The sequence below is a fragment of the Cheilinus undulatus genome, linkage group 8 (assembly GCF_018320785.1).
Source record: "Cheilinus undulatus linkage group 8, ASM1832078v1, whole genome shotgun sequence".
NCBI classification, from domain to species: domain Eukaryota; kingdom Metazoa; phylum Chordata; class Actinopteri; order Labriformes; family Labridae; genus Cheilinus; species Cheilinus undulatus.
Window position 1 is genome coordinate 12,540,543 of NC_054872.1, and position 122,023 is coordinate 12,662,565.

Here is a 122,023-nt window from a genome sequence, read left to right on the forward strand (position 1 = left end):
AAAAAGAAAAGAAGCTCAAACTGTAGGGCTGTCGAACTATTCAAATATTTATCCGCAGTTAATCTCAAAATGTCTGTAGTTAAATTTGATTTATTTCCAGGGCAGGGCCAAATGTGCCAGAAATCCAAGGTTCAGCCCAGACTTAGACAAATGCTGCCCTGGATATTTTTGCTTAGCAGACATTTACACACACTTTTTTCCACACTATCCTGATAACAAATATAAATTTCAACAAATCAAACCATTAATCTGGACTAAAAATCATCCAGGTCCACTTTTAAAAGCATCCTTTAGAGCCAGCATCATTTCTAAAATCTAACTCCTCTTCATCACTGTAAAACCAACATGTTGAAAACTAATATTTTTCATTTCTGGCTCTTTAAATGTTACAGTGTTAAGTTAAAAAAAATGGTTTAAAATTGGAAGTTTCGTTTATTATCATCTATTTATTCTGCATTAAAGTATGACTGTCAGCAGATACTTTTTTTTTTTTTTTTTTTTAACTCAGCTGGAAAATCTAGGGCTTTTGAGAAAATACTCAGGGCCTAAGCCCTCTAAGCCACCCCTGGCTCCGCCTATGTTGATGACATCCTCTTAATCAACCTTTAAAAGTCCATTATTTTGCATTTAGATTGTTTAAAATGGTCATTTTGGATTCTTCTGCTAGTTTAAACTAAGGGTAACTGACTTCCTGTTTGGAAAGAGACCTGCTTTTTGGCAGATCAAGGATTTTAAAATGGATTTAGCCAGAGAATAGGGAACTTGTAATGGACTGAAAAGGAAATAAGGGGACAGCACATATTCTAATGGTTGATATGACTTAAGTTAATTGCGATTGATCTTGATAACCCAAGTAATGTGGCATGAATACTTGTTACACTTGTTTCACACTAAAATGAACTTGTATTGTCATACCCTATATCTCCCTTGAATAAACACTGATAACTCTTCAAAACTCGGTATACTGCCCAGCTCTAATGTTCTACACAGCCCAGATACTTCAGTATACTGCTATATAACTGTGTAATCTGTTGGTTGATCAAACTAAAGTTCTCAAAGTTGGAAAGAATAAAGTCAGTGTTGCACACAAGCTGCAATCCCATATCCTCTACAAAAACAATAAGTCCTTTCCTGTTTCCAGCTTTCACGCTCACTAGGACCCAGAGGCAACCTCGTACCGGCCAGTGTGGGTTTAGTGCGCGGGGGGTGTGTGGAGGTGGGGGGAGACTACGCTAAATGTCATCCTCAACATCTTAAATAAGAAGAAACACAAAACTAGAAACGTCCTCACGTGACAGCGGCGCGGTGCTATATGAGGAAATAGGCAGCAAGCATCAGGACCAGTCGAGAGTCAGGAAACCTCAGCAGCGCGTAAAACGCACACTCAGTCACTCAGCCACTCACTCGCCGGCTCTTGTTTTCCGCTGTATATCAAGCAACACATGTGAGTTTCTGCCGCTCTACAGGACACGGACAGCTCGAGCCGGAGAGAGGAAACGCAGGTAAACGGAATCTAAGGTTTGACCAAGAAGAGGAAAGGAACCCCCACCCTCCTTTTCACCGCGACCACCTTTTTCCTCACTTCTCGAACCTCTGCTCTCTTCTGGAGACACAAGTTCCTCAACCAAAGAGGGATGCTGCATGTTCTCGAGCCGCACTTGCACTCAGAAGGAACCTAAAAAGTGCACCAGAGCGGATTTACTCCATCCGAAGCAAGGTATACACCGATTCGTTATTTCAAGGAGCGTTTTGGCGACTATTACGCACGGTTACGCTTGATTTTTGGAAGGGGCGTTTGAGCAGTACGCATAGCCTTTGCATCCTGATTGTTCCACTACATTTAAACACAGAAGAGCTGAACATATTCAGTTTTGATCCCCCCTTTATCACCATCAAGCATCATTGTTGTTGATTTGATTGCAGTTATCACAGTAACCTCCTTTGTCATTCTTCCCGCAGCGCACCAAAACGGACACTTTTAGTGACTGGAGGATCCGCGCGCTTCATAAAATGATCCCAATCGGCGACGTGATAACATGTCGCATCTCTTCTGGTGTTTGACACGTTTGAGGAGCGACTAAAGAAACTGGAGGAGGGCATAACAAAGTCTGATCATTCATCCCGAGCCCTGCTGGCACCTTTTTACTGGAGTCCGAACAACAGATCGCCGTCCAGATGCAGTTTCGACTCTTCTCCTTTGCTCTGATCGTATTGAACTGTATGGAGTACAGCAACTGTCAGGCGCCTTCGCACCGCTGGAGGAGAAACAAAAGAGGTAACGCTGCGTTTGAGTGTGCAGGTCTTAGGGGAGCATCTGTGGTCAGAGAGTTTCTGTGGGTCACGAGAGGCAACTGCCCCAAACAAGCTTTCTCGCACATTCTCTCCAAGTTTGTCCTTTTTAAATCTTCTTTCACCAGTGCGCATACATCATCTGTAGGTTCCCATAGCTCTCAGTGCGCACAAGCAGGCGGGAAGTCAAAGAATAAAAGTAAATAGTGCTGATTTTTGAGTTCTGATTTTTGAAATGCTCCCTTTATGGCGCAACGCGGATTCTAGAAATTTGGGCTAAATATTTTTTATTCGACTAGCACTCAGTCTTTCAGCATCTGAAGTAACTTTTAGACCCTTTGAAAGAAGATTGGTCAATATTATGTAACGATTTAAGAGCCGGTAGCTAATGCGTAAAATGTGCGCAAAATTGGCCACGCGTGTGGCTTTCCATAATGAACATTAAAACATGTTGCGCCAGTGGATTGGCTAATAGTGTTTAAACCACGCTGTCAGACGGGCTATTAACGCTACCTCTCTATGCTGTGGCCCCAACAAAAGGCTCCCTATATTATTTACATGTGAAACTGCTAAAAAGCTGCTGGCGCGGATCCGTCTATAGAGAGCTGGTGGCTTATAGCACGGGGAGGGGAGGGGGGGGGGGGGTCGTATTGTGTGAGTTGTTTAATGAATAGATACGGAATCCCCTTCCTCTGACTTATGAATTGCACATCTCCACTCCAGCTCCCTAAGCTGGTTTTAATTGATCTCATAACCACTTTGAACAGTTGGTAGGAAACCCGCATAACAATCGCTCAGCGGAGGCGCAGGGGTTGAGGAGGGGATCAGCCCCTTTGTAAATACTACTCCATACTCTGAATGAATGAGGAGACAGTGGGATTAGGAAAGTAGCCCCCTGTGAGCTGTCCTTAGACCTGTGACATAACATCCCCACGATCTGATCGTTCAGGGTGACCATGAGAGGGGACTGGGTCTGGGTTGCGCACGGAGAGCTTGCTGACAGTGGTGTAGTGCAGAGCATACGGAGTATGCTCTCTTACTTTTCTAAACCTACTCTCTTAGGGTGGCACAGGCTCCCAAAAAAAAGTGATTGGAGTAGATGGGTGCATTGCTTTATAATGCACTACCACTGAAGAATATGGAATTGTTAACTCATCAATGTGCACTAATGTTTTCCCAGCTTAAAGTCCTGTGGTGATGGTAACGTCTGCTCTTCTTTCTTCAGTTTATTGACATTGTGCAAATGCAAAATGCACATTTGTAAGTGAACTTACTCTGCATGATGCTCATGCATGTCTAAAACAGGGTGGTTTTCTTTTGCAGGATGGGCTGCTTTAAAATTATGGGGGTTAATAAAGAGTGCACCCACTTCTGCAGGCACCACAACACCACTGCTTATGGATGACTTTTTAAACGTCCGCAGAGTGTGGCAGCACAGTAGAAAAAGTCATTTAAGTCAAGGGAGAGGGGGTCTTGTAAATTGTACAGCAATCACAGATTTAATCATATGCACTGCGTGCCAGGGGGAACCTCCACACTCTGCAAGCCCTCCACTGCCCATCTGCAAATAATCAGGCAATCACTGCGGGGTACTGGCACACACACGTTTTTCAGCTCCTCTCTGTGTTTCTTTCTCTCAGGACTGTGTGATCTTAGATAGTAGGAGATGGAATGCAATTTTCTTGGTATGATCAATCTTTTTCCCTGTTGGAACTGCTTGAAACCGCGGGGTGTTTTGGACGGTCAAGCGGCAGACCCAGTGTTAGAATTTGTCCAAAGGTGCTTGCTGTGTGGAGAGAAAGAGAGAGAGAGGGAGAGGGCGAGGAAGGGGGGGGGGGGCAACCGGAGTGGATGAGATCAGGAGGTTAACTTACACATTTGACCTAAAGAACAGCTTTAGGCTGAGCACTATAAGCTACACATTGTTACAGCTAAAACGGATGTTACACTTGTCAAACTAATCCCATGCAAATATGTACAAGTTTCCCCCTTACAGTGATGCTGAGAGTGAAAATGAGTGAGGGGGGGGCAGCAGCCCTTTGGGCCAAAAGTGCCATTCTTGCAAGCGATGGCAGCCGGCCAAGTTTTCGGTATTTGCTTCCTTCCTTTATTTATCACGGTTATATTGAAAGAAGCATGTGTAAGAGATCATCGTCCAATAGGCCCAGAAATGCTTGAATATTTTCTTAGCCCTCAAGGTTCCTGTGACAGCTTTATACACGGCCGGTCTGGCATGCACAGGGAGCAGTCCAAAACTGGAGAGAAGTGTTGAGACTCAGACATGTTTGTACCTCACTTTTTGCTCCCCATGTGTAACATAATTCAGCTAATGCCTTTTCATTTTACATGCATGAAAAAAGTTAAAATACTGCTCGTGTGCAGCCACATAACCGAGTGAGGTGCAAGGGATTGAGATGCCATTATAATTAGGGGATGTCAAGGAGAAAAACAGCCATTGCTTATGACTCGAGTCTCCTAAAATGTACGAGTAGAGGCAAGATTGGGATCTTTGTGTGGTTTTTGGGCTGATCTTGTCTTGCTCCCTCACTGTATGGCATGACCCAACCCTCCTTTTGGCCTCAGTAGCTGCACATATACATCATTTTCATGTAAAACAGATGACAAAACATATTAAATTTACACCTCCTTACTCCCTATCCTGCCCACTGGAAGAAGGAAAATGATGCCAATGAGCCTTTCTATGATATCATAGCTAGACACAAGGGCAATACTTTTCATTTTTATTCTCTGGCTAATGATGCCACCTGCTGACTACATAAAATCAGGCTGGACTACCAATGCAGCCTGGAGGAACAGAGACGCACAGTGGGCCCCTAAGGAGTTTAAACAGGTAATGAATGGGTAATAGCAGGAGAAAGTGGTGAAAAGTTGCCATGTGATACTGTTAACCCTTCTGTGTGCGCTCACAAATCCTGAATCTGAATTCCCAGCGGGGTGGAGTGTGTTTCAGATCATATTCAACGGTGTAATCTGTTACTTTAACAGCGTTCCCAGATGTTCTGAAGGACAAAAGTGATTGGATGAAGCCTGTGCAGTGTGGGAATTTGGAGGGATTGAGGTCAGAGATGCATGACTTTCTGTGCAGTTGATGACAGTCCACAAAAAGAGGTGTTTTTGAAGCCAGAATACACAAAAATATTGATTTGTGGCTGAATATTACTTTCTTTTATCAAGCAAACTTAACCCTCAGGTATTTGACTTTCATGAGTTAGCTGTGTGGTTTATTTTCGCATAATAAAGCAGCATGGTTTGAAAATATTTGACACTGGAACCACCAGGGATCTCCATATACCTTAAACAGCCAGCGGATCAAATTTATCCATAATAAGAGTGCTTTGGTTTTCATTAATAGCACTGATCATGAGCAATTAACTAGATTACTGTGGGATGATGATCCATAACATCCAAAATCATCTTAGGACTGATCACTCAGTCCTGAATCTTCTCCAGCATCAGCTTCTTCTTCGCTCAAAGCACCGAGAAAAATCTACTGACATTTCACAATCATAAATCATCTTTTTGTCTGTCCATGCTGACGGTTGATCTAGTAGTATGTTCCAAATCAATATGTCTATGAGTACACTTTATTGCAGTGGCTATACTTCAACACGCTACACAGCACTTAAACACAGCAGGGGTTGTTACCTTAAATAGTGTACTGCAGTTTTGCAAAACAGGACGTGTTAACTTCCTTTCTTCTCCTTGTACTTCTTTTTTAAGAGCAAAATGCAAAAAAGATATGAGGCAATTATCATCTAAGTTCAAAGGCTACTTTCACCCACCATTAAAGGGATAATACTATATTTTTGAGGTGCTTATGTAAGGTACTTGTCAATAGGAGTGGCATCAGCCTGCAGTGATTTCAGTGTGTGTTACCCCTTTAAGAAGGACTCGCTGGTTGTACCAGAAGGGAAGCTGGGCTATTCAGTGTAATAGATGGGTACAGTTTCTCTATGTAATTTAGTGAGTTTTAGGTAAAAACGGGTGAAGACACAATGTTTGCTCAAATGCACCCTGATTATTTTTCACCAAGAAAGCTTCTGTGTTTGGCACTATTTTGCAATGCAAGATTCAGCAGTGTGTTCTTCCACCATAGCATATTATCATCACCTGATCAGGCATTCATGTTTCAACAGAGACAACAACAAACTAAACTAAAACTAGTTATTCCAGCTTCCTTATCAACAGCTGACACGCTGTTTTCAAGTAATCATACTAGCTGACTGTAGCTTTATCAGACATCAGAAGAATAAAGCCACAGCCATGAACTTACTTGAATGGCAAGTTTCCATTAAGCTTTTTCCATCTGGGTTAGTTTTTTACCATTTATCCCCGGAAAGTTTAAGAAGGTCCATAAAACCCCAGTGTTCAGTAAGACAGGGAACTCTGGATGGCAAGTGATGCAGGCTGCTTGTGTCTTTGAGGCGCTTTCCTTGATCAGAAATGTCCTGGAGGGGGCAGGTGGTCTAGTGGTTAAGTTGCACCCAATGCACGCAGGCGGCCCGGGCCAATATCCGGCCGGCAGCTCCTTTCCTGCATGTCTCTCCCAAATGCTCTCATTCTTGTTACGGACACTACCCTCCCCTGACTAAAGGCATAAAAAGCCCCTCTTAAAACAACAACAAAAAAGAAAGAGTTGTGAAGTCCCACTCTTGACAGCTTGTGTTCATGGGTATGAGCTCACAGTTCCACACCTACACCACCGGGTAACTTCTCTTTTTCTTCCCACTGAGTCTCCATCTGTAAGTTTTTCCTGTTTATTTTGCCTCTTAATAGCATCTCCTCTTATCCACAGTAAATGGCATGTTATCGTCACTAGAGTCTAAACTGCTAATTATAGTTTTGCTTTAGTTTAGTTTGTTGTTCTTGTCTCTATTGAAGTCGAGACCCCAACAGCTGATCAAGAGATGCCTATAACACTGTAACACTGTAGCATGTAGCTGAATGTTGTATTGCAAAATAGTGCCAAGAGGCTTTCTAGAGGAAAATGAAAATGCCTCAAAAATTTTTTCAAAGAGGGTACATTTGAGCCAACGTTGATTTTTGGCCTATATTCACACACAAGTCACTAAATTACACTGAGAAACTATACCCATCTGTTAAGCTGTACAGCCTAGCTTTGCTGCCGGTACAACCAGTGCCTCCTTCTTAAAGGGGCAACACATGCTGAAATCTCTGGAGGCTATTACCACCACTATTGCCAAGTCTCCCCAAATATGAAATTCAAAAATACCAAAATATCCCTTTAAACTTATGTAACTTTTATTTTAATTTAACTTTATTCTTTAAGTGAAAAGTAACCTATTTTGTATTAAGTGCCTTTCCTGGATTGAAATGTGCTGCCATTGCAAGTAACTGGTTAGTGAGCTAGTGGATGCTAACGTAGTTAGCACACTACCATGCTCACCAATATGGTGCAGCGGGTGCAAAGTCTATCGTTCCACGTTCAGTTGTTGAATAGTGTTGAGTGCCAGTAGTACACTGCATTTGAGTATACCTGTCAGTGTGAACAAGCTTTGCACTCTTATGCATTTAAGATGTTAGGTTTTTAGTACAAAAGTGCATGATTTGGGACCCATTGTGTAACTTCTGATTGGGCAGTGCAGTGGCACTGGCAGGAGGACAATCCAACGTACATACAATAACCATTCGAGCGTATGAATGTTATGTATATGTTGACACGTGTACTTACACTTCACAGAGACAGACTAACGGTGCATGTACTGCACCAAAACTCAGATAAACCACACATGCAGAAATTTTAGGCATGTTTGGGCCAAAAATTGAGGCTGAGGTAAGGTGTGGAGATTAAGCCACCTAAGGGCACCATCAGGTGGGAAGGAGGATTGACACAACCCTGGTTGTGCTCTGGATGGCCTTGCATATTTCTAGGAGATTGGAAAAAATATCCATTGATAAAACAACAAAGTCCACACCTTTAGGGCGGAGTAAGGGGTAGATGTGGTGAATAAGAAGCCTAGGGTACTGTGTGGGAGGGAAGTAGGGCTGCCACAAGCTCCTGGTTGTGCTTTGGATGTCCAAGGAGCACAAAAACCACTGGCAATCTCAGGGCGTATTACCAGGGGTGAAAAGGCCCGGATCAAAAGAGATGCTGTTGAGCTTGCAATCATTTTTTTTATAACACCAGGTGCTCCAAAATTGACTATTAGGAAAAGTCAAAGACTGACACGCAAAGTTAGACACAATCAAAAAACAACCATGGCAAAATGTTGCCAATTGCAATTCTAGTGTTAAAAATGAAATGCTGTTTTTGCGGTTATACAGTTAAGATTTGTTGTATTTTAGGTTCAGATAAGGATTAAAACAGTTCCCTCTTTTTCTTAGCCCAAGGAAATCAAGCCTCAGTGTGCTGAAAGCTCACACAGAATCCCAGGTTTGTGGGTGTAAGTGTTAATGTTGGAACTGGGTACTTCAGTGCAATATAATATGTTGATTAAGTGCCTAGTGAGGAGAGGGAACGCTCCAAGAGGCTGCTTTTAAACCAGCCTTGCCACTCTTGCCTTTGGAAAAAGTGAAAAAGCTCTGCAGATGGCATGTCTGTTAACAAGGCCTTCTCACATGATGCCACTCTAATCCAGGTGATGTGAGCCCTGCATCCTGACTTTTTTATTCCGTGAAACAGGAGGAGTTTGTTTTATAAACATGAAACACCAAATTGGTCCCTTACAGGAAATGTTAAAAAGCAATCTGACATTTGACAGCTTGGAAAAACAGCATTAGCAGCCGCCCCCCCTCGTTCTTGTTGTCCTCAGAGTTGGTGCTGGTTGAGGAGAGGTGGGGGCTTTTTAGGGGATGAGGAAGGCGCATTTAAGCAGATCAGCTGGAAACGGCTGAATGTGAACAGCATCACCTGAGAGGGATTACAGCGAGCTGAGTCTTGACCTGAGCCGGAGCTCCGGCGTCAAGGAACAGAGCTCTGTCTTTTCTCTCCCAGGCCCCATCAGCCGAGCCTCGATACGGTGAAATCTGTGAGAAAGAGAGAAGAAGGGAGATTTACAGATACATAACAGGTGCATGCTGCTGATGCTCTAATCAAGACATCAAGTCCAGAGTGACACATGCTCCCCCTCCAGCCTCACCCGCCCCCGGCTTCTCCACCAATCACGTCCACGCTCTGTCTCAGGGATTATCATGGCCATTAAGGACAATGATTCACTTATGCGCTGTATTGATAAATCACATTAGTCTGACCCAGCCTCCGAACTCTGTCGAAAGACTAGCTCCTTGTTTGACCTACTAACCCATGCATGTCGATCCTGGTCTGTAGCGCAGCTCCTGCTCCGAGTCACAGCGGTATCAGATGAAGCCGGTGAAAGGCTCCTCAGTGCGCTCATGCCATGCTACACTGCCGAAAAGCTCAGCAGAGGAAAAAACATGCAGTGGCATGAACTTTCTAGAGAGAGAGGCACACAGAGAGATTCTTTTTGGGACCACGTGACGAAGAGGGGATGATCCGTTTCACTCGTTCTTGGTTTTCCCCCTTGGCAAAAATTCAAAACTAATCTCCCATCTTTCCTGTATCTGAAAATGTAATAAATTCTAATCAGTTTAATTGGCTAAATGATTCTTTCTGTGGTAGATTTGTGAATGGAGTCAGAGATGAAGTTGCATTGTTCACCCATCAGCTCTTTGCTCCATTCTGTGTTCATTTTGGCCGCTATTAGCTACAATTTTTAGTCCTAAGATTAAAATGCATTCTAATTTTAACAGCCATGTTGTAAATTTAGTATAACATGTATATACTTTGATTACTTTGCTTGCGATTTTTCTAGGGCTGTCAAGAACAATCACATTAATCAGGATTAACTAAGATCCACAATAACTGCATTCATTTTGATCTTTTTCAAGTGTGATTAATTTTAACACTCTTTGTTTAAGCCATATCTGCATCTCCCTGCAGCTACCGTGATTTAATATTAGTCTACCACTGCTCCTTAAAGTATCATTTCACCTAAAAAACTCACAGATAGCTCATTGGACAAGTCAAAAGTCATCTGCACCTTGTGTTATCAAACATTTACCTTTTCACTGCTCCCTTATTTCCTTTTCAATCCATAACCAGTTCCTTTTTCCGTGCTTGAGTTTATCTCACAATCTCCAATATACCTATTAAAGCATGTCGGAATCCATCAAGAGGTCAATTACCCTTAGTTTTAGACAGTAGAAGAATACAACAAAACAAAAATAACTGACCAATCAGCGCCATTTGAGGAGAACAAGGTAGTAACTATGGCAGGGTTTAGTTGTACTGGAAGATGATATCAATGGCTGTCGCCAGTGTAACTATTGGCTCAAATGCAGTTATAGTATAGTGATAGTTTTATCAGAAATGGACCACATTTCTTTATTTCAATCAGGAGAGACTAAATAGGAGTTTAACAATGATTTATTTGACAGGTTTGGAAATGTTTGAAATAGTGAAATGGTGAGAACAGATGCCATCATGATGTCTTTATGAACTTGAAGGGGTAGTGAGGGCAGCAGGATAGCATATCCCCATGGGTGGTCTAGATACTGGTGGTGGTGATGGAAGACTTCTGAGAAGCTTGACCCAGTCACGATGAGATGGCTTGGAGATGGTGCTTAAGGGATGCATGTCGGAGCTGGACTTGAACATTGATGAGATGTACAGGAGGTGGCTGGGATGGAGGAGGGTTCCAGAGGTTTCACTGAAACAACTGATCTTGGAGGGGAGGAGAACATACTTTAAAATATGATAGCAGCCGGATGATTAGACCAAGAGAGGTTGTGGCAGAATGGGATTGGCTCAGAATGTAAGTGAGCAGACGCCCATACCAGTAGGAACATACAAGAAACAGTCTTCCTGTTTGGCTAAGCTTCATTAACTTAAAAGCAAAGAACAGCGCTGAAAGCTTTCATGACAGAAAAGATGTTTTAGCTGTTCTCTTGACCTACTTCTGTATGAGTCTGCAATATTTACTGGCCAGATCTAGTACTGTGAGCCGGTACATAGGCTACAATGGCTACCTGTGTAGTGATTAGCTTGGATGTAGCTATAGTTTAGCAGTGGTTTTATCAGAACTGAACCACATTTCTTTTTTAAACAAGGACAAAGAGCCCCACTCAAAGCTTGTTTTTGCATTTCTCCTGACTGGCCTTGTCATAAGTTTTATCTACCAACAAACGCCACTGTTCATGAACTATGATAGTATGTACTTGCCAAGCTCATTTTACTCACATGAGCTCTCCATGCCTACTACTTCATTTTGTCTTGCCACTTTGATTGGCCCATAATGAATGTGACAGACAGGATGTTTGTCCAATCACCTTTCAAGATTTTTTGCAAAGTCCTGCCATTCCCAAACGCTTTGTATGGAATGTGAAATATATCCTTGCAATGGACATAAGAAATAGTCTGTCATTTCAGGTTGACATGAAAAGTGTTTTGAATTCATAAAAGTGGAATTTTAAGATGCTATAAATGGGATGAGATTAATTCGGATTAATTACAGAAGTTCTGAGATGAAGTGCAATCAAAAATTTGAATCTTTTGACAGCCTTAGTTTTAGCAGTTTTATGCAAAGCAGAGAAATATCATTTGAAAGTCCAACAGTCCAGCTCTAACATTTTAGTCTTGTTATGGTCTCCTTGACAAAAACTGAACTTACTTTTCCATCATCAAAGATCTATTTTCAGCTAAGCCTCCTTATAAAAAAGGTAGACCAAGATCATTTTTTGTTACAGTTTTGGTAGACGAAATTAACGCTTGCTCCATTACACAACAGTGTTTTTTAATGTCTCTGCTTTCTTTACATCCCAGCAAAGCCTTACAGCCTTCATTGTAAGCATTTATTTCCTGTTTTATTCTCAAATACACAAGGGATCTTCTCCTGCCCTCCATGATTGTCATCAGAGGCTCACATTCGCTGGTAAAGCTAAATGCCAAACAGATGGTTTCATTTCAGGCTACATTTTTACCACACTGTAAAACTTCATTTTTTCCGGAAATGTGAAATAAAACTTACTTATTGTATAAAATCGTCTAATACACTCCATATTTCCTCATGCTGATTGGAAACTCCTGAGTGGTATACAAAAACTGCAGTGTCCTTCCTGAGCGCAAGGGCGATTTTCTACCTCTTACCTATGCCCGCTCGCTCAGTTGCACACTCCCCCAGAGCAATTACACCTTAATACGTTTCCTTATAAAGCTCCTAAATGTGACCAGCCAATTTGGTCCGATTCTCTCAAGTTTATTGGGCTGTAAAAAAAATCTAATGTGGGAATCATTTGTAAGTGCCACACATAAAACAACAACACAAAAGGAGTATTTTTTGAAAAAATGACTCATACAAGGGCTTCACAGGTAGGAGAGCTGCCCAGAGCGGAGATGGAGCCCCTCAGGCTTTCACTGAAACACACTTCCAGACTACTTACCTCTCACATTACTAATACACACCTCAATGAAGAGCTGTTTAGAGGGAATGACGTAGATACAACAGGCATTCATTGTGTTTTCTGCACAATGAGGTGAGTCCAGGCATTGTTTAAAAAATTGAAAATTTCCCCCTTTCTGCTGAAAATATTGGTAGATTGAACTTGGACATTTAGAGAAATACACTTAAAGCTTTGTGCTGAGCGCTAATTAATTTCGCTCAAGCTGGATAATCGTGCTGATTTTTAGGCTGATTCCAATTTTCTGACCAAAATCAGCAAAGGCCCCATTACCTGATGGATAAATTAAATATCTAGACAAATTTTCTTAGGGTGTTGAGTGTGTTAAGAGATCTTTCCCCCTCCGATCTGTTCGTAAGATGATCAGAGCTGCTCTGAGTAGAGATCATGAATATCAGACATATTCAGGATCAGAAATCATGTTCTGTGGGGAACACTGAGGATCGCTGAGCTGGATTATGTTCTAATGAAATCCATTTAACCTTTGTGTTGTTTAAGGGTAAAATAAGTTACCCATTCCAGTCTTAATGCTGTTCATGGACATTTCTGGCATCTAATTGTGCTATTTTCTTCTTCTCTAAATGTTGTTTATGCACAATATAATGGGAGTGGTAGTTTATAAATGGGAGAAGATGAGTGTGAGTGGTTAAACTTCTCATTTTACGGGAAATATATCACTATGTTCCCAACATCTTAATGGTTTTCTTTAAAATACATTAAAAGCTGTTTTCTGCACATTTTTGCTGCTTTTTAGGCTGTGCAGACATCTATACTAAAGATTAATCATGTTTACAATGATGCAGCAACTTTAGCGATAATTATGATGGTCAGTAACCTCATATTTAGAAAAGCAACCAATAATAATTGGTGCATTTTAATAAAAATGAGTGCTTCCCAGGGATTAAATGCTGTCTTTCTGCACTGTGAAAAGAGAAAACCTTGATATTAACTAAGTATGGGATGAGCAACAGGTTGTTTTTTCATGCAAAACATATTTTGAGTGTACAATTTTGTAAAGCTGTTTTATTTTAGAAGTTCAGTGACTTTGGGTCATGTTTGACCCACTGGACAAGTGTAGACTACAGGATGATAAGACAACACAGGTAAAAGAAAAAGGGTACTGATTACCCAGGGCCATAGTAGGGAGGGGCCCTTGAGAAACCTGCAATGAAAAGTGTCATAAGTGTAGTAATAAGTGTCAATATTGAATCAAAAGCAACTAAATGAGTTGCTCAACAGACTGAAATTTGTATCAAATAGAATAAAACACAATACTGGGGCCCCATCCTCTTTTAAAAATGTCTAAATAGTGTAGTCCAACGCTGCAAAATAATGCAAGTAAATTTGATTGAACTAAAGTAAAAATATTGCCCATAAATTGGGAATTTATTGTTCAAAAATACATTAAAAGCATAGATATTTGTAAAAAGATGCTAAATTTGATGCTTGGCTAGCTGGTTATGAGGGGCCCTGTGTAGTATTCTTTCTGGGGCCCCAAAATCCCTAGCTACACCCTTGGTTAAAGCACCTTTTAAAATGCCACACAGAGAAGCCCACAATTATTATGTAACTATTTTTCTCCTAGAAGCAGATACCAGAGAAACACTTGAGCCCAACAAAGTAATCTCACTGGCTAAGAAAAAGGTCAGCTGTAGCAGATATTTAGAGGGCCCCATGTATAGAGAAAGCAGCAACGTTCAGTATAGAGAAATAAAGCCACTAAGAGAGTGAGTGCAAAAAGCTGTAGTTCTTCTAGTGTCCACTTGAGGCTGGCTACAGAAATGCCATAATGCACATTCACTATATGTTAAAATGCTGATTTTTACAGTAGAAATAAACATGTTAACAGTCTGGTTCAAAAATAACATTGATTTAAATGGTTCATGGGCCATGCCATCCTGTCATCTGCTTGGTTTTTAAGAAACCTATGAGTTATTTTACTTAATCAGAGGCATAGCTCATATGACTACAAGTCAACACATTTTTTTAGGCCTGCCTCAGCTCCTCCTCTTCGGCTGGTTCTTGATTGGCTGAGATAGTGGGTTCACTTTGGCAACAGCTACAGATAGGCTTCAACAAACGACTTCTGTAACCAATGGGTGAGATCACTCTGACTTCATCCACTACTTTTAACAGTCCACATCAGGGATGGGCATCTTTGGTTACCAAGAGGACTACATTTATTTTACTGTCAATGCCAAATGGCCAAATTCTTAGAAATAGTCATATATACTCAGTGTAACCAGTTTTATCACTAAAAATTCAATGAAAGGAGGAATATATTGTTTTTAGGATCCTTTATAATAACATGATTTATGTTTTTGTGCAAGTGCAAAGACAAATATTGAATTTACTGAGATAAAGACAGAATTCAATCAATTTCAAGCTGCTATTTCATTGCAATGAACATGATAGTTACTTGTTAAAGCAATATTTTTGACTTACATGTTTATTTTTTACAAATGTGTTTAGGGGTGCATATAAAATGTTTTATAGAAAAAAAACAATACAGCCAATTATATATATTTCTTTCTTTCAAGAAATAAATATATTATTATTATTATTTTGATTTCATGATAGATTTTGAATTTTGAAATGTCAATTAACCTTAAATTTGAAACTGACTTGGGGGCCACATTAAATCAGATGGGGCTCCTGGACCACCAGGGGTGGGCACCTGGTCTGCATAGAGGTGACTAAAGTGTTGGTTGTTCTAATGACAGGTAAAGTGCACCATAGATTTTGAGAGCCACCACAAGTGCCCTGTCACTTTGGGTTGTCACACTATCTTAGAACATCTAAAAGCAGCTGGAGTGTTGATCACAGTTTTCAGACTGTTGGCGCAACAACTTAGATGACTTAGAAGATAGCAACCCATGTCAAAACAAGAAATGAATCAGTGTTGAAATGGGCAATCTGGATTCAACACTGACTGCACTTTATCCAAAGTTCAAAGTTATTCCCCTCCAATTCTGAAAACTGTGCTCCTCAATAGTAAAGGCATAAAACCAAAAAAGTAACGTCAACAATTTTGTGTCTTAGAGGAAGCCATGCTTTTTCTTCCTGTTTACACTCATCATGCTAAGCTAACCACCTGCTAGTTGTAGCTTTAAATTTACCATACAGACATAAGATTGACTGATCTTTTAATCTCCAAAATAAGCAAACCATTTTTTCCATTTTAGCTTCCAAGCTTACTAACCAGTCCATAAAACTGATTCCCTGTTGTATCATGAAAGTTGTGGGAGAGCCCTGTAGATGATGGGCTCCATGAGTCGTTGAAAGAGTTCTAATGTTTCTAACATAACACTGTATCCACGCATGTTTGCCATGTCTGTGCGTTCTTCTGTATGCGTGCCGTCCACTACCTACTTTGCATCGATCTGTAAAGCCTGGAAACCTGAAACTCCAGCAGGCCCCCTGAGAAAATACACTAACCTGTGCAGAAACAAACACACTGACTAGTTTGACGCTGGAGTCTGTTTGCATCGATGCCTGTCTGAATACCTGCAACAGCTAGGCATGGGGATCTGATCATGCCCACCCCTTAACACCCGACAGATGGACAAGACTCCTTTATTCCCCCCTCTCCTTGCTTTTATGGGACCTCTAATTATGCTTACACGCCACATCAAAATAAGCTCAGCATGCGATGCCTTTGGTATGGAGAGGAAGTGAGCTGGTCAGATGCAATAAAGGGTCTCTCTGCAGAGCTCGCCTGTAATTTGGCAGCCTGAGTATTGAAGTGGGAGAGGTACAGGTAAAGGTGCAGCTGCCCTCCCTATCGCCTACTGATTGTTTTTCATACTAGCTCTCATTTGGAGTTAAAACAAATCTGTAAAGATGATACATGGATGATACATTGGTGAGCCTTTCTGCCAATTTTCAATATGATTCAATGAGGATGCAAATAAGTTAGGATATCTATCCCTATTGTTGATGCCTGTGAACCCAGGACCTTTGTTTGGTTTTGATTTGACTTTGGCACAGATTTGGATAAATGTTGGTACCTTGGCACCTTTAAGGAAAACTTGCTCTTGGAATTATGCTTGGACTAGTTGGGACAAGAGCTCGGGTAAGCCTTACACTGGTTGTTTTCTCTGAGCTTTGTCAAAGCTGGCTGTTGCTCATATCTCATAATTCTTAGGCCTTGTGGTGTGAGGATAGGAAGGCCTCATGGCTGCCTGCGGAGTGCAGAAGCACCCGGTGTGTTTTTAATCAAGAACAAGGCTGGGAGTCATTACCGGGCCTCAATGTTGGGCTCATTGTCTCTCTGACTCCCTCTGTGGAGAGAGAGGAGGACAGAGAGTGAGGAGGAGGGAAGAGAGGGCAACATAGCGTGCATGTCAGCTGTAAAGAGGTCTTAAAGGGTCATACCCTGAAGATTTATGTGGTCAGAACAGAGGAGGCACAGAGAAAGAAGGGACTGGGAAGTGAGGACACACAGAGCAGTGGAGGTGTGATAGAAAGGGATATGCAACAATATGTACACAGAGCAAAGCAGTTTGATTCTGTGTTGGTCAGCTCCTAATTTTTGGCCTGCTCAGTGTATCGCTTCTGCTACCAGAGTTTCTCAAGATTACATCTCAATATTTATCACCTTTTTGTTCAGTCTTGTGTCAATCAGGGTAATTCTTGCAGTCTGCCACCATCCTAGTTGTCAAGAAACAAGCACATGAGTCATTTTACAGCTTTTTTTTCTCACTAAATGTGGGCAAACAACACAACTGTTGACTGTTTATGAACATGTACACATAATTTTCTACTTTGTCCTAATTGTCTTCCCCATTTTTACTGCTGTGACTCCTGTAATAGCTTCCTTTTCTAGCCACAGCCAGCAAACACCTGGTGGGAGGTTGGCCTGTTGAATTCTAAGCTTATTCTTCAAAGTATCTGTGCTTTACTCTAACTAAACTTATGGCCACTTGGGGGCACTGAAAACAATTTAAAATCCCCAAGAACTTGAGGATAAAGCGATTCTTCTTTGCAAATCCAGAAAAAGGTGCAAAATTTCGAATTGTGTCCCTTTCTAAATTGTTTGTGCAAAGCACATATTATAACGCACATGGTGTGACTAAAAAGTCAAGTTTAGCCAAATCGAACAGTTTAGAAATCACTGTAGACTGTAATAAATATGGACATAGTCTCAGTGACGTCACCCACTGGTTTCTGAAGTGTGTAGTTTTGAAAGCCAACATTCCCAAACACCATATTGAAAGCATCTTCTCACACACACTTTTAGTCAACCTAGAGAAAGCCTAAAAGTTGGAGCTGATGCTGGCATTTAGTACCCTAACAAGCAGCTAGGCCCCACCTGATCAACCATGATCCTAACCATGCCAGTGGTTCTCAAATGGTGTGGCCTTGAAGCAAGTCTTAGTGTGCCTTGGGAATTAGTTTAACCTTACATTATTACCACAAATATACAAGAAATAAACCTGTAGCGTTAGTTCAGGCAGGTCACGGAGTCAAGCCCCTCCATGTAACTGAGATCAGCTGATCTCACACAAGTCCTCATCAGCTGACAGCCAGCTGTTTTTTTCAAAGCATGCTATTGGCTCACTGCCTTATATTAAACCCCTTTTAGCCTGGCTACGCTTCTCTGCCCCCTTTGCAAGCTGCTTTTTGCAACCCTCCTCCACCTCAGCTCCTCCTCTATGCTTTATCTGAATTAATCACTGTCATTCTGTTGTCATGATGCCAGCTCTGCTCTGGGTTTATTGCTGCTTCTCTCCCTGCCTCATGCTTTCCTTGTAGGCACAAGAAGAGCAGGAATGTGTGCTGTATCTGCTTGATGCTTTCCACGTAGGGAAAGGGCAGGGGGATCCCAGAGCAGCTACACTGCCTAACATAAATAACAGCAATGACAGCAAATGAATAACTGCTAATAAAGAGAGAATTTATAAACAGCAGATCATGTGTGTTTCTTGACAACGTGGTCCTGACTGAACTAAGGATACTGCTACAGTGGCTATTTTGCATAGATATGAATATGGTGTGTCTTGAGAATTTGGCTTCATCTTAAGTGATCCTTGGGAGAAAAGTTTGAAAACCACTGGTATAGTCACAGCCGATCATCGGTCGTCAGGCATATCCCCACACTGACAAATAGGACAGCATTTGGTGACATTATAAAATTCCCACTTCCAATCTTTTTTTCCCCTCTGTGAATCTTCTCTTTACAGACAGAGAAGCTAACGTTACCGTGATTATTTTCTTGACATGTACCACATTAGTACCTCAAGTTCTATGAAGGATGGCTGGTGTGGAAAGTCCTCTGTATTGATACAGCCCAACTTCCAAAGCAGTTGGGGTTGATTAGATTATTCCTTCTGTTCACCTTGGTGAACTGGGATCATTGTTCCATAGTGGTGACCCATCAATCAGGACGTTAAAATGAAGAGTGTACTGATGACGGCTCTATTGAGTGTCAGGTTTGTTTAAGGTCGCTCACTACTATATAAGCCTAAAGCTAGCTTCTCCTCCACTGCACCAAACATCCACCAGCATGGGCCCAGCCCTGTTCTTAGTGATACAGTGCATGTCTGAACCAGTGGTTGTGTGGTTGTGGTCTTTGTTGTTGTTTGCCTTGGTGTTGTTTAAACCGGTGTATGTTTCTGCGCTTTGCCTTGGATGCACGCCATGAAAGCTGAGGACACAGTCCCACACAAGCACACAAACAAAAAAGCGTAAAAGAGAGAGCGTGGAAGTCTATTTCTGGTGAAAATGTGTATGCCGTATTGTAATTTTAGCACAGAACACATTCATGTAGCGCTTTGTCAAAGAGAACATCAATTGTGGTGACTCGGTTTTGACTTTCTTTCTCCATCAGGGTTTCTCACTAATCTTGTTTTAGGGTTCAGACAATGGAACGAGGCTGCGGTAGAGACAGATGCTAGACAGAAAAGTATAAAGATTTAAAAGAAAAAGAAATCCATTAACATTTCTCAGATTCCTTCCCTATTTTACTCCCTCTAGTTATACACTTGTATTACATCTTGGCTGACTTCTCCTTAACTGGATATTATTTTATTTGGACTGGAGCCAGGTCTCAGGAGCGGCCGCCTTAGCTGTGTAAACAGCTGTCACCAGCAGGAGTCATAACTAATAGGCACCCGTAGACAGGGGTCACATGTAGTTTACATGTTTACCAGCTAATGGCTTTTGAGATGGTACTGCTTTGGTGCAGTCATGGGCAGAAGTGAAGTGTAAGAGACAGTGTGGGTCTGGTTATCATCATGGAGCATTAGGGCACACTTGAATATGAATATGAATATGAGCAGCTATAACAATAAATTCTTCTTGTTCAATGCATTAAAATACATTACACTACAATGCACTGCAACACCAGGATCCAGGGATGGAGAATGGACCCAGTTCTTGCAAGAGGGAAAAGCTCGAAGAACATCAGCATCATGAATCAGATAAAAGAAAGATGTACCTCTGACGGTGAGCTTGGAAATAAAATCAGACTGCTGCTTGGAGTAGCATTTACCCATTACACTGACTCTAGCTGCTGCGTGGCAGTCATCCTCCTCATGTGCTAAGACTGACCTCGAAAAACACTCCCAGGGTCAAGGTTGTCACATGTTGATGCTGTTCAGCAGCCAAAGTCAAGCTCGACAGCATCTCTTTTGTCCCGGCCTTTACATCCCTGGTGATACGCCCAGAGACTGCTGGTGGTTTTCGGGCTTTTGGGACATCCACAGCACGACAAGGGGCTTGTGGCAACCCTACCACCTGCCCCGATGGTACCCTAAGCCAAGCTTACTCACCATGTCCACCTCCTACTCTGCCCTAGAGGTGTGGACTTTGTTATTTTTTAACAGATTATGTTATGTGCAAGGACATTGACCAGGGTGGTGCCCTCAGGCGGTCTTACTCGCCATATCTGCACCTTACTTTAGCCTTAATCTTTTGCCCAAATGACCCTTAAAGTTCTGCACAGTACTGTTAAAAGGGGATGTCTGACAATTAACAATGGGTAGATAGCAAGTAAAGGTCTTTTCACACTGAGTCTGATATTTTTGGATGCATTTTTTTTTTCGGATCCAAAAAAAGGTCCTGCTCTCAAACCTTGCACACTGAGTCTGCTGTGTTTTATTTGTTTTCAGTACGAAAATTCATAGAATGTGGCAAATTCTTTTGTACTGGGATGAAAGTAAGCATCGAGGATGAGCCTGTAACTCCATCCTGACAGAGACTGTCATACTGTACCATCTCGTACGCCATAGCTGTGCAACGTTGGAGCGATAGAGAGCAACTTTTTAATCCAGTGTTGTAGGTGGCTGTGAGAAGAAATGATTAGTTACATTTCCATGGTTGATGTCCACATAATGCATGGGTAATTCACAGTTTAAACTGAGGTTTCGGTGCAAGAGAGGGAGAGAGAAGGAAGCAGTAGGTGCTGATTTGAATCATTAATCCCCCATCTAAATGACTTGGGCTGATGGGAAAAATCGCATAAAATTGAACCTGTTTGGAAAAAAACAATGACGAACGAAATTTTCACTGTTAGTGTGCAAATATGATTAGAACAAGACACTAATTTTCCTCTTATGACCTGCAAAAAATTTGTACGTGAAAATTACTGCGTGGATTTTAGGTTGTGCTGGTATGTGGGCCGCAGTCTGTTTTTGGGGCTTCTCTCCAAAGGTGGAAAACTCTAACCTGACATGCCAGATGAATTTGTTTCACACATCCATCTGATAGACCTCTCATAGACAGCATTTGGGAAGGGGCAGAGCCTTTGAAAAAAACTCGGAGGGTGATTGGATGAGCGTTCTGTCATTTTTACGGGCCAATCAGAGCAACAAAACACGTGACGTAGCTGCTGCTGAGGTGCATAATGCAAACCATGGTGACTGTAGACATGTCAGTACACGACTTTTGTCGTTTTTGAAAAGAAAACAACTCAATACTGTTCTTTGTTCTTCTTGAGTGAAGAAATGTTGTCAGGTTCTGATAAAACCGTTGCTTTAGCAGCATCCATGCTAATGTCTTACACCATAATTGCACCAGCCTGCTTGCTTACGTCACTACTCCGCCACGTCTGAAAATACTGCCCCTCAACGCTGACTGGTCCTGTGACTTTCTATACGGGCCCGAAAGGTTCAGACAGAAGCTTTGCAAGATAGATTTGCCAGCGAGAAACATGAAAACAGGCGAATCAATCTGCTTTGCAAGGTTAGAACTGTCTTTCTGTGTGGTGATTTCTGCCATGTCCACATTATATAGTGTCTGTGAAGCTATGTCATCTCTTATCACCATCTATAATACGGTAGTTTAGCTGTCAGCCTGCAGTGACTGTTGTGAAGTTAACATTCCACAAGTTGGAGTTTTTTTCCATGCTTTTTCCGTGCTTGTCAGTATATCTAGAATTGTGATGACGAGGGAGAAAAGATGGTAAAAAGTGGTGCCAATTCCTGCTGGATTGGTCTGTGTAACTATGCATCTCAACTCGAAGTGAATACTGAAATAGTGAATAGTATCTCGTGCTCTGTGTGATGACGGCGCCTGCACTTGCAGTCATGACAGTGCATGTGTCAACATTTAATATAGGTATATTGGTGGACATGTTGCCGCCAAGTTTTTAAATGAAAAAATAGGCCTTGAAAGGGTGCCTGATGCACCAGAATTTACAACATCTATTCGTTAGTTACTTATTTTGTGCCACTTAAAGTGTAGTACCATGGTGAGGAATTACCCATTCATTTCCATTGCGTACCTTAATGTAAAGTGTTACTATGGAAGAATACTTTTGGAAAACCAGATACTCCATCAAGGCATTTTTCCGACTACTTTGAGATGAAGGGACTAATTCTGAGGTTGAATTACTGCGCAGCTCTTTGGCACATCTAGCATTTGTTGTAACAGCAGCCACAACATGACAACTCAATTTGCTGCTCATTTGTTGCAGTAAACACTGCAGCAAGCAGGCACAAGAAAGGTACAGCTCCGTGTAACTCTCACTTCCATGTAATGATACACTTGGATTTCATGCCCCCCAGATATTTTGGATCCAAGTCTGCGTTCTTTATTTGATTTTATCGCAACATCTTACACCATTTTTAGATTCTAGCTCACCTGCATACCAAGGCTCACATTATGTTTGCACTCCCAGGAGCACTTTTACAGAGGAAATTATATTTTCACCACTGTTGTTGCTTTATGTTCTCCGTTTTTGCAGGTGGGGCCCTCTCTTCTTTCATTTTATGAAAGCTTTTCTTCCAAGTTTCTCTCAAAGGGCAGTGTAGAAAATAAATGTTCTCCTGAGGGCTGAGTTTGGCCTTTTAGAGCCAACACAAGCCGGTTCCTGTTAAGAAGTGCGGGCATTGCCAGCCATTCAGGTGCAGTTTTGTGGTGGTGTGAGAACATGAGGCCAGATGTGACTCAGACACCTGCTGGAGCAGAACGTGGCTGCTCTCATCTGGATACAGTGTGCACGTTTAAACAAACAGTATATTACAGGTCTGTGAGACACCTTGGATTAACTTTCCTCTGTCTTTGTGTGGAGTAACAAGTGAACTGGTGGCAGCTTCTGTAGAAAAATATCATTATTCTCATAGTCAAAACCGCTCCAATGATTAAATAATGATGTGACCCTGTCTCTAGCAGGAACCAGACTCCAGATAGGTGAGAAAACAAGCATGGCTGTCTTCTTTTCCCGTGAAATCCTAATGTAGATACTGGATCCGACCCAGGGCTAAAAAGGTCTTTGATGTTTAGGTTTTGAGTTTTTTCGTGGCAGACACCATGTGTGAAAGTGAGACCAGGTCTTTGCCAGCTGTCCCCTGCGGTGCACTCCACTTTTGACCCTGGCGATCACCTCACATCTCCCCGTCAGCCTCGGCAGGCGATGGAGGCTGTGAGGTTGTATCTTGTTAAAGGGTTAATGAGGGAGAACTTTGTAACAGACCTTCCTCCTTACAACTGGTATGAAGCCAGATTGATGTGGGTAGTCAGCCAGGGTTGGCTGTTTTAATGTTTTGACTCCATCTTTAATGCCAAGAGAATTTCAGTTTTTATAGCTGCATGACGGTCAAAATGTTTTCTTTTTATTTCTGGTCAAAGGTTTAAGGTAGTACTTGCCTACTTCTTTTGACTTCCTTATTTGTGGATTGTATTTTTCATAACTTGATGCTTCTATTCTGCTTCTGTCTTGTTCTTTTCATGAAGTTAATGGCATTAACCTTGCAAAGACTAAGGACTGGCCAGATTGAACACCCTTCATCAGGCAGAATAATCTTGCAAATCTTTGTTCTGAAACAGTTGTTTCCAGTCATCGCAAGAATGGACCAATCAGTACCATTTGGGGAGTTATACTAAAAACCAGTAAACAATGGCAACCTGTGCAGCGATTGGCTTCGATGTAGCTGTGGCGGCAGTTTTATCAGAACTGGACAGCAATTCGTCATTACAATAACGTATTTTCTTCCATGAATTGCACCGTAAGCTTTTCTCGCAGCATGAGTTTGTTCCACCAACTGGATCCAATGATGGTTCACAGTGATAATGGCTACTGTGTCACTCATTTGAGCTGTGCATGCCCATCATATTTTTTGTCTCTCTGATTGGCCCTAAATAAGACAAACGTTCATCCAGTCACTTTCCAAGAAGTTTTTCAAATGTTTTGCCTTTCCTGAATACATCCAGACGGATGTGTGAAACGGTACGTGGCATGCCAGATTATGAAGTTGTACCCACAGTTAGTTTTTATATGTAAACATAATTCCTGGGCCATCCCTTGACATTGGAGGTCGGGTTTATATCCAACCTTTGGCTCTTTTCCCATACATCATTCCCCACTCTTTCTCTCCCATCTTCTGACCCTATTCATTGTCTTATCTACTGTATTGGCATTAAAGCACATAAGGTAATCATTTGATTGCTTTCATAGGGAGAATACAGGAGAACAGTTTGTTCTGGACTGTCCAAAAGTATAGAAGAACTGGGACATCAGTCCTCCAAGATCAGCTTTATTATGTTGTAGTGATAATATTGTAATAGTGTCCTCTTGCTTTATTACATTTCACTTTTGGTACTTCTAAGGATTTTTAATGATTTTTTTTTGGCTTTAGACATTATTGTATAAGACAGCTAGAGAGCCAGGAAGTACGTGAAAAGAGAGTGGGGGAAGACACTCACCAAAAATGCTCCAAGTCCAGGATTCACACCTGTGACCAATGTGTTGAGGCCCGTAGCATCTGTATATGAGTGCCTTCTCTACCAGCTGAGGTAAAGTGGCCCCCGACTAGTGGTACTTAAACTTTTAAGGGCAGTCATGTTTGGTATTATCAAACAGGACTACCCTATAAGTTTACGTACCACTATTGGGGTACTAGTGGTACTTATAGGGGCAGTGCTCCACTAGTGGTACTGCCCCTTTAAGTTTAGGTACCACTAGTACCCCAATAGTGGTACTTAAATTTATAGGTGCAGTTATGGGCAGTCTTCACTGTGGGGCGTGTCTCACACAAGTTATGACACAAGTTATTTCTCCAAACAATCCTTGGGTAAATATCCAAACGTTTATTTTCCTCCTCACCACTGCATCAGAGCCTCCCCAGCCTAGGATTTTTTTTTTGTTTTTTTTTTGCAATTTTTTTTTTATTGATGTAATAAGAACAAATTGAATTACATCAACATTTTCCACAGTATTTTTAACAGTTTTAGACCAACCTCTGCCCCCCACCCCAACCTACCCCAGCCTAGGATTTTGAATATAAAAAATGTTTGATATTAATTATTCTTGGTCAGACATCCTCTAACAGATTGGCCACAACAACCAAGGAAAGCAAGAAGACCAGATAGCATCACCAACCAAATGCTACAACACTATGATACCTTCATCTCAGCATGGGTCATTTTGGCTGCAGGGAGACACTACAGTGGCTTCACCAAAGTGTGTAGGAAGGGACAGTAAGGCATGCAACTAATTGTAATTATCACGCAACCATTCTTGATAACATTCCCACACTACTGGAGACACCACGTAGGAATAAATGGGGTTCAGTGCCTTGCATGAGGACTCCTCTGGAGCTGGGATCTAACTTCCAAACCTCCAGGTAAGAGACAAACAGATCCACCACTGAGCCACTGCCGACTCATGGCTTCCTCTTAATAAATGTTCCAACATATGAGCGTCTTCCAAAATGTTGAACTCTTAGTTTTGAAGTATAACACCAAAGAAAAATCCATTACTTTTATTTATGACATTTTTAAATGCCACTCAAAATGCCAACTTCAGTGACTTTAACCTGAGTGAATCAAGCTTTCTTTTTACAGCACTCTGAAGAAGAAGTTTTGCCAGCAGAATCAGGAAGTAATGAAACACATTTCTTATTTTTCAGACCTTTACATCATTTTAGTCTCCAGTCTGTTTTTGTGTAACATTTTTGAACATGATGAGTGTCTCCCTGCTGAATTTACAGCTTCAGTTTGTTTTCTTCTTTCTGGCATGTATGAAAGTATCCACATGCAGCTCTGGTGTTGTTCAGATGTGTGAGCTGGAGGTCAGGATGACTTTAGTCAAGGTGATGACAAATGGGAGAGAGACAAAGAGAGAGAGCGAAGGACGAGGGAGACAGAGCAATGCTGCATGGGGTGCAAATATGCAGAGCATGCCCACTGACACTCGCCTGTCCTCATTCTCCTCCCTCTCCGAGGGAAACCCACTCAGTCCCTCTCAGTGGCATGTGTGGATGTGGGTGTGGGTATGTGAGTGAGTGAATTACTAGACTTCCAGCAAGTTGAGCTACAGGTGTGAAAATTAGGTGTGAGGTTTATGTGTGATAAATTGCCAACATGTGGGCTAATCGGAGCCACTCCACCTTTTTCTCCACCCACCTTTTTCTCTTTCCCCTTTTCTTCTTTCCATCAAGGGGAAAACACATTTTTCCCACAGCTTGAGTGGATTTGAGGGAGTGTAAATATTGAAATAATACAATATGTTCCAAACCTGACTCTGTCTTTGGGGACTCATTTGTGACTTTGTACTTTCTTGGGTTTTATCTGTACTTGAAACTACAGAGACTTAGGGAAAAGGGTTCCTTTGAGGCACCTGAGCATAAAACAAACACTTAGAATGAGCGTTCTATCTCTCCATGCTATCCTCCTCTGTGGTGAGGCCCAGTCTCCCAAAGGATGAAAAGATTTCCAGGCATGAAAAGCCATGATATCTTCTCAAATATCTCTTTCTAATCTCTTTGCGTATCACTAACATTGCTGCCTTTATAATTTGTTTGCAAGTCTTTAGCTTTTTGTTATTATGCTGCCGAGGAGTAAACAGCATAATGCAAGCTCTACTGGCAGTAATCATGTCAGTACATGATCCTTTACTATCAGTGGAGCCAGTTAGTAAATTAAACTTGTGCCAAAGCCGGCTGGGGGAAGCAAAAACACCAAGAAAAGCTTCTTTGCGCTTCTTTTTATAAATAAATATTGTCCAGCATGGGTTAACTGCTGTAATTGCTACATTCATGCTAATCTCCTAACCAGCTGCCATTGTTTACAGGATTGCAGCCACTTAAACTAAACCTTGCCTATAGAACTGCCTCTATACTCTCAAAAGATGTTGATTGGTCTGGTTATTTGCTGACCATGAACAAGCATATCAGCTTGAGGTTTTGCAAGATTAAACTAAACCTTGCCTATAGAACTGCCTCTATACTCTCAAAAGATGTTGATTGGTCTGGTTATTTGCTGACCATGAACAAGCATATCAGCTTGAGGTTTTGCAAGATGAATCTGCCTCATGACATGGAATTTATGCAATCCATCTGCATGGCCAAGCTAAGAAGAACAGTCTTAATGCAAAATAGAAATACAGCTCTGCAGTTTTTCCAGCAGCTATACCAGTGCCAGACAGAGAGAGCACAGTGGATGGTTATGTACAGTAGGTCTTAAGAAACTACAGAATGGAACAAGGTCAGTGCACAATTAGAAAGATCAGAGTGGCCTTTGACCTTAAGTCTAATCAGTTTACAACAAATTTAAGTGCTTTTGTGCTATATTTGACAAATTCTCAAAAAATTGAGCTCACAAGATTTGAGGTCACAGTTGATATGACCTTGTGTCTCCAAAATGTATTTAACTTAGCACAGACATGTCAATAACTCCCATCTTGTGTTTACCTTTTTTCAGTCAGTATGCAACAATTTATGATGAGACATCTGGATGATGACACAAATTTATAGCTGTATTTTAAACTTTTAAAGAAAACTCTGTCAGTTAGTCCATTTGTATAAACAGTAAGCACAGTGGCAGTTCCCATGTCTTCCAGTGTGACAGACACAGTTGTACCTCTAGGGCTAAAGACCAAGCCAATCCTGACTTTTTCCATCTTCTAGAGATCCTTCAGGGTCAGCTTTCCTATATTACAATTTTGTTTAGCAGCAACCAAGGCATACATCTGACAGCTGTTCCAGGAGTTAAGGTCCTTGCCCAAGGCCAAAGGCCCAAACTGGATAGTGATTCTGTACTGACTGGGATTTGAACCATTGATCTCCCATACCAAGGTCAGTGGTGTAACCCACTGAGCTATCCAGCCCCCAGTTAATCCATTTGCCCTACTTGGACTGTGCCTCTTCTTAAGTTTTGCAGCAATCAGACACTGCTTTCACATAAAGTCAGGCCTCAATCCATCATGACTAATCTTCAGAGATTACATGAAAGTAATGGTTTCTTCACTGTCACCTTCTGAATATGGAATTTTTCATTCAAAGCTAATTGTTTTTACATTTTAAAACTGGAATTAGTGTGCTGCAATTAGGAAGAACAGTGTGGTGCTGAGAAGCAGTGGAGGTTGGTTAAAAACTTCTGGGTCGTTTGTCTACTTTGAGAGAATCATGAAGATGGAGAAGAGAGAAAAAGCTGTAGAAGCAGAAGCCACATGCTTCTGCCAACCCAGAGAGTGATAAAGCCGATGCTCCTGACTCACCCATGAACTCCCGTAGTGCTTCCATTCCTTTGTGTCATAAAGTCCTTTTGCACCTGTGCTGACCATCCAGGCTGTATAAAGTAAGTACCACTGTCTGCAAAATCAAAGGCAGATGGCTTCTGCTGCACAGCAGGTTCATTTGTGTTTTAGTCTTTTAATATGAGTAAAGTTGAAGGAAAACAGAAACCACTTAGCCTGGGGTGTGTCATGCAATGTGTTATGATGAAGCGTTGCATTTTACTTATTTTTGTGTTACCACTTTAAAGCTGTGCCATTAATAATTAAACCACTAACAAAGAGAATTAAACCAAAATAAAGCAGAGCTATAAATGCAGCTTTTATTTTAACTGTTGGCTGTTTTAGGATGGATTTTCCCTCCACTGGAAGGAAACTTTAATCTGATTAAAGCTTTGCATTGTTTTGTGCATTGTTTAAGTTCTGTTGGAATCGGCTGTGAACAAATATTCCGTTGTTTTCAAGACACGACTGAGCTGTAAAACATTTTATTAGACCGCAAGCCACAGTGAAGAGGCTTTGCTGTTACTTGACCACCACATGAAGGTCATTCTCTGTTTTCCTCCTGTGTCAGGACCCAGATTTCTGAGGCAGACACATGTCTGCTGTGGTCAAGGGTTTAAGTGTCCATCAATGTGGCTGAAAGTGTTAAAAGTCTGCAGCACATTCCAGGAGATCGGGTCAGCTGGGTCACCTTTTAGTTCTAATTTTCCAAACAGGAATTATGAGGTCTCTCTGACATCAGGGGATCCAGATGTTGGATTTGACCCAGGACATGGGATTTAAGTCATAATCCATCATAAAGATGTTAATAAGGAAGTGAACTAACCTGAGGTCGTCATATAGAGTTCGAAGGAGTGCAGGGGTGAGAGCCATGATGAGTTCAGCCGGACAGATGGATGAAAGGTGCACAGAGTGTTTCCAGATTGAGGCAGAAAAACACTCCTAATGTCCATAACTGACTGTCTGCAGGTTTAGAAAACAGTCAATATTATTGGTACAGACCACAACATCTGGACCACTCACACTTGTGTTCCAGAATTTTATTGATCTGAACTGCTTACATTTATTTAAAAGGAAGATAACACGATGATCTAGTAGGACCAGATATAGAAATCAAAAACCATCAATCCATCGTCTCTACTGCTAGTCCTATTCAGGTCTCGGGAGAACTGCCATTGGGTTGATATGTAGAGACAGACAATTCTTAACACTTACATCTACGGGCAATTTAGAGTCACCAACTATTGTAACAAGCTAGTATTTGGACTGTGGTAGGAAGGTAACCTTGCAGAGCCAATGAATTTGCCAGATTCCATGTTTGTCATCAGATCCAAACCTCCAATTAATATGATTGTGCTTGGCCTGAGAACAGACAGACCAGTCAGCATTTGAGGAGAACAAGGCAGGGTTTAGTTGTACTGCAATCCAGTATGGGGACAGGTGAAACAAATAGCTTGGATGTAACTATAGTGGCAGTTCTATCAGAATTTGACCACATTTCTTTATTAAAAAAAGAGCAAAGAATCACTCTGAAAGCTTTTCTTGGTGGAAAAAAATGTATTTTGCACTTCTCACAACTGGCTTCCACATGAGTTTGTTTCACCAGCTGGTTACACTAAGAACAATAGCAGCTACTGTGTCCAGACAGAATGTTCATCCAACCACCCTCCAAGATTTTTAAGGGTTCTGCCTCTCCAAAACTCAAATTATGGGCCACCATGACTATGTGAAACAGTGTATCTGGGAGGTTAATTTAGAAGGAAGTCAGAATATGCTCCACGTGGAAAGGTCCTGTCTAACAGGGATTAGAACCAGAAACCTTCTTGCCCTGAGGTGACAGTGGAAACCACTAAACCTAGGTCCATGAGTTGCTGGTAGAATTATCCATCCAGAAATCTTCTTATTTCTTCTCAGTCAAATTTATGGTTCTGTTCTGAATTGCATAAGCCCTACAAGGACAGTATAATGAATTGCAGGGATGCAGGATCAATGCAAGTTAATTTACTCTGTTTTAAAATTTTGTAACTTGTTGATAATTTCTCTTTATCCCAGTGGTTTTGGTCTTAAATGGAGGCAAAAACAATGGTTCTCCCAAAATAACAGCATTTTCTGGAAATAATGACTAAAATGAGATATGGTCTCTTGAAAAAAAAAAAAGAAAAATATTACTATCATGGGTATCATAAGTGTTTGTGTACTCAAGCAAAGAAATGAAACCACCATTGAATTGAAACTGATTTTGAATTCATTAAAATTGAAGGGAACAATGCACTTTTAGCACAGTTCCAATACAGAGCATAAATCAAATGTTTTATGTTCATAGTTTATAGCTTTGTCAAGACAAAAATGTCCACAGTTTCATAAAACCACAGAACACAACAGATATGAAGAAACATCACAACACATTGATAAACAGTAATTTAAATGGTATTGAAAAAAGATACTGAAAAACATGGGCACAATTTTGGGCGCCTCTGGCCCAGTAGGTAAGGTCTGAGTTTGAGCCAAAGCTCAGGTCACATATCCATGTGTTCATGGGCAAAATATTCAATCCCAATTTGCTCCCAGTGCCTCATCAGTGGCGTGTAAATGTGCATGAATTGGTTAGTCAAAACTAATGGACAATCTGCACAGCAGCCTTCGGCATCAGTGTGTGAATGTGGTGGGTAAGTGTTACCTGAAGTGTAAGAAGTGCTATGTTTAGTGTGATTGCCAGAAAAACATCACAAGTTGTTTACCATTTAAAATAGAACAAGTTGCAAATGAGTAAAGCTTTAAGCCTACACACAACTTTTACTGTAAAATGTCAGATTTGCGTACTCACATCATTTCTCTGTCTGTAATGAACAGCTTACTATGAAAGCTAAGCTAAGCTAAGCTTCTCATGCTACTTTTTAGCTAGCAACAGTGATAGCTACAAGCACTAACTGTATTGCAGAATGTGGTATTTATTTTTACTGTAGTCATTTGTAGCTGCATTAGGGGCTGTTCAGCACACGCCTAATGCCATAACAGAAGAATGTCACTATAAATATATATATGTAAGCATTTTTAGTTTAATTTTGAGTTTAAAGCTTGATTTGTACATCTGCATTGACTCGACGGTGTAGCATAGTTTTTTGCAGCCCTTAACTTAAGCAGAAGCCCAAATACACAGACTGTAAGCTTTGTGATTGGTCCATGGGACTGTATGTCTGCAGGCATATTGTGTGTACTACAGTGGGAGAAAGACAGCTACAGATGACAAAACATTTCATAAATGGGTGTGAACTTGTGCAGTGCAGGCCACACTTATCCATTCAAACCACATTTACACACTGATGGTAAGGGTTGCTATGTAGAGCAGCCATCATTAGTAACTAATCCCATTTATATGCATCCATACACATTCACTCAACACTGACACAGGAGCAATTTGGAGTTACGGTCTTGCCAAAAGAAACATTGACATGTGACCATAGGAGCTGTGGATCAATCCCCCAGTCTTACAGTCAAGAGATGACTGACTCTACCTACTGAGCTACAGTCGACCCTTAAAAATGAGTCAAATCTTCCTGCAGACATTCTAAAATTGGAAGTGGATTTCCTCATCCTTATCTGTCAATGGCCAAATAAGGCCAAAAATCTCCCCGTGCGTTTTTTCAGCTGATTCAGCAGCCGTACGGCTTCTTCTCTGATGTCTCCTCTCTTTTCCTCTTTCCAGTAATTTCAGTAAATCAGCTGCTTTTCGGGATTTATCAGCTTTAACATAATACGCTCATTTTCAGTTGCTATAGTTTTCTGCACAAAAACAAGCAGAGAATCTGATGATATAAGGAGCATCAAAACTGCGGACTACTGCAGAGCGATACTCTGGAAGTGGTTGCAGATGAAGTTACTGCACATGTATGATATGCAGATCTAAACTGGTCATCTCATACACATTTAACTAAAGCTAGAAAATATGAAAAAACTTCCAAAAATACCAAACTCATTTAATAACCAGCAACATTTTGATGATTATGTGGTCATCCAGTGAGTCAAACGTGGTTTTCTGACCTGCGTGTGATTGTGGCTCTGTGTGCTGAATCATACCAGAGAAAATTACCTTGAGCTTCTGTTTTATTGTGTACTAAAAAGCAGCTCTAAATTGGCCCCCCATTATCCAGTTGCTTGTTTGAACCATGGCTCCCTGGTATACCCATTGACTTTATAAACCGCCACCCTTTTAAGTGAACGCACAATTCTGTTTGCAGGCCGCCTCGCCGGGTGGATCTGTGTCACAGGAGCAAGCTAATATGTCTGACAGCAAATGTGTTTGCTCAACTCGTGCTGCAAAATCATTATAAGCAGCAGGATGGTCCTAAATTATAAACATGTGCTTACAGTATGATCTGTTAAAGTAAACTGGGGGAAAAAAGTAGATCCTAAAACCTGACCATTTCCAGCTGGAAAGGAGTCGGAGGCCAGTCCAGCATATTTTCTGCTAAATTGGAGCAGAAATGTGCCTTCAGCACGCAGGCCCAAAGTACCCCCCTCTTACCCCTTCTGTTTTTCCTCAGAATTTTTGGGCTAAGTGCAACTTCCACTTCCATGACAAATAAAGTCACAGGCCTGGAAAGTGGGCGTTTTGGTGTAATTTTCCATGTACCAGCTTTTAACGAAGTTTAAGCATGCTGAGACGTTGCTACGGCTGGTGAACTCTGAGTGTGAGCCCTCACACTGCTGGCTCTGCTGCCTTTTACAGCTTCACAGTCTAAGCCTGGATAGTAACGTGGTTTGACCAGAGATTCAGTGCGGTTGTTTTGCTTCTTACGGTTCGGTCCGCCACCCGTTGGCTGGTGGTTGCATCGCTGCTCTGTCCCGTATCTGCCCTCTTTCTCTCTCCCAAGCTTTCTCTTTCTCGTCTAAAGTGGAGCAGCAGAAAGCTTATACCATCATTTAGAGGGAACAAGGGAGGTGGACAATAAACAATAATTGTCTCTGTGCCACGAGGAAAGCGTATAATTCTGTTGGTGAGTGTGATGCTTTCCACATGAGAGCACAAATCTTCCTGACCTGCTGCGGCAATGAAACTTTAAAACCTGAGGTTTGCCTTAGCTGCCTCTTCACTGAGACGTTTGTAGACGGAGAAAATAGAGTGTGGAACTTTTTGTCGTGTTACTTGATAATGTAACGCTTTTTTATAGTGGCTGTACTGTAAGTGCCTTCTCCAAACAATGGGCAGTGTGGCTGCTGGTTAGTGGCATTCACAGCCTGGATTATTAGATTGACATACCAGGGCCCCTCAGAGAAATGGACCAGCACTGTGAGAATAGAAACTGTTGTCTTTTAATATGAGCTCTTGTCCTCTTTTTGCTGGGTGTGGAGTTCAGTTTGCTGAGTTGGCTTTGCCTCAGTTGTCAATCAGGACTTTTATTCCATCCAGCTAGTGTGCCTTGCTATCATTGTCCATTTGGAGTGGTGTTAAAATTATATCAGATAAACCAGGGTACTATAAAAACTATCTCACAGGCCTAGTATGCCACTGTGTCCAATGTGAGACAGTTACGAAAAAAAAGAGGACAATCAAATCATTTAACCCTGTTAACTGCTAGTACATTCACAGTGTTATCTATGAACTTCATGCAAACTTCAATAACAGTAAACCCATTAATTCTATTCAAAGTGAACCAATGTTAACATTATCATAGTCATCAATACTGCATAAAAATCTGGTCATCATTAAACCTTTTAAATAAACTTGAAACCCAAGCAATGAAGTTATTTAAGCATTTTTCTATCTTTAAAATAGCTGGTGAATGTTGGTGCTGAACGTCCTCAGAACAATGTCCTTCCACTTCATCGTGCATTTTTGGGTTAGGTCTCTTTCAAACGTGAGTTGAACCACCTGGGGTGTTTTTTTGTGAAGTACAATGTATCTGTGGTCAGAGAATATGCTTCTCAGAATGGAGAATAAATTTTCACATTTTGCAGTGGAGGCTCTAAATGTCAGGATAAATTTGAAAGCAGTCAGTACACCAGGTAGTGTGACCGATATGTGGTACTCTGACGTGGTGTGCCATCTCCCTCATTTTGTTGGGATTGTTTTGTTTTGTTGTGTGCTGAGAAGCGCTTTAGTGACGTCATACTTCTGTGAAGTCTCAGGCCCCGTCTACATGGAGACAAATTCAGGAGTATATGCAAAAGTCTTTTGTTGTATCGGCGTTTGATCCACACGGAAACGGCATTTTGGGTGACTGTAAACGATACTTTTTGAAACCGGGTCTCAGAGAACACAAATCCGTGAAAGACTACTGTTTCGTCTCCGTGTAGACAGCCAACTGCATCTTTCTTGAAACGATTACGCCACACATAGCGTAGCTCTCTTAAGATGCCTGTGCGGGTCCGGCCAAAACAACAATGGTGGATAACAGGGTTGTGTTCGTGTTGCAGAAGCTACTAAGCTTGTTATGGCTTTTACAGCAAAATCTGATGCTCTTTTTCTGTGATCTTCTTCTCTCTTTTGGTGCATTTCTGTGGCAGCAATACAGCGCCACGTACAGGCTTGGCATATATACTACAGCGTTTTCAGTGGTTCCGTGCTTACTCGGATATTTCCTGAAATAATCCCGTCTTTTAGGAAAACTTTTTCAAAACAAAACAGCAATATATTGTTTTTGTCTCATGTGGACGGGGCCTCAATTGCAGGCTAAAATTGATGTGCTTTATAATCTTCACTTCAAGAATGGTGTCCCTTTTGGGGTTGAGTGCAAAAAGCACACTGGGCAGCAGGGAGTTGCGTTCATTTAATCTGAAATACACCTCCTCTACTGCATCCATAGAGTTGAAGTACCTCCTCAAGCAAACGCTACAGAGTAAGCAGATTGGGATGCGAGGGGCCCAGAGGCTCAAAACTGGGGCCTTCATACAACCCCTGCTTGGGCATCACAGTGCTGTGCCAAGTTGGAGAGATGGAGATCTTTTTAATTTGGTCTTAGTCATGTGGCTGCGAGTACAAATTTTGGTAAGCAGGAAGGGAGCATCAGGCGCTGTTCTGATTTAAAATCAACCATTTAAATTACTTGGACAGATGTGGAAAAAATGTGAAATGCTAACCTGCTCCAAAAAGAAATACTGACAAACAAAAGTTTCAGTGTCAGTGTGTAAACATGATTAGAACAACATGAGCCTGTGTAAAGGCCTTTACACTATCACTCCACATTTTTATACCTCTTTCCCACTGGCCGAAAAACCCGTTTAAACACGCTAACAATCAGCGTAAAGTGCCTACGTCATAATATTGTGCCCGTAACTTGGGGCAACAAAAGGACGCCGGCAGCTGAGGGATGAGCATTGTTGTTTTTTGGACTCAGCGTGTGAGATTTATATTTGCAAGATGGCACAGCACTGGCAAGGCAGAGAGCTTCTATTGATACATGGAGATGAGGAGATGAGGCGCCAGGTCCCAGGGACTGTGCGAGACACACTTATATACAATGCGCGCAACATTGGCGCGCTGATGACGCACCAGAGGAAAAAAAAAAAAAACAGCCACGCAACTCGTCTGCTGGCAATCAGACCCGGGTCTGCTGGCAATGGCAAAGGAGTCACTTGCCGATTGTTAGCGAGTTTACTCGTATTTAAAAAACCCGCTTTTACACACTAATTTTAGTGGGAAAGCGGTATAAGAGGTTGAAATGGAGAAATGTCCATCAGTTTTAGCTAAACCCATTCACACAGATCTGTAAAAGAATCAAGTCAGTGGTGGGGTAAGACTTCTATGAACGATAATGAAAAAGAAGTTGACCACATGGAGTTAAGGTAAGCAGTTTTGACCTGAGAAAAAGGCGTGAAACCTTTTTAGAGAGCTTCATTAGATTTATTAAACCCCTAAAAGATCAAACTATGTAATTATATGTGCAAACCCAGATTGCAAAAAAGTTAGGACAATGTAGAAAAAGTAATCAAATCGAATTCAGGGTTTGTAAATACGTCTCAACGTATATTCATTTGAATACAACTCAAAGACTAGTGGATGTTGGTTTCTGCCCCTCACGTGCAAATGTTTTTCTGTCTGAATTATTTGATGTTATAATAGACTGTACATGGTGAAATCTACTAACTATGTACAATTCTATGATGAGAAATGGTGTTCAGAAACTGTTTGACTATTTGAAGTCGATCACATAGCGGAGACCCTCACACCATCGTTGATCATGACTGACTGAGTCTTTCAGGAGTTCTCCATGTATACCCAATCATGGTGCTATCACCTGTTAATACTTAACCTACTTACCTGTGGAATGTTCCATGTTTTTTTGAGCAATGCACGTTTTGTCCAGTCTTTTCTTGCCTCTGTCCCAACTTTTTGGGAATAATTTGCAAGCATTCAATACAAAATGTGTGTATTTAAAAAAAAAAAAAAAAAAAAAAGTCTACCAGTTTGATAATTAAATAGCTTGTCTTAATGCTGTATTCAATTGAATGTAGATTGAAGAGGGTTTACAAATCCCTGTATTCTGATTTCCATTCACATATTACACAATGTACCAACTTTTTTGGAACTGGCTTTGGAAAATATGGGAGATATGTATCCATAGTAACAACATGCATTCAAATGTAGTAGAAAAACTATAGTCTGCTGTTTGTACCTTTCACCTCTTAAATGATGTCATACTTTTCTTCTTGGTAGAAGCATAATGATAAACCTTAAAAGATTTCAGGACCTAAAATGCTTAAAGTACCTGCTGCAGAGCCAAAACTTTAATACTTTTTTTAGAAGCCCACATCACTGAAAGTCTACATAAAAGGCCTTCTTGTTCTCAATTTTAAGTTCAGGGCTCTAAAAGAAACACAAAAATTATGTGCAATTTGCCTTGTTAGGGTTTCGGGTTGCAGAGCGTTGGACTGGGTTGATGTGAATGATTTCATGGGTAACCGTAGGTGAGTGGAAGGCAGGAAGTAAGGCGGGCTTGGGTGGAACCCCCTGTATATGTATATATGTGGTGGTTTTTGGCAGCCTCAGGAACAGTCTGTCACGCTCGCTTTGGACTCATAAAAACGTACCTGAGATGGAGTTAGGATTTCTGCTGGATCGCACCGCAGCTCTAATTGTTTTTGAGCTGTTTCAGAGAAAACCTCCATGCGAGCCTGCGGCTGTGAAAACACTCCGCTCTAAACATGCCGTCATCCGTCATGTTGTGATTCTGAATGTTTCACATGGATGGAAGACCAGAGCTTCACCTGAGCATGCCAGATGCCATCAGGACATTCTTCTTGGCTTTACGAGCATGAAACTTAGATTTCATGGTTCAAATTATGAGTTTTTGATAAGTCAAAAGAAATATTTTCAAAGAAAATGATCAGAAACAGATTTGACTCTGCTGAGCAATAGTTTGATATTTTAAACAGTATGCTTATCTGTTGTGAGGCAGCTGAAACACTCATGTATATGGTCAATGCTTCTGGTGTTCCCACATATGTAGAATACTCTTGAAATATCTGGCCAGATCTTTACCACATTAACAAACCCTAATCGTTTGAATTTCTGCATGAAGTTGGAGCGAGCAGATAAATGAACACAACATGAAATACTCAGAACAAATAATAAAAAAGAGCAGGAATCTGATGTGATGTCCATGCATGTAATGAGGCAGCTTTCTATACTTTTATAATCCCCAGAAAGAAGAACATACTGATGACAGAATCTAATGGAAATGGCCACCAAAACAGTGCAAAGCAATGACAGTTTTTGCCTTTACATTAGTGCTAAATGTAGTTTCACATTGTCACTGTGTCATTAGAGAGGGGAGAGTAATAAACTGGTGGACAGAAAACACAATGAAGACTTTATATTATATGCATGAGCATCGTCAGTCGCAGAATATACAAACCCAAATTTCGAAAAAGTTGGGACACTTTAAAATGTGAATGAAAACAGAAAACAGTGATTTAAAATGCATTTCAATATCTATTTAGTTTAATATGGCACAAATACAAGATATTTATTGTACAAATTTCTAAAGTGTATTTTTTCTTAGGAAATACACGCAAATTCTAAATTTGAAGCTTGGAACATGTTCCAAAAAAGTTTGGACTGAGCAAAAACTATGAAAAGTTGAGAAATGTTCAAAAAAATTTATGTCTTGATGAGGACTCATGGTGTGTAAAAACACATAGACATCCCTGTTTAATAAAGGATTTTCACTAGGGGTGGGTGGTATATGCAGTAGATGGTATAAATGATATAAATTTGGCCTACAGTAGAGATTTGGAGTCTACCGACCAGTCGCGATAACGCTTGTTAATGGCGTCATTGTATCTGCCTCAGTGTGAGTTAGCAGGTAAAAACATGTGTTTTTTCCTCTTAAAGTCTGTCGGCTGTACCGCAACTAAGTCAGTGTGCCGTCTCTGTCAGCCTGCCTGGGGCTGTAACACAAGCTAAGTGCTACTTTGGCTGGTCTCAGAGCCCAGTGCTGCAGCTCTTCCTCTTACAACGGCATAAACAACTGTTTAAAAGTCTATTTTAACTTATGACTTTCTTTTCTTAGTCCACAGTGGGTGAAAGCTCCAGGCTGCGATGTTAAATGAGGTCAGAAAAGCTGCTGTAAACTAGCCGTATTCCCCGGTACGGCAGCCAAAGCCAAGTTAACTCAATGCTAAACACAATACTTCCGTCAAGCTCTTCAAAATAAAAGTCCGTGGCTGTTATTTTTCTGAAAACCTTTTATTGTGAACGCCTTCACTAGGAAACGTGCTCAAGTCATTAGCAGCTTAACACACCTCATCAGGTTAGAGATTAAATGCAAAACTTGGAGTGCAGTTAGAAGTAAACCTAGAGAGACTTAAAAGAAAATAAAACATGTTTTCTGTGTTCCTAAACTTAGAGGTAAATTGAGTATGCCATCAAAGGGTAGAAAGGGGTTAATAACACTTGAATTTGGATTAAAAAGCATTATCTCTTTTTAATTTTTTAATATTGTGATATAATACCATTACTGTCAAAGACAAGAAAAATACTGATATGATTTTTAGGCCTTATCACCCAGGCCTAATTTTCATTATATCAGATTGCCTTGAATTTTCAGTTTTGACTGCTATTTCTACCATGGACAATTTTTGCAGATAACATGGCAAGTCACATTTCATTTTTTTGCCATTCTCCAGATAAGATGGTAAATGGTTACAGGTGAAGTTGTACTTTGAAATCTCTTTACTGGCATTGCGTCACACTGTGTAGCAATACATCACAGTGTGTTGGAATGCGATGCATCGCATCATATAAAGTGCCTCAATTGCTGTCCTTAGCACACACTGGCAGTGTTGTCCCTGGATAAATTCTTCACTAGCCACCTCTGGGTCAGGTACTCAATACCAGAAGCAGGACCCCACTTTGGGCTCGCTTCCTCAGTAATTGAAAAAATGGTAGGAGTGGTATTTCACCTGCTTCCACTTAGATGTCTTTTTCAGGGATGTCCCTTCTTATTTTTGCAAGACAATGCCCACCCAATTTCTGCATAAGATACAACAGCATGGCTTGAATTTTCTTGAATCTTTCCTCCTCTGTGCACAAATTAGTTGACATCATCTTTGAGGATTTACAAATGTAAAAGTTCTGGGTAAATCAGAGGAGAAAATGGTGACCATTTTGGTTCACACCTGTATTCCCCCCATCATTTTGGAAAAATGTCCCTTGTTTTGCACATGTGTGATATCACCTAACAAGTAACAAGTCAACTATTCTTTGAAAGCACTGTGTGATTTCCCTGTGTAACTGACAATTAACTCGGGATTTCTTCAAAATTTAAATATTTGTGTCTGACGCAGTAAACATCCCCGGTGTAACAGTCCCAGTCTGTAGCAGATGAGTGAGGAAGAGGATATGAGAAACATTCTTCATGTGGTGTGCTCCTGCTTTCCAGCAGCAGCAGCTTCAAACCCACCCTCTCCCCTGTAGACATGACACATGAGGCAATTATTAAGCCTTAGTATTAAAAGTCCTTTCAGAGGCTTCTTCAGTGACGTCCTTACACACTGCAGCTTTTGTAAAGACTATACTGAAGGCTCAGAGGGATCTTCACTTAGCTGTCAGAAGTGGGAACGGTGGATTTGTTATGTTTCACGTAATATGAAGTCTGTGGTTGAAACTGTAAACTGCTCTGGGTTATCATGTAAAAGGAGTGGCACTTTGAATAACACGTATGCTCCTCTCCTGTCTTTCTAAACATCCTTGGTAAACCTGGTATTCATATTTTTTACAATGAGCGCTTCTTTATATGTCTGGGTCACTTTGTTTGGATGTGATTGACAGGAGAAGCACTGAAAGAGTGGAGAATTACATGATTTGTGGGAAGAAGAAGACATAAAGGACAGTCGAGAATGTGTGAAAACATCACAGTGCTCTTCTTTAATACTCAGATGGACTTGTTTAGGATGTATGTGCTGTTCGAGAACAAGCAAAAGACACAAAATGTAAAATTTAAACCACATCCATAACTCAGAACACATCCCCAGCACATTAAACATGCAGTTTTATGATCCTGCCAAAACAGTTTAAGCTGCAGTGATGTATGGAGACTTCAGAGTAACACTTGGTCCATTTCTCTTTCTCTTTGATTATTCCCTTTTTTAGTTCCACTCAAAAATACCGCTGCTGCATGCTATGGCAAACTGTTTTTAATTTCACACCAATGAAGCCCACTGAAGTTTTTTTTAGCCACTTCTAAACCCTTTTTTTCTCCGCTGAAGAAGCCGCTCTTATTTTGTCTAGTCCTGAAAATAAAACTCACGGATGGGTGTTTTCTTTACAAATGTCTGAGACCTGCCGGCAGTAGAGAGATTGATGTAAAGTGTGCAAAACATCATGCCGGCAGTATAGAACGTGAGTTGGACAGCGCTGCTCTAGACACTGTGAATTGTGGCCTCCTTCCTGAAATACCTGTGGCCTGAACCCTCCAAACCTTTCCACTTTCTAATCTCCAAAGATCAGCACCAATACAGTTTCTCTCCACTGGATTCAAACTTTCCCTCTTCGACTTTTTCCCCTATTGTACTCTAATTCCAGGATGTGGGATCAGCTGTTTTCAAACTGTGTGATTATGTTATCCTCAGTCAGTGAAACGAGCAAATGTCAACACAAATGATTGACAGCAGTTAGGGAGCAAGCCAAAGTCATGAGAATTCCTCTGAGTGATGATAATTCCCCTGCTGATTGATTGATGAGTGATGAACCAGTGACCGCAATATATTTTTCTTTTATTTGAGGATAGTATTGTTAGCGCACTGTTATTAGTTATAGAGTCAAGCCCACTCCAAATAGGGTGGGAGAGATACACTTTCCAGCCTCACTGCTCTTTCTTTTTGCCAAGTTGGCCTTCCCTTCCTGTCGGTGTTGTTTTCAGGTTTGGCCAGGGCAGAGGCAGTAAATGTGACCAAGTTAATGTGAACGTCAGTTCGCTGTAAACACATCCAGACTGTATATACTACAGAAATGTATGGTTGAGTTTGAGGTTTAGGTTAATGTTGCAGTTTAGTTTCACTGAATGGAAGGACTGACAGAATGAAAGTGGAGATCTATATGAGGAGATATGTCTGTGGTGTTACCTGACAGGAAAGAGAAGCACTTTAAGTATAGCTGCAAAAACTTTTAATAAAAGTGACACTGAACATTTAGATTTTAATACCAACATACAGTGAGTATATTAACATATTCCTGCACGCTGTCTTGTGATTTTTGTAAGGCAAATAATGTAAGAGCTATACCAGATTAAAAAAACAGCTGGGATTTTGGGATGATGTAATAACCCAACCAATAACATCTGTGTCCAGCATGTAAAGCTCATAGATTCATACTGACTGCACATAAACATGGAGAAAGTCTGACTACAATGACATGCACGGTTAAAGCTGGGGTCACACTACACAACTTTCACAGTCTTAGATTTTGAAAAGAGTAAGAGGACACACTAACAGACTCGTTTCAGAAGATTTCTGTATGATGACTGAAAGACTGGGGATCACACACTTCGCTGTACCTGATGAGGGATCACAGACTACATGATTTGTCAACCCAGCTGAATGCAATCCCTACCCAGTATGTCTAGCAGTAGCAGAGAGAAGACGGTTCTTTCGTGGTGTCCGAGCGACACCTCTGTCCCTGCACTTACCATTGCTCACTCAACCCAAGCGCCATGGAGTAGTTGAGTAGTTCACGTTTTCTGCTGCAGCCTTCTCTTTTTAAGCTTTCTTCCTGTCTGATCATTCCAATCCATGACCCATTTTACTGAGCTCTCGATGACTTTCTAACAAGCTCTGAAATCATGAAGTACATCATCGGCGTAGTCAGTGTAACCAATGGAGGGAAACCATCTTCACCAACAGACTGATCAAAAACGGTTGTGTGGTCCGTCAGGATGACTTCCTCAAGCCCCACGATCAGATTAAAGTTGGTGAAGATGGCTTTAAGCAGTATGATGGCATCACTGCTCTGGACATGGACGCCATGATGAGTAGAATCTACGCATTTTTGAAGAACCCGGTGAAGTTTGAGAAAACTCATGGTGTTAATAACACCCTGGACACCGAGATCATCCCAAAGTCTGTCACTAAGGAGGAGACTTACATCCTTATTGTGGAGGGCTTTCTGCTTTACACCTACAAACTTTTGATCGACCTGCTGAATCGACGTTAGTTTATTTCCATCCCTTATGAAGAATGCAAAAAGAGGAGGTGCACTTGGAACTACACGGTGCCAGATCCATCCGGACTGTTCAATGGCCATGTCCATGTATTGAATGCAGCAATGGCTGTTTGCCATTGTTGTTTTAATATTCCTGCTACTTCCTGCCATCTTCTGGCTCTATTTTCTGCGTCCTACTCTCTCTTTTTCATTGGCTATTGGCAACACATACAGCACTTTGCTATCCCACTGGTTCAGCTGACTCTGTTTTTGCCTCTTTAACACTCCTCCAAAGACCTTACAGTTAGAGAATCACTTTGACTTATGCCTCCACAGTGTTTATATTAAAGGCAGTTTTGGCAACACTTTGAATAACATTAGAAGTATGATATGCCTCTGCTGACAAGCTTGCACACAGTAAACCACTTTATATTAAACAGAAAAAAACATGAACAGTCTGTACATTTATAGCGCTGTACATTTCATAAACCTCATGCTTTACTTTTGGCACATATGTGATCATCTTACACCCCCTAGCTAATGATGATATTTGAAGGCAAATGTCAACAAGGCCAATTCTATGTTTGGCATTTATACTGTTTGAAGTACATTGTGGAGGATGTGGAGCATGCACAGAATGCCTGGTCCATTCCTGGTCGTCTCAGTCTACCCTTCAGCCAGTCTAACTGAGCTGAGGCTGGTCTTAGGCCTCCTTCTGTTCTTCTGTCAGTATATATATTCCTATTGTAAGAATGAACATTTTTAAATGGATGAGTTTGTTGCTTCCTGCACTTTTACAGCCAACCTGACGTGTACTGCACACTTGAAGAACTGCAGCTTTTAGCACTTTTCTGCCACTTAATACCAGAGATAGAAACTCGAGATTGACCACAATTTCCTCCCATAGTCCTCCTTCACGGATGTTTACATGTCAGGGGTGAAAAGGTCAAAGGCGGGTCAAACGCAACTAGCAGTTATGAGTGAGGAGGCAGACCCAGGTCTGCTTCACGGAAAATTTCGATGTAAAACGTTGCCTAATGGCAGTCTGGATAAAACAAAAGTTGGTGTGCATACTGCGCGGCTGAACTGTCTTTACACCAACGAGGCTTAAGTACCACCTCCTGGAAAAGCGCATCTTTGATAATGTTAGCAAAGATGCCAACAACAACACAGGAACAAGACATGATAGCTAATGTTGCTAATGTTAGTAAAGATGCTAACAACGACACGGGATCAAGCCATTACGTCAAGCTACACCAGCGCAGTCCAGCAGACCTGGATTTGTCCCCAAAACGACAGCATCTAAGCTAACTAATGTGATCGCTAATGGGTCACCAGAGACGGTAGACCTCGACATCGTTGATGACAAAGGGCTTCAAGACATCATCCGGGTCACTCAGATAACCCATACCACAGAACACCTAGCTGGCCCGAGCTACCTTTATTACACTGATGAGAGACCACTGAACATCAGTTACCTCGGGGTAACAGCACACCTGATCATTCACTTTACAGCAGAGGTTATTTTGTACCTGATGTGTTTGTCTTCTGGACTCGTTTGCAGTCCGTAAATATTATTGCTCAGTAAATTTTTACTCTCTGATTTACAAACCACAAAGAAGTTTAAAAACTCTAGCTTGTTTAATATTACTTCATTTAAACACCATACTTGTACTAATTTATCTTTAAAATATGCAAGCAAATGGTAGTATTTTAAATGTTCATTTATAGATGATAACAAGGCTGGCTACACGCTAGACAGTTTTCAAACTTAACTGAAATCAAAGATGATGGAGACACCAGCCATGAGGACAGTATCAATTTAGGGTTTACATTAAAATCCTCCTAACTCACACTAGATGATCCAGCCAGACTGTGAGACCACACATCTGTCATTTTTAGTGACAATTTCATGGGGAAGATTTTACACGGAAGAGGTCTCAGTAAAACTTTCATGATCAAATGTGATTTGAAGAAGATGTGAAGAAGAACGAACATGGAGTACGACTGATGCCCTCAGCTGACTGTCCTGGCATAAATTGTTGTTGATGCCAAAATCCAAAACTGAGGAGAAGTTTGATATTTATGATCTTAGATCAGGGAGCAGTAGAATAATCACACTGACACCACACACCTGAGGATTATTTGGACAAATATTGATTGAAGCAATGTAGTGTTCTAACAAAATTCTGCAAATCTGGCCTGAAATTGTGCATAGAGCTGCCTAGTGTGTCATCAGCTTCTGATACAATTTTTCCTCCAACAAAAGCCAAAACCTGCCGTAATCTCAGGTTGTCTTTCTCCTTGATGTCTCTCTGATTAAGGGCCAACTCGACGTGAACAATCAGCCATCAGCGTGATGAAAAGTCTTGAAGAGCACCCTGGTGCTCTTGCGATCGATGGGGTGCCGCTGTAAGCCTCATCCCTGAGGAGAAACACAGACACATTCTGATTAGCACTCGATCTTACCTCCATCATCCCCGTCTTCAGGAGTGTAGTTTGACAGAGCCTGCCTACCACTCTGAAGACTCTCGAAGCACTCCAACAAAAGAAAGGAAAAAAAGATGTCTGACATCCGCTGACTGATTTTCTCATGATTACAAACTGATGCTTTCACTGGGCCCACTTAGCGCCTACTTTCGTCTGGGTGAATATGTTCGGAGAAATCTAATATGCTGATCGACGGCCAGTAACGCAGACATGCTCTGCTCTGTCTCTCAGGGTTTGTCCACTTTGTTGAGCAGTGTTTAATTTAAGCGTTGTGGTAGGTCTCTCAGTTTGAACAGTGTTGCTACCCTGTCCCTGCTTTTTATATTTTAAACTTGGCTTCCATCAGTCAAAGTGTCTTTCTTTCTAAGTTTTTTTTTCCTTGAGGACATTTTCCTGTAAATGGGACGCTATGAAGTTTACACTGAGAGTCACTTATTAAGAAGCGGACTGTCTCTTTACTGACTCCTTTGTCTTCCGCAGGCAACTGGAGCTGCGGCCAGAGGCAGTGCGGTTTTGGGGTCTTTCATCGGCTGTCTCAACACAATTGTTGAGGAGGCCAGATCTGACCAGAATTAATGCAATATTCACATTCATAACCAATCAGCATTCAACATGTAGAGGCGAGCCAGAGTTTACAGGAATGACAAATTGTTGAATTGAACATATTTACTATGAATTATAGAATATCCTGCTGATATATCTATTATGGTTGTTTTGGTTTTATTCTTGTGCTCGAGTTGTCTTTCACTGGTTAGCCCTCCCACAGTGGACTGTGTTGCCTCATGTTCACCCTTGTCCTTGTGACTGGGTGAATTTAGGGTCATACACAGTTGAGTGATGATACAACTATCTCAAAGAATGCTGGTTTTCTTTTACAAGTTGAGAATAAATAGTCGCCTGGACCACTGTGCCGGAGGCATCTTCCACTGCGGCTCTAGTAAAAACTAACAATAGTGCTGACCTCATATTTAACATTGCTACATCCTCTCAGGCTATCACTGGCTGCTTTCATCTTAAGTCATGGATGACAACCATCTCATTGGATGAATACTGAAGGCCTGTGCTGAGAAAAACTAACCATTTTAAACAGAGCAGTGCTGAGGTGTCAGACTAAAGGATTGTGCAGCACTTGGGAAACACCTGAAGTTTGGTCTATTCTCTACCTAGGAAAAAAATAAAAATATAAAAATGAAAACTATGGCTACTTCAAGAATTTATGAACACAAACATTCAAAGTAATGTCAATTTTGGAATTTTAGAAAAGCATAAAACGATGCTATTACTTTAATGGACACTACTTTGCAGACCTGAAATTATAGTAAATTTCTGGTTACATTTAGGGTAAGGGCGTAGATACCAAAAGTTAAAAGTTATAAACCTGATTACAAAACGTTCAATAAATCTGAGTAACCAGTCTGATTATAGGTATAAGTTTGTGCTACATCAAAACACTCTAACACAGCTAATATAGCTAAGGCTAAAGCAAACAAAGCTTAATCTCAAGCTAACAGAACTACATTAGCTGCGTAGATTAAGTAGGTTACCTAGCTACAAAACTAAACCTGAAAAATAAAGTTACCTTACCCTAACTTACCTTAAGTTAACAAAGCTATATTAGCTATGTAGCTTACATGGTTGTATAACCAACGTAGCTAAAGTTAAAGCAACCATTAGTTATGCTAGATAAAGCTAGACTTAGTTTAGAAATAGTTATGCAACAGTTGCTTACTTTAGCTTTAGTTTAAGCTAACACAGCTACATTGGCTTACTTAGCAAGGTTAACCATGTAGCTTTCACGAGGGATGCACCGATCCAACTTTTCTGGTCCCGATACCGATTCCGATACCTGGGTTTTGGGTATCGACCAATACCGATACCCATACTGATACCAGTATTAAAATAATAACCTGCATGCCCTACTGTGGGATAAGACGGGCAACTGTTTTGGGTAAAGGGCAAAAAATGAGTACATATGGAATTACTGAAGTTGATATTTATTTAAACTATGAAGTGTTTAAATGTTTACCAGCAGTTTGGTAAAAATAATGCTTCAGAACTTACAGAAATTACTGTTCAATTGTAAACTTTTATAGACTGGTAGTGCAGCAAAAACAAAGAAAGTGCATCAGAGGTAACATTCCAGTACAAAACTGTATTACACAAGTGTTTGTAACCACAGATTGTAAACAAAGTGACAGTTCTGAGAGAAGATAGTGCAAATAACCTTGTTTGATTAAATCATAACTTAGCCTTAGTGTCAGGTTCTTTAAGTGACAAAAAAATTCTAGTACAAAATAAAATCCAATCTTAGTAAAATAAAAATTCACCTCTAGTAACAACTACCTAAAAAAATGTCCAAATCAAGTAGCCTTTGAATTTCTGTAACAAATGTTACAGCAGCTGATGTGTCCATTTCACATATGAGTAGGGCTCACCTTTTTCATTCAGAATGCTCATTGAAGAGCAATGACAGATTCTTTCTCAAAAACACAAGCATTTCAGCCCTTTCTGCAGTTAGTGTGTTTCTTTTTCATCCACAATGTCAGCGACTGTGCTGAAAAGTCTCTCACTTTCTACACTGGTGCAGGGAGCACTGAGGTATTTTGTAGCCAGGTAACCGAAGTCTGTTGATGGCCTAGTACTGGAATGGGTTGTCTGTGGCAGGAATTGTTGGCTCTGTCAGATAAGACTGCAGCTGAGCAACAGTTGTGGAGCTGCTGCTTGCTGCCCCTGAGTCTTCCTGCTCCTCCAGAACATCATGAAGCTCTTTCATAAAGCTGCTCTAGCTCGTAGTGCACTTTCTCTGTTATTTTTGATGCTTTCATACCGTCAGCAGAAAGCTTCTCTTGTCTTTGCAGAGTAGCATAAAAAGTTAACTGCTTCGTTTTGTCGGCCTTTCTCATTTGTTCGTAGTCCTCATATTGTTTGGCGTGGTGCTTCTTTAGATGCATAATTAAGTTAGTTGTGTTGAATCTTGCAGAGTGACCAGCCCCTCTCGAAACATTCGCTTTGCATATATTGTATGTCGCTGTTGTTGTCGGTGTAACAAGAGTGAAATGCCTCCACACCGCAGAACCTCTGCTGTTAGCCGCTGCCATGCTATCATCACTCTTTCCTTGACACGTGTGATGTCATACAAGAGCGCCGGTAAAAAAAAAAAAAAAAAAAAAAAAAAAAAAAGGCTTAGAGCTGGGTTGCCTAGATCGGCACCACGGATCGGCCATTTCCCACCGAAACCCGATCCAGCTTTGAGGGGCTGGATCAGGCCGATACCCGATACCAGGATCGGGATCGGTGCATCCCTAGCTTGCACAGCTTTGTTAGCTGTAGCTAAAGCTAACAAAGCTAAATCAAGACATTATTCACATAGCTACTTTTATAATGTGTCTATAAACAATTTAATCTTGGATTAGGCTGTTGACCTCGTTTCTATTTTATTTATGAAATGTTGTTTATGCTGTAGGCTAATGTTTGCAATGTGATTATGTGATGAATAGGGAGTCAGGATATTTCAGAATATAATAACGTAAGATTTTCATAAATCAGAAAAAGCAGATTTGGAGTAAAATTGATATGTCAAAATATTGCTAAATTTAGCTGATATGATAAAATAAAAATAGAAACCAAATGATATTCAATATTCAAACAGTTCAACTTTGTATTTATTAATTTATTTGTTTTATTTCATTTTTTTTTCATTTTACTTTTAATTTTTGATTTTTAAGATACAGGTTTGTAATTTGATGATATCATAAACATTACAACACATTAAAAACAGTTGGGACAGGAGTATGTTCACCACTGTTACATCACCTTTTCTTCTAACACTCAGTAAGCATCTGCAGACTAAAGACAGTAAAGACAGACTAAAGTGCTGAGAGTGGAATTGTTTCCCACTCTTGCTCAGTGTTATGTTGGTCATCAGTGCGAGGTTTCTATTAGTGTATTTTGTGCTCCTTATTGTACCATGCATTTTCAGTCAGAGACAGTTCTGGACTGCCTGCAAGTCAGTGTAGGTCTTGTACTCTTTCATCCTGTGACAATATTGGGACTTGGTATTGTCTTGCTGGAATGAGCAGGGACAGGAGAAAGACTTCATGATGCAAGCTTTAAGTTGCTCCAAAACCTGCAGGAATCTATCAGTATTATTGCTGCCTTCCCGGATGTGCAAGTGACCCATTCCATGGGCACTTATACACCCCCAAACCATCACAGGTGCTGTAGTTTGACCTTTGCATCGATAACAAACTGGATGGTCCTTTTTTCAATAATTATCTCATCAGCTTTATTGTAAATGAAAGGAAAGACCCCTCTGTACCAGCTCATTTATAGCCTACCAGTTATTTGTTTTACCAGTAATGCTATACATAGTTGCATATACTCACCATGTTATTAATAATTTTCCTGTTACTCTCTCTCTCTCCGTTTGTCCTGCAGCTAGCTATGGAGCGTACCCCATCTGTAAAGGCTGCTCGGTGTGCTCCAGAGACAACGGCTGTGTAAACTGCCAGCCCAAACTCTTCCTGTTTCTGCGGAGGGAAAGGATGAGGCAGTACGGGGAGTGTCTTCATGACTGTCCAGCCGGTTACTACGGCATGCGCAGCCCTGAACTCAACATGTGCTCCAGTAAGTCCTGAATGAGTTTTAGACTTACCCAGCTTTCCCTGCACTCCGTCTCCCACTCCACGAACTCCCCCCTCCTGTTTCCAACACCCCCCCACCCCCCCACCACCCCATCTTCCCAAGGCACACATACACCTCCTTCAGCGTTTGCCTTTTTTTCCCACAAAACATGATATACTGTCAATTATCCATAGGAGACACACATACCGCACGATTTGAACGGTTCATCTGTTCACACAGGTGGATGTAAGTCTTGAAGCCTTGTCTTTACTGCGTCTCCCTCGAGATTTAACAGAGAACTCCAGCTAGGAAGAACACTGTTTCTCATTTCTTTTCCCTTTACACATGCATTACCAAACTTCCTTTAGTCTCATAGATGTTGGAAGGCATGAAATCCAGATGCAAATAAAACTATGAAACACTGAAGATTTGGCCAAACCTACTCCAGACACATGTAACATCACAACATGATCAACATGAAAATCCTTTTGGCTGTTCTCATTCTAAACACACAGATCACTTTATTAGGTATACCTGTTTAAATGCTCATCATGAAAAATACCTAATTGGTCTATCACATAGCAGCAACCAGTACATGGAGGCATGCAGACATGGTCAAGACACTCTGCTAGAGTTCAATCCAAGCATCAGAATGTGGAAGAAAGGTGACCTAAGTGACCTTGAACTTGCCATGGTTGTTGGTGCCGGATGGGTTGGTGCAAATATTCAGAAACTGTCAATCTAGAGCAGTGGTACTCAACCTTATTTGAGCAAAGAGACACATTTTCTTAAAAATACTTCAGCGAGAGCCACAATCCACACCGAGGATGTGAGGTAGATCATAGATCAGTTAATCCATTGTTGAAGTTAAATGAAACAGTGAATTGGTGGATATTTGCGTGGTTAAATGCTACATAAAAATCTCTGTATTGTGTCAGAAGAAACAATGTGTCACTAATAATGAACATATGTTTGTTTTATTTATTGCTGACATCAGGCCAAAACCTTTTATCTCAATTTTTCATGGTTTAATTTGTTTTTATAAATCAGTGCTATTTGTCACCCTTTACATCTGTCAGTGGGTTTAAGCCAATTTTAAGGCAATAAAAAATGTCAAAAGATGTTTTTTATTCCCTTAAAAGTGATGATTTTAAAGTCTTTGGCCCAACACCAGCACCTGGCCTAAAGATTTTTTTAAGATATTAGAATGTGCTGATGCTCTGAGATGCTTTTCAAAGAAAATGATGAATGATGATTGGCTATTTGGGTATTTATATCTCACATTGGGACATTTACTGTAATTCTGTGGCTTTGTTACCTTAAAAGAGATGCTTACTCATTTTTTTTCATGCATTATTAATTCTTTTGCTAAGGGGGGAGGGGCCTCATATTGGTCTTTGCCCTGGGTCCCCAAATGACTAAAACCAGCCCTGCCTCACACCTGCTGCTCTCCCAAACACATCGTCTCGCCCTACCTCATTTTTTAGCTTTGGTTTTATGTTTCTGCTCTTTTGACAGTATTTATTATCGGTAGCACATGAAATATCAAATAAAACACCCACATTTGGACAAGTTTCACCAGATATTGCGTTATCTCAACATGTGATCTGTGTGTGTTGGGCTCGTTGATGATGACGCATATGGGCAAAATTGTCATCAAATATGTGTGAGAGAGCATCGGCAGAAGTGACTTGAGAAAATTGTTTTTTAACGAGGGCATAGGAAGCTTCAATTTGAACACAAGACAGCACGCCTCAATGAATGAGCTTACTGAAGAGACGCAACACTGGCGAACTTCCTCTGCTCTCTTCTCTTACACACGCTCCTCTGTCAAGCGTACCCGACGGTAATACAGACTTTAAAAAAATTAAAGTTTTCATTTAAATTTGATAGTTAAAGCCTGTCTTCTTTGTGTGGGTAACAGATTTATTGATGTGACTAACAATGAATTTTTTACTTGTGAAAGTGTTTACCTTCATAAAGGTTTTTAGGAATTTTTTTCTCCCAAGTAACCCTTTAAAGAGCCGTAACTCATCACTAAAGAGCCACATGCGGCTCGAGAGCCACAGGTTGAGTATTACTGATCTAGAGTTTACAAAGCATGGTCTAGAAAAGACAAAATATCCAGTAAGCAGCATTCTCTGTGTTGATGGGAGATTAGAATTACCAGACTGATTCAGGGTATTAGAAAGGTAACAACTCTAAAGCTACTTGTTGCAGTCGAGCAATGTTAGGTGTAACGTGGTACAAGAAACGCATTTCTGTTTTCACATTACATTTGTCTGCCATGCAGTAGTGTAAAGCATTACTGCTGCTAATTTAGTAATCACATTGCTGTTGACTGTACATCCAGATTTACCTGGGACTGTCCTGTTTTAAAGCTCTGTGACCCATGTCTTGACAAAAATCAATAAACACTGACATGTCCTGTTTTTCAAGAACTCCTGTCCCAATTTTAGCCAATTGAAATACCAAAACCATGCACCATGCCCTCAACTCTTTCTGTATATGTCTGAATATATGATGGCCAATGTGGGAACATGTAAGGTTTAATACTGTATTTTTAATTGGTAAGTAATCCTTGAATGATAAAATGCATTACTTTCTTGGAAAGTAATTTGTAATGTGTAATGCATTACCTGTTTTGTGTGCCTACCCCAACACTGCTGGTTGCTGCCATGTGATTGGCTTATTAGTTATCAGTGTTAATGAGCAGAAGAAAGAATAACGGGTTATAACTGGGTAATTAAACATGTATTATTGAGCAGGTATACCTAATAAAGTGATCCATCAGTGTAAATCACTTTAACTATGTTTGTACTGTAGGGCCTGAATCAAACTGCTTTCGCTGATGCCTGCAAAAGTTTGTGAGTTGAGAGTTGCACCAGTCAGTGAACATTTTGGCAGCAAAAATAGTTTTAATCATGAACAGAAAATAAGTCCAAACCATATCCAGACTCTTCCAACAACTTTTCATTTGTAGTTTAATCCAGACAAACAAAGCATAAACACCTCACACCAGTGCTGTGTTTCTGATTTGGCTCATTTTAACGACTGCTTCAGTGTTAAAATCATGATAGATATTTGACTTGTAGTGTTTTCTTGTCACTATTTTGTGGAAAACACATTTGGTTTAATAACTAGAAAATTGTAAGAGTTCTCATGATTCTTGTAAAAGAATAATTTTAAATCCAATTACTGAAAAGCCTCCCACTTCTCCTCATGCAGCACCCGATCTCATAACCTTATTCGAACATGGAGCATGCTCAAAGAGAGAGGGAGGGTAAAAGAGCGAGAGAGAGCCTTTATAGGTTTACCAAGAGCCCAAAGTGTTGGCTGAGTGTTTCATATGAAAACAGAGAGGAACTTGAATTCATCTGGTTCCCCGGGCCAAACTCCTGACTGACGCACTAAAATGAAGCCCCAGAGGAGGGTGTCCGGACCTTTAGGCCCAATATTGTAACGACCTCAAGGAAAAGCAGGGAAAAAAAAAGCAGAATTATTCCTCTCAGCCAATCACTTTCAACCTAGATGCAAGTACATTGGCTGGCTTTGGTTTGTTCATGAACATCAGAGCTTGAAGCTCTACAATTTAGGAAATCAAATGCAAATGAAGTGGGTTAGGAATGAGTTGATGCATTCAAAGTATTCGGAGTATCTCGGGATCTCGTTCATGACTTAGGGTAAAATGGAGCGTGAGATGGACGTGTGAGTATGTGCAGCTAAAGCAGTATAAGGGCATTGTGTTAGACTGTTAAGGTGAAGAGTTGAGGCAGTGGGTGTATTGCTTAAATTACCGGTCAAGCCTCTTCCTTTTGAAAGGGAACGTTTTACAGGCACATCAAGGAAGGTGCCCCAGTAATAGACCCAGAATGCACTGGGAGACTTAGATATCGGATCTTCCATGGAAACTCTTCAGGATCCCTCAAGAGAAACTGAGAACTCCAGCTTGGGAGCGGGCCATCAGATACACCTCATTTACCATGTTTAACCAAGCCCTGACCTGGATGAGAGGAATGAATTCATAGTTTCTGTCCTGTGGCTGATGCAGAGGCTTAAAGGGCAAAAGGGTTTTAAAAACTGATAGCTGCCTTTCGAAGGTCTATAAAGCCGGCCTGCTCTCACATTCCCCCAGGCCTAACTGTTGGGGGTTAAACATGCTTTGGCACAGCACAGGAGTGCACCCATGGAAACACATTTCTGCTGCCTGGGTTTTGGTCTTCTTGCTGACATTGCCAATTTATGTTCCTTTTTGTACTTTTTTTTACAATTGCTTTTACATTGATTTGAGCTTTACACCGTATCCCAACACCATGCTAGCATCATGCAGCACTGCATGCTTGCTGTCCACACTGCATCTGTTAGAATGTTTAATTCTCAGTCCTGTAAATTTTTGTTTTTCCTCTTGTCATCTAATGTAAGTGTGGTCCATCGTTTGTTGAGCCTCTGATGGTGATGACCCAACTATTTTTTTCCAGATGAGAGTCAGAGCAAAATGAATTTCCATCTTAGATATGGATATTATTAATGCACCAATATCACTGCCTTGTTAAATGAGATTAAAAGCTGTTCAGAAAAATAAGCAAAACACTCCTGATACCTTGTCATCTCTCTCTTTCCTTGCTCATCACCCATCTCAATGCGAGTGACAGAGATGAAATTAGGACAGATGATGGGCTAAAAGTGATGCTTGCAACATGTGCAGTTTATCGATGATGAAACAAATGAGCTTTTCTTAGACTTAACTTGCATGGGACACTTGCATGTTCTTGTTCCTTTTATGGGTTGGTCTGCTCTGCATGGATGGATGTGTTTTGCTGTTTAGACAGCCAATGAAAATAAATAGGCTTGATGAAAGTCTTTAACAGAGCAAAGCAGAGTGGCACTTCTGACACACTTGGTTTATAGGCAACTTTCACAGCAAGAAGTTCTTTGTTCACAACCTTTCACAATGAGGTGGGCCTTTAAGTATTTGTTACTTAAAATAAGATTAAAAAAGTACCAAATCTGCTCATTCCCAACATCACAATTTGCATTTTAGTGGATTTTTTTCTAGGGCTGGGCAATTAATCACAAATAGGATTAAATCGCAATATGGCCCGCTGCAATTTTCAAATCACAGAAATTGCAGTATTTCTTTAAGTTGAAATGTATCAAAATACCAGTTTAGTAAATCAAATTTTGCCATGGCAGAGATTTTATGCACATTATGTGAACATTCAAATGCCAAATTTTTAAAAATGGTTGACAAAAATCCTCTTTTTTGTGCTTTATGTATGTTTTTCTTAATCAAAACGGTGAAATAAAAATGATAATGCTCTTAAAGAAAGAAAATGACATCACACTTGCAGTATGAGCAGAAATAGCTCATGCTATCTAAAACTGATGAACCTAGCGTTACTTCACGAAAGTCATACCCCAGCTGCTAGCCAGCTTAAAGCTTGTTGCACCTCCATATTCAGATTCATGCTACTCTGGATTAATTGCTTCGGAAATAATTTCATTGTTTTCAATACACATGGTCTTATTTATGGAATTATTTGTTGCTTGAATTTGTCAAAAAAATACATAAGATTACCCCTGGATAATCGCATATTAAATCACAGCAATATTTGGGGGAAAAAAATCACAATTCGATTATTTTTGCAAATCGTTCAGCCCTACTTTTTCTTTGCTGTGGCATGAGTGCCTTATAGATATGTGCTCACAAAAACTTAATAGAAACATCTCTTCCTTTGCAGTTTCAACTAACAACACTAATTTCATCCTATTTTTATAATTCAGAGAAAATTGGAGGAGAAAGACGTCTTGTTCTCTGGTGAAAAGTCCTTTTTAATTTTTCACTTTAACTCTGCTATCTGAACCGCTGTATCCCCACGCTGGGTGAAATTTGACTTTAACTGACTCTGATGTGTGGGAAGTTAATCTGAATCCCGCTCGTACAAACTGCTCAAAGAACAACATCTTGTATTGTCACGTAGCATCAGATCTCAGAGAGAGACCTACTTTGAAGTGATCACTGCAACAGTCATGACTCTCTAATCCAGTTTCCCGTTTGACCCTCATTCTCAGCTGCGCTCCGCGTGTCATGTTCACTAAACAGTTCACTTCCAACATCCATAAACTGATATTTTATTGGGTTGGAAGCTAATTGCCCGGTCAGCAAATACTATTTGTGAGTTGACACAGGCGACTGGTAAGCAAGAGCTCAGAGGCGGAGTGGTTAAATGGAGGTGGGGGCTTCTAGGAAGAAGCCATCGGAGCTGCCGTGTGCTCCTGGTTACCAAAGATGCCTGGAACGTGGCATTACGTCTCTGTTATCATGAGCTTTTAAACACAGGCTCTGAAATCACTTAGAGAACAGCTGCTTATTATTACTCCAGAGTTTGTCTGTGTGATCTTATCTCATTCAAGAATTTTCTGTGGACTGCCGGGGCAAAGGAAAACAAGAGCTAGACAAGCAAGAGGCTTACAGACTCAGCCGCTCGCTGGCTGAAACCGAACTGTCAGTTTTCTGACAAGGAAGCTCCTGGAGCATGTGACAGCGAGGAGACGAGGGCTGAAAACACTTTTTACTCAGGGAGTTTACAGTATGGTGCACTTTGACACTAGGAAATTCATACAGATAGTTAGACCGATAAGGTTGTGAGGAGAGTGGAAAAAGCTACATTTTGACCAAAGATTTGGCTTGAAATGTTCTTTTTATATTTTGTGAATGGTGGGAAAACTTCTAAAATCATCTATGGAAATTTCTTCAGTTTGTCTTCTCAGCATCATGGGTGGGCTTAAGCCTTTCCCAGCTTGCCCTGGGATTGAAGCTGTAGACAAGTCGCAAGATATTTTTCCTACTATGGTGAAGTCAAGCCCTGTCCCTCCTTTGACTCTCATTGGTCTGGAACATGTATATCTAACATTACCCAGACCAAGTCTCTTGTCATGACTAAACCAATCAATTAAGGATTGTTCAGGGCTCTCAGCTTCAGTGCATGAATCACAGGGTCATTAAGTGTAATTAGTGCATTTATTATTTTGAATCTCCATAACTGCATGCCCTATTGTCCCTTTCAGCACACTTCTAAACTTTCTTTGTTGCAATGATGCTTCTTGGTGATAGATCTTATACCGTTGGAAAGCCTGTTTATTTCCCTTTTAAATGGTGCCACATTTGTAAAGAACTTACATTTGTTGGAGGAGTAGCAGAGCTGAGTATGTGGGTTGAACTCATGAAAAGTTTGATAAACCTTCTCTGCCAATGCCAAGCAGCTTATTCTGCCATTGACACTTGTTTAGTGGTGTTTGGTGGATTGGATGATTGAAGTCAGAGGAAACAAGAGTTATTAGCAATTCAGCAATTTATCTATTTAATAAACAGGAGCCTCAGCAGTGTGTGGAAGAACTATACACAGCCACAACACCCTGGCCCTGCCTCCTGATGCTGGTCACCAGCCTGGACACACACTGATGTGGGATGGCATCCCATTCTTCAACCAGCATTTGTCACATGTCAGCCAATGTGGTTGTGTTGGTCACTCAGGCATGAACAGCACGCCCAAGTTGATCCAATGAGTGTTCAATAGGGTTGAGGTCAGGACTGCTGGCAAGCGATTCCATCCTCTCCACCCTCAAAATCTTGAGGTAGTCTCTGATAAACCCCGCTCTGTGGGGGCGAGCGTTGTCATCTTGGGCCCAGACTGTGGAGATTTGGGATTGCCACTGGTTGCGGGATCTCATCTCAATGTCACTCTGCGTTGAGATTGCCTCCAGTGATCACTATCAGGCTCTTACCAGAATCAGGCTATTACCAAAAGCTAACAACAAGTCAATAGAGACAGCAAAATAAGGTGTTTGGTAAAGGTAGAGAAGATATGGCAGATTTTTCATGGGCCCACAAATACATGTTTCTTACAAATGTGGCACCATTTAAAAGGAAAATAAACAGGCTGCCCAACCTTATAAGATTTACTGCCAAAAAGCATTGTTACAACAAAGAAATGATGAACTAGACACAAATTTTCATACATTTTGTGCCAAGTTTATATAGCCACTGCAGCGTCTTTCTGCAGCCACAGTGATATAAAATAAGTTCACCACTGCTTCTTAGGGATGTTCAGATACCATTTTTTCCTTCCCGATACGATTCCAATACCAAGGTGTTGGGTATTGTAGCGGTAAAGATTTATGGCTCAAAAGTTATTTAACTTTTGATAAACTGTGTCACCTCTTGTCTTGTACGACAGCGCCGGTCTGGAAGGCGTTTTAATGATTACGTTCAGAGAGAAATGGTTACGCAGCCATCATTCTTTGCATTGTGATTTGATTCTTCGCTGCACTAAAAACGGAAGCCTGTTCATACAGCAGGAAGGAAGAATTGATTTCCGGTTTATAGCACTAACATTTAGCATGGCTAAACGATGCAAAATATAAAGATAAACCAATCAGTCTCAGATCGGTGCATCGGAACAACCCCACTGCTCCTTAACATCTCATTTCACTTTGAAAAAACTCGCAGACAGCTCAGTGGGCATGTCAAATATCGTCTGCACATTGCGATACCAAACATTGACCCTTTTACTGTTCCCTTATTTCCTTTTCAATCCATAACATTTTCATTCTTATATGGTTGATCCCATAATCTTCATTTTGTTTTCTTTCATAATAAAAGCAGCTTTATATCCGAACAGGACTGCAGTTATTCTGAGTTCAAGACAGTACAAAAATCCAAATTGAAAAACACAAGTTTAAAATGAAAAATAGAAGAATTTCAAAATGCGACAAAAGGGGAGTTTAACTGCAGTCAACAGCAGAATTGCAATTATAATCATCTGGCAGCTGTAGATATTCAGTCAAGACTGAATCTAGGTATAGATTTTTAAGCCTTAAAAGACAGCCTCCTGACCACACACCTGTAAATGTTTAAGTTTGTGATATGAGTGTTTCCATGGCCTTCTTGACCTTTAAAAGAACCCAACTGGTGCATTATACTTTGGAGGATCTACATCTTAACCCCTGGCTTTACCAGACTTCCCTAACAGCTATGATGAAGCATCTATCTGTTTATCAAGTGTCTGTACCACTTGTACTCTTCATCTCAGCTTTTAGAGGGAACCAGACAGTGGAGATACTTGCTGTTAACTAAGCATGTACAAATATGTTTGCTGCTATTTACCCCACATTCTTAAAAATTATGAACTTTTTAAAAATCTGGTGGGACACCATCTCTTGTTGTTATTATTTTAGGGGTGCTGAGAGGACATTACAGTATTCTCCTGCCTTTGGTCCCTGCATTGAGACAAACATGTTTGTCACACTAGCTGGGATGGATCTAGTCTGTTGAAGAAGTCAACGTTTACATGTGACCATGTAAACTGCTGATTCTCAGCTGAGCGTGCCCGTGGCTTCATTTGTTTTAGTTTGTTGTCTGCCCTTAAGAGGTTTCCTCCGGCAACATGTCAAATGCAGGCAAGTTTGTTTATAAGAACGCTTGCAATGCAGCTGGACGCATACGTGACCACAAGGTGAAACAAGTTTAATTCAAGCCATACTTACACTTATGTGGGATCAAGGGCCACCAGTTAGCCTGATGAGTGCTGTGACTGGACTGTGTGGGGAAGCTGTAGAGCCTGGAGAGAACCCACACCAGGCCCTTGGAGAAGATGCTGTAACTCTACACAGTAAGGCCCATGCTAATCAGAAGATTCATACCAGGAATTTTCTTGCTATGCAGTGAAGGCGCTAACCAGTGGTTTGCCTCACAGCAAGAATGTCCCTGGTTCCAAACCATTTAGACAGGGCCTTTCTTTGTGGAGTTTACATGTTGTCCTGACATACACTATATTGCCAAGAATATTTGCTCACCTACCTTGACTTGCATGTGAACTTAAGTGACATCCCATTCCCATTAATCCATAGGGTTTAATATGACGTCGGTCCACACTTTGCAGCTATAACAGCTTCGACTCTTCTGGGAAGGCTTTCCACAAGGTTTAGGAGTGTGTTTATGGGAATTTTTGACCATTCTTCCAGAACAGGAAGGGGCCATCCCCAAACTGTTCCCACAAAGTTGGGAGCATGGAATTGTCCAAAATCTCTTGGTATGCTGAAGCATTCAGAGTTCCTTTCACTGGAACTAAGGGAGCCAAGCCCAGCTCCTGAAAAACAACCCCACACCATAATCCCCCCCTCCACCAAACTTTACACTTGGCACAATGCAGTCAGACAAGTACCATTCTCCTGGCAACTGCCAAACCCAGACTCGCCCATCAGATTGACAGGTGGAGAGGTGCGATTCATCACTCCAGAGAACGTATCTCCACTGCTCTAGAGTCCAGTGGTGGCGTGCTTTACACCACTGCACCCAACGCTTTGCATTGCACTTGGTGATGTATGGCTTGGATGCAGCTGCTCAGCCATGGAAACCCATTCCATGAAGCTCTCTACACACTGTTCATGAGCTAATCTGGAGGCCACATGAAGTTTGGAGGTCCATAGCTACTGACTCTGCAGAAAGTTTGCGGCCTCTGAGCACTATGCGCCTCAGTGTCTGCTGACCCCGCTCTGTCATTTTATGTGGCCTACCACTTCGTGGCTGTTGCTGTCATTCCCAATCATTTCCACTTTGCTATAATACCACTGACAGTTGAATGTGGAGTATTTAGGAGCGAGGAAATTTTACCACTGGACTTGTTGCACAGGTGGCATCCTATCACAGAACCACGCTGGAATTCACTGACCTCCTGAGAACGACCCATTCTTTCACAAATGTTTGTAGAAACAGTCTGCATTCTTAGGTGCTTGATTTTATACACTTGTGGCCATGGAAGTGTTTGAAACACCTGATTTCAATTATTTGGATGGATGAGTGAATACTTTTGGCAATACAGTGTATGCGTAGGTTCTTTTCCAGGTACTTTGGTTTTCCACACAGAGCGAAAACATGCCTGTTTGGTTTGATGGTGACTCTAAATTGCCCATAGGTGTGAGTGTGAGCATGGCTACTTGTTTGTCTCTACATTTCAGCCATATGATTGACTGATGACCAGTCCAGGGTGTACCCTGCCTCTCATCCAGTGCCAGCTGAGATTGGGTCCATCTACCTTAGATGGGATAAATGGTGTTGACAATAGATGGATGGACTGATGGATAGAATTGTGTGCAAATATATCAATGAATCTGCATTATTTTTAGCTTCAGAGCCTTTAGTTCTTTGGATTTTGCCTCATACTGTGATTCAACAACCTCATAAAACAGAGTGTGCACTATGTGATATGAGTATTTTTTGGGTTGCACAACTGATTCTTAAGTTAGAACAGATTTCAGGCTGATAATTTATTTTTACTCTATAATTTCATGCATAGTCTCTGATAGACAGTATTTCAATACTCTGCAGAATCAGAATCAAGTTTTATTGCCAAGTATATGCTCACATACAGGGAAGCTGACTTGATGAATAGGACATGAACAAGGAAAAACCCTGGCAGGAAACTGTATTGGAACTTCAGCTACCAGTAACGATTCATTCTGTTTTACAGTGCCCATAAAAAAAGTATTCATTCCCTTGCATGTTTTAGCCTTTTATTGATTTTATAAATCAGTAAAAATGTCAATATAATTTGGCTTTTTGACAAAAGAAAATTACAATTAAACACTCTTTTATGTCAAAGTGAAGACAGATTTCTAAAAATTGAAGTCAGTTAAATAAAAATATCTCATGTAAAGTAAGTGACTACATAAATGTTTACCCCCTTTAAAGTGACTGACCTAAATAAACAGAGGTCCAGCCAACTGGTGCTAGAAGTCTCACAATTAGTGAGATGGGGATCACCTGAGTGCAGTTAATGTGTTTCAAGTTATTGGATTGTGAAGACACCTGTGTCTGGAAGGTCCACTCACTGGTTAATCAATATTCCTGGCTACCATTACACCATGAAGACAAAAGAACATGCCAAGCTACTCAGGCAAAAGTTTATTGAAAAGTATAAGTCTCCATAAGACTCCATGATCAAGATGGCCATCAGATAAGATGCTATGTTTGGCGGACATGAAACATCACTACAAACGCACCATCCTCACTGTGAAGCATGATGGTGGAAGTGTCATGTTGTGGGGATGCTTCTTGGCAACCAGCCCAGCAAGGCTTGTAAAGATACAGGGTAAAATGAATGGATGCAGCAAAATATAGGAAAATTTACATTACATGATTTTATTTAATTGACATTACTTTGTAGAAATCTGTTTTCACTCAGACATTAAAGAGTGCTTCTGTTATTTTCTTTGTCAAAAAATCCCAATTATATTGACCAGGATTGATTTATAAAATCAGTGAAAGGGTAAAACATCCAAGGGGGTGATTACTTTAATCTAATCTTGTACTTTTATAAATACTTAATACTTTTTTTTAAATTTCACTGTAGCTGCTCATTAGCTTGTAAATGTTTGTTAGAGAAATTTTTTCTGATGCTTTTTTTAATTGAGCTGTGCATATGTGACTTCAACTTCCATTTGTCAGAGTCTAGATTCCACTCATACAGTCCATGCCTATAAGTCATGTCCGACAGTAGCGTGAGAATGTCAGTCTTGAGCTTTGGCTTTGAAGGCAAGAATCAGCCTGTCATTTTCTTTTGTTAAGGCCTTATTTTCTCTGATGAAGAATTGATGAAAAGTGCCATGGTCAATGCATTTTGAAAATAAGGCTCAGTTTTCTACACTGCACAGAGTAACGCTACAAAAAGAGCTACAACAATGGCCACTGTATTTATAGCTTCTCATCAGCTGAACCCCAAAGAGGCCTGAGGCATGGAGGCCACAGTATCAGTAAGACCTAGCTCATTCATTAGCAATGAATTTTTGTTGCATAATACCTTTTTTGTATGTTCATAAATTTTGTTCCCAGGTCTCTGCTTTGCAAGAGCTCCTTTCAGCAGCTAATGAATGGGTTGATATGAGCCATAAACCATATGCAGGAACTCCGGCGTTATCCACAGGGGCTCTTATCAGCCACCCTAAGGAGGCCCCACACCAGTGTCTGTGGGTGTCAACCCATTGCTCTGCAGGGAAGATTTGTTGCAACATTCACACAGTGTGTTGCTTTATGTACAGCCCAATCTATGTGAATGCTGCAGTCATGCTCTCCCCTCACATTTCATAATATGTCGTTTTTTAGCATTCGTTCCCAAGCCAAAGCGTATCCTGTCACTATCATAGGAGTTCTCCGGCTTAAAGAGTTATGAGCTCAGAGGCCACGATCAGAGCTGTCTTTTAAAAGAAATAAGTGTCGAGAGGGTCAGCATGGGAGCAATGTTGCATTCAAAACTTCCTCCCTCAGGGTGTATTATGGACCTCCCACTGCTATGCACACTTGCACACATTGGAGCCACCAAGCCAGTTGCCTGACTTCTCTGCAGCAGGCCTTAAAAAACCCAGATGTTTGCTGCCAACCAACAACCAGTGTGATCGAGGCCTGAGATTGCCAATATCCTGGAAACGTGGTTTAAATATCACAGCTCAGTCAGTGCCAGTGTAATGTGCCACTGGAGACTCTCCTGTCAAAAGTAATTTTTTGGATTGCTAATTGTGAATTCTCTTTTTATTGCATTTGTCAGACTCAGGAAATCGGTTACAAAATCCCATTGTTGTATTTATCGCCGCTTAGTCACTTCTAATTAGGGTTGGAAATAGTAGCTTGATTGGATGCATCTTGTCCAAGATCATTTAAGTTTTAAAGCACCTCATGGGACTTTGCTGGGTTGGACATGGATGTGAGCCATGCATCGTGGATATTAGCCAAATGGGTATACAGGCTGCATAAAAGAGCTAATATGGGTTTTGCAACCTTAGGTTGGCAGTTTTTGCTTTTCTCTCTCTCTCATTCTGGCTCTACATACCTTTCATTCAAGTTCCTCCTGCTCTGAAGCTGAATTTGTGGGTATTTCCATTGCACAGTCTGACCAACAAAAAGACCAGTTGCTCTTGGCCCTTAAACCTTACCGAGGGACATTTAATCATCACAGCTCTGCTAACTGCGCTTTTAGATTTGCCAGACAATACAATGGACACACCAAACGAAGCCCCTGCTCCCATGACATATCAGCCGGACATGGGTTGAACTGGGTTTATGTACTGTAGCGTGTCTGTGCTTGACCACTGACTGAATCTTAAGCTGTCTCTGTTTATACTGGAGCTTACAGGAGCAGATCCTGGTGGATCACAGACTTTATTCCTCGGGCTGAAGAAGCTAGAGAGATTGCTGACACATCTGTCATCCCTGTTCTCTCTCTGGGAGATACTGACTGACAGGAACAGCACCTCTGCTTCAGCTAGCGGCATACCGGCATGCAGAGGAGCACCCATGTGGAAATAACAGCACTGAGAAAGGTGTGAAGAACATGGCAGTTCTGGCCTTTGTCATGAACTTCTGCCATCCCAAGCTCTGCATGACATGGATGGGTGGCAGCAAGTAAGCAAAGCTTCCATGTCAGCCAAGCTCAGGGCCGAGAGAATAGGTCAGAGCTGTTTGACTCAGCTTGGAGGTGAGGGATGGAAAAACAGGGCTTGTTTTCCCCTTTCCTTTGCCAGGCCTTTTATGACATGGACACTCCTGCTGCGTAATATCAGGTCTGGTTAGCTTTAGAGGGCTGAATCTTTCTGTAGACACCCCTACTTCAGCTCAGATAAAAGAAAAATAACACCCAGAACACAAGAGTTTAATCAGTCTGTAGAAATGGATTTAGCACCCTTTCTTTACACAGTGAATGTTCATGTAAATAAATAGAGTGATTGCACATGGTGCTGTCAGCCTGCAGAGGAGCAGCAGTTGACTGAAGCTGACATGTGGCTTTGAGCGTCCATGATAAAATCGGTGGGTTTCTTATCCAGACCACAGTAGAGGGACCGGCTTTTGCCAAGCATGTGCCATTAGGTCACAAGTAACGCTCTGTGACTCATCTCTTTTCTTCAAATTCACTTGACACACAAACCACGAAGAATTTAAGTGAAAAATCAAACAAACATCTTGAACCGCGGCACACAGTACGCCGCTGAAAACGTCTCCAAACAGTGCACCCTCAGCCTCTTTTGAAATTCCTCACAGAGCTGAAACACAAGGCTGTTCCTCCTGTGTGCATAATATAACTCATGTCCAGAACCAGCCTTGTAGATAATGATGATAATACGTTTAAGTCTCAGGAACACCGGGCCTTCAATGGGATCTGATGACCTCATTATTTCTCATTAGTCTCCCTGAGGCACCTAGATGAAGACTTTAAAGGTGGTCCAGAGGTTAATCCTGTGTGAAGAATGAACCCGCTCCCCTGTATCTGTTTCTGGAGCTGCCGGACAAGCTGCTGGCTCGGCCACAGATCAGCGTGGGAGCATCTCCAGTGTCACAGATAGCCCCCCGTTGTCCCAGATAGCCTTTTGCCAGTAACTGGACGGAGGGATAAATGTCTGTCATGGTGATCCCTTCCGACCCACCTCGTCAGTGATGACCTTCAACCTTGCAGCTTTGCCTCCCTGCATTCTTACTCCCATGGAGCCGCATTGATGTGTCATCCACCTCATCCATCTCACAGAGGGACATTATTACTTATCTTCTACTTAGAAATCAAGATTTCTGACCATTTCCACCAGAGCTGCACAATGTGTCACAATTATAAAAGCTTTCACAATGAATACATGGCTAAAGTCTTAATTTATCAACCTGATTAAGAGCAATAATTTTAAGCAGTCAAGTTATGCTTTCACGCTCAGTATGTCTGCAGTTTGCACTCTCTGAACACCATTTCCACAGTCAGATGAAACTCAGCGTGCACTCACACATGGCACCCATACTTTGCCCAAGCATGTTTGAGCTCCAAAATCCAGTTTGTTTCAGGACTGCGGTTTGGCTTGGACAGAAGTAGGCTTTGGCATGGCATATATGCTCATGCACAAGCACAAAGTAAGCATGGTGTGTAATCAATATGACCATCCGCTCAGAAATCATTCTAAACAATGGTGGAGTGCTAGAGGGCTGCAGCTGACCAAAACAACCCAAAATAAGCCACAAAGTGTGTCAAGTTGCTGTCACGATGTCTTCGTGTTTCTTCACTGTGCCAGCTCTGTGGGACCGTTCGTCTTGTTAACTGCATGTCATTTTGCAATGGGATGACATATCGGTACGAAGGCCTGGTTTGGTTAGGAGCAATGTGAGTTTAGGTAAGACGTGGAGTACAAGCATGGTTAGGAATGGCACAAATGGCATAGTGTGAGTGTGCCCTCTATAAACTATCCTCAGAGTAATTATGGCCAATTTAAAGGTAAAATCATGTCTGTTAGATTTTGGACACATGATAAATATAGACCTTTTTTATCTGACTTTCAGACAGTCTGTTCCTTCAGGCCCTGGCCCTGCATGGACAGCAAAAGGAAAGGGGGCATGTTACAGGCTGGATGCTAGTGCCAAATAAATATCACTGTCGACAAATTCCCTTTGGTGTAGTGCACATTTTGTCCAGAGAAAGTTTAGAAAGCTTGAAATGTCAGTATTAGAAGCAACATAAAACAGAATATTCCACAGTAACAGAAGCACTGAATATGCGAACATTAATGCTGGCAAATGCCAGTATTATGGTTTCAAACATGACTCTGCTAACCTGTTGGATTCAACTGAATCAGGTGTTGAAAACAGAGAATATCTGTGAATGCCTCTGTGTAGTCTGAATGCAAAATATTGGCATTTTATTGAAAAACTAAACAATGAGGGATTCATGTGCACAGCTTGGTAGGCATCATGGCCTTTGTATGCTTTGAGTTCCCCCAAGGCTGGAGATCTACTTCCTGTTGATCACACATATGCATATGCATTATGTCTGCCATGCATCCCCAGTTACAGTTTGATGCAACACTTGTGGACGTCCTCAAAAATAAATGTGACATGGACGCAAGATGCAGTATGCCTGGTAAAGGCGGTGTTGAGACAGAGGATGTATGACAGTCAACACAGCAGTTCAGACAACAACAGCTCAAAGCTTAGAATACAAACTAAAAAACCAAGTCCACAATTCTCTATACCCTCATGACATGTTATTGATACGGTACAGTGGCAAACATTCCTGTCTAACAAGCTGGGACAGACACACTTGGTTGTGTGAGCTGACATTTCAAGCATTAAAAATAATGGAAATATGCGCAGTGTTATAGATCAATCAGCAACCATGCAAAATGGTAACTTTCCTTGGCTGTTTGTATTAGTTTAGTTTTTTTATGTAAGGCATATCTGATAAGGCTTTCTGGACTTAATAATATAAAACAAAACAAAGGGTCATCCACAATGTCTCTCTATGTTTCCATTATTGACTATAACAACCACATCTATGAACCCAGTCAGCTGAAAGTCATCATTTAACACTAATCAAACCAATACACCAGCACATTCGTGCACGGAGGAAAATGATAAAGCCAGTGAAAAAGAAAAAAAAAATAAATCAGTGCGGATATTGATTTTGTCTTATAATCATTCAGAGCTGACCTAATGTTACTATAGATTATTCATATTATCTCAGAATTAATATAATAGTAACCTCCTCGAGTGCCACCATATTTATAGTTTACATCCTACACATGAGGTAGCTGTTTACAGCCCAAGCTCTATAGTGTAACCTGTAGTGGTATCTTCTAGTAATATGCATTGCATATAGGCAAATATATTACCTAATTTAACAGGGTCCCTTTCAATTTTGTTAAGTGGGCTGTTCCTTTTTGTTACTTTTTATTGCTTGTACAGCTCCCAAATACAACTAGAAAATATTTGGAGGCTAAAATGCATTGTAAACTTTGGTACTTTGCTATCCACTGTAGTGAGTGATGTCTTATTAGTAACATGTCGGTAAAAATACTATAGCTAAAGCTACAAAGATTTAATATTAATTCATCAAACTTTATATATTGTCACAACATTGAAAGATAGTTTGAGCATCATATTTCCCCATATTATATTGGTTTAAGATAAAAAAAAACAAAACTTAAAGTCCAAAGTTATTAAATTTTGATCATAATCCAACATTTAAAACTGCAGAGATTTAATATGTTTATCTGGAGTAGCTCTCTGTCATTTGTCATATTACAATATATTTTGAAAAAAGAAAAAAATATCACAATGCTGTTTTTTCCAGTAACCTTTTAGCCCTAGTTTGCCATTTCCGCACAGCATCCGAAACCACAATCAATCTTTGAATCAAAATCCCTCTAAAGTGGCGCTGCACAGATACAGTATTTCACACATCTGTGCTGCTCGTATTTATTGTCAATAACTGAGGATTGCACAACAACCCCAGTGGTTGAGAGTGCTGCCAGATGTTCTCATCCCCCCCTCCATACTCTTTTATTTTTGTGTTTGGGGGCTAAAAGTCTCTCAGGTGATGACAGGCCTGGGAAGTGTGTAGGGTAAGAGGCAGCTTTGTGCTTTCCAATTAGCTGGGTGATTTATTGGCCTGCTCCTTGTATTAGGCTTGTCTTATATCAGAGTTGGGCCTGACGGGTTCAGATTCAAGCAGAAAGAAGAGGCGGAGCAGTAAAGCTAGAAAAATAAAGCCAAATCCATGTGTACCTCCACTAGAGTTGCAGATTCCAGACAACATTTTGACAGCGCTGTGTAACTGCGGTTATCCAAGACATGTGTAAGTTCAGGGCTGTCAAAGGATTAAAATTTCAATTGCAATAAATCTCAGAATTTCTGTAGCCAATAACAATAAATGGCATTTTAAAATTCCACTATTTTGCATTTGAAACTGTGTCATTGAGGATTTTTCTACGGTCGTAAATGAAGGGTGATGGACTTCCTGTTTAGACCTGCTGCTATGAGTAGATCAGATATTATCACATGAACTTGACCATGGAAACACTGAACTATTTATGGATTGAAAAGGAAATAAGGGAACCGAAACCAAGTTAAATGATTGAAAACAGAAGGTACAGATGACTTTTGACTTGTCCACTTAGCTATTTGTGGGTTTTTTCAAAGTAAAAAGAGGCATCAAGTGGCAGTAGTGGACTTATTTTACATAGTGTTTCTGCAGGGAGACGCTGGCATGGCTTAAAGCTTGACATTATTCATGATTACAAAAATGAATGCATTAACTACAGATCTAAGTTAATTGCAATTAATCTTGGCAGCACTAGTGAAGGTATCAGAACAAATGCATATAGTAAAACAGTGAAATAATATCTCGTGATTAGACATGGGAGCACAGAAGAATAACAAAAAAAGGAAAGCTATGGTCAGTATTTGTATTTTTCTGACTGTTCAGCCCAGCTTTGTTGCTTTATCAGCCATATCTGATTGGTATGTGTGTTTGTGCATGATGGTGTGCGTTTGCGCGTGTGTGTCCACGGTTTGTTTAGACTGGTCGGGAAAGCGTGAGACCAGAGTGAGTGGGCAGAGGCCATACTTTAGGGTTCAAAGTAAAGCGGGGAGGGACCCCCTCGTTTTGGAGGAATGCTGAGGAGGAGGCCTGATGGTTAGCTGGAGATGGTGTAATTAAGGGGTGTGATTGTGAGAACCTTGCCTTCCCCGGGCCCTGCAAGGGTCACAGATAAAAGAGCGGCCCTCAGCCTCTGTCGCTCTCACATTTGGAAAATCCCAGTAACATGGGTTTACGTGTCAAGAAACGCTCAGGCAGTAATGGATGGTTGTGTCCCTGTGCAGGACACAACCCGAGCAGCAGATGACATCCTACCTGGGAAGCTTATAGACTGTGGTTCCTTTACATTGGAAGCCTATCGGGCCCCATGGAGCTTCTGAGAGGCGTCATAAATTAGGCAGCTCTGGGAGGCTCCTTCTAATCATGTGGGCCTGTGCGTCGCCTTGTTGGTGTGGTCGTTGTAATTTCTGTCTGACGTGCTATTTGCAGAGTCAGGGCTTTATGACACATTGCTGTGCTGCTTTGCACTGCAAGTGCTGCTCTGTGTGACATGCACAGGGTGTGGCGTGGGAGGATAAGGGTGCTGTCGTAGATATTTGCATCAGTATTTCTTTGGAAGAACTACACAGTGTATGCATATATTTATCTAACATTTATTTAATATTCATGCTGTGACATCAATCATGCACAGGTCCAATTCAAGGAGTGCAGCACATTTCTAAATAAAGTAAAGTTAAAATATTAAAGACGCACACTTAAATGTTTCAGAGATATTCTAAGTAGATACAAAAGGCAGTTGTAAAATGATTTTATTTATCAAGGGAAAAGAGCCATCCAAACCTACCTGGTCTTGTGTGAGAAAGTCATTGCCCCCTAAGCCTCATTGGTAGTTCCATCCTCAGTTGCACAGCTGCAAACAAGTGTTTGCAATAACTTGCAATGAGTCTTTTACATCACTGTGAAGGAATTTTTGCCCACTCTTCTTTGCAGAATTGTTTTAATTCAGCCAACTTGAAGGGTTTTTGAACATGAACAACCTGTTAAAGGTCATGTCACAGCATCTCAATCACATTTCAGTCATGACTTTGGCCAGGACACTCCAAAACCTTGTTTTTGTTTTTAGCCATTCTGAGGTGGATCATTGTTGAGGTCATGAACTGATGGCTGGATGTTCTCCTCTAGGATTTTCTGGTAGAGAGCAGAATTCATGGTACCATCAGTTACAACAAGTGATCCAGGTCTTGGAGCAGCAACGCAGCCCCAGACCATCACACTACCACCACCATGTTTGACTGTGATGTTCTTTTTATGAGATGTGGTCCCCAAAAGTTTCAGGAATCATCATGTTTATTTTGGCTAATGTGAGATGAGCCTTTGTGTACTTTTTGATCAGCAAAGGTTTTGGCCTTGGAACTCTCTCATGGTTGCCATTTTTTTTTCTTTAGTGTTGAATCATGAACACTGATCTTAACGAAGTCAAGTGAGGACTGAAGGTCTTTAGACGTTGTTCTGGGTTCTTTTGTGACCTTCTGGATGAGTCATTGGTGCACTCTTGGAGTCATTTTGGTAGGCCACTCCTCAGAAGGTTCAACACTGTTCCAAGTTTTCTCCATTTGTGGATAATGGCTCTGACCATGGTTTGCTGGAGTTCCAAACCCGTAGAAATGGCTTTGTAACCTTTTCCAGACCGGTAGATGTCAATGACTTTGTTTCTTATGTGTTCATGAATTTCTTTACATTGTGGCATGATGTGTTGCTTTTTGAGATCTTTTAGCCGTCACGTTATCGGACAGGTTCTATTAAGGGGATTTCTTGATCCAACAGGTCTGGCAGTAATCTGGTCTGGGTCTGGCTGGTGAAATTGACCTCAGCTCTCAAAAAATGTCGTTAATCACAGTTAATTACTTTTTACATAAGGACAAGTAGGTTTGTTTTTTTTTCCCATAATAAAGGAAATCATCATACTTTACATACATTACTCAGGTTATAAGGCAACAAATGTTTTTTACAGAACTGTATGTAGTTAATTTAGATAATACTGTAAGAGTATGTTTTATGTGTGGGCACGATATTGTTGCTTCTTCAGCTATGATCTGATATTGTTAAAATATCAAAAGCATGGTGTATTTCCACCTCAGTTGGTAGACTATTCCAGAGTTTTATTCCTGTAACAGGGATGTTTAATTGTCTAAAAGAGGTTTTGCGTGTTGGGATGTTACAGTAGTTTACTGAAGCCCTGTGCGGACTCAATTAGAGTCCTGATATCTTGTAACACATTTTAGATGAATCCCAGCCATTCAAACATTTAAATATCAAAATCACATTTTTGACCCCCTCCCTCATCTCAGTCACTCTTCCCCTTTATTGTAACAGCCAAACTTAAACCCAACACACAGCTGGCCGGCATTGTTATGTTGAGCCTTCGTTCACACTTTAATGAAAACCTGACATCCCAATAATCCTCAGTTATGGAAAGAGACAAATTGGCGCAGTGTGGAGTGATAAAACAGCATATTAAGATTCCCTGATGGGATGTACTTTTTCTGTTTCAGCACACCATGTTGAGAACATGTGACTGTGTTTGTTGGATGTTAAATCTGTAAAAAGAGGCCGGCGTGACATAACTCCTCATCGACTCTGTTGTTGTGTTTTCACACTGTTGATTTGTTCACTCAAAACAAGAACAGGAAGATGAAAGAAAAATCTCTTGAAGGCAAAACAAGTTTTTCTGAAATATACTTGAGCCCTGGAGAGAAATGATTCACAGGGCATCCACTTTTTTTTTTTTTTTTTTTTTTTTTTTTCTGTGGGAGAGACGATATAATCCTTTCAAGAATCCCTTCCCCAAACCCCTCAGCTCTCGATCAACTCCAGATGAGAGGGTTGCTCAGACCCTGATGACTCTCCTCTTTCTCTCCTTCTTCCTCCAGGGTGCAGGATAGAGAACTGTGAGTCCTGCTTCAGCAAAGACTTCTGCACCAAGTGCAAGTCGGGTTTTTACCTACACAAAGGGCGCTGCTTTGATAAGTGCCCGGAGGGCTTTGCCCCGCTGGAGGAAACCATGGAGTGTGGAGGTATGTGCAAAAACAGATATTTACTGAGAAAGTTTAACACTAGAAAGGCCAGGATTCAAAACATGCTAGAAAGGCTATGAGAGGTCATCTTGACTGCTTGATTACACACTCTGTTATCTGTGATGATAGATACCCAATACAAACTGAAATACATTTATTATTTTAGAATATATTTCAAATGAAAAAAGACCCAAAAAGTATATTTTAACTTAATCATGTAGGCGTTTTTTCTATATTACTTGTCCTCAAATAAAGCAAACTGTAATAATTCCATATAAAAACACATGTATCTGTATATAACTTACCTAACACTTTCAAAATAAGAAAAAAAAATGGTTTTATTTGATTTGATCATGAAACACTTAAATTTGATTCCTTTTTGATGGTTAGATTATAATATTCAAGTATCACAAACAAACTCAAGTGTAGAATTGATGTCCTGATCACGAGAAAGCTTGTGCGTGATATTTCCAATAAATGCTGCAGAGCTGATACCACCTATGGCATCTGTTTCACCAATATTTTCACTCTGAAAGCACTGAACCATTTGCTTAGTTTTTTTTTGAGTGGGATGTTTCTGATATTAGTTAATCCAGATAAATTAACATTAATCCCTTTTACCAACTACTAGTTGGTAAAATAAGAATTTTAGCAAACCAACCAAACTAAAGAGAGAAATGTCAAAGCTCTGACTGGGCTCTACATCTTCTTTAAAGTATATCAGGTCCTTTAACTAAATACAATCGTCCCTATTACCATGCAAATTCTAATACAGAGCTAATAACGTTTGCTAAAAATGCTTGTGCATGATATCTGAGGCAATATCTTAATTTTGTTCTCTCCAGTAGAAGGTATAGAAATATTAATATTATCCCACTTGAGTTGTACGAGATGACGTTTACACATCATAATTTCCAAATCGCCGTAATAATCAAGATTAGCCGCTTATTAGTATGCAAAGTCCTATTTAGACAGAAAGGACTGGAAATTGTGCCAGCATATCATGCAAAGTTAACCTGGCACACCAGATGGATATGTGAAACACATCCATCTGGTAAACCTCTCATAGACAGTGTTTGGGAAGGGGCAGAGCCTTTGAAAAAAAAACTCAGAAGGTGATTGGATGAACCTTCTGTCTGTCACATATTCACGGGCCAATCAGAGCAACAAAACACGTGACGTAGCCGCTACCGAGGAGTAAACTCCATAGAGAACTGCACAATATGAACCATGGTGACTGTAGATATGTCAGTACACGACTTTTGTCGTTTTTGAAAAGAAAACAACCCACTGCTGTTCTTTGTTCTTCTTTTAACAAAGAAATGTCGTCAAGGTCTGATAAAACTGTGGCTTTAGCAGCATCCACGCTAATTTCACCATAACTGCACCGGTCTCTTGTCTTGTCGCTTGCTTACATCATGACTCCGCCACTCGCAAAAGTACTCCCCCTCGTCGCTGATTGGTCCTGTCACTTTCTAATCGGGCCCAAATGGTTCAGATGGGAGCTTTGCAAGATGGATTTGCCAGTGAGGAACACGGAAATGGGCGAATCCATCTGCTTTGTATGGTAATGCAAAGTATCATGGGGTTAGGAATAATACATTTGAAATTCTTTGCAGTAAAGAAAATCAAGGTGGCAGGCGTTGTTGTTCTCTTTGATCAGCACCACAGAGTGGCACATCTATCCTGATAGATGCCTCACCCTCATTTATTTCAGCTACGAAACATCTAAAATTGGTGAAATACGCAGCTTACTCTTTGAGAAATGATGAATGCTGCCAAGCAACCAAAACACAGCTGCCACTGCAGAAACATGTATCAATTTAGTAAGTACAGCAAAATCCATGCAGTCAAAATGACTGTCTGCAGTCTTTCTAGGTAGAAGCGATTTTCTCTGACTTTTGTGCAATACATTAAAATAACATGTTAAATATAGGAAAGTCAGGGACAAGCAGCATTGTGGCTTTTTTTCATCAAAGTTATGTGTATTACAGAAGTGAAAACAGTAAAAATGACTGCTGTGGTCTTTCTAGTGTAACCTTCCTTTTCCTGCACACAGTTTTCTATAACCTCTGTTTATTTTGGACCACAAACAAACAGCTCATGTGGGACCACACACACAGAGGTCATAGCATCACAGTAAAGCGCCCTGCCCCTGTATTAAAGCTTGACCTGGGGTCGTCCTGTTGCCTCTAAATTGCTCTGAGTTGTGGTTTCACTGCACATCCCTGTGTCTGTGTCTGCAGAGGGCTGCGAGGTGGGCCAGTGGAGCGAGTGGGGAGCCTGCACCAGGAGAAACAAAACCTGTGGCTATAAGTGGGGTCTGGAGACCCGGACGCGGCACATTGTAAAGAAACCTCCCAAGGACACAATACCCTGTCCCACCATTGCTGAGTCCAGGATGTGCAAAATGGCCTTGAGGCACTGCAGGAGAGGTAAGGATGTTATACCGCCATATGTAGATGTGTGTGAGAGAGATATTCTGTCAGACGCTCCAGACTTCTTCCATGTCCACTTTGCACCACTCTGGTGAATATTAAAGAAAACAGCCCACTTACCCCATAGGGGAACTCTTCCCGCTCTCAGACTTCCACCTGTTTCATGTAACCCTTGTACCTTACACTCAGTCTTTGTTTTTTCACCGTCTGCGTTTTTGAGGTGCACACTGGCGTTTCCGTGCATGAAATATCAGTATTTTTCCATGGCTGCTTAGTCCGAGCCAGCTATTTTTCTGAGGTATATTTTCCCCCCTCTCTCCCATCTCTCCTCCTCTCCTCAGTGGAATTCTTCAAAGTACGAACTGCAGGTTTCCTCAATGGCCGTCTCTGTTTCCTCCCGTCAGCTTGAGAGATATTTGCGGTGCAAACAGCATGTATGTCAAGCCATTAAATGGGAAGTCAAATCTGGAATTTCTCTGTGTTTGAATACAGCTAAGGGAAATATTTTTTTTTGGGAAAGTAAACCATTTCTCTCAGACCGTCCAAACACACCATTTGGGGTGATGGCCTCAGTTAGCAGCGCTTTGAAAATAAATGTCCTACCCTTAATGTACTTTTACGTCTCTTATAAACTCTGGATTAGGACTGGCCAAGTGTAAATATTTAATTCACCAAATAAGGAAGCAATTACAGTGGCAGATATCATTCAGGCTGTCAAAAGAAGAAAAACATTGTTGAACAGAAAGAGGAAAATATTCAAACCTTGAGGATTTTTCTCCATTTTTGGCATGGCCTGTTGAATGGGAGGATCATTTAGTGAAGTGGTGAAAGAGTAAATAAACTTGAAACAAACCCTGATAGTTTCTCATATTTCAGCACTACCCCAGGCAGTGTCTGCTCTCTGGGTTGGAAACTGTGATTGTATGGCACATTTAGTTCTTAAAGCGCCGTCCTGTTTGTCAGGGAAAGTCTCCTCTACCCTTATGTACCACTACATGACTCGGCCATGCGCGCTTGACCTTTTCCAGGAAACTTTATGACCTTCTTTAATTAAAATTTGGCATTGTTGCACATGGTTACTGCTGTTATTTTTCCAAGTCAAAGATGGGAAGTTCTTGTAAAGTCTTAATTGAGTGTTGAGGAACAATTCTTCAGACCTTTAAGACCTGACACCAGACTCCCCTGAGGCCATCTTACCTAAATCGACTGTTCCCTGCTGATGCAGACGCTACAAAACTCCTGGTATACTTTCTTGTCCAGTGACTGAGTTATATCAAGAGCTCTGTCTAGTCATTGTTTGGTAATTATTAAGGTTACGTTTTTTATACATTCTTAATGTGGACGTTACATTGAAATATCTAAACCTTTAACTTCTGCTAAAATTAAGATCTGTAAATTCAAATGTAGTTTTTGAAGGAACACATTCTGGGTTTACCCACTGTCTTCCTGAGAGAGAAAGTTTCAAACTTCGCCCTGACATGGTAACAGATCTCAGGGCACCCCCTATCCTTTAGACAGCTGACTGAATATCAACAATATATAATGATGATTGACATACATGAGCTTCCAGAGCTCTGCTAGAGCTCATTTAGTTTTTCTTTTTGTTTTTATAGTCACATAATTTTTTTTGTTTTTTAAATCAAGTGGCATTTTTGTAGCACATAAATTCTTAAAGCCCAAGTTGTCCTGAATAAAAGGATGTTTAGAGCTTGACTGTGCACCACAGGGTTGATGTTTTACAGGCTTTTACAGACAATAAGTCTGGGTGAGATAAAATGGTTAAAGCATAGCTTAGAGATGTAAGGGTTAACCACTAGTTCCACTTGGTTAAAAACATCATAGTCATTCTACAGTCTTGTTTAACTGCTCTTAATCTATATCTGTACTGTCTGATTACACCACTAACAGGGGGAAAAAAAAAAAAAAAACTTTAACAGCTCTTAAATTTGCTCACAGTCTGACTACACACAGGCTGTGTGTAATACTGTATGCCTCATCAGAATTGAAACAGCCTGTGCCATTTTCATTATCAGTTACTGATTATTATTTTAAAAGCATGCATGCTGTTTTCTTTGTTGGCAAAGAATGGCTATTTTTTTTTTTGAGAAATCTGAGAGAATTCCACATAAATATAGGGCTAACAGTGAATCTACAAGATGTCACAACCACTTTTTTTTTTTTACATTTTATTTAAGTTTTTAACATTCAAAATAACATAGGATGATAAAACAGAATACAAGTGACAAAATACAATAATACAATACAATAAGGGGGACAGTAAGTCAATGAGTGAATATACAAAAGGGAATAAATAACAAACCACACAACCGCTAAAAGTTATGAGACCGTGATGGGACTAAGGCTGTTAGAACGAATTTTGAGGTTTGAATATAATTTGAATATTTAAAAACTAATTGTATTCAAAAGCTGAAGTTACTATTCGAGCATGTTATATGAATATTTTTGCAGTTTATAATCATTCTCAAGTCTCTCCCCTCTCTCTTGGCTACTACTTCACCCATATGTAGATGTAGGAACCAAATGTTTCGTCACATGACTTGTGACATGATGAACAATAAAGTTTTCACATCAAAACACAGAGGCGCAGCAATGGCCGCCATTGGGGATGTTTATCGCCGATGTGGTGCACACGCTGGTGGTGATTTGGCAAGTGAGGCTTCTCTAGATCAAGAGATGCTGATGTTAAACTGCGATGCCCACTGACAGTAACCTGCTGGCGTGGTGGAAAACGAGCTGGTCCGGGTATCCTCTCCTGTCCCTACCTGTGCGTCCCAGGGACCTCGATCAGGGCGGAAAGGGTTTTCTCCAAAGCTGGGACTGTAGTGAACAAAAAAAAGCTCTGTTGTTGTATCAGAAAACGTGGATTGCCTCGTGTTTTTAGGTAAAAACATGTTGGGACAAGATATTACCAACATTCTTTAAAATGTTTTGTTCATTATAAACATGATGTCATCACTGCCGTAAGCGATGCAATTTAATTCATTTTTGTTTGACATTTAATTTCTAACCCGTTTGTTTTTAAGTTGACCATCAGTACCAAAATGCCTCTTAAATGCCTCTAAATTGTGCAGGTGGCTGTGTTTGCACTAAAAAAGCACATAAAAATTAACATTAAAGGGATACTTCAACATTGTTCCAAATTTGCCCATTGCCATAATTCCTATAGTCTTAGTAATAGGTTCATTTCCTTTAGTTGCCGGTGCAAGCTGTTTCTAGATCTGGACCGCTAAACCAGCTACACCGCTAATGCTATGTTAGCAGATGGAATTTTTGCTCTCACTCATCAAACTCATCAAATACACAATCCAACAACTCCAAAACGCTCTTGTGGACAAGTTGTGACCCGCACATTCTCCACACTATGAAATGATAACGTATAATTATTAACATTATGACACATGAAGCAAATACTCTGAACTATTTCTTAAGTAAACCACTGGGCGGAGTGACACAATGCAGCAGCCATGTCTGGAGTGTAGTTCCGGCTTTGCATTTGACTTTAAAATATCTCTGTTTCATTATGTTCCATGATTATTTCATTGCGTGGTGCAGCTGGTTTAACGGTCCCCCCAGATCTAGAAACAGCTTGCACCGACAACTAAAGGAAACAAACCTATTACTAAGACTATAGGAATTATTGGAGGGTCCTCTTGTGGACAAATGTGTAATTACACGGTGACTGAAGCAACTGGATGTTTTACATACATATAAATAAAAAAATGTGCATAAATATTCTAATATAATTCAAAATCTGTAAAAAATGATGAATGAAATTCAATTCATTGCCCCAACACACTTCCAGACTTTTGGCGTGTTTTTGAGGTTAACCTTAATGCTAACTTCTGTTCATTTTGAGCTGAATTAACAGACTGACTGCCGTCAAAGTTAACATCTTTGTAAACAGAATAATGGCTAATCAAGTTTAATTTTTCATTAACTGTGCCCACCTCTGGTTACGTCCCCGTGGATGCTCAGTGGCCTCTGCTCTGTGGTTGAAGCTGTGAGTAAAAGTGTCACCGTTTGTTGGTCTTAGGACTCTTAGGGCTCGTGAAAATTCTGTGGTGGCCCTTTAAATAAAGGTAAATTCAGACTTAGGCATGTGTTGTTAATTCTGCACTTTTCAACCACTAGTTAAAAATCCCTACTCGTCGAAAGCCCTGGAACGTAACACTCTTCAGTTCAAATAAATACATTATGGAAATATAAGCTGCTGAAGCCCAATGGGAGGATATTCAGTGCCGGTGCATGGGCGAACGACTGACATTGTAAAATAATCACTTCCCTTGAGTGATAATAAAGCATATTCCTATGGAAGGAGAGGCCACTCTCTGAAAAGCAGGTGATCAGGAAGTGGAAGTTCAAGAAAAGGTTGCAATATGTCTGAGATTTTTGTGCCTGTTAAATGGAGCTTTCAGATTTATAAACATTTCAGAGGTCCTAGCTGGACACATGAAGTACCGCTTTAAAACCACACTTAGGATTGTAAATCTACTCTTAAAATCACCCTTGTAAAATTTATCTTTATTTTAAGTGTTATTCTGAGAAGAAAAGAATGACAAGGTGAAACGTTAGACATCTAAAAATGAACATTTTTATCATTTCTTCTCCACGGACACCAGACACCGCTGTTTGGGATAAGCACAGGATTATATAACTGCAGACCGTAAAGATGCTGTGGATTAAATGGAGACAGAGGAAGCAGCATGTAGGTACACACTATTTATGGAAATGCTTATCTGATCACCCTGGCTTGCATTTCTACATATCTACGTATTTAAATTACACTGGACGTCATTGACAGATCCTTTCTCCCAGCTTAGCCGCTGCACACAAGGACAACGCAAATGATCTTCTTTTCCCTCTGTGTCGGCAAGGATCTAATCCCTCTGTAAAACACAAGAAGAGAGAGTAAAGCCCAGATAATGTCAAGAGGAGCGGCATTTTAACAGCAAACATGAAGTAAACTGTGTCTGATGTGTTCTGTTGCAGATCAGTGTAAACACTGTATATCATTTGCAGGGCTGGGATTCATTTACAGTTCTCAGACAGGTTTGCCAATAGAGCGGTGTCCTGATAACACACTCTGTCCTAAAAATGGTGCTGAAAGATTGTACAGTACACACAGATCGACATTTTTTGGCTCTACATTGTGACAAGGGTTGTTTCCATTTGACTGTCGTTCTAATGTTGAGCTAATCCTTGACGTTTGGCAAAAATAAAATGGGAACTGGTACATTTCAACTAGTGGGATTACATAGAGTATTTAGGTAATACTCTCAAGGGAAGATCCTGTTAAAATGGAAAACTTAATGTCGATGGAAAAGTCACAAAATCTTGTCAGTGCCTCTAAAGCCATACTGAAGAGTTGTCTTTGAATGTTTTTCTAAGGATTTGTTTTTTGGGCATTTTATGCCTTTGTTGGAGAGATTGAACATCAATACAGTTGGAATTCCTGGAGAAAGCAGGAAAGGACATGTGGGAAAGAAGCCACATGACGTGTTCAAAAGCAGGGTACCCCTTCTTGAGGGATCTCAGCCTCTGTACATGGAGCACACTATTAAACTGTTAGGCTACCAGTGCCCTTTTACCTCCATTCCTATTGTTTGACAATGGGATTAAACATTTGTTGAGTTTCTGTAATTTGAAATCAATTTTTTTGGGGAAAAAAGTGTTTTTAATGCTATTTTTTTGCTATTAAAATGCTATTATCTCTAACCCTAAAAGGCATATGGATGGCCAGTGTCCATGTCTATCATCAGGCAGATTCCTCTTGCAAAGCTTCATGCTGATACGAAAAAGCTACTGGTAGACCTCTCCATAAGTGTTAGCTGTTAGCCAAACAGCTGACTGCTCACTTAATTACAGCCAGCTATTACTTACCTATTGTTAACACAATGAAACAGCAAATAAAAAGTTCCTACTACATTTTTTGTAAATTTTAGAATCATTTCAACAAGTAATTTTGAATTAAAAATGATTTTGTAACAGAAACATAGCAGCAATCTTCTTATTGTAGGGATATCACTGACTAAATGTTTCACGTGTAGCTGTTATGTAAAGTTTGTGACTAAATATTTTGGTAGGTGGTATGATATAGAGACTGACAGATATTAGCTTTAAAGATAATTATCTGTATTGGCAAATATAAAAATTTCTGACATGACATATATATTGGCTGTAAATATTGGCCGTGTGTGCGTATTAGTTTGTGGAGTTTGGGGCAGGTAAGTGTAATTTTCTTGAAGCAGACTGAATTGAGCCTTAAAATGTTGATGCTGGACTTGTGAACATTAAAAATCCATGACAATTGTCCACTGTATATATGTGGTATGTCCATTTATTTATCAGTGTACTTCAAGTCAATAAGAGGAATTGAAAGTGCATTAGTACAAGTGTTTCAGATTTATTTCAATTTTAAAATATAGCTGATTAAATCAGTTCAAAGAAAATAAATGCCTTAACTAAAAGTAAAGATTAAATTGATTTTTTTAAAATGAAAACTAGGCTAAAATTTTGTAAGTTTTGTTGGCTACAACTGCACTTAAACTATAACTATTAATACTATATATAAAGGTTTAAAATGGCATGTCTAAAGCTGAAGAATATTTTATTCTAAGGACTAATCTTAAATATAGAGTGAATTCCAAAGATATCACTAGATTGAATTTCAATCACAAATGTTTATTTATGTAATCATGGGAGTGGGATAGTAAGTGTTGGATGTTCAGTATCTTTTAAAGGAAGACCCTCAGATGACCTCTTTAAAGTAGGATCTCTTTGCTAAATGAACCTTAATGTAGGGTAAGCTTTTGGATCTTTCTACCAGGCTACTTTCCTGTACATGCTGACTACTCCATACTTCAGAGGACAGCCTTGTACAGGCAAGGTGTAACTAAAGAAACTACAAGCCTGTAAACAGTGATGATTGTTGAAGAGATTAGTGTGATAAAGTGATGGTGACAGTTTATCAGAACTGGACAACACTTTTTTCTTAAAAGATAAGGGACGAACCACACAGAAAAGTTTTCTAGGTGGAAAAGATGCCAGCTTTGGCAAGATTTTGATCGATCAACTGACTCCACTGATAGTTAACCACAGCAGCTTCTTGTTTGGCTTATTTTATGTTACCCCTCAGAGTTAAGGCTACTAAATCACATTTATGGCTTTGATTGACCTGCAGTGAACATGTGACTCTTACATATGACATACAGAACATTTCTTTACTCACCCTCCAACATTGTGAGAGGTTCTGCCCTTTCCAAACACCTTCTATGTGCTGCTGCCCAGATGGATGTGAAATTTGTCCCATGGATACCTGAAACAGTCTATCTGGCATGTTTGGTTAGTTAATTACATCACCTCACAAACCATCCCCACATTTTTGATAAACAGCTTGAGTAGCTCTGTTTTACCCAGCTGTCATATGCCAAGATTTCCTGTTATACTGTAAAGGAAAGTGTGTTAGACGGTATCCAGGGGGATAAGAATGTCTTGTCATATGGCCGCTTGGCTGGTGAGCATACCAGGCATTTGCACTGGACCCTGGAGACAGCTCTATCTTCTGGATCCCAGGAGTGGTGCTCTGAACAAGCTATAAACAATAAAGAGACTTTATTAATAGCTGCTCCGGCACTATCAGCATTGACAGACTGGGTTCCTCCCTCCGTCTGTCTTGGGAGCTGATGGGAGGGAAGGAAAAGAAAGGTGAGGAAAGTGATAACACTGCAGCGACTGGCTGTTCCATATTGATGCCATTAAGGAATTCCCTGCAGAGATTTCCCAGCAACCCCTGTCATCAGATTCACTGGTTTACAAACAGACGTCTGTGACAAGTTCGATTCGTCTTTCTCAGCTTCTGCCGCCCACTATCACTGACCAATCCATCTGTGTCTTTTCCTCCTTTCTCTCCGGCCCACCCACCCTCCTGTAATCTTTGAACAACAGCTGCTTCTGCGATGTCACTGACATTAGATGTTGTATAAACAACTTAAAATGTTAAATCTCTCAAAACTCCCACTCTTAATGTAATCCCCCAGTTTGAGATTTAAGAGGGAGTAAAGTCCAACACAAACACACCACTGCAACTTGGGCTAATTTCCAAAGTTTTACAAATCGGCTTTCAGATTCTCAGACGACACAATGGTCTTTATGCTAGCAGGCCAAAGGGACATTTGTGCAGCTGTGCTTGCTTGATTTGGAGGTAGATTTTTGGGGGGCATTTGTAGTGCAGAAGGCAGCCAAACCTAAAATTAAATCAAACATGAAGAGAAATTAAGCAGTTTGAAGTCAGGGAATAGTAAAAAACTCAGCGAACTTTGGAGCCGATAACAGAAAGAAATTAAAGACCTGGTTTTCCAGAACACTGCAGATCAATTTATGCCCATAAATGCTTCTATGAGAGCTGCTACAATCCCATGATGAGTCACTGCTGCACTGCTGACCTCATCCAAAAAGAAAGGGGCAAACAGTAAGAGGCATATCATGATTATCTCTGGCCATTAGATTATCTACCTGTACTCAGAGAGCTACAGGCCTTTGTGGGAGTATTGATCTCTCTGTGCATGTAACCAGAGAAACCCTTTCTGCTGTAGAGCTCAACTGAGGCCAAGCCCTCCATCCCATCAGTCATCTGAGTGCTTGGATCCAGTCACCACTAATACTTTCTGTCATAACTGTGTGTGCAGTTTGAGTTTATACTGTAACTGTGATAACCATCTCTCGCAGCCAGGATGCCCAGTCTATTCCCTCTGCCATCAATTTGAAACCATGGATAAATATGTTTTGTTATACGGCCTGTGGCTGGGGTGTAGAAGAGTATAAATCCACCTAGACTCAGCTTTCCACATCATCTATCCTCTGTAGAGTGAGATCTAGAGGCCTGCCAGCTCTTTGTCTGGTTTAAGGCCAGTGGGCATGACAGGGACAAGGGCAGTACCCAACAAGACCCACAGTCTGCTGGTAAAACCTAGCTATGGGTTGCACCAGCTGTGTGTAAGGCCAAGCTTAGCCTTGTTTAAGGTCTTACTCATGACAGTTTATGCTCTACTAATACTGAAGCTGACTACTCTCCTAATTAATCTGTGTCTGTGAATGGTGAGAGCAAGGAAGTTCATGGAAGTCCAAGTCTGCTGACTGCGAGGCTGTGATCAATCATAGACTTGGACTTGCATGTGTGGTGATGGGTTTGATGAACAAGACAGTGTGGCGTTCCCAGTATCTGAGCAACTGAAAAAATTTCTGAGTTTTTAAGCCCTTGGTCCTTCTGGTCCTACTGCTCTCTTGTGAGGCATGGATGTGGACTGATAGCCAGTGGTGGCCAATGACCCAGGGGATGGACATCAGGAGGCCGGAGCGGTACAGGACCAAGGTTGACGCAGCAAATTGCTGAACCAGCATTCATACCTGAACTGACCTAATATTGAAGGTGTTGCACAAGCAGAGATAGTTTCAAGGCAGGCTAAAGTTATAATTTGGTTATTACGCCTACCTCCTACTAGGTTTAAAAAGCTCTGTAAAATATCATTGTCACTGTGATAGATTTAAGTGTGGGATAACTTGGAGGATGAAGAGGAGAAGCAGTGCGTTCTCCATGATCAATTACAATCTTGTTTTCCATGAGCGGAGATCATTTCTGCTGTCCAACGACGAATTATCTCCTGATATTGGCGATTTTACCACTCATTGTCAGTGTTTTCTTTTACTGGCTCTAGGTTTAGGATGTAGGCTTTGGTAATCACCAATGCAAAATGCTTCGTCATAAGATGCATCCACTTTTCGGTTTAGTTGCAGGACTAATGTCAGTTAACATAGCTTATCTTCAGCAGTCGGCCTGTTCAGATCACCTTGCAAAGCAGATGGATTGACCAGATTCCATGTCTGTCATCAGGCAAATTCATTTTGGAAAACTCCAGTCTGAAAACTATGCCAGGTCTAAATGGACCTGACCAGTCAGCATCATTTGAGGATAGAGAGGTTGTTGCTATGGGCGGGGTTTAGTTGCACTGGAAGCAAGTTTAGCTCGGATGTAGCTTTGGTATAGTGGTAATTTTATGAGAACTGGACCACATTGCTTTGTTGAATAAAATGCAAGGAACAGCAGCTTTCACAGAAAATATGTTTTCACTCTTCTCCCAGCCTGCTTCAGCATGAGTTTGGGATTGTTTTTTGAGTTACTTGTACTGTAAGCTGGTATATACGAGGATTGCCATGGTTGTAGTGTTAGCTTGGATGTAGCTAAAGTATAGTAGCAGTTTTATCAGAACTGGGTCACATTTCTTTAATGAAACAAGAGCAGTGAGCCACACTAAAAGCTTTACGAGGTTGAGAAGAGGACCTTTTACTTACCAACTGACCTTGGCATGAATTTTATCCAGTTTTATCCATCTGTTTGTAGCCCGTGACAGCACCTGTCTGTTGAGCTCAGGTTACTACTGGAGCTGTGCATGCCTACTACCTCATTTTTTCTTGTCACTGATTGGCCTGTAATCAATATGACAGCACGTCTGTCCAATCATCTTCTTACAACTGTTTGAAAAGCCCTGCTCTTCCTAAACACTGTGTATGAGAGGTTTTCCAGATGGATGTGAAATATATTCATGCAATGGATATATGAAACAATCTATCTGGTGTGAGACAATTAGACACAAAAGGCAGGACTCTAATGAGAATTGCATTAAAAATGCCTTTTATTGATTGTTCATATTAAGTGAAAACATGATATCAATGACAGTACTTCAGTTACTTTGGACATTGAGTTATATAAGTTAAGATGAACCTTATAACTCTGTGGTGCAATGAAATAATGGTACAACTTAATTCGCACCTTAGTTACTTCCAACTTAGGGTTTAGTGTGGACTTTATGCTAATGCTATTTGGTAATAATGGGAGATTGCAATTAAACTGGAAAATATTGCGATTTGCAGTTATGACAAACTGAAGGTATCATGAGTCTACCTGCGCGGTTATCTAAGGAAAAGCATAATAATAATAGTTTTGAAGTACTTCTCAACTCAAAATATACAAATACATATACAAATACTAAGTAGCATAAAAATACAGCACTTTTGGAATCTTTGTTCCCAAAAATAAAAGTTTTGCCTTTTTTGGAAATAAAGGCACTTCTACAAAATGCAATAGTGGACTGTTGTACATTTAAAGGGCTTTCTGCAGGCATTTTAAACCTTTCAAGTACTAATTAATGCAGAAATAATTGCAGCCTTTTATGCAATTATGTAATTGCACAGCCTGTTATCGTGACTGCAATTAGTTGAACTGTGCAACACTTTTTCACACCTTAACTTAAGACATGACTGACACATAGCTGGTGCAACAGGCTGCAGATCTTCTCCAGCTTGTTCCGAACCCTAGAGGATTTGGTTGAATAGTGGGAATAACTCTGTCTGGTTCTGTGCTGTGGTGAATCCACTGTGCTGGGAATCTCCAGGTCCTCACCGTCTGTGCACCATCTGCTCCCAAGTCTTTCCCTCCGTAAAGGGATGCACTGAACATTGGTGATTGCCTCAAATCCACTCTGGAGAAAACTCAACCACTCTGTGTGTAGCACAAACTGCTCAGACACCGAATAATTCTAGTTTCTGGCCGTCTCCGTGTAAAGGCAAGCACTTAATGTGCACGCATGCGTGTGACACACAATTTTGGTGTTTATTCTTGCCGTGCCAGGAGGTTGAAGCTCGAGTGAATGATGCCATTCACTTCTGAGCGTTTTATTACCCACTCAGCATGATCACATCTGAATCTTTGCCTGTGTTTGGCTCGGAAACCCAACATCCAAACACATCTCTGGATGTGTTTTTGTCAGATGTAGCCTTCTACCATGAGGCCAGCTTTTTTTGTAAAACAGATGCAAGCTTTCAACTTGCGGCTAATTGATGGAGTGTGTTCTACTTGTCTCAGCAGAAGAGCTCATGGTGCAGTTTGTCAAGCCAAACAACAATCAGGCTCTCCTCTATACCTCACACTGAAGACGACCCAAGGCTCTTTACAACAGAGGCTTGCACTTCTGTTGCTTCTCGTACTTATCTCATTATTCCAATTAATGTTCCCTGGGTTTGCTCTACGGGAAGTCCGGACTTATAGAAGGGAGAGCTGGTGCACAGATGACAAGTCCCACTCTGATTTCTGCCACAGTGGAATGACGGGTGGTGATTAACGGCGATCTCTGGCCTGAGTAATATCATGGACAATCCGGATCAGTTCTTCCCGCCAGCGGGAGCAGAGTGAGGAGCGTTTTCCCAGGACAGAAGGAGAGCACTAATTGGCAGCCGCCCTGTCATAGTGATTATGTGTGCCTCACACTGCAGCCTGTTGTGACTGGGGGAGCCACGGCTTAATCTTCATTTAATAAGGCTGCTCCATAGGGGCTGACACAGTAGCTGGTGGAAGGCCTGAGAAGTGACCTGCCTACTTTGGCCAGCCTGGCTCTGGACACTGGGCCTAGGCTGGTGTCTTACTGGGACAACCCCACTGGCTTCCACCACCCACTGCATAAGCTTTCATCGTTCTCTTATTTAATTAAAGAATGCCTTTATCTGGTTATGAAGTTGATGAAATCTCAAAAATATGATGATGATTTAATCATGCGATAAAAACTATGGGAGCATGGCGCAGAGAGGAGTTTCTTGGAACATTGCAATGTGCAGTAGTGAATAAAAGCATGGTTGAAGAGGAAAGACACATCAACCTGTCATTGACTTGGCAAAGTCTCATGAATCTCATGCCAGTGGCAGTTATGGTCACCGCTGTGGTCGCAGTCACAAATTAACACAAGTTCTGTTTCAGCTATCTCATTTTTACTAAAGTCTGCCACAGATTATAATGTTCTTCTTACCAGTCTTCATGCTTATGTTCCATATCTCCTCCTAACCAGATGAAAATTGATTATCTAGGCTTGTATATGGACAGGCAGGCAACACATGATGTTCTCAACCCAAACTTTGGCCTGCTTTTTTCAGACTCTCATGCAGCTCAGCAGTGATAAATCTTCTGTCCTAGGAGAAAGTCATTACCAGAAGTGTCTGAGACTTCCCTACCCTGGGTACATTCCTTATTTGGGGGGGGGGGGATGCTGGAAGCCATAGGGAGAAGGGAGGAGTCGGGGTCTCTGATTAACTTCCCACTAAGTGCCCCTGCTCTCTGACCAAAATAAATATGGCTGCTGTCACTTTGTCAGCAACTGTCTTCAGAGAGCAATATTCGAAACACCCCATGATCCCGCTGGCTTTTGTATGGAGAATCCATCGTCATACCACAGGCATGAGCCATAAACATGTGGAGGCCTTTCAAAGACCAGGGGGTGGAGGGATGGAAGGAGGGAGGTGGAAGAGGAGGGGTCAGTGGCGCTCAATGGGGCTCCATACTCCACATTATTGTCATCTGGTCTTTTCCAAGCAGGAGGAAAGAGGAGGGGTGTGAGTGAAGCTTTTTTTTCACACTCTCTGGCCTGGTTGAGTTGTGGTTTCTCTGAGCTGCCTTTTGTAGCCTCGTGTACAGGCATGAGGCACAGAAGTGTACAACTGCAAGGTTGTGAAATGTGCAATGATAGTGACTATATCCCCAAAAATCAGGTTTGTTGACCAGTGTTGGATAACAAGTTACTTTCAAAAGTAAATCATTATATTACAAGGTCACTGCCATAAAAAAGTCACTTTTACAGAGACTGTAGACCATGGCATGGAATATATTTCACATCCATCTTGGCAACACCCCCTACACTGTGTTTGGGGAGAAAAGAACCTTTCAACATAATTAGAGGTTGGACAAATGATCTGTACATCACATTCATTACAGGCAAATCAAAGCAACAAAACATATGACATAGTAGATGTAGACATAAACTTCATTACACTATCAGTGGAGCCAGGTGGGAATTCAAACTATTGCCAAAGCTGGTCAGGAGAAGAGCAAAACATCTTTTTCAGTAGGAGAATATTTCAAAGCGATTCTGTACTTCTTTTTTTTTTTTTTCTAACATAGCAATGCTTTCCAGTTCTTATAAAACTGCAGCTATAGCTATACCCATGCTACTCTCTTCCCCAGTTGCGACAGGAGGATGTAATGCAGGTCAAGGCTGGTGTAGATAAAAAAGATGTAGAAATAAGAACAATACAGCTTGATGACACAACTACCAAGAATGCACTGGACCAATATGGCAGCCTACATAGAAAACTATGAATATATACATTTTTTGTTTTCCTCCAAAAAGTCCAACACACAAATAACAGACACTTGCGCTAATTTGATAAAGTAAACATGTCTTTGCACCGTTCCTTTTAAGCTAACATTTCATCATGATGCTTCTCTTGTCCCCTTAATGGTTTATTTTTGGGCATTTATGCCATTTTTTTTTTTTTTTTATAAGACAGAGTTTAGAATCACAGACTGGGAAGGGAGAGAGAGGAATGACATACAGAAAAAGAGCTGCAGTCCAATTTGAACCCGGGTCGCCCACCACAAGGACAATATCCTCTGTGCATGGGGCGCTATCTGTGCTTTTAAGTTGTCCCCATCTTCCAACACTCATAATGCATGAACATTATTTAGATATTTCCTCAAAGTTATCGATGTCCTCTCTGTTATAATGTTGGATGAATTAGCTAGCTATACATGCATACTAAAAAATGTTTTTCCTTCCATTGGTACAGAGCTACATGCTTGGAAGTGAGAGAAACAGAAACTGTGAAAATGCTACATTATTTTCCTTTTTTCTTTCTTTTTGCAACAAATCACAAAAGGAAATCCAGGATTTTTTTTCATAAATTGCTTTATGAAAAGTTACACATAATGCATAACTTGCACTGCAGAGCTAATGCATTACATTACAAAAGAACAAACAAAAGAGCAAACTGATTACTTTTAAATATTACTTTTCAACCACAAACACAGTTGTTGACTATGTTTTGATGCTAACTCAGTGTCCATATATGAAATTAGGACCTAAATGGCTCATTTTAAGCCTGTAAACCTGGACATTCGTGCACCTTCTGCTCCTGGTGGCTTTATAAAAGAGAAGGAACACTTCATCGGTTGCAAGGCTTCCGTTGTTGTCATCTGGCCGAGGAAATGAGGCATATGGGTCGACATCAACAGCCCCATCAAAAACAGACGTACACAAACAAACAAAGTGGCTGCAAATGGGAGGGGTAAAGAAGAGGAAGGAGGAGGAGGAGACGAGGGGGGAGACACTGTACAGAAGTGGAATGTTTTCATGTTCTCATGCCCCACAAACGGGAGCTATTTCCCCCCGCTGAGCAGTATATGGGCTGATATTGCCCATGACATGGTTGGAGCTGTAAAGTGCACCTTTGCTGAGCGCTCCCTTGATGGGCAGTTCGTGCTGTGATTTTTTACAGCGGTTGAGACACGGTCTGTGTCTTTATAGGGATGGATGGCAACAGCTTGTGATGAGATCTTTGAAGTATGCTTCATCTCATATATGGGGCTTTTAGGTCTGTTATAAAATATCTAATGACTTCCAGGAAGAAATGGCCTCATGTGATGTGATCGTTAGCCCCTGACCACGGCCGCTGATGGTTTCCTTATTTTATATTAGAGAGTTGACCAGTGAAAATGATACAGGGAGGTGTGAAAGGATTTTACAGAGCAGCTTAAGCGGTGGCAATCTGTAAAACCTGTAATGAATCCTGCTCACCCTCCTTTAAATTCAGGTTTAAGTGGCTGAGAGGGAAAATACTTGAAAAACTCTCAGTATTACTGGATATTTTTATGAATTTTGGAGCATAACTTTGTTAAGCTGAGGCATAAATTGAATCTTTACTTGCCTCAGTCAGTCAGATATCTCAATTCCTACATCATGCTGACCCCAGGTGGAAGTTTTCTCTCCTATTTGTCTCACCTTGTATTTAGTTGACCCAAGCTGGTTCTGTTTGACCATGCTGCATCCCTGCACCTCTTCATTCTGTCTGCCAGACCTCCAGTCCTGCTGCCAGCCCTCCTGTGAACCGCTTTCATTCCTGCATCTCCACCACACCAGGCAGATGAGGATACACACACTTTAACACAGCCAGAGTGTGAGAGTCACGTAATAGACACCGACAAACAATAAAACAGACCTCACAGGCAGAACAAGTCACCACATTATCTACTCCTCTCGCCTGTGTTTCCATTCTCTTTTCCTGTCTTGCACTCAAATGACACTTTCTTGTTTCTGTATCACATATCACAACGCTGGGCTGTCAGAGAAACAATGTTCATGCCACAAAGGAGGATGTGTTCGCGTGGCGCTCATTGTTGGAACGAGTGCGGCATGCTCTTGAGTCCTCCCTCTCCAGTGGTCTGGCTGGAGGAGAGGAGAAGGAAGGCGAGGATCCGAAGGGGTGAGCCTGAAAACATCTGGTGCACAGTTGCACTGGCTCCGCCACCAGAAGCCCCTCTCCTCTCCTCTCCTCTCCTCTCCTATCCTCTCCTTCTCTTTCCACCCTCCTCTTCCATCTCTGTCAGTCTCGGTGGGGCCTCTTTATAGAGACATCGGGGCTTTTAATTTTGACCACTGATTCAGAGAGTCTGTGGCTTCTGACCCACTCATGACCATGAGTGTGGACCTGGTATTCAGACATGCAGACACAACAAAACAGCAAGTATAGGCCTGCTGCCCTTTGGCTGTGTTTGTCTGGGTGTTTTTCTCTCTGTTTGTGTGTCTGTGAACAGTGACAAATACAGGGGGGGGGGGTTAAAGCACCGCCATTATAGTGGTAAGTAGAGGCCAAGGCAAACTTCAAAACAATTCTTCAATCAACACACAAAAGCAAAATAAGGTGATGTCACTGGTTTGCAGCTTTAGTTCAGATAAAATCACACAGAAAGGAGGAAAAATACTAGGGGCCGGTTCATACTGGGTGCATGTTGGCTGAATGACGGCTGTGGTACAGTATGTGCTGGCTATGGCTAGCACTGTCACGGCTTTCTTACCAGGCACAATTTAGGCGTCTCCCTCCCTATCATTCCTTATGAATTTCATCTCAATCAATGTTATAAATTATGCATTTATTTTGTTGGCTTCATAGATGTCAAGGATTATACAAAGGAAAGGGAAAAGGGCAAGTGTTCAACAGCTAATTCAGATATTATTTCTAAAAGTAAAGTGTATTTAGGAGACCTCCTTTAAAAAAGAAAGTTCAGGAAGTACCATACAATATCTATCTTCAAGTGACTAGATTCTTTGTTTAACTGAGTATTTTCTAAATAAAAAGCATTCTCCAATTAAACAGGGCAAGTTTATTTTTTTTTTCAAAAATATGCCAAATCAGATTTTAACTTTGAAAGGCACAAACCAAAAATATAACTATTTGAGACATACTCTACCAATGTGGGCATGCAGATCTGCTAAAGCCATGTAAATATCATTTTCCTGCCTATTTTGGCAGATAATTGCGACTTGCAGTAAAAATAAGTGAGTCCTCCATTCTGGAGATTCCTGATGCATGAGAGGGGCTGGTCTAACACCGTGGTTCCCAAACTGGGCTCAGGGACTCCCTTGGGAGGGCACCAGAGATATCAGGGGGGGCCTGATGACCTGCCTGCTCTGAGGTTGTTTAAATTAGGTTAATTCAAAATACCTTAAATCATGATAAAACCCTTGAAAATGGTTCAGACTAAGTACTTTTGCTAAGAACACTTGTGGTTTGGGCTATAGTTTGTATTTTGCTTTTAACAATAAAAACAATTTAAATGTATGTGTATTTTTGACAGCAATATGTCACGTTTTGCGCATGGGTCCTGGGGGGCGCAGCTCTTCTTAGATATGTGAAGGGGGGGCTCAATGGAAAAGAAGTTGGGAACCAGTGGTCTAGCGGACCTGACTTGTGAACATGCATGCTGAAATGACAACCAAACCATCAAACAGTTGTCATATAGCCACCACGCACCTTTTCTGAAATAGGGAGAGGAAAAAGCTTATCTGTATTCTCAATCAAAGTCAGATTTTTTTGATGCAACAAGTCTTAGAAAAATCATTTGAACAGCAGCTTTGGCAGAGGGCTGTCAACATGAGCCTGGGTCTGCTCGACACTCTTGCCCATTAAAGGGAAGAATTGTGGGTCTAAATACTGCTAGGGCTGTGCTCGTGGTGATTAATGCTGGTCTTTATTATAATAGGTCAACAGGGATAGTGTTCAAACCTGCCCTCTTTGTAAAGTGTCTTGAGATAACTTAGGCTATGAATTGGTGCTATACAAACAGAGGTTGGTTAAACATCAAGCTGTCAAATGCAACATTTTGATGATTCCTTTAGTCTTACTTTGCTGTCTTCATCAGGATAAAGAGTAAGTTTATAAGAGCTTCTTTGATATAAAGACAACCTGCTGTTTTTGATGACTGTGATAGGGCTTAGTCAGGTCTGTAAAGTTGCAGATGGTAAACAATAAGAAACCAAAGAGTTAAGGGCAACGGTAGCATCCAATGGTGTGTAAATCTGGTTTTATCATTGGCAGAATAAAATGTTGATGTCGTCCCAGTGACGTCACCCATTGGTCCTGCAAGTTTTGATGGTCGTCACCATGTTAGACTTGCTGTCTAACTCCATCCATCCATTATCTACACTGCTTATCCCATTTGGGGTCCCTAGGGCTGGACCCTATCCCAGCTGCCATTGGGCGAAAGGTGATGTACACCCTAGACTGATCACCAGTCAATCACAGTGCTGGCAGAAACAAACAACCAGGCATTCTTACACTCACACTTATGGGCAATTTAGAGTCAACCTAACAAGCATGTCTTTGGTCCGTGGGAGGAAGCCAGAGTACCCACAGTACACACACTGTTTTTGGACATGCCATACTCCTTGTAGGATCTTTTATATGTATCTTTTTATGTAGTTTTCAAATTTTTAATTATTAAGGCGGGATACCGAAAATAGATGCTGATGGACTTCAGCTGTGTTAGGTCACAAGTTTATTTTCACATATTAAGGAATGGCGACTCACAGATGCATTTGCAAGTCTGAAGAAGAGCATGCTGACTCGAAAAACGACACTCATACAAATGCTTGAATAGAGAGTTCTTCGTGTGCAGACATTTGTCCTTCTCCAGAACCAACTTATAGGTCATTACTGCTCTCAGAATCAACATTTTAACATGTTTGCATGTGAATTCTTGGTCTTTTGCAGAAGTGTAAGCTTGCTTGCTGACAGAAATGGAATCAGGCCTATCCAACTACTTTGCAAGATTGTCTATGTTCCCAATTTAAACATGTTTTTTTTGTTATTCCTAAAGTGTTAGTGTACTGTTAAAGAAGTGCACTTTTTTCTTTGACATGCAACTTTCACATTTGGCTGGTATTTTATCCCCATCTTTTTCACTTTCATGATTTTCAAATATCCTTTTTTATTTGGATTTTTCTCAGGAAGGGTAAAAACTATATAGCATATTTCCTTCTCTGAGAACCTTACATGATGGCTCTCTAAGGAAAATCTCCAGACATGATTGAGTGGTCGCTGTCATGAAACTTAACCCACTCCAGGTACCATATCAAATCCCTTCCACCATAAATGCTCTTTCCCGCTGGGTGGCAAGGTTCAGGACCATGATCCCGACAGGCCTTGAGACATTTCTTTCAGATTAGTGAGAGCTTAAGTCTCCCTTTGATTTGATTCCTTTCTCTTTCCTCAGCTGTATCTCCGACAGATGCTGCTGCCTTCTGGAGTACACAAACGTCTCCTCGGGGAGGTGAGACCCTGAAATGACCGTTGAAATTGCACTGTAATCATACGTAGCTAAAAACAACAAGAAAATGTCTGCCATATGCCTCAAAGCCCTCTGTTTGTGTTTTAGTGAATTGAAGGGGGATTATTGACAGGAGTTGGAGAGTGTTGCTTGGATAGACGAGCTGAGTGCCGGTGACTCTTATTGCCTGTGTCTGTGATCAGATCTGTCAGAGCCACTCAGCTGTTTGTCTGCCTGGTGTTTGACAAGTGTTTGATGCAGCACAGGCCTTAGAGAGGATAAAGCCCTTCCTGAATTGGCTTTACCTCTCTCCCCCGTGCAACAGGAGCTCTGCAAGCACATCAAACGCGTCCCCACCCTCCCTTTTCTTCCGCTGTGAACCAACAAACTATTTTTATCAAAAAATATGTGCAGACTGTTGGATCATCAGAGGAGACTGAGCAACAGCGCCCTTTGAGAGTTAGTGGAACAATCAAAGAAAACAAAAAAGCGCCAGCCAGACTTGATTCCCTCATCACTGGCCATTGCACGGGGATTGCAGCATGATCCTGACGGCCCCTGTCTTTGTTTTAGTGTCTAAGCCCGTCTGACTTAGCTTGGCTCCCTGCTTGTTAGGGTCTGGTCCTGTTTTGGGACAGTTGTGCTCCATGTCCAAACATGTGAGGGATTTCCTCCCGGGGTTTCCTAGTAGAGCGAAGGGGGGATAAAAGGACTTGCACAGAAATGAGATATAAAGAGGGAATCATGCCGGACAATTTCCTCCTATATCCTTGGCCGTTCCTTTACAGACCCACAGAGACCAGGAGGATGCAAAGCACGTGGAATTAAAGACTCAAGAATGTGTGCATGCACATCAACACACATGCCACAGGACGCTAATGCAGAAACACCCTTTGTTTTAGAAAAGCACGCTGGAGATGGCGACTGTGTGGCTCACACGTGGTCGGCCAGCAGACCCTTAATGACGTTACAACACTCTCCTGCCATGTTAATGTTACTAAATCAGGATTTCTGTGGCATGTATGCAGATCAAAGTTTTAAGCCTCAAAGATGAACCATTATTGATTAATGTTTGATCAAAAGTAGGCAAAAGCACTTAATCAATTAAGCAGTGAGTCAGCTTCTATTCATGACATTAGGATGTCTGTCCAGATAAAGGCTTGCATTAAGACCCTGTTTTAAAGGTTGTTATATTTTTCACAAAGCAGTGCTTTAAATGATTAGGCCATGAATTTTTGATCATTAGGCAGAGTACAAGTCCAAAGTGGGGTGCACACTGCAAGATAATTTGGTGAATTTCAGGCCTAATTTTCCCCTCCAGACCATAGTCCGTAGAGACCCGAGAAACTGTTGGTTGTAATGATTGTCCAAGGACAACACCAAGGACAGCTGTATGACACTATATTTGGTTAGTAGTGGTGGTAGTGGGGATCGTTTGACCTGCCCATCTTTTATAGATCTGTTTTTTGTGTGTTTTTGCTCTTTTGACTGTATTCATCAGCAATTCATTGTATAAAGATGCTCTAATATTATAACTTTCCTCGTGATAGCATCTGTCAATATTTTGTAATCATATCAGGTGAGCTGCATGTATAAGAGCTTATTATTAATGAATGAGGAGATTGCAACCATCATCCTGGAGTGCAGGATGATATTTGCAGCAAGTAGCTGTCAAAATAATGTTAGAGTAATAATATATGGGCTGGATGGTGGCACTGTTGCCTCACAGCAAGAAGGTTCCTGGTTTGCTTCCCAGTCAGAGCCTTACTGTGTGGAGTTTGCATGTTCTCCTGTGCATGTATGGACTCTTTGGGTACTCTGGCTTCCTCCCACCACCAAAAACATGCTCATTAGGTTAACTGATCACTCTAAATTGGCTGTAGATGTGAATGTGTGCGTGCCTGGTTGTCTGTCTCTATATGCCATCCCTGTGATTGACTGGTGACCAGAGCAGGGTGTGTATCGCCTATCGCCCAATGGCAGCTGGGATATGCTCCAGCCTCCTGCAGCCTCCACTGGGATAAATGGTATAGAAAATGGTCAGAAAATATAAGACGCTAACCTTTCAACATCAAACGCTGCCTCTGAAATAGTTAATTTATGCATAAATGGAAACCTGTCTCAAGCATGTATGGGGATTGTATATAAAGTAGAGATTTTTAAATCAAACGAAGAAAATGGTCAGCAAATATACCTGGGTGGCTGCAAATATACCTGACAACAGCCAGTCAAACTGAATGAGGAATACAGCATGGTAAACACAAGCATGTCAGTGGCAAAATCAAAGCATAAAGTTAGCTAGTGGTTAGAAATGGTGGTTGATTTGTTGCAATGAATACAGTGTGCTCTGTAAAACTTATCACAATCAGACTGACAAGAGGAGTACTTGGATCTAGATTGCTACTGCACTGGATTGCAGGTAGCCAACAGCCACATTGAACAGGTCTATTCACATTTGACCATAGAGGATACCACAGAGGTTTAAAGTAATAACCAGAGTTTTCATTTTATGTTCTGGAACTCTAGAAATGAATGCCTGCAAGCTGATTCAGGCAAACAACTTGAGCTGTGTTGATTTCACTCATGGCACATATCATCAATCTATCACCAGACTAGTATCCTCCCAATTAGTGGTCTTTTTAAGCTACAAGATTCCCAGTATTTTCTTCTGCTCTGCTTTTACCCAGCAATTTTGAACCCAACTACCATCCCAGTGTCCACCTGCAGGCTCCAATGAGCAGTGATATGCTTAGACACTGAAGACAAACAATGCTCTGCTGCTGAAATAAACCATTACAAATGTGAATAGCCTGACAACAATGTGTCAAGAGATATGTGACTTGTCCTTGAAAGTCACATAAGTTGAGCATGCCTTTAGTGTCTGCTCACATTAGATACATTTTATTCTTAATTTCTGGAATGACTACAGTAACTAATCCACAGTCAAAGAAGCTGAAAAGCAAAGCTTCTCCTGAGTGGTGGATTCATGATTTATCCAGGAAGAGGAATACTACTGTGATTATAGACACTTTTATTGACCGTCATCCATCCTCCCCTCTTATACACCCATATCACGGCAAAAAGCCCCCTACTCTATCAAACCTTATTGCCTGCCCCCTTCATTCCTGTGTTAACAACCGTTTTATTTCTCTACATTAAGTGGGTCAGGGCTCTCTAATGCACATGGATTCTTCAGGAAGACCTGGGGGTGCCTTGTAGGGGGTTGAGCCAGGTAAATCCCCAAGCCAGGGTGCTCTGATGGGGGTTGACCCCCCCCCCCCCCTTTTCTTCAGGGCCCAGACATATTATCCCAAACATATCCTGGAAATGATGATTTACATCCTCAGATAAATAAGTGTTCCAAACATTAGTTTAATAGCGATGAGAAAAGACTGAAAAATATGTTTTTTTCTGCCTCCTTTCGCAGCATGAGGGGGCTTTTAAAAGTGCACACTTGATCCTGTTGTTCAGTAACTGACTGGGATCAAAACAAGGCCCTGGTATTTGCAGCAGACTGGACCTATTTTTCAAAACACCAGTCTGATTGTTGATACAGAAAGCTTGAGTGAAAACTTCACAGACTGACTAGAATGGAGAAACACATAACACATAAATGACATAAATATAATCACTACAGTGGCTAATGTATGCTGACAATGACTGAACACAGTCTGAGGGAATTTGAGAAGTGGGAGCTCCAACATATACTCCACTAAATGGAAACACTCACTGCAAACACAGGAGGTTGATAAAAAACAAACTTTTTTCTTGGAAAGTATGTATATAATAATTCAAGGGTTTGGCAGCTAAAATTAGAGGAATGTTTTGAAATTAAATCTGTTACTTTGGCATATTTCTCACCCTTAGCCAACCAAGCTGTCTTCATTTTATTCCCGTCCCTTTCATTTAGTTTTCTGGTTCCCGATTTATGTTCCTTCATGTCTAATGCATTGTCCTCACTTGACCTTTTCACCAATGCTACCACAAGGGGATTGCAGAGAAAATACTTCCATAAAAACTAGTGATGTCAGACTAAATGCATTAGTGGTGAAGCAACTAAGGCACATATTAGTGCTCAAATTGTTCTTAATCCCATTAATCCCATGCTTTCCTTTAGTACACTTTGGGTAGTAAACTATAAAAGCTCCCTGCAGTCACAGTGATGTAAATAAGTCCAACACTGCACCTTTAGGTCTCATTTCAGTTTAAAAAAAAAATCACAGAGCTTAGTGGACAAGTCAAAAGTCATCTCAAGGTACAGGTTCAAAGTTCAGGGTTTTTTATTAGAACCTAAAAAGCTAAATTTGTTGTGCACACAGGAGTTTTGGCATTCCAGGGAAAAAAAAGACAAATAAAAACAAACTGTGATGATTAAAAACAGGTCATGTACCCCTTTGAGCTAGTTTTGTTAAGAAGTGCTATCATCTGCACCTTGTTTTACCAAAAAAGAATCCCTTTTTAACATCTTCTCAATCCATAACAAGCTCCTTTTTCTGTGATTGGTCATGCTACAATCTTGAATCTACCAGAAGGTTCCTGTTTCTTTTATAATAAACACAGGTCTGTATCTGCACAGGAAGTCAATACTCTTAGTTCCAGACAGTTTACGCTTCCACAGAAAGGGAGATTAACTGTGAGAACACCTTTTTAAATTGCTTGGTAACTTTTAAATTGTAAATCGTAGGCACTCATTTGCTTTTTCCTCTGAAAGCACTCTGTTGCGCCTTTCTAACGAAGTTCTCCATGCGTACATAGCTCTTATAGAAAGTTTTCTAGTGAGCCTCGAACTTGGCTGTCTTTTCGGGGTCTTTAAAGATTAAATCCACGCCAGTAACTCTGATATTGGACATCTTTTATCCATTTCTAACCCATTTTTCAATTGTTCCTGCAGTTAGCCAGCTCCACTGGTTAGCCTGCCACCATATTGTGTTTGTATCCCAGAATACAACGGGGCTGTGACAAACTAGGGAAGCTGTTCCCTCAAGTCATGCTTTGCTGAATAGTGTATGTGCACTGACTTACAAAAGTAAGAAGAGACTCTGAATGACTCTTAAGAGAGAGAAATAAACACAGGGAGGGTGGAATTCGTCCCTCAGAGTCACTGCACTTTAAATAATGAATCAAATTCCTCAGAAGCACAAGGAATGTTTCTCTGTAAAAATGTGGATATTTTGAAGACTTTTGTCACAGAATTATTACTATTATTATTACTACTACTACTACAACTTCGAACTTCTCATGTCTTAGCTCATAAAGTGCAGTACATCCTGCTTATCCATACAGCTGATGGGGGAGTGTTTATCATGCAGAAGTTTAGTTAAGGTAAAAAAATGATAGATAATTGTTAATCTATCTTAAACAAATATTTTCCATTTCACATCTACTGTACTGTGCAGAACTTTTAGGCATGTTTGGGCCAAACATTAAGGGTAATGCAAGGCATGCAAGCCCACTTGAGGGCACCATCAGACAGGAAAAAGGGTTGACACAACCCATGTCATTCTCTGGATGTCCTTGCATATTACCAAGGGCATGGGAAAATAATTATCTGAAAAACAAACAGTCCACACCTTAAGGGCGAAGTCAGGGGTTGATGTTGTGAGTAGGCACGGCCTATATCCTAGTGGGTAGTAGGGCTGCCACAAGACCCTGTTCGTGCTGTGGATTTCCCAAGGGTCCAAAAACCACCAGCAGACTCCAGAGGATATAATGCTGCCAAGAAACACACTCAACATGTGTCAAGCTTTACTCTTGCTGACCTCACCCCCACATCAGGCCCTATGATGAATCCTTAGCACCTTACATGCCTTTAACTTATGCACATGACTGTGTCTGCCTGTAATGAAAAAAAAAAAAGGGCTTCACTCACTTAGAAGACTGCTTGGTCCTCTTGAGTGACTGGGTTTCTATCGAGCAAAAGACATCTCCGTTGACTGAGAAAAAGTAGAGTGTGTAAAAGAAAAGCTGAGCTTTTATTGGCTTTTAGTTTTTATTGGCACAGCAGTGATAAAGAGCTCCATGGAGCTTCAACAGTAATGTAGATCAATGTAAAGGCAGAGACTTACACATGACAGCTATATCAGAGAGCTTTAGAACTGTTTGTTATCAAAGATTGAAGAGAAAAAATGCTTGATCTTGTGTCCATCTTAAATGATTAATTTCATCATCTTAGTGCAATAGACTTTTCGGAAACTAAGATGAATGACTATCATAACTCTGCGAGACACTTCCTGCTTTATATTGCAGCATATGGGAATTATAAGATGGATCAAAGCCTTTATAGACGTCTCCTGTTGATATAGAAGACATGAGAATCAAAGTGAATATCTATGGCTCTTTTCTCTCTTTGATTAAAGATAAACAGAGCTCACATCTGTAGAAACTTCTTCCCCAGAATGATGGATTTGCTACTGTGTAGCCACGGCAGATTTAAACCCCTCCCTCGTACGCTGCACTATCCTCAGCTCTGTGTGCTCCTCGCCCCCGTGAACACAACAAATACAAAAACAAACAGACCCACACCAGCGGCAAGCCTTCAGGAACATCGGCGCGGGGCCTCCCTTTGATAAGTGCTGAGCTTTATATTTTTCTCATCAGAAATGAAACACAACATTAAGCCATTCATTAAAGTCAACTACAGCTAATTATCCCTCATTTACCCAAGAGCCCACGGGGCAGGAGAGCCCCATATACTTAGGCCCAGATGTGTCGATGAGTCAGTCGGGAGATAGCAGACCGCAGAAGGGGCTGCTCACTCCTCTCAGAGTCCTGTGGTTTCTATGCGAGCAGGCCGGTCGTGATGCCTTCCCCTCGCCTGGCTGCTGACGTTACCCTCATGACACCATTAGCTGTGTAAAGCTGCTGCAATACAGCAAAGATCCATTTAGTGGAAAAAAAAAAGTCGATAATGATCAGTTATATGCTGAAAAAATAAAGGATCTTAAATCACTGGCTGTGGCTGAGTCATATAAACAGCAGGTCTCCGTTTAAATGATCTCTCAGGACTGCAGGGGGCGACAGTGTGCTCACAGATCTCTGCTTAAAGCTGTATTTTTTTTTCTTATTTTGGCTGGAAGTGGTTTAACGGTTACTGTTGGCAGGAGGTCACAGCCCAGAAACCAGATTACGTCATGTGATTTAACTCCTCAGACCTAATTTCTTCTTCTCTGTGTTGAGTACCACCACCAGACATTTGAAAATAATAGCTAACCACGGTACCACTGGGAGAAGGAAATCGAGCTGTCTGGTTGCTGAGTCCAGTTGTCTCAGGATGAAGGATCACTATTTAAAAGAGAGTAAACATTTGGATTCAAGGTTTTTAGGAATCTTTAAACCCTGATTGAGAATTCATTTAAGCATAACAGCGGCTGAATGCTGCTCACAATTGAATTTCTGTTTTTCAGTTGATCCTGAATCTCACCTTGTATGGCTCAAAACTAAAGAATATCACATGGGTTGGTAAGAAACCATCTGCTTCTGTGTTGGACCCTCTTTTCAGAGAAAAAGGAGGATCTGAGCTTGAGTCTTGTACCATAAAATAAGGAAATAATCAACTGAAAAGGGGCTTTTAACTTTTTTTCCCAAAGGATTACCTCTATTTTGTAGAGCTGGGTATATGCTGTAAAATTTTCAAATGATTCAGACACGAATTTGAGTCACACAACTCACCTTGAAGTCACACCGACCTTCAGCTTGATCGCACATCTTTTGTAGTGCAGTTTATATGGGGGCACGGCAGCTGACCACAGCCTGACCAACTCCTCTGGACTGGTTGGATGGATTTCTGGCATGTTTGATAATTTAATAAGACAACTGAGAGCAGGAGCACTAGCATAATCCTCAACTTTGGGGCATTTTCTCCTCAGACAGCGTCTTTAATCACCATGAAAACAGCAGGAATACCCCCCAAATATATCTCCCATGATAAAAGAAATAAACAGGAGGCTTGATAGGCCTACCTGCAAACCTCTATCTTAAATGGATGGCAATGCTGTTTGTGAGAGAGAGCAAGATTGGTTTTGTCATTGTTTGTAGATAACTAAATTGTAAATACAAGACAATTGATCTGACTTCAGCCCCCATGTGAGACTTTTCACCTGCAACTCCACTGACATTTACGGACTGTTCTGACCTAAGACGAAGATTTCTTTTGAGAATCTTGGTGCTGCAGTAGCTGTTACTGCAGATAGAGTTGATAAACTTTATAGGTTATTTAAACAAGGCTCTAAAGCCAAGCTCAGACTAAAGATCTGCAATGCAACAACACCATTTCACTGTACAGCTCCACTGAAGGCACCAAGGCCATGCAGCGACACACTACTCAGCTCCAACCAGCTCCTTTGCTTATTTGCTTTTTTAAACTCAGAAGTCTGTTCAATAAAAACTGACCTCAATAATGTGTTTTCACTCATAAGTTAGCCACTGTTATTGCTAGTGTTGATTTTGACAGGCATTTTAAATGTAGACTTAGTCTGATTCTTGAGATTTAAATGACTTTTAGTTTTAGGCATTCTTTAGTCATTTTTAACCTTTATACTTTTAGTCATGTCTTAGTCAGCAAAAACATATTAGTCCAGTTTTAGTCAATAAAAAGTCCTTATATTTAGTCTTAACTTTCAGTCAAGGTATTTAATTTTTTTGAACTAATCTAAACATCCATATTGTGAAAAAGGTCAGTGTAAGGCACTCATATTAATGAACAATCAACACTTAAATTGATTTAAAATACAAATGCTGAATTGTGCAACACTCCAGCCCTAACATTTTTAACATATTTAAGCCTCCTGGATGAAATACAACTTTTTTCAGTTTTTGTTTTTAGCTAGTCTTTTTCTAGTTTTCCACTGGAAAAAAGCAGTCCACCAACAGTTTCATCCATAGTTTTAGTTGATGAAATTAACAGTGGTTGTTGTTACATGGATAGATTTCTCACATTGAGGGAGAAAAGCTGCTTTAAAGAGTCAGCCCCTTCTGGCTTCATGATGTAAGTGCATTAAAAACAGAAAAAAAACCATCTTGCACACAGCCAGTCCCACCCACCTTGGGTTGGAGGTGGGTACACCCTGGACTAGTCACCGGTTGTTTACAGGGTTGACATGTAGAGACAATCAGGGATGCTCACTCTCATATCAACAGGCAATTTAGAGTCAGCAATTAGCATGAGAATGACATTAGACTGTCGCCAAAGGACATGGAGAAAATTCATGCATGCACAAGGAAGTGCTGTCCGACCGAGGTCTGAATTTGGCAGTGAGAGCAGTGAGAAATTACATGCATGTTGTATAGCTATAACATTGGCACCCAGCCTAACTAGGGAAAGTAGGGCCTAGAGCAGGGGTGTCTAACCTGAGGGCCTAACAAGGTCACCTTTTTAACCATAAACTGTCAACCTTGCTTCACCAGTGATAAAAGATGGAAAAAAACTAAGCCCTGCTGATAGATAATTTTGATATTTAAAAAGTTAAAAAGATAAGTTTAGAGGCTCACAATCTCACAAAAGTGAATTTATTAGTTCAAAAAGGTCAAAACATGAAACTGAAATTGAAAAATAATGTTTTTTTAATGGCAAATATATTAGAAATAAAGTCAAAATCATAAGTTTTAAAGGACAAAATATGAAATGAATTGTGTTATCATGAAATTAAAAGTCAAAATATGATTCAAAATTGTAAATTGTGAGTCTAAAAGGTCAAACTATGGAATCATGAAGTCAAAGTTTGGAGTTGAAAATATGAGGTAAAATAAAAAATTACTAGTTAAAAAAGTCAAAATATCACTTAAAAATTAGAATTATGAATCCTAAAGCATAAAGTATTATATGAGAAGTCAAAATTATGAGTTGAAATGCTCAAACTATGAAATTAAAAGTCATAATCCTAAATTTGAGTCCTAATTGTGAGATGCTAAATTGAACATGTGAAATTAAAACACAAATTAATTTCTGCTCCCACATTTCTGACTTCTTATCTAAATATTTTTAGTCTTACTTTTTCAGATTTTGTGACTTAACAAGGATGTCTTAAATCATCAAGGTTACCTTCACATTTTTATACATGAGGAAATCAGCAGACCTCATACTGATGGGCCAGTTATAACAGAAACATGAGATCATCTTGTGGGCCAGATTTAACTGTTCCACAGGCCGGATTTGGCCCCCGGGCCTTGAATTTGACACCTGTGGCCTAGAGACAAAGTGACGAGTATTTAACAAATAAATTTGCTCTCAATGCTTTACTATTGGACTAAAATTTCTACAGACTAAATTGCCACTAAATTCTTTGAAGAAAAGGCCCAAATATACCATTATAACCCCTGAATACTGCTGTCTATCAACATTAGGAGTAATTAGGGATTGTGATGCCATTTTAACCAGCTGGCATCCAGGTCAATGTTGGAGACACAGTGCCCCAAGTTTCCAATTTGGAAATCTGACCTAAAGGATTATTCCAATTATATTTTCCCAGCACATTAGGATGAAGTAATTCCCAACTTTCCAACATTTCTGAAACCCTTCATTAACATCTAAGTGAAGGTGTGTGGTAGAGGAAATAGCTCTGGAAAGAAACTCTCTCAGCCTTTTGGATGTTGTCCTAATTTTTCATTGGCAGAGGATGCTGTCTTTGTGATAACCTACCTCTGAGCACTCAAACCAAAGGTGGTAAACCAAACAGCAACAGGAGAAACTGTTCCCCAGTTATGAAACGCAGCAGAGCATGACTTTGAACTCTGAAGAGACCGATGGAGACGAACTTTAATGTGCGGGGTCATCATCTGTTCTGTTCTTCCATCCCGGGCAGGTTGTGGCTGCTTCGTGCTGGTGTGATCGACCTTCTCCAGAGGGGAAAAAACACGCTGTCTGCCCGGACCATCAGCCATATTAATCAGCGTGCCAGTCATGCATGTTTTGCCGGGACTTCTCCGCTTTGAGACGTTAATCTCCGAGTCGGGTTTTCGCTTTAACTTATTGTCAGTGAAACGAAGCATCAAAGAGCTGAGCGCTGAGCTAACCTGCTTTTTTAATCTCTGCGCAGATCCTCCATCGGGTCATAGATGAGAAAATAATGACCGACCTAATCCCAACATTAGCTTTTTAAATCGGAATGCGTATGTTTTAAATCATTCTCGCCTCGCAGCATGGTGATAGTAAGCAGAGCATGGGGGAAAAGGGAACGACAGAATGAAAGAGTGAATGAAAGAGTGTGATCCAGAGTAACCTTGTTAGGGCTAAGTGACGCTGTGCAGAGAGCCTCTTGTCAGTTGGTTGGCAAGATGAGCTTCTTGTAAATGATTGTCCTCTCTGTCAAAAGGCTGATTTCTTTTTTCCTACATCTGACGTCTGTGCCTCTGCCGCAGCATTTCCCAGTAGTTTTCCGCCTCCGTATTGTAGCTTTTTCACTTCTTCCAGGTCTGAATCTGTTACAAATTTTGGCCTTTTTACACTTAAGTATTATTTTCTTCTGTATCATGTTCTCTACCTTCACTCTGCCAAGTCGCCTTTCTATGGCGCTTCCCCTCAGGCTGAAAAAAATCACAGCGCACCATTAAAAGTTTTGGCCTACGCCTTAATTAAGTATGGGTCACTAGAGGTCACGCCACTGTGTCCCAGCTATAAATCAGCTGAAGTTCAGCAGCACTATAGGCCAGTGTCAACGTCCGTAACCTTTTCCCAGACAGAGGAGTTGTCGGTGTGTGAGTAAAGAGAGCACAGGCTGGCTACAGATCCTTTCCCCTTCACAGCATTATAAATGTATGTGTGAGGAGGCCCTTAATGGCTGCTAATCCAATTTCTGCCACTGAAATCAAATCTTACTGGCGCCAGTAGTTCTCTCCTTCCCTCACAAATAATGGCCTCCGCTTTGGCCTGTTTATGAAAAAGACGATCCGCCAAAAATTCCGGCTTTACCTTCCTTAAGTCCACCCGAATCTTCTTCAAAATTGTTTGGATGTTTTCATTTTCAGTCCCCCTCCTTCCCTCCCTCCTCCCTCCTCCCCCTTCCCTCCAAATGTCCTATGAAAGTTATTAATTGAACGTCTGCGTCGAGTGGAGGGACAGGGTAACAGGAGAGTTTTCAGCAGTATAGGATCCCATTTACCGTATGTCTTAATGCCTTCTCGAGGTCAAACATCGATTTTTCTCAAACCACAAGCAATGGAGATAAGATTAGGACTTCGATTCCTGCGCTGCCGCCGGAGCCGTTAGTGGATGAAATCACTTGGCCTGTGCCGACAGTCGGTGCGTTGCTGTTTTTTGAGCAGGTCATGGCCTCAGTGATTATAGGGTAACGTATGGATATCACCACAGTAGCCTCCGGGGCTTAACACTAGAGAGACCATGGCAGTCATTTTTAATACACATAACACTGCAGAATTTAAAGTTACAATTCTGCTGCCCGCACTTTTCCAGGTAATGAAAATATGATCACCTCTACCAAGAAAGACCGCAGACAGTCATTTATACTGCATAGATATTGCTGCAATAGATACATTTTTCTGCAGTGGCAGCTGCATCTTTGTTTCTTGGCAGCATTTGTTATTTCTCACAAATTTGACTGCCTGTTGGAGTGATTTTAGATGTTCAGTAGTTAAATAAAACCAGGTTTGGAAGGTTTTAGGCTGCTATTGGTTAGGATAAATGTGCTGTGGTGCTGATCAAGGGCTGGTTCAAATGACAGTTTTGGGGGGCATACTAAGACATCACCTATATCCAGCTGTTATGGAGAAAGGCACATCAGAAAACACTGATCTGGCTGTCATCAAAACATTTCATTTTGTAACAAATTTGCTTCATAATTTATTTACAAATTAAAGCCCATTGCTTTAGTACAAAGTAGTCCAACTTAGCATACCAAATTAGCACGGACAAAAAACAACAAATTCATTTGTTATACAGCACTGTGCATAACTTTTAGGCATGTAGGCTGCTAAGGATTTACAGCAGGGCCCAATGTGCTACGATCCAGGGCTGAGGGTGGGGGGCAGAGTCATGCTCAGCAACTTTTGACACACAGGTGTGTGTCTTGGCAGCCAAGGTCAAGCTCAATAGCATCTCTTTTGTCCAGGTTTAATAGGCAAAGACATCCAGAGAACAGCCAGGGTTGTGTCAATCCTGCCTCACACCTGATGTTGTCCCAGGCAGGCCTATTGCTGTTACATACTTTATCTCAGTTTCAGATTGTGGCCAATTGTGCCTAGAAGTTTTGCGAGTGTCCACTTGAGGCTGGCTGCAGGAACACTGGAAGTCCTTTCTGAACACCTGTTAAAAAGCTGTTTTTTAACACCAGAAATAAACTAGTTTACAGCCTGATTAAAAAAACAAACGTGTCTCATTAGCTAACGTCTTCATGTGCTCTCACTGTACGGGGGGTGATTTTTTTTTGTACTACAATCATTTAGATTATATTTAGGAAAACCCTCACTGCGGACTGATTGGCCAGCTCATTTGATTGACAGATAGCTCAACAGGAAGAAGCTACGTTTCTGCCAGAATGCTAGCTTGCTAGCTGACATGAGTCGAGTTTAGTGGGCTGGGCGTTAAGTTGATCCAAAGTTCAGTTGAGACCGCGATTTCAAAATGGAAGCTGCTGCAGATTGGCTTCCAAAGTAGTTTGAGACCACCTGTTGTAAGCAGACTGCTGACGTCACACAGGGTTTGTCCAATTCTTTCTACAGTCCATGTATGTGCTCAACCTGACCACTAGGTTATCTGCACCCTGAGGAGTATTTTGTTTATTTAATATGGAATGATTACGCTTTGCTGTATATTACTGGTGGATTCAGAGGAGGGGCATGGGGCGATCGCCCCCCTGTGTGCCCTCATGTTTGATAAAGTGCAGAGAAAGTGCCCCGTTGGATGCCACCTATGGTCCATAACATGATCAAGTGCACTTAAGTGTGTCTTTCCAGTAAACAGAGATCTCGGTGGGTTGCCAGGTTATCAAAATTAGATGATCAAATATGAACTAAAATTGTGATTTTTGACAGCTTTTCTTATACAAATAAATAGAAAAAGGTTGCAAATCACTGTTCTAGGGTGCCTTTCCAGTGGACAAAACATGATAACATGCCCTCAGGTTGCTATTCCAGCCTAGGGCCTTGGTTCTCAATTGGTGGGTCAGGACCCAAAAGTGGGTCATAAAGGCTTCTTTAGTGGGTCGCAGATGTCTGCTTGGGACAAAAACATGTGATGGAAAGTCTATGATGAGCTTTTTTTTTTAAAGGATATTTCTTTATCTCTTTGTTTCGCTACATTTTTTTGTTCCATCTAAGGTCAGTTGGTTGTTAAGGAGGTGGTGGTGGATCCAATTGCTGGACTAGTGATGAAACACTGCGAGGGTGTAAAGCAACAAAGTTCATAATTCCTCATCTGTTTTAAAGTGGTGTAGTTAGTAGGATTACATAATAAAACTGTAATCTTAACCCAGGTTTCTAACCATTTTACTAAAAATGCATGCCAACGTTTGTGCTTCCCCACCACACGAAGTGCCCTTTTCATAACTTTTGCCAAATTTCCTCCCAAAATCCTGAGTCAGTACAGCTGCATTTCTGTTTCTATTGGGTATCTATCATTAAAGATGGCAGAGTTTGTAATCTAGCAGGAAAAATGACCTCTCATGGTTTTTCAAGTAGGTTTTGAAATCTGGCCTTGCCAGTGTTAAAAGTTTCATTCCCAAAACATTGCATAACACATATTTTCTCAAACCTTAAACTTGTGCTTTGGTCCCCTTTAACTGAACACAGATATTAGCTTTGACACAGATGAAGAGAGCTTTGGCTTTGGCTCCCGTCCCTCTGGATATGGACTTGACTGATTATCTTCCAGTGCATCAGTTGGACCAGTAGTCATATTGCCATTCCACTAGGAGATATTATCCTGGAGTGCAAGCCTAATAATATGATACATCTAATAGCGCTTAACTCTTAGTTGGAACTCCACCATGAAGTTGCCTCGATTATTGCTGAGAGCTTCACATAGCATTACCGGGACACAGAGAGGGAGAGTGATGAGGAAGAGGAAGAAAAAGCTGTGGATCCCGGCTGGCTCTGAGACGTTATTGAGGAACGTCCACCACAGTGCATGCAGAGGAGTTTAATATTTCTTTACCCACTACTTTGGCAGCTGGGGAGATTGGAAATGACACTAAGTATTTCTCAAGCTCACATAGGTGATATAGAAGCTCGCAATCACTGACGCACAGGCAGAACGGGTATATCAGTCACGAATATGCGCTCAGAGAGAACTCCACAAAGGTCATTTCTGACAGCATCCCACCGCAGGCTCTGCTTCTGATTCAGAAATACAAAACATTTTGATTTGCTCTTGATTTTTCTGTTTGTTTGTTTGATTAACTTTTCATTTTAAAGCCTGAAGCAAATGTCAAGCAGAGCAAGAGGAAGATTGTATCCATGAAGGACATCTAAACATTGAGGAAACTGTGGTTTGCTGTAGCGATGCAGCCAGAGCGGAGAGAAACGTATCAAGAAGGTTTATAATTTTCTGATAAAAGACGTATACTTCTATGATTTGATTCTCTCTGTGCCACACAAAAAAGTATTTGGAACCTGCTGTGCCTTCCAGGATAAAATTATCTCACATGCTGTTCAATTTATGATTTTTCTTTTGGTTTTGAAAGCAGTGGAGATGACTTAATCATTTCTTTCCAGGCAAATTAAACTGTTTCCTCTGTGAACTCTGGTAATCAGCTTAAGTGATTACATCAGTAGTAAATAAGAGATGATGAAAGCTCAGAGCCCAGCACCCTGAGGAAAGGCTCAATACAAGTTCTTGGTTTAGATATGATAGAATTACTCCCCATGTCTGTATCAGGTACAGGAGGAAGGGGCTTGTGTGGGGATTGGTTGCCCTCTAGCTGTCAGCGCTGAGATCAGGTTATAAAATATGGTCTGAATTGATGTGTGGGTCAGTTCATGGGATGTGATTAGTTTATTTAAGGATTTTTAGATGAATATTTTTACACAATGGTGCTAAAATAAAAAGAAATCAATCTTCCAGTGTGGATGAAGGTTTTATAAATGTGTTAAGTGTTCTGTAGTGCTAAATGTTAGTGTAGAGTGGATCTGTCAGTGCACTGGACATAAAAAATATCTGTATATTATCCAGAGTCTGGTGATTTATAACAGTAAAGTTTAAAAGTGACACCTGGAAAGCATTATGCAGCCAATTCCCATGTTTTTTTAAACATAACTTTTTTTAAAATTCCATGAGCAATACAGGAGAAGGCAGAAAACTTTCACCCGGTGGAGAGGCCCATAAGGATCTGCAAAAGCATGCTCCATCCTACATTTAAGTAATGACAACAAAATTAAAATTTCACCGAAATACTTTTTATCAAAACATCAAAAATGCTATAGTTTTCATTGATGCTTCAATCAGGAACAGTTATTCTAAAAGTTATCCCACCTCTCCTGTAGTTGGCATGGTAGCCTGGTCCATTTAGCTCCATTGTTTGGTCAGTAATTTTGGACTTTGCATTGCCATGCCAGAACCTTCAGGATGCTAAAAAAAGAACAGAGGAAAAAAGAGGGTTGGCTTGTTTTTAACCACAACAGTAGCTCAGCTTGGCAGCAGCTTGGTAACAAACTTTTACTCAGTCAGCTCAAAGTCTGCTCTGCAGCAGGCCGTAAAGAGGCAATCCAGTCAAAAGGCGAACATTAATTCTGCTGATCTATCAAACAATCTCAGTAGAGAGCTGTGCATAGAGGTGTAACATGTTTGCATGCTTTCTTTGAACAAATGAGTTCATGTTGCATACATCTCACCAAAATAAGCTTTAGTTAAGATCATTTCACATCAAATCAGTCAATCCACAGCCGCTGGATCAACAAACCTACATCAGCTATTCTTTTTTATTGATCATCATCCCTTACACTTTAAATCATGTAAGGACTTAAATTTGTTAATTTGTTCATCCTCAAGCTTTAAATTGTGTGTTCTGAGGACTGAAGATGTAGCTTTAAGCTACAAACGACTATCGGTATCAGCTAAAGTTCATTTTTAAATATCGGCATATCAGATATTGTTGAAAATTCAGTGTCTTGCATCCCTAATTATTTCACAACTCAGATTCTTTCTGGACCTCAGCAGAGGATTACACAGTTTCATCCATCCATCCATACACTGCTTGTCCTGTTCGGGGTCACGGGCGCTGGAGCCTATCCCAGTTGTACACCCTGTACTGGTGGCCAGTCAATCATAGGACTGACATACAGACACAAACAAGCAGGCGCTCTCACACTCACTATGGGCAATTTAGAGTCACCAGTTAACCTAATGAGCATGTCTTTGGTGGTGGGAGGAAACCTGACTCCCTGGAAATTTCTTCAAAATTTAGCACAGTATCTCATATAAGGAATAACAAGTGAACAGTACAATAAACAAAGGCATTTCTTATTTAGTAAATCTCTTGTTTTGTAAGCAGCATACTTGGAGGATTTTTATTTTACATCTCCTGTGTGCTTTCCATATGGAAGCCTATTTCTGCAGCTAAAAAAGAAAAATGTGAAAGTCAGGCATTTCTGAAAAATAAGCTTTCTATCTTATAATTTTTACTTTATCTCATAATTTCTACTTTTATTCTCACGATTTCAACTTTTCATTTAATAATTTTTGACTTTTTATCTCATAGTTTGACTTTATATCTCATAATTTTGACTTTATCTCATAATTTCAACTTTTAATCTCACAATTTCAACTTTTTATTTCATAATTTTGACTTTTTACATCATAGTTTGACTTTTATCTCATAATTATGACTTTTATGCCATTATTATAACTTTTTATGTCATACTTTTGACTTTGGATTCTTTTTTGATTTTTTTTTAATTAGAATTGCCAAACTTTCACATTTTTTTTTTTAAGTGGCACAAATGAGCTTCCCTACTTCCCAAAAAGTTTGTCATCTATTTTTATTCTCTAGAACTTAGGTTCACAAAAACTTTCAATTTCAGCTGAAGTTTTGCATGTCTGCATGTTGCGTTTTCTATACGTTAACACCCAACAGACTTTGTCTTTTCTGATTACTCTGGTAGAAAACTGCACTTTAACCTAATCACCAGAATACCTGCACAGCCATACAGTTTCGCCTTTTGCACCTTTGTACGTACTTTTTGAGATGATTAAGTTCTGTTTGCTACTACACACTGCTAACTTCAACAGGGGGAAAGGGGTGAAGTGTAGCGGTTAACAAACAAGTTTGCATTTTCAACCTTTGGACTTCCTTTTCTAGCTTCATGTTCAGCCGCTGAATGAGTTTCCTTCCTGTAGTTTTAAAGAAAGTGTAAAACTGTGGAGTACAGATCTCTTAACCAGCACACCGGAAAAACTCGTTTTTACCCCGAACCTCACTTATGTATTTATGTTACATGTTATTGCAGTAAATGGAAGCTCTTTCACAGTAAAAGAAGCCTTGCTTCCAATAAAATGCCCATGAAACATTTGCCTGTTACAGCGGGAGTTTAAAGCCAGACCATGTTCTTTATTGCTGTCAAATCTAATTCGTCTTGAGTTGACTGCTCTTCAAGCCGTGATTATCAGGCACCTAGCAACACTGTTTTGAATGAAAATTGCCTCTTTTTAAGAGCAATTAGGAAACTAGATCTATAGGCCAAATGCCTTTGAGCTCCAAATTTACTTTAACATTATCGTTGCATTAGTCATGCAAAAAAATCAAAGTGGCATCAGTTAAGCAAGTGAACAAAGTGCCCTGATGGAAGAGATGTGAAAGTTCCTCTCAAAGGGTGATTTTAACTAGGAGCTGTGTGCAGGGAACTTTATAGCCATGGCTCAGATCGGCAGTGTGATTCAAAATAACAAGATTAGATTAATTGCAGGAAATAGCTCTAAAATGGTTTGATGTTTGCATGCATCTGTATTTTTCATTGGCAGACCCTATTAGCAGAGCAATATCTTGCTTTCCTTCATGCATGTCGGCTTAGAGGAGTGAATATTTAAGAATCTAGCTCATAGTGTGGCTCTGTGAATGGGAAATAGGTCTTTTGTAGGGGTGCTTTAAGGGCCAATGCACCGCCACCAGAGACGGCAATTAGTCATAATGCCAAATTTTCCACACCGTTACCTATTTTTCGTGAGAGAAGCAGTTTGAACAAGTGCAGTAATAAGAGCAGGGATCAGTCAAAGTAACACGAGGACTCGGTTTTCCTGTATTTCTCCCCTCAGCGAACCATAGCACAGCTCTTTTCTTTGTGTTCTAGATCAGAATCCAGATATCATCCCATCATCCAAGCCTTACTCCACTTTTCCCCCATTAGATTTTCCCTTAAATTCCCTCACCCCCCCTCGCACACATGCATCTCGCACACACACCTCGTTATCTTATTTGTGGCCTTGGCAGCCAGATTGTTGCCTTGTGGTTCGGTAGCCAGAGTTTTCTCTGTCACAGAGAGCCGTGGGTGCAGAACCTTCACCACACAAGCTTCCATGAGTGCAGGAAGTCAGCTCCCAGCATGCTTTGCCCATCCCTGTGAAACCTGGGATGGATTAACCTTGGGCTTGGAGACCTTTCCAGCTTGGAAAGAGAGTTATGCAACCTCCCGTACTTATCTCCCGTATCTATTGCAGTGACAGAGAAAAGTGTTGGGCTGAGTAGACATTTGTTTGAAACCAAAGTTTAGTCCTGAAGGGTTGGAGCAAACCAAGACCGCATACAGTATCTGGTGGTCCCTCATGTTAGTCTGCCTCTGCTGTGTAGCCTATTTCATCGACATAAGTAGCAATACTTATCAGACATTAAGCTTTATTTAAACACCAATAAAGACTGGCTCTTGAATTTCAAACACATTTTTTCCACTTAGTCTTCTTCCTTTTCCCTCCTTCTTCCCTCTTCCCCCACCATTTGGACTGTGTGATCAAATCCCTGTTCAAGTCCCTAACCCAGAGCACTCTAGCCCCAAAATATCCACTTCATGAAATGCATTCCACAGCAGTGGGTTGCATGCATGTGCCTTTACAAACCACTGTTACAGTAAAATAAATAGAAATAGAGCACATTAATCTTGTTGCACCCATCAGTATGCTGCATCATCCCATCAGTGGTCGTTAGATGATTAGTTAGATATTCTACATAACATTGGTGAGATGTCACAAAGTTGAGTCCATCTGCTGAATATTCAGGAGAGAGCAGTGAGTAATGCAATGCAACTGATGCACTAAAAGCAAATGTGCTCAGCGAAGCAGCTCACAGATGCCAACAGTCTCTTTATAGTAAGGCCGGGTCAATGAGGTTGAGAGAGAGAGGACAGAGTTCTGTGGCAGTGCACGGATCTTTGCACAAACAAAATGACATTTTTCATTCTTACTATCCGTGATTTTGTCTTACTGGGATGTCATTGCTTTAAGTCAGTCTCTATTAAAAACATTTGTCAACACATTTTAGCCCCAGATGCGGAAAATTGATCAAAAAACAAGCTTGGTGTGTTTCATGCACGGCCATGTTTGACCCATTAATTACGCCATTGGGCAAAAGTTAGATGTGACCACACTATTCATGACTTTCATGTGATGTCACAGACTCATGGATCCACCCCGTGGTGAGAAAGAAAGGCGTCCCGCTGCAAAGAAATGTTCCAAGTCTCTGTTTCCAACATGTTTCTGCCAGTTTCTTTTTACGTGTTTTTGAATGTATAAATGTTGCTCAACTGATGAAGAGACAAACCCTGGGTATACAATCCCTATTAAACATTTTTTCCCTTTTTATCGATTTTTCCCTTTTGTTGATTTCATGATTTTATCATTGTCAATATAATTTGGCTTTTTTCACAAATAAATTACAAAAAAACTCCTCAATGTCAAAGTGAAAACAGATTTTATCACAGTTACTAGATAAATATGTGTAACTGAAAATAAGTGACTACAACGACATTCACCCTCATAAAGTCAGTATTTAGTAGAGACACCTTTGGCTGCAATTACAGCACTGAGTCTGTGTGGACGGACTTCAATCATGCTTGCACATCTCAACACTGCAATTTTACTCCAGTCTTCTTTGCAAAATTGCTCAAGCTCGGCCAAGTTGCATGGGGATTGGACAAGAACAGCCCTTTTCAAGTCCAGCCAAAAATTCTCTATTGTTTTGAGGTCTTGCCTTTGACTCGGCCTCTTCAGAACATTCACCTTGTCGTCTTTAAACCATTTCTGTGTGGCTTTCGCTGTATACTTCAGGTCATTGTCTTGCGTGGAATAAATCTTCTCCAGAGCCGCAGCTCTCTTGCAGACTGAATAATATTTTCCTCCAGGATTTTCAGCAGGGAAGGCAGCCGAGAAGTGTCCCCACAGCATGATGCTGCCACCACCGTGCACCACAGTGGGGATGGTGTGCTTGTGGTGATGTGCGCCAAACATAGCATCTTGTCTCATGGCTGAAAGTTTGTCTCAAAAGCCAGGCTCAGGCTCAATCTGATTGAAAAATGTTTGCTAACAAGTCATTATTGGGGTCAAATGCCCCTCTTTTTCTAGTTCTTTCTTTTCCAGAATCTCAACTTTTATTCAGGTCCTGGCATGGCTGTATAAAGTCTGTTTTAGGAAGGGGGAGTTAGATTTAGAAACAATACAGTTTTGAAAGAATGAAGAGGAAACATGCATTTTGTTGCTTTGATAAGTAATTGTGAGTATTTTTGTTAAAAACTTGTTGGTTATTATTTAGGATGGGCCCCCCCAGTATGGCTGGGCCCTCTAAAGCCTTACCCTAATCCCGGCCTTGGACAGCCCTGTTACTGTTCCTACTACTTGAATGTTGTACATAGAAGCAGCTTTATCTCTTTTCCTGAAATGGCAATACTCTGGGATGTTATGGACTGAGAAATAAAGGCATTTAATGCTATACATTAGCTTTACTGGGATTATGGAAAGTTCAGATCCATCCTCAGACACATGTATCATCTATCAGATAATGACAAAAGATGATTGAGGTTTCTTTAAAAAAAGAGACCAAGTGAAATTGAGAAAAGTGTCAGTAGAAGGTTGCTAGAAAAACATGGATTAACAGTTTCTTTCTTTCCTCTCTTTACTTCCAGTTGACTCACAGAAGCAACGACCTAAAGAACCAAAGAAGAAGAACAAGAACAAGCAGCGGCTGAGGTTTCGGGCCCAGAACCAGCACAGCGACCACTTGGCCTCCGCCCGCACTAGCCAGTGAAAACTAAACCTACGGACTTCCCATTGAACAAAGAACAAACGCAAAGCTGCTAGCCACTGCTGCACCCATGATCTGTCTGACGACTATCACGAACCCCACCTAAGCCCACCCCCACCTCTCTCCCCCTCGCACCAGGACAGAACCACAACGCTACAGAAGTATATATCAGTATGACCACACTAAACACATTCTTCATGCCTCTGCCTCCCGCTGCTTCTCCCCCTCACTGCTGCAGCGACCAGCCAGGTGACTCCGTTCTCTCTGCCCCGCCCCTCGCCTAGCCTTGTGGACCTTTACTGTTGACATTACTGAACTCATTTCCCGTCATTAACAGTGTCATTAAACGAGCAGGGTGATGGAAGACGGAGAGGCGACCAGAGACTGTGGGGGCGGGAGAGCCGGATGTTGGGAGGTAGATAGGAGAGGTGGTGAGGTAGTTGGCGAGCTTGCAGAAAAAGAGGGGGCACGGGAGGATGAAATTAACGGAGGATGAAAAAGAGACGATGCTGATGGACAAGAAATGGCATCTTGAACTGAAAGAGACTTTTTTGTTCCTATATATTTATGTCAAAACCTTCACCTCCCTGTCCAAATGAAACCGAGTGTTCCCATGTGTGGCCTTTATGTTCTGTACATTTTGGAGAGTAATATTAAGAAAAATTACCATGCATAGTTGCAAAGTATTTTATTCTCAGCACAAACTGTTTACGTTTGGACCGCTTTATGCTCTAACTGTATAGTGTGGATAAAAAAGAATAAATTTAGTTGTTCGACTAGCATGGCAAAAGACTCATGTGTACATAGTTTATCTAATTAAGAAAGCTTATTACTGTATTTTCAGTATTGACTCGTTCACCGTTCTAAATGTTTTAGAGATAAAAAGGTTGTAATACCAAGCTACAGATTAAAATGATTAAAAACAAATATAGCCGCAACATAGCTATTTCATTTATATGGTATATATTTGATTTATTTATTAAGTCTTTTTTGTACTTTTTTGTTCAGTGAGATTTTTTGCATCATACTGTTACTCTTATATGCTGAAATATCCTTTGAGTTCTTATTACAGTGCATATCTTTAACACATTGAAAAGGTTTTTGTCTGATGTCACGCAGTGTTGTGTTGCATTCATTTGACCTCATCTACTGATTTCAATGTTTTAAAGAAGAAGAAAAGACAAAACTATGCTTTGACATATTCTAGGTTTAATAATTAGGATCCAGCAAATGTATGGTCATAGGACTGCATATGTGTACATTGTGTTTTATTAAAATACATTTCATGTGACTGTACCATCAAGCCTTTCATTATTGCCTGTGGATCAATGCGGCTCAACTGTCATTTCCTTGTTTCACCTCGGTGTGCAATTATATGTTTCTAAACCAGTTGTGAAATCCATCATGTCACACTGCATGACACAAATGCTACCTCCAGCCAAAGGATTGGACATGCTCGATTGGGCCTTACCAGCATGACAGCACTGTTAAGGGTTAGTAATTCACTATGACGTGTCCTTATGAATAACACAAGGCTGGTGCATGCCACCGGTGGCCCGTTCTCTTCCAACGTACTGTGGTTCTGTAGCTACATGCAATTAGCTGTGGCACTTTGCTTTTGTATGGTACTGTTAATGATATTCACTATTAAGGTCCTAAAATTAATAAATAAGCATATAAGAGTATTTTATAGTCTTCTACAGGCTTACTGAGAACACTTTGCATTAAAGTCCTTGATCTAAGCATTAACTAACTTCATAAATCACTTCCAGACATGGAAATTAAATAATTACTTTACTCATGTTACTGTAATTAAATATCTTTGGTACTTTAAAAATCTGTAAATTTACTTTTACTGAAGTTTATTTTAGGAAAGGTTTTGTACTTAACAACATTTTTAAAAGCGTCAAGTACTGAGTATAAAAGTAAAGGCTGAACTTTACTTACTTTACTCAACTTTTGTATATGTTCACCAAAGTAATGTTACTTTTACTTCAGTATGATACTGTTGTACTTCCTTCTCTGGCCACTTCTATGACCTCTCCAGAGGCTTATCAAGCAAACCTTGTTTAAATAAGAGAATGTAAGTCACTTTAACATTTTTATTACAGACTTGTAAACAGTAGAAATACCTGCATTTAATATTAGGTGTTATTTAACATTATGAGATGATAATAAACATTAGAGATGATATATTCTGAGACTTTAGTTATCTTACAATACATTTAAAGGCTCTCTTTAGAGACTTATAAACAGTTTTAGGAACTTTCATTAGCATCAAAAATATATGTCTTTTTTAAAGATATAGTTTGTGGGCTTTATTCATAGAGGTGAACAGTAGATAGAGGAGTTGGGGAGAGACATGCAGGACACAATGAACCCAGGCCAATTTCATAGGGGCACACCTAAAACTACTAGGCCATCTACAGCCCAAAGAATAAGAAAATTTTGATGATAATACTGTATATTAACACTTTAGATAGTGCTTTGAAGGCATTTATTGGCTCTTAAAAAGGAAATGTTTATATTAGTGTTAACATTTAAGTATGAGAAGGAAATTTAGTAATTCAGTCTATTAAGACATTAGTTAGTGCTTAAGGCACGCCTTTAAGAGACTTGTGATCAGTTTAAATAACTTTTTTTTGCAATAAAACTGTAAATCAACATTATATTGCATATACATAGTTCAGTTAGTCCTTACAAGACATATATTGACTCTTCTTAGAGTTTTAGAGAGTTTAGATAACCTCTATTACAATTACAAAGTTAAAAAAAGTAACTTTAATAATTCAGTGTATTTACACTTTAGTTAGTGCTCACATGGCACTGGTAAGTCCTTTTAAGAGCCTTGTGAACAGTTCGAAAAAAAAATCACCAAAAAAAAAAAAAAAAAAAAGATGTAAATTAGCATTATATTATATATAAATAGTTCAGTTAGGGCTCTTACTTGGGACTTTCAAACAGTTAAGATAACTTTTATTACATTTGAAAAGGTGAAAATAACTAATAATTCAGTGTTTTTAAAAAACCGTTATGAAAACATAAGTCTTAATAATGTTAAAAAAAATAACAGCTTATATATGAGGTATATGAGGTGAAGTGTCTCATAAGTATTATTCAAAGCATCAGTTGTGTTTTTTTTTATTAAAATGTAAACAGCTTTATAACTGTTTAGTCTCTTATACTATCATTTAAGTGGCTTCTTCACTTTTAATAAATACTTATTACAAGTACCTTGAGAGTGTTACCAATGTGCCTGATGACGCAAAGAGAAGATGTTGTTATATACATAATTTCTGATTTAAAGAGAGATCCACACAGTGTAATCATTGTCTCAGTGGAGAAAAAAGAGCAGGATCTGCTAGACAGCTTATGGATGCACAGTAGCAAATGAATCACGTTCTTTCACTTATATATCACCCTGGAAGACACAGACCACAGTCTTCCTCTGGTTAACCTTCCTGAAATCACACATGATATTTCCATGAGGAGGCTGTCAGGGTTGAAATATCCCACTCTTTATGCTTCATGTCCATCTCAGGGGCAGTTTTAAGTACCTGAACATCTTTTACAGGTGTTCAGTGTGGCACAGCATATTTACGCGATGCTAGACATTTTCACATTTACCACTGTGGTGGACTACATCTTTACAATGGAGCCCTCAAGTTATTAAGAGTTGAAAATGGTTGTCAAACAAACAAGTCATTTAACTACACATGTCATACAATTATAAGACGTGGAAGCAAACAGTTTCATGAAACTATAGGATCATGTACTTGTAATGACAAATCTCCATAAGGTGTAGCATCATTCTATGGTAAATGGTATATTGACTTAAGCTTGTACAGCACTTTTCTAGTTGTCTGACAACTCAAAGTGCTTTGACACCACTGGTCACACCTACATTCACACTCTTTCACTCCATTCACTCCTCATTCACTCACTGATGGCAGAGGTTGCTATGGAGGATTGGACATCAGTATTAGCGCATCCGTACCCATTTACACACCACTGACGAAGCAGTGGGAGGAATTTGGGGTTAATTGTCCTGCCCAAGGGCACATCAGCATATGTCCTGAAGACTAAAGAGGAGAGCGACCCTCCAGCTTGTTATCAGTGCACAGTTCAGAAGCCTGCACCTTTGATGGTATGAGGTTACCTCAGTGCTTTCGGTGTGGGCAGCTTATACATCTGGAAAGGCACAATCAATGCTGAAAAAAAGAGGAGGTAATGCAACACAATGGGAAACATGGCACTGTCCTTACTTTTTAGGATGTGATGCTGCCATCAAAATCAACATGAGCAAGTATTTTTCATGAAATGATACAGAAATCTCTGCCAGAAACAGTGGATTTCTCCCTCCTGGTGGGGAGTGAGTCTTTGTCCCAGTGAAGTAGTTCAAGTATCTTGGAGTCTTGCTCACAAGTGAGGGTAGAGGGAAGTGTGAGATTGACAGGCGGATTGGCGCAGCATTGGCAGTACTGCTGGCGTTGTGCCAGACTGTTGTGGTGAAGAGGGAGCTGGGCCCAGAGGCAAAACTCTCAATTCACCGGTCGATCTACCTCCTAACCCTAACCTATGGTCATGAACTCTGGGTAGTGCCCAAAAGAATGAAATCCAGGATCCAGACATCCCAGAGGGTGTCTGGGCTCCGCCTTAGAGATAGAGTAGGGAGTTCAGACATCAGAGGGAGCTAGGAGTAGAACCACTGCTCCTTCACATCGAAAGGAGCCAGTTGAGGTGGTTGGGGCATCTGATCAGTACGCCTCCTGGTCACTTCC

General features: G+C 40.7%; 1 protein-coding gene across 1 annotated transcript; it reads left to right on the top strand.

The window, feature by feature from the left end:
• Window positions 1-1,360: 1,360 nt before the first annotated feature.
• Window positions 1,361-117,245, top strand: rspo2 (R-spondin 2). Its single transcript, XM_041794202.1, has 6 exons — window positions 1,361-1,717; window positions 1,960-2,275; window positions 50,271-50,459; window positions 72,781-72,924; window positions 75,171-75,359; window positions 117,124-117,245. The coding sequence occupies exons 2-6, from the start codon at window positions 2,176-2,178 to the stop codon at window positions 117,243-117,245; spliced, it is 744 nt and encodes a 247-aa protein (XP_041650136.1). The 5' UTR covers window positions 1,361-1,717; window positions 1,960-2,175.
• The last annotated feature ends 4,778 nt before the right edge of the window (window positions 117,246-122,023 follow it).

Bases quoted from the DNA above. Each gene is read 5' to 3' on its own strand.
- rspo2 (XM_041794202.1), top strand. From the start codon at position 2,176: ATGCAGTTTCGACTCTTCTCCTTTGCTCTGATCGTATTGAACTGTATG. The intron at 2,276-50,270 runs GTAACGCTGCGT...TTTGTCCTGCAG, and splicing joins CTGGAGGAGAAACAAAAGAG to CTAGCTATGGAGCGTACCCC. The intron at 75,360-117,123 runs GTAAGGATGTTA...CTTTACTTCCAG, and splicing joins CTTGAGGCACTGCAGGAGAG to TTGACTCACAGAAGCAACGA.